Here is a 144179-nt window from a genome sequence, read left to right on the forward strand (position 1 = left end):
ATCTTTCAGATGGGTAAACTGCAGCTTCAAGCTTTTGTCCTATTTACACCTCACAAAGCTAGTAAATGGTTGAGCTGGGCTTTCAACCCACATCTTCTGATTCAAAATACCATTCCCTTTTAGTGACACATTGCAAATTGTAGAGTTTTCTTCTCAATGTAATAAGCTTCATTTTAGCTTAAAGAAAAAAAATTGAAGGGTAACATAATTCCATATACTTTGTGTTTCTTCCTATGCCATCAATCAGTTCAACTGAGAGTTCAATTCCTCTTTACAATGGAAGTTCCCAGAGGGTAAACAGGGAAAGAACATGCAATTCTTCTAGCAAAGCTTTATTTTGTGTCCTTATAAATTAGCATGTAAAACCCCATAGAAATTCAGTGACTTTAATACTTAATGGGAATTAGATTGGGTATCTTGGTGGCCTGCTCTTTTCCTGCATATGGTGTTCCAGCCACACGGAACAGCGCCACTTTATTAGGACCAAAGTGTCTTTCTAAAAGCTTTGCCCTAAAAGCTACTGCTGCAGCCTTCTAATGTGCCCTGCAGACCTTGGGCAAAGGGACAAAGAAACATTGTGTTTTAGACTTCAGCTCAGCTGGGGATCAGAAGTCACGCGGAGCCATTGAGTGGAGTCATTTGTGTATCCGTCCAACAAATATTTGAGCACCTATTACGTGCCAGCATTGTGTTAGGCACTGAGGACAGGCTAACAAGTGGCACAATTCCTATCCTCATGCAGCTCGCAGATTAGGCGGGGAGAAATAGGCATAAACAAATACTATAATTACACAAGAAAATCAGCTGTCACTGTCCCAGCAAGCAGCCTCTCTTGAGCAAAAGACAACATCTTGATGTAGGAAACAGCACCCCTCTTCTTTTTCTTTATTGAATTTATTGGAGTGACATTGGTTAATAAAATTATATAGGTTTCAGGTATACAATTCTATGATCCATCAACTGTATATTGCATTGTATTTACCACCCCAAGTCAAATATCCTTCCAGTACCTCTCTTCTTTCCAATAAATAGATAGCCATCTGTTCTGCATCAGAAGCATTCACGAGTGACATAGGGGTTGTATAGGAGATGGAGGAAGGGGCTTTGTTCCCACTGTTACACCCCCCAGTGAAATCCTCCAAAGTCCCTTGGGAAGCATATGATCTCAAACCTGCAATCTTCTCTGCCCTTTGCTGAAGGAGCTCTGGGCCTTGCTGTCTTCTGTCTTCTTGTATTTCCCCCTGGGACTTTAGCCTTTCTGTCCCCCACCTCCACCCCATCATGGTGAGCAATTCAGCTCTGCTTGGGAGTCTGCCTCCAGCCAGCTCGCTGGCAGCAGCTCAGGGGTTCAGCAAAGGAAACGTCCTCCAACGGCTAGAACCCACCTCCTCAGAAGACAGCATATGTGTTGAAGTGGGGTGGGTATAACAGCAAAAACTGGTTGTGCTACCTTTAAATAGGTAGTAATTATCACTGTGATCATTTTCTCAGGGAAGAAACACAGGTTCCAGAAGTCTGAGGAGGAGGCCAGCACGGTAGGATGGCCAAGAACAGCTGCACCGGCCCATGAGGTCAGGGCCTGGCCCCGAGTCCACCTGCGTCTAATTAGGAGCAGCGACAATCGCTGTCAATAATTCCCTGGGATGCAGTTTCTTCCTGAATGAGTTGATTTGCATGGGATGAGACACTGTCTCTCTCCACTAGGAAGTGGAATAAAACAACTGACTCACATTTCACGGTTTCGTTTTTGCCAAACGTAGATGATAATGTCTGTTACTCAGAAGTGGGCTAGAGCTGAATCTGCTTTGTATAACTGGCTGACTTGGCTAGGAAGTTAAAATCCAGGTAGTGGGCAGCCAACGGAGGCATGTTGAGTTAAGTTCCTGGGTCCTAGAGTCCAGTCAAGTCCTGGAGTGTGGTCATTCCCCCATTTGGTGGTCTGGAACCATTCAGGACAAGGAACTTCTGATCCTGTTGATTCAGACATTTCCTCCCACCAAGACCCTCATTCCCCCTGTATGTCTTCTGGAGAAGGCACACATCCCATACAGCCTCTGAATGTGTCTGATATCCTAGACCTGCCGCATGGAGCATGAGGCTTTGGGGGCCAATGGTGGATGCCACTTGTACACACTACAGATGTCCGTGTTTAGAACACATGGCAGAGACCAAGCTCAGGGACTAAGCTGGGAGCAAACCTGACCAATCATGGCCAAGTCCAAGAATGGAACCCAGATTTAGAGTACTGGACAGACACCAGTTAAGGTCCAAAGGCTCAGTGCCCATGGGCTACAGCATACTGAGAGGGAGGTAGGGGCTCTGACCTGAACTTATGTGCCTCCTAATTACTGATAGTGATAAAGATAGTCAGCCAATAGAACCCTATTTTTTTTTCTTTTAACATGATTTCCTGAACACTTTCATTGTGTCATTACATATTGGATATACAGTAATTCTATCTATCATCTATTGCAAAATAAAAGACCTGTGGTTTATATGCACACAATTATGCCACCATGAGTCTTGCTCTCTGTAGTCTGCAATATGTCCTCACAATATATAACGTCACAGTAAGTACACTGTACTATGCTGAGGTGACAAATTTTCTTCAGCTAAATTTCCAGGGGTGTCCAACCTTTCAGTGTCTCTGGGTCACACTGCAAAAAGAAGAGTTGTCTTGGGCCACACATTAAATACACAAACACTAATGAAAACTGATGAGAAAAAAAAAGATTTTAAGTTAATTTACGATTTTGTGTTGGGCTGCATTCATAGTCATCCTGGGCCACATGCAGCCCACAGGCCACAGGTTGGACACCCCTGAAACCACTATGACTACCAAGAAGTTTACACATTCTCCCCACCCCCATGGTTGCAACACAGGATTCTGTTGATTTAAAGACTAGCTTGCCAATTAAAAAGCAATCCCTTTTGAGTCTTTCCCTTGATATTCACAAAACTAAGAACTGACAAATTAAACTCTTATTGTGTTGACTCTGCAAACTTACAGTCACTTGATGTTTGCTGAGCTTGGCACACATATTCATAAATCCTCACAACAACCATGTAGTATAAGCACCTTTATTATCCCTGTTGTATAGATAATAAAACTAAACCTTAAAAAGATTAAGTAACTTAGGATTCAATAAACAAATTATTGAATGTCATTCCATAAATAGGATCATTAAATAAAACATGACTCAGACCAAATTCTGTCTGGTGCCAAGCCCATGTGCCCAACCACACTGCTCTTCCCTGGGAAAACATGTGATGCCTTCTTGAATCTTTTCTGGCATCCCTTAGGTTCGTAGTGCATTGATAACCGAACATTAAAGAATTTATGGATAGAGAATCATAACATCATCAAGGTACTTCCAAATGGTTAAAAAAAACCAAAGAGAGTGAGAGCAAATGATAAAGCAATGGAGGAAAATATTAACAATTGGTGAATCTGGATAAAGAGAATATAGGTGTTTCTTATACTATTTTTTGACATTTATGAACGTTTGAAATTGTATTAAAATAAAAATAGTTAAATGTTATGTTACATTTAATTACAGCCCTGGCTGGTGTGGCTCAGTGGATTGAGTGCTGGCCTGTGAATCGAAAGGTCACCGTTTCGATTCCCAGTCAGGGCACATACCTGGGTTGTGGGCCAGGTCCCCAGTTGGAAGTGTGCGAGAGGCAACCGATCAATGTGTCTCTCTCACATCGATGTTTCTCTCCCTCTCTTTCTCCCTCATTTCCTCCTTCTCTAAAAATAAATAAATAAAATCTTTTTTAAAAAAATTAAAGTACAATGAGTAAATAAATAAAATCTTTTTTAAAAAAATAAAGTACAGTGAACATTTGTTGTAACCCAACAATGGTTACAACAAATGTTCATCTGGTCAGGGTACTGTAAAAAAACACCACAGACTAAAGGGCTCAGACAGCAAAAATTTTTTTTCTCATAGTTATGGAGGCTGGACGTTAAAGATCAAGGAGCCTGCAGGGTTGCTTTCCTCTGAGGCTACTCTCCTTGGCTTTACATGGTTATCCCTCTGTCCACCTGAGCCCCTAGTGTCCCTTTGTGTGTTTAAATTTCCTCTTTTTATAAGGTCATCAGTCAGTTGGATTAGGACCACCCTAATGGCCCCATTTTAACTTAATCGCCTCTTTCAAGGCCCACCAAGGGTGCCCAACCCACGGCCCACGGGCCTCATGTGACTCAGGATTGCTATGAACAAGGCCCAACACAAAATCGTAAATATACTTAAAACCTTTTCTTTGCTCATCAGTTTTCATTCGTGTTTGTGTATTTAGTGTGTGGCCCAGGGACGCCAAAAGGTTGGACACCCCAACGCCTATCCTCAAAGAGAATCATATTCTGAGGAACTGGGGTTAAGGCTTCAACATACAAATTTTAGGGGACCGTACTTCAGTCAGTAACAGTCACATAAATAAGAGACTCTGTCTATCTCCTTCTCCCTTCTGTCACCCCGACCACAGAAGAGGGAGAGCAGAATCGGTGAAATAGTAGCCCACCCTTTCCCCACTCCAAACCTCCTGACTAAAGTCTGCCTTGCACCGGCAGGTTTAAGGAAGAGAATGAAGACAAAATTGAACGTGAGATTTAGTTTTAAACTACATCAGACAAGACAGAACATTTTAATAATAAGTGACCAGAAAGCTATGAGATCTGCCCAAGATATTATTAAAGGGTCAGAAAGGGAAAGTCCACGGAATATAGTTGAAAGAGGTGGTTGGAAGGAAAACAACAGTTTCATATTTTGTACTATTGAATATAGGCTGTTTAATTAACTGATTGCAATATAAATTATTATGGAAAGAAGCCGACAATTACAGGGTGTGGCAAACGTAGGTGTACAGTTGTGAGTATACAAAACAGAGTTTATTTTTGCATTATTATTATATTATTTTCCATCTGAACAACTGTGAACCTACTTTTTCCCCACCCTGTATAATTTACTGATTAAACAAATTGGAGAACAATATGCATAGTACGATCCTATTTCGATTACAAAAAAAGTGATAGAAGCCTATTGTTCTTTACTGCCTCTGCTTTTTCTACTGACACTTTCCCCAGCAACAGGATGATCATGTGACTCCAGCTGAGCTTCTTATGATACTACCTACCCCTGGCTAGAGTGATTAATCAACAGACTGAACCAATCAGACACATTCCCTGGCACTTCTCAAGCCAGAAGGACAATGCCCCTTTCCTCTTCGCTCACAAAGGTGCGAGGCTACAGCCGGGAGCTGCTGGTGGTCACATCTCCTGACTCATGGAGCACCCAGTGGAATAATGAAGCCACCATGTAGAGAGGCATTGAGATGGGAGATAAAAAGATTGACTCCTAATGACGCTCTGATTCTAGTTTCAGCCATCTCCAAGGCCAATTCTACCCTTATCCCTCCAAAATTTGGAGTATCTGAGCCAACTGAGTCTTCCTTTTTGTTTAAGCCAGTTTACTTTTCTTTCTTTCCCTTGAAACCAAAGAATCTCAAAAATATATGTATTTATGTGGTACCACTGTATCTCATGAAAAAATATCTGGAAGAATACGTACAAAATTTTTATTGGTGGTTAATTCTGGTAAATGACATACTTTTTCTTTATGCCTTTTATTTTAATTTCTTTATATTCATTTGTTGTTACTTTTCAATAAAACACATTTAGAAAAAGGAGAACAGAAAATAGTACAGCACTGATTATAGCAAAAAATATATATAACTATACATTAAATAAGATTGGGAAATGAACTTAGAATAATGAACATTTAGCTTAACATTCTCTATGCCCCCTTTCTATATAAAGTTGCTTAAATTCCTAAAACAGTTCTTAAAAGGCAAACCCCAGGACTGCAAAAAGGTAAAGAGATAATTAATCCCATGATGCTTGAATAAGTCACGTATAGAGAAAGGACTAAATATGTACAAGACAATCACGAGATACCTATGGAATAGACCAAATGCAATGGATATGAATGTGAGAGAGGGGAAAGGGAAAGGAAGGGAAGGGGAGGGGAGGGGAAGGAAGGGGAGGGGAGGGGAAGGGAGGGAAAACCCCAAAACCTTAGGATCTTTCCTGTGGGGCTGCATGTAGGTCACAGGTCCTTTGGGAGCAGAGACTCCAACTACTCATCTGCTCCCTGGTGCAGCACTCCATGTATTAGTTGATACATTGTTGATTCTAGCCTTGGTTACCTATGACATCACAAGCTATCACCACAGCTGAGCAGCTTAAGGGAGCACCATGTAGAATCCCAGAGTTTCTGTGGGGCAGGAATCTGGGTGCGGCTCAGCTGGGTGCCTCTCACTCAGGGTGACTCACAGGCTGCAGTCACCTCAGCAATCCCTGGGGGTGATCCTCTTGCCACATCACTCATTTGGCTGCAGGCTGGTGTCCAGTTCTTTTTGGCTGTTTGCTGGAAACACTAGCTCCTTGCCACTTGGGTTATTCCTAACAAGGTGGTTTGCTTTCTCAAAACTGAAGGCGGGAGAAGGAGGGGGCCGGGGGAAACACAGTGAGGGAAAAGCAAAATGAAAGTCACAGTCAGCAGGCGTTGGGGGCGTTGGGTATGACTGACATCTAGTGTGTAGAGACCAGGGATGCGGTTAAACATCCCAAAACGTCCCAGACAGCCCCCCACAACAAAGAATTATCTGCCCAAAATGTCAAAAGTACTGAGACTCTGACACTGAGTATTGAATATTTGCAAACCATTTCATGTACATTATTTCAATCCCCATACAGACCTATAAGGTAAACATTATTCTCTCCGTTTTATTGTTGAGGAAACGGAGGCTTAGAGAAGTTCAATGATTTGCCACCTAACAAGCGTGCAAGGAGACTGAATTTGCACCAACTCGGTTTCACTCTACTGCCAGCCTCCTTGGAGAAGCAGGAAAAGAAGCAGGTGAAGAAGGAGGACAAGGTATAGGAGCGGGAGGGGACAAAAGGATAAATGTCCCTCTGCCAGGAAATGTTACAGAAGCCACTCTTGTCCCCTCGTTCAAAACTTGCATTAAAGCAAGAACATGAACGTGAGCAGACTCTGTCCTCTGGAAAGGGCAGGTTGGCCCTGCCCCGGTTTGCGGTTGGGGTCGAGTTGAGGTGGAGCTGCGGGTTCCTGCGGTCCCGAACAGGCGGTGCTCCTTCTGAAGGCGCCTTCTCCCTGCGGCCCGGGGCCCAGCGGCGCCTCCGGAGGACTCACTGGGCACCGCTCAGACGGCCACGCACCGCCCCACCCGTTCTGCTTTCAGCAGGGCGGCCTGGCTGCGTCCGTGCCCAGAGACACACCGCTAATGAGATCGCATTGTGAGACTTCCTGATAACTGTATTTTAAATACCTTTTCTATACAATCGTCTTCCCTGCCCCGTTCCCCTTTTTAAGACTTTAGGACTTGTTTCCTCCTGACCCCCTCAGTCAGAATTTGAATATTTCCTTTTCCAAGTGATCATACCACCCTGAGACAAATTCTTTGTCTTAATCGAGTCCTCCAGCTGCGCCTTCCCCTTTGCAGAGTCAGCCCTGTGAGCTGTGCTCCGTGTTTGAACAGGACTGACTCCTGGGATGGACACCTGCAGATCCAGTCTGCAGGGCCCCTCAAACAGATGCGAGAGGCTGAAAGTGCCACCACATTTTAGGGGATTGAATGAAAACTTCCCAGGTATGGAGGCAGTATGAAAGCTCTTAGTTCACATGCAAAATTCTGTATTAAAAAAAAATTGGCAAGGGGGAAAATGTTTTCTCCACTCCGGGGTTGCTAGGATAGATAAACCTTTCATCTGCTGAGAATTTGTAGGTATATAGGTGCTTGCTGGGATTTCCAAGGGCACACATTCTTTGACCAAATATGGCCTTGGCATGTAGCCGACCATGTAGGAGCATTGTCCTTGGAGCTTCAGTCTGTGGTTGAGTGACTAATGTCATCTCACTTTGTTCTTACCGTAATCTAAACTGGGGCGAGGGCAGCGGGGGCGGGGCGGGGGGTGCACACATGGGGTGAGGTGTACAGATTTCTTCATTTGGGCTCTCGGTGGACCAGCTGCAAAGTTGCACAGGCTTATAAATCCTCCCGCTGTCAGCTGATACCGTACGAGCTGCATCTAGAGACAGGCAAACTCCAGTCTGGGAATGGCAGTTAGAAACACGCACAGGGCCTTTTAAAATTAACAGGAAATGTGGTAAGCAAAATTACACACACGAACACCAACAAATCAGGTGACATTTAGTAACCTGTTTCTCCTGTCAGGCTATTACTGGTTTCTAACTGGATGGCATCGCTTGGCTTTAGTTCTGTAGTCGGGTGGCCAGCTATTGGGATTTTGGTTAAGAAGAAATTTTTATTCAATGTTATTTTGGTTTTTCCCCCTTTGAATCTTTTTGTTATTTGATTTTTATATATGCATATTTATTACCTAAGGGTTTTCAATCATTTTTGGCAATGACCACAGTAAGATAGTTGGTTTATTTATTTAGAGAGAGCAGAGCAGAGAGAGAAAGAGAGGGAGAGAAATATCAATGTGCAAGGGAAACATCGATTGGTTGCCTTTTGCCTACCCTCAACTGGGGACACAGCCTGCAAACCAGGCATGTGCCCTGACCGGGAATCAAACCGGCGACCTTTCAGATTATGGGATGATACCCAATTCAATGAGCCACACCAGTCAGAGCAGAAATTAGTTTTGTGAGTTTGACTTTATCTGCCCTTCCAAAACAAAACCCAAATTCCATCACACTTAAAATTTTGTAAGAATAATTTCTTAACATCATTCAATATCCAATTGGTATCCACATTTCCCTAATACTGTCCTAGAATTTGTTCTTGGTTTTTACATTTTGTCTAATCTAGCCAGGCTCCAAATAATGAGGACCATGTATTTAAGTTGGCTGATCTGTCTTATAAGACTTTTCATTTGTAAGTTTCCCCATATATTTTTTTCACATTAACAAAGTAAAACCCAAGGCCTCTTTAAATAATAGGGTATGTCCAAGAAAATATAATTTTTTTACCTCAACTTGTTTGTCAGCTGAGAAAAATAGCTACAGGCCTCTTCTTCATACAGGAGGAAAGGAGCTTGATTTGGGTGGTACCAAAAGCAATGAAAACTGACCCTACTTCACTTGCCTCCAACATTCTTAAAATCTCCTCAGTTAGACTCACTCCATTACATGTCTAAAAGGCCTCTTATTTTTTTTTTAATGTTTTGGGTATTTACTACTTCTGTTTTTAATATCATTTATTCAGTTACATTTATAGTATTTCCTTTTTTACTTTATTTTTATCGTTTACACTATTACAGATGTCCTCACTTTCCTGCCCTTTGCCCACTTACCCTCTTCCCCCACATTCGCCCCCGCTTCCCTAGACCATCCCCACAACGCTGTCTGTGTCTGTGGGTCCTGCACACAAGTTCTTCGGCTGATCCCTTCACCTTCTGCCATCCCGCCCCGCCTCCTCCCTGGGCCCCACCCCCTGACGGCTGTCAGTCTGTCCCATGTGTCCCCGCCTCTGTTGCTGTGTTCGGACTACTGCATTCTATAAACAGGAAATCTGTTAATCTCTCACATGAATCTCTCAGTTCTCTGCCAGCGCAGTGTTTATAAATGAGCCCCAGGGATGGCAACCTGGTGAGTCATCAAAGAGTCAATTCTATTCAGCAGTTTTAGTGATAATCTATGTATTTATTGCTCTTGTGAGCCGGCACATGCCAGGACAAGATGCTAATTGTTTTTTATTTCCAGAATGAGTTCTCTTACATTCACTGGAATAAACTAACCGTCTCGCCATCATTCAATAACTACTTCCTACACTTCAAAAATTATAAAACATATCATTCTATATTAAGGCTAAGAAGCATTTAGAGGACCACAAACTTTCTTTTTCCTTTTTTTCTTTTCCTTTTATCACGGTGCTTCTCCTTTGCCTTTGCCTGGATTTCTGGATGACATGAGTACTAGAGGATGTACCCAAAAGTAGAGAGGCCCTGTGACCTCTCTTCTCTTTACATAACATTAACTACACCCATATTACAGGCCTAGTTCAATGAGCGTTGCCAAATGTACACACTACGTAAACTTCACACCTGTCAAGACAGATACAGGATATTTTCATCATACCCAAAAGTTCCCATATGTCTTTTTGCAGTCACCTACCCCTTCCCTGGCCCCCAGACCACCATTGATTTGTTTTCTATCAACACAGATCAATTATGTCCCTTCTGGAATTTTATATAAATGGAAAATACAGGATAGACCCTTGTCCTGGTTTCTTTAGCTCAGCTTAAGTTTTTGAGATTCATCCATGTTTTTGCATGTATCGATATGTGTTCTATTTTTTATTGTTGACAAGGAGTCCATGATATGGATACACCATAATTTGTTTATCCAGGTTACACAGTGTGTACATTTCTCAAATCTCATTGAACTAGACTCTTTGGTTATTTTGAATAAAGCTGTTAAAACAAATGTATACAAGTCTGTGTGGACATATGCTTCCAGTTCTCATGGGTAAATGCCTAGGAGAGAAATTGCTAGCAAGTGTAGGAATAACTCTGTAAGAAACTGCCAAAGTGTTTCCCAAAAAGGTTTTTTCATTTTACATTCCCACCAGTGATGTATGAGGATTCTAGTTAATCTAGTTCCTCACCAGCATTTGCTGTTTCCAGTCTTAATCGTAGTTATTCCAGTGCGTTTGCAAGAGGATCTTACTGCCATCGTAATTTGCATTGACCTTATGATAGAAGATTAGCATGCTCTCATGTGCTTCCTGGCTTATTTGTATTATCTTCTTTTGTGAAGTATCCAAATACTTTGCTAATTTTCATTGGGCTGTTTTCTTACTATTGACGTGTAAGGCTTCTTTATATGTTCTAGATGTAATTTTTTGTCAGATATATGTATAGTGAATTTTTCTCCCAGTCTGTGGCATTCGTCTTTATTTTCTTAATGGAATCTTTTAAGAGGCAAATTTTTAAAAATTGGATGAAATCCAATGATTTATTTTTACAAATTTTACAGTTTGTTCTTTTCATGTTCTACCTGAGGCATCTTTGTCTACGCCAGCATCAGGAAGATAGTCTCCTATGTCTTCTTGTAGTTTTAGCTTTTATGTTGAGGTAGAATAAATCACTTCAAATAAATGTTTGTGTATGGTATGAGGTAACAGTGGCAGTTCATTTTTGTCCATATAAATATTCTAACTGTTCCAGCACCATTTGTTGAAAAACTTGCCTTTCTTCACCTTTGCTGAAAACTAATGTATATATGGGTCTGTTTCTGAAATTTTAATTCTGTTCCACTGGTCAAAATGTTTATTTTTATGCCAATACCATGCTCTCTTGATTACCGTAGTTTTGTTAAGTAAGTCTTGAAATCAAGTAATATAAGTCCTCCAACTTTGTTCTTTGTCTAAAAAAATTAGCTATTCTAGCTCATTTGTATTTCCATCTAAATTTTGGAACTAGCTGTGCATAATGGAATGCTTGTCGATAGTAAAAAGGAGTAAAATATTTATACATACAAGAACATGGGTGACTAAATAATTATGCTCAGAGAAACCAAGCAAAAAAGAGTATATATCATTTGAGTCCATATCCTAGAAAATGCAAAATAATCTGTACTGACAGAAAGCAGATGAGTGGTTTTCTGGGGACAGGTCATGGGAGGGGAACAACAAAGGAGAACAGGCATGAGAGATCATACAAGGGCATAGGAAGCTTTGGATGTTCCAAACTGATGTATCCAAACTGATGGCTGTGTCTAAATTATGGTGATGGTGTCATGGGTATACATATGTAATGAAATATCAAATTGCACACTTTTGTTTTTGAGGTTTATTGCACTTCAATTAAACTCCAATAAAGCTGTTTTTAAAAAAACAGACATTTCCAAAAAACAAAGGAAAAAATCAGGATCAAGAAACAGGACTAAGAATTTGAATGGTTTGGGGCTTCTAAACAGCAACACTGGAGACTAGAACACAATAGAGAAATGCTTTCAAAAGTCTAAATGAAAATGGTTTCCAACCTAAAATTCTATATCCTGCGAAGTAATAAAGCAAGAAGACCAAGTTTTTAGATATGAGCAACCTAAATAAAATTAATTTACTTATGAGTCATTCTTTGTCAGAAAGCCATTGTATTTTCTAAACCATGAAAAGAATGAAGTAATGAAGGAAGAGGATTATATGAGATTTGAAATTGTCGGGGACCCAGCACGCAGGTGAGCGGAAGCTCTGGGTGAGAGGGGAACGAGAGAGGCGGCAGCGAGGGCAGCATTCTCAAGAGCAGCAGCTGCAAATAAACAGAAGCTCCAGGAGAGAAATTTTTTGTTGTTGTTTTTAATGACACCAGTAGGAGACTATCTGACATGTTTTATGATGTGGGAAATTGTGCTGAGAGGCTGCTGGAGCAAGTAGGAAGCATTAGCAATAGATAGAAAACTAAGCAGATGATAAGAATTGAGCAATTATTAATGCCAGAACTAACAAAAAGTTGTACAAGAAAGGAAACATAACCATAGTATACTCTGACTGTGGTAAATGATACGTATTTATTCATAACACTGTAAAAACTGAATATTGATTTCAAAAAAAAAACTTGTGAAATCTTTCTAGTGGAAGGAGGAGATGAAGCAAAGGTAGAGTGAACTGTGTGTGCTAAATTCTGCTGTACCATAATAGAAAACATATAATGTACAGAATTGATATATTAAAAAGAGTTTAAAACTTAATTTTAAATTATGTAAGTAAACATTAGGGATAAAACAGGGACACTCCTGACCTCCGGGAAGCAGAACTACAGGTATGACCAGTGGGACATGGCATGTGGAACTCTTTTTTTATAAATTTAAATGTCAATACTATGTCTTGACATTTAAAACTATGAACATGTATTTTTGTTAAAAAATAAAAGTTAGCTAAATAATTTTTAAAATGATTTCTAAACAAATTTCTAGAGACTGTATGTAAATAAACCGACTTCTTAGGACTCATCTGGTTGCATATATTTTATGGAATGAATTTTTTTCTATTTATTACTTATCTGCCTGAGTGGACATCAGTGAATAATATTGCTAAGGTCTCCAGGAAAACTTCTGCCAAATGTTAAGTAGAGTTAATTGAATACTTTCAGTATTCCATTTTATTTTATCCATTGACTTCTTAGTTGTATCTCTTTTATTTTAAATTTTTAGTAGTTGCTCTAAGGCTAACAATATGCATCCTTAACAAAGTCCATCTAGAGTCCATATGGTACCTCTTTGAGCTGCACACTGCATATCTGACCCTTGCACTTCCTACTTCATCCTTCCTACTTTACACCTGATACTTCCACTGTCCACTTTGCACTTTACAAATGTCATAAACTTATAATAATACAATTCCATGGGTTCATCCACCCTTGTTCTTTGTGCAACTGTTGTCATATTTTTTTCTATGGATGTTGTAAAATTCCTTTACAACATGATTCATTTTGCTTTCTTTTTATTTTTCCTCACCCCTTTTGTAGTTGTTTATTCTTTTTTTAAATTTATAAATCATGTTTATTCTGTTACAGTTGTCTCAATTTTTCCCCCTTTACCCTCCTCCACCCATCCCACCCCCACCCCTCACTCCCACAGTCAATTCCCACTCTGTTGTCCATGTCCATGGGTCATTCATACATGTTCTTTGTCTAGCCCCTTCCCCTTCTTTCCACCATTGTCCTCCTTCCCCATCCCCTCTGGTCATTTTCAGTCTGCTCCATGTTTCTGTGCCTGTGGTTTATTTTGTTGAATAGAGTCCACTTAGAGGTGAGATCATTGATAATTGTCTTTCATCAACTGGCTTATTTCACTTAGCTTAATATTCTCCACTTCCATCCATGTTGTCACAAAAGGTAGGCATTCCATCTCTCTCTCTTTCTTTCTTTCTTAAGTGCAGATTGATTTTATTTATTTTTAAATGTCAAAGTTAATTATAAAATATTTAAAAAATTTAATGACATTATAAAGTCTCAGCAATTAAACCAACATGACACCAGCATAGAAATAATCAAGCAGACAGTGAAATATAATGAGCATTCTAGAGACAAATGTGTATATCTGCCTAACAATGTAATATATGATTAGGTTGATATTTCAAATCAATGGGTAAAATAAGGCTTACTCAACAAATAAGGTGCATGGATCACTATTACTTGAAATAAAAAAAAATAAAGAGCTCTATTTCTCACATTATACAAGAAATATTCAGGTGAGTTAAAAATTAATACGTAGAATCTAAGGAGTTTTAGAAGAAAATAGAACAATATTTTTCCTGACCTGAAGTAAAATATTCAAACCCAGAAGCTATGAAGTAAATATGGACAGTATGACTATATTAAACATTTAACTATATAGTAATATATATATATATATATATAAAGTTAAAGGACAAAGAACAGAATAGAAAAGTATTTGCAATACATCTAAAACATGGTTAATAGGTTTTTTTTTTTTAGGGAAAAAAGTTCTACAAACCTTTAATCAATAAATGAATAAAGAATATCAAAAAGTTATTTAAAACTTTTTAAATAATAGAAATAGGCAAGAAATTTACTAAAACAGGTTTAGTTTCAACAATAGTAAAGGAACAATTAAAATAACATCATTGTCACAATCAGATTAATGAGTATTAAAAATATTGGTAATATCAAGTGTTGGCAACTCTGAAAGGAACTGGGTATTCAGAGAAACTTTCTTCATCTTAAAGCAGTCTCTTTAGCATATTTTGCAGTGATGGCACAGTCTTTTAGCCTTCTTTTGTCTGGGAAGCTCCTTATTTCGCCTTCCATTTTAATTGAGAGCCTTACTGGGTAGAGCAGTCTTGGTTGCTTTTCATGACTTGGAATATTTCTTGCCACTCCCTCCTGGTTTGCAGTGTTTCTGTTGAGAAGTCAGATGCTAGCCGTTTGGGGCTCCCTTATATGTTACTACCTCTTTCTCTCTTGCTTGCTTTAGGATTCTCTGTTTTTGTCTTTGATATTTGCCATTTTAATGATGATGTGTCTTGGAGTGGGCCTCATTGGGTTCCTCTTGAATGGGACTCTCTGTGCTTCCTGGACTTGTGTGACTTTTTCTCTCCTCCAATTAGAGAAGTTGTCCATCATTTCTTTTTCAAACAGATTCTCTATCCTTTCTCCATCCTCTTCTCCTTCAGGTATCCCTATTATATGGATATTATTACATTTCAGGTTGTCCTGCATTTCCCTCAATGCCTCTTCATTCTTTTTGAGTCTTTTTTCATTTTCTTGCTCTTTCTGGGAGCTTTTTTCTACCTTGTCCTCCAGCTCGCTGATTCGGTCCTCAGCTTCATCTAGCCTGCTTTTGATTCCTTCTACTGTGTTCTTCAATTCAGAAATTGTATTCTTCATTTCCTCTTGTCTCTTGTTGATCATTTCTATGTCCTTTTTCATGCTGATATAGTTTGCAGTAAGTTCCTCAGAGTTTCCCTGTAGTTTTTGGTAATTCTATCTGAGCTCATTGAGCTCATTGAGCTTCCTTAGAACCATTGTTTAGAACTCAATATCTGATAGTTTACTTGCCTCTATTTCATTTAGTTTTCATTATGGGGGTTCCTCCTTCCCCTTCGAATGAGGGGTATTTCTTTGTCTTCCCATTATTTGTGAGACTCTTCTCTTTTACTTCTTCTTAAATTAATCTGTCTTGATTTCCTGACTCTGTGGTGTGAACTTCTATGGTTGGAGACTGCTGTTTTTACTTTCTGGATCTACCTCTGATGATGTCAGATGTTGACCCTGTCTGACCTTAGGCAGTCTGTTTGAGACTTCTGGTAATCTACTATTTGTGGCTATCTCCTTCAGCTGTTAATCTATTCACTCTGCACTCAGCAGGACGCCTTAGACAGCTCAGGGCTGGGCAGAGTCCCTCCTGGAGGTGGGGTTATTGGGTCCTCTCACACTGCTGCCCTATGGGGGTGGAGTCAGCACTGGGATCCTCCCAGCTACTCTCTCCATTCTCTCCCCAAGGCCTCCATCCCAAGTCTCTCCTCAAGTGTCTCCAGATCCTTCTGCACCCCCTTTAGCCAGGGATCTACCGTCTGTGGCTGCCACTCTGCACTCAGCAGGCAGCTTAGACAGCACAGGGCAGGATGGAATCCCACCTGGGGTTGGGGTTATTGGGTCCTTTGATGTTGGTGCCACTCAGGGGGAGTGGTCTCTGCCTGAGCCAGATGGCTGCTGCCGCATGGGGGATGAGTCAGCACCAGGATCCATCCCACTACTCTCTCAGTTCTCTTCCTGAAGCATCTTTCCTCAGTCTCTCCTCAGGTGTCTCTAGCCCACTCTGCCCCTGCCTTTGCTGGAGACCAGGGTAAGTGGCTGCAAATAAAAATTTTGCGTTGGCCCTTTAGAAGGTTCTTTGCATCTCCAGCCTCCTGTCTCTGGCAGAGAGTAACCCTGCTGCTTTTTGCAGCTGGCTGTTTTCTGTGTACTTTTTGGGCTCTGGTGCTGTGGGCTAGAGATTCCCACTTTTGGTTTAGACCCTGCTCTTCTCAGGGGGATCCAACTGGCCGTTTCAATATCCTTCTGGTGCCCTGCCCACCTTGTCAGGTCTGTACCTCACTCCTTACCAGTAAGATTGCGCTAAAGCCGATTCCTCTGTCTCCGAGGTTCCAAGGCTCCTCTCTCACTATTGTTCAGTTGTTTGTTTCAGGTGATTTCTCCCCAATTTAGTTGTAATTCCAAGTTGGTTCTGGGAGGTCAGTGTGACTTGCACTCACTCCTCTGCTATCTTGATTCTCCTCATTTTGCTTTCAATAATTTGTTTACTTTCAAGGATATTATGAAAAGAAAAATATTGTAAAAATATCGTAATTTAAAATGTACACTCTTATTTACCATTTTGGGGACTCTTTTTTTGTTCTTTATTTTATTTTTTTACTTTCTTAAAATTTTTGTTCAAGTACAGTTGTCTCCATTTTCCCGCCACCACCTTCCCTCCCCCCCCCCCCCCCCCACCTCCCACCCTCAATCCTAACCCCCTTTGGCTGTGCCCGTGGGCCCTTTATAATGTTCCTTGATGGCCTTTCCCCTTCTTTCCCCTGTTATCCCCCTCCCACCCACCTCTGGTTACTGTCAGTTTGTTCCTTCCTTCTTTAGATCTGAGTTTCCTTCTGTATAATTTCCTATTAGTATTTGTCATAGGGCAGGTCTGCTGGTGGTAAATTCTCTCAGCCTTTATTTAACTGAAAATGTTTTTATTTCATCCTTTCAACTGAAGACTACTTTCACTGGATATAGAATTGTAGGTTGACAGATATTTTATTTGTTTCTTTTTTGTTTTAATTTCAGCACTTTAAATATTCCTTTCTGTTATATTCCCTTGTATGTAATATGCTTTTTCTCTAGTCGCTTTCAAGATATTTTACCTTTTATTTTTCAGCTGTTTGATGTGTCTAAGGGAGATTTTCCTTATAGTTATTCTTTTTTGGATTTTCTTTTTTCTAGACTTTTAAGTCAGTAATTGTCATTTAAGGAATTTTTGCTCATTATTTTCTCAAATATTTTTTTCTATTTCTTTGTGTCTTCCTCTTTTGATATTTCTATTACATGTATATTGGACCATTTTTTTCTACAGGTTTCTAAGGACCTCTTTATTTTAATTTGACTTTTTTTCTTTCTGTACTTCAGATTGGAAAAGTTGTCCTATTTTTCAATTTCAGAATTTCTATGTGGTAATATATGTGTATATATTTTCATTTCTCTGCTGAAATTCCCTAGCTATTTACTAAGGCACAACATTTTAAGCTCTTCCATATTTTTCTTTTTTTTTTTTCTTTAAGGTATTTATAATAGCTGCTCTAAATTTTTTGTCTAGTAAATTCAGTATCTGAGCCATCTTGGGGTTGTTTTTATTGACTTCTTCTGTTCTTGATTATAGGTTATATTTTCCTGTTTCTTTGCGTATCTGGTAATTTCTTATTGTGTATTTGGTATTGTTCATGATGCATTCTAGAGACTCTGGATTCTCTTATCTCTCTTAAAGGACGTTCATTTTTATTCTACTAAGCAGGTCAATTACTGGTTATCACTTTGAACTTGTATAGGTTGGGCTTTTTCACTATTTCTATGGAAAGCCCCTCAACTTAGCTTTTTCTGGAGAATGGATGATAGGCTTCTTTAGATTAGGCTGGGTAAGTAGCCCTTACCCTAAAGTGTGGTTCTCATTTCTAACATGTGGCCTTTCTGGCCTCAACACTGGATACTTGACATATAACAAGATATTAATGCTGTCCCTCCATTATAGCTGTGCAGGATCTCCAACATCCCCCAGCACTGCATACTTAACTATGCAGAGGTGTCCTCTGGTAAGCCTTGCATAGTCTTGCCCTGCACATATGCAGCACAGTCCTCAGCCAAAGACTCAGGGAAAACTCCCTCCTGCTCTGCAGTTCCTCCTCTCTAGTGCCTGCTTTGCAGATCCCAGCCACCTCAGGAACCCCAAACTCTGACAGTAGCCTGTCTTTCCTCAGATCACCCAGGCTACTGTGCTCTGCTTCGATGCCAGGAATCCACACCATGGTTGGGAAAATATCCCCAAGCAGAAAATTGTAACAATGTGAGGCTTACCACATGAGTTTCTCTTAGGGGTCATCCTTTGCATTGCCTGTTTCCCAAGGTTAGACAATAGTTGCTTCATATATTTTTCCAATTTTAGGATGGTTTACCACAGGAGGAATAATCCAATACCAGTTATTACATCATAGCCCCAAAGCATATTCTACATTCAATTTTTCAACTCTATAATATTCATATTTATGAAACATAACAAGAATGTAAATGATTTAATCCATTAAAAAGTTTAATATGTCCCTGGCTAGTGTGGCTCAGCCAGTTGGTTGAAGCATCCTCCCATGGACAGAAAGGTCACAGGTTTGATTCCAGGTCCAGGCACATACCCAGGTTACAGGTTCAATCCCTGGCCAGGCTGGATATGAGAAGGCAACCAGTCAATGCTCTGTCACTCTCCTTCACTCTCTCTCTCTGTCTAAAATTTAAAAGAAAAAAAATCCTTGGGTGAGAATAAAAAAACACTTTTTTAAATTTAACATGTTAAACTTGGTATACTAAGCTGGTTAGACCACCTTGGCCATCTGCAAACGCTACACGGCTCTGTGAGGGGCCCTCCTGGCTGAACAGTTAGTCAACAAGCCCTCCTCCACCGCCACTGCCCCTGCAGTCCATTTGAATTTGGGTCTTAGCTATTGGGATGGCTTATAGGGCCTGTTTTCAACTTTGCATAAAGGAGGAGCCTAGACAAAAAAAGAATCAATAGTTTAGTTTAAAAGAGGCTACACTTGGAGTTGCACTACATCAACAAATTTCTGTAGAGCAGGATGAAGGTCAATCAAAGTGTCAGAGAGAATAAACAAAAGCATAATACTATCTCATAACTGAATAATGACTTTCTTACTTGTGCCTCTCACTAATTTTCTGAAAAAGACAATAAGCTGTTATCATTCCCATTTTACAAGTGAGGGAATTAAGAATCAAATCAGGTAATTGACTTAGCCAATGTCCCACAGGTAGATGATAATAGAACTCAGAAAAGCAAAGTCACTGTGAATAAATTGACCAGCTTTGACCTATTACATGGGCAGCTCAAAGCAGCCTGGGGACAGACATGGCCAACTATGAGGTGTAATTTGAGAGATGCCTAATCATTCACCCCGTTCGCTTATCACAGGGTCTAAAATTTCAGCGTTAGTCATTCATTTTAGCTTGGGCCATCAATGAGCTGTTAAAAATGGAAATGTAATTACCTTACATTTGTACAGCAATTCACATTTTTCCAAATATGTTCTATATTTAATAATACCTAATACTTATTATGAGTACTTTTACGTGGCAAGCACTATATTTTTTTGCACATATTGACTATTTTTATCTATATATTCATAATAATTCCAAAAGAAAGCTACTATAAATATCTCCATTTAAATGAAGAAACTAAAGCATAAAAAGATTAAATATCTTGCCTTAAGTCATGCAATTAATTAGACATGGGATTTGAGTCTAGATCCAGCATCCTTGCTTTTAACCATGAAATTGTTATGGACTAGATCCAATCCAAAGATTTGCAAGATAAAGATACTATTAAGTCACCTTTTACAGATGAACCAATGGAGACCTAGAAAATTTAAGTGACTTGCCCAAGGTTTCCTAAATAAGTATTAGTTGATTCTTTACTAACCCTGAGAATCATGACTCCTAGTCAACTATTTCCAATATACTAAGCCAAAAGGATTACCAGCTGAGTCATTATCAGCAAAAAGAAAGTTGGGGCAGATAGTTACATTTTTATGAGAGCTAAGGTAAGATATTTTGAAGAACTAAAAAACAGCTTGAGAATTTTTAGCCCCAGATGGTGACAAAAAATATGAATTTTATGCTACAAATATTTATTGATTTCATAACTATATTCTCAGTACAGGAATATATCTATAAACAAAAACAAACTTCTGCTTTCATAGGATTTACATCCCAGTGGAGTATAAGAAAATATTACTGATAATGCAGAAGAAGTATATTGAAGATAAAGAGGTGCAATATAAAGCAGAATTAAAAGTGAATTCAGAAAAAAATTCAAATATACTCCTTTAATAACTTACTTATTTTCCATATGCTTCTTCCAGGAAACAACCCACTGACATGTAAAATGTAGGTACCTTGAGATTTTTCAAAATGTAACATTAAACTTGTTGATGGTGTAAGTAACAGACTATCAAAGGATGAGATAAGTTCCCCCAAAATAGAAAGGTAGGATCAAGTGGAAATGTAAAGACACAAACTTCACAGCCTGTTAGAGCACATAAAATCTTCCAGAAAGTTTCCTGGCCTTAAACCTCAGAGGGTTATGATATATCAATAAAATCTTCTAAAATCTTTCCTTTGTGTGTCCTCTTCTAAGGTATCCAAAGTTCCTACTACTAAAAGGTGCAATGCCGGCAGCTAAAACAAGTGGAGATCAGGGATGGGGAGGGAGGCTGAGTGAGAAACTATTTCTAGCCCCGTACCAACCACCTTCACCGTCATCACTGCAACAGAAGTCTAGCTTCTCCAGTTCTCTACTTGGATTCACTTTAACACACTCATCAGAACTGACAAGGGACGAATTCTTAGCTCAGGATAAGGAAGAAAAAAACCCCTTTGATTCTTTAGCCCGAGTTGCTAGGCAGCAGCTGTTCCCACGCTAGAGGAGCCTGCTCTTGCTTTTATCAGCAATTGTCAATCATGCCCAGCAGGCAAGAGCCTCCAGGAAAAGCTCATTCCCCCCCACCCCCCGCCCTCTCTTGCTGGTCCCATCCACACCAATTTTGTGGAATCTCTTCAGGACCACACCTAACTTTCAGGGCTCAATGACTCCCAATACCACCTCATGCCTACAACTCGGGAAGGCATATGCCTCTCCCCAAAAGATGCCTCTGCTCACCAAGGCAGCCGGAAATTCCCAAGGGCCGCACTCTCTGGGCCCAAAGACTCTGCTGTGCATTGAAGTGCAAATCCAGTCCCTGTCATAGACGGGTTTGGGTGAATGAATTTATCAAATCATTGCTACTGGAAAGGTGGATGTCTTTAGAGGTGGGGGAGATGGGCAGAAGAGCACCTGGCCAGAAGAGGAAGAGGCAGCAACAAAGGGAGCAAGGAGTCCAGGAAGGGAAGCTGGGACCGCTGATGACACACCGGACAGCTCCTTGGTTTCCCCAAGGGCTGGTCTTAATACTTGGCAACTACCGTGGTCTTTCACTAAACAGAGCCTGAGCAGCGTCTGGCTGTCCAGCCACATAAACCAGGGATGGGAACCAGAGGTGAAGATGAAGGAAGTTGTGGAAGACACTGCCATGCGCTATCAAGCTACATCCTAGAGAATGACCTTTTACTTCCCACTTCTGGGACTGCCACCAGCCCCTCACCTCAGCCGTCAGCCCCCTGCGTGGCTGGCCTCAGGTGAAGGAAACTGTCTGACCAAAATCACCTCTCTTTGCAAGGGGTCCCACATCTAACTCAGAGGAATAAAGGCCCTGCCATGGCCCCTCTGCGGTTTCATTCCATCTTCTCAGCTCCCATATGGTTGGCTGAGGCGTCTGTTAAGACGGCATCACAGTCAGCTTCTCCCTCCGCTCAGACCTGCTTCCTTTCCTTCCTTCCACAGCAGTTGTTTTCTAAAAACCTGCATGCCGCCCTCCATCTCAGGGTCTGCTTCCTGGGAACCCCAAACTATGATAACCAGGCTGGGAGGCCTCCATTGCCCGGATGAAACTTGCCCCAACCTACACTGTTCAACCGATGACAAAACCAGCACGACTTGGGCTGCTGCAATGGCTGCCTAAGGCACTCTGTGGGCTGCAACTGGGAAATCTGGCGCAGTGACAAAAGCCTTCCTTTACCCCTAACGGACGTCCTGAAAGCTTAACTTCTCACACAGTAAGCAAATGCAACAAAAACAAAAAGGCGGTCCATTTTACTCAGTAAGCATTTACTGAGCACGAACTCTTTAACGAGGACAAAATGATTGGTCACCAGCATGGCTGTCATCATTGTGGCCAATGCAGTTACTCATTAGTATTTCAAGTGGAATTTCCAGGTCAGTGTTCTGGGAATTAGGAAACGAATCACTATTCATCTGTGTTCCTGTTACAGTTTCACAAACTGAGATGCTATCCTCCGATAGTCTTTGTATTTCCCAATCAAAGCATACATAGTTTTCAAATTGTCCAGCTGTGGATATTTCCCCATCTGCTTGATCATTCCAATTGCCTTTCCCTGGAATTGCTTCACTTATACCAGGGTTTTTTTGAGTCACAGTGGCCCTATGTGTTTCCTTTCTTTCTAGATACAGCTGAACCAGAGTTTTGAACCAGGTAAGATTATATTCTTTTGATTTGTTTCTAACGATCTCGCTGAAGATGTCCAACTAGACCTCATGATAAAGCTACTGTATTTTGCCATGTGTAATGCGCACCCACGTTTTTGTGTGCATTATATGCGGGAATATTATACTCATTATTATACCCATGGTATGTAATCATTATACCCATGTGTGGTGCGCATCCTTATTTCTCCCTCAAAAATTTGGGCAAAAAAGTGTGCATTATATGTGGCAAAATGCAGGTATTCTCTGGGTGAGGGTGACTTTAGGGCTTCTCTGAGCATATATAATAGTACAAAGTCCATCCCATAAGCAAAATTTTAACTGCTATATATCCTCACACACTACATTATATTCACCCTCACAGACATCCAGATGCTAATTTTCTTGTAAGTGCTCTATGACTTTCTTTGCTGGTTGACATTTCACTCCCTTAAACCATTTAACATCCACTGCAAACTTAGAAGTGCGGCTACAGATGTCCTTTGCCAGGATGCTCCTAAATCCCGAGAAGTAACCGGATCTGCTCTGACTACTCAGGATTCTGTTATTTAGACCTCCATGAAATGCCCCTATGCCTACATTTATTCCTTGTCTTTAATTCGTATTATTTTTCCTTTGCAAAATCATCCTACAAATTTCACGATGATGCATGCTAGGGACTGAGGCAGTGCGGTCGCAAACACCAATCCAGACATGTCATGGACGTACACCCCGGAAGGCTTGCCCATGTTTTCCCTCAGTGCTGCAGTGGATTCGAACTCCTTCACAGACCCTAAACGTGCTCCACTTTCTGGATGTGACCTGAGCAATTTCCATGTCCTGGAAATGACCTCTTTAGCCTTCCTCAGGTTGAATTCACTCTCTAGAGATTCCAAGTAGACTCAGAGTAAGAACAGGACACAAAGATTTGTGGGCAAGTGTCACCTATGGGACGTGGGCAAGTTACCTTATAACTTCCAACGTAGACAGAATAACACTAGTTAAACATCACCGTTGCATTCAAAGTGTGATGAGTTGGCAAATTCTATGTTACTTTCAAACATGCTTTGGACAAAATCTTGGGATTCTGCTTCTTATTAGAGACTGTGAAGAATAATGTGTGCATAATTGACAGTATCACAAGGAGCAAAAACATCTATTCTCTCCTATTGATCCATGAAGAACTTTGAAATGGGCATTTTATAAGGTGTGAAAATTAAATCTCTACTCTTTCTGGCTGTGAATCATATCTCTAAATATAGATTCGCGTGTGTGTGCATGCATGCAATTGTGGCATCTTCTCTGTTGACTCAAAGGATTTTATTTCAACTTTTCATTTGTAAGAAGTCACTGTGCGCTCCTATTCCTGTTTGCCTGAGTCACACACCCCTCCTTTCGCTCCCTGTAAGATAACAGGGACAGATTTACACAACTAAAGTACAGGGTATATTCAGAAACAAGCTACTAAAGTTAGCTTTCTTGATGGGAATCAAAACCACCACATCATATTTCAGGACAAAGAGTCTCATCGAATGACTACTGAGAAGATGGTGTGCAATTCATGCATCTTGAATCATAGGTTTTGAAAATTTAACCAAGACTCAATGTTTTGCTCTTATAAATTTCTAGATACACCACAAATAAGTTTAGGTCATTGGTAACAACAGATGATGATGATGATGAATATGTATACATAGATGATAGATAGATAGAGAGATAGAGAGAGAGATAGAGAGATAGATAGATAGATAGATAAACAGATTAAGTTTATGTATTTGGATGCAGTCACTCTAAATATTTAACTTGGTAATCTCCCTGTGCTTAATATACACAGTGTCAGCTATTTTTATTTCTTTGTAAGTATTACTTTATAGGACACTCAGTGCTCCATCATCACTCAGTGGCTGAGTGGCGGAAAAGTGGCAGTTCAGCTGCTTGGCATATAGCGATGTATATGGTAGTATTGTAACAGAAGTAGACTGACTAAAAGAAGTGTTCCATCAAAGTGCTACATTTGTACAGGTCTATAGACAGGGATTTTTCAGACCTCTGAGTAACAAGAATGTTTTGCTGGTCTGTAAGATTATTAACTTCACCACTAAGAGTAAGTCACAAACATTTACAAGATCCATGCACTAACATAATTTTGTAAATGGTAGCACTAAGTCTTCCTCATTCCAGGCAAAACCAGTCCCTACTCCACCCCGACTCTGGTAAATTAATGAGAAACCTGGACTCACAGGTTATAGGTGAACAGCAGAGTAAAAGAGAACTTAGGTCTGGGAATTCTTGCTTTCTGATAAAGCATGAGGGTCACAATTTCTTTCCTGTTCTTTCCCAGGAAGTAAAATTCCAGAGAAATACCAATGAAAACTATGATTAAATCTGTGATTATGCATGATCAAAAAATAACAAAGGAATTGTATTCTTCCTATTCATTCCACCTCATGCCATGTGGAAGTTTTCGATGATCATTTCTGATATTTTTCCTGTCTTTATATACTAAATGAGATTTCCTTTTTTCATTTTTCTCCTTTCCTTCCTCCTCCTCTTCCCCTTTTCCTCCCTTCCTTTCTTTTACTGAAACATATTTTTTAGGATCTCCAATTGCTAATTCTTTATAGAGAAAGACAGCTACAAAGAGAAAACTTCATTCAAACATGAACATTTTCATTGCATTTGGAGCTGTTTGTTCTTGGGCACTTTCTGAATAAAGCTGAAGAGACAGCACGTCTACCAGCACCTGGCCTGTAGCAGGTTGCCAGACAACAGTGTTATTCCAAGAGTCTAGAGATTAGAGCAAATGAAAGGGCTTTTCCTTCCTTGTTTTATTTATTACCTTAATTATTTAGAAAGAAGAAAGGGAGGGAACATGCAGTTGCCATATGCCAGGTACTTTCACGTGCCGTAAGACTGTCTTTATCATCTTTGTTTGCTGCTTGGCTATTTATTTGCTCTTGCTTTGAGGAATGAAAGCTGATTTGTGAAAGCCAAATACTATTCAATTATTCCAGGCTTCGAAAGGCATTTTTGCCTGTTGAAACAATTCCCCCAAACACTCACAAGAACCACTTCTCAGTCACAGTTTTTGAGATTCATCCCATATATACACTTTTTAAAATCCTCTAAGCGTTGGCCTTAGGCATGGTGGGGACATGTTTTATTTTGTACGTATGTGTGCACATAGGCCTACGCCAGGGAAGGAAGTCAGTTTGTTGAGGTGCAAAGAACACAGACTGAGGGGGACGGATCTGGGTTCCAGGCTTAACTCTGCCATACTCATGCTGTGTGACTTTGAGCAAGTAAATTCACCTAAGTTCTAAGTTTTAGTTGTCTCATCGTATATTATAGGCTTTTCATCTACAGTGGTTTTATACATTTCTCCTCCTATTCCTCCAAATTTTTTTATGACTCTTCATTCAATGTCATTTGATTCATAAGCACTCATGACGATATCTTCATTGAGGAAACTAGACTTGGTCAAAATAAAAGTATTCACTTTTTTGTTACCACGTATTGCCTTTTCTCTTGAATTCTACATTTATCTCATTACAATGACTCTCTTCCTTTTTTAGCCATTGTGATTGACTCATTGGGGTATAAACATGGAACAGCTTTATTATACAAATGGTGATCATCAGCTGAACTGAATAAACTGTTATCAATATTTCAGTCTGATCTCACAACTTCAGTCTCTATTAGGTTGCTGAAGTCCCCCAGTCAAAATAGTAATCTCTCCCTCCTCCAAGCACAAGCTAGAGTTGCAGCAGCTCAGGGAGAGAATTTAGAGGCGGGGCAGGGATGGGGTGGGTATGGATCAGCAAAACTGTTAATGCTATCTGTCCCCCATGGTCGAATGCTCCTCTCTGTGAGGTAGAGAGAGTAACCCCTACTCAGAGCTTCATTTGAAATGATATTAGTCGATAAATTAATAGTGCTATTCATTTATTTGAATCATGTTCTATGTTTCCCAAAACAGTGGTGAATAATGTGAAAATTCCCATGAAGCATTTTAAGCAAGAAAATAGCACACGCAGACTCATATTTTCAAAAGACTACTCAGACAACAGTGCGGAAAGTGAGTGTGAAGTGAGTTTGAAATGAACTGAGAGTGAAGGCAAGAAGTCAAATTAGAAGGACATTATGAGAGTCCAAGGGCGCAGTGGCAAGGCTTGGACCAGGGAAGCGGCAGCAGGCAGGTGAGAAAGCGAGAGCTTTCTGAAAGGTTTACGAGGTAGAATTGACCTAAATGATTCCTCCTGTGCCAAGCAGTTAGTTCAAGGTAAACGGCTCTAACCGTGCCACATGGAGAAATGGGAAGCCTCTACAGGACTTCTGGTGAGAACGTGGGGGTGTTAAGCTGTTTAGTTGGTTAGGGAAGGGGCACTGACAGAGTAGACAAAACAACAATCCTTCCTCGTGTGTTGTCAGGGTTTTTTCATGTTTGTTGTCAATGCCTGAATATGTTTATTTAATTCTGTCACAGCAGGTAGCTTTTCAGGAAATATCTTTATTCTGTGATAACAAAGAGTGAATAATGTTCACTTGCCTGAAATGAAGAGTCAAAACTGGAGGAATCGCAGGGTCAGCGGGTGCTGTTGTCTAGGTTGCCATCTAGTGATCCCAATTCTGCACGGCAGACAAGGAGCCCGAGGGCGCCACAGCTCAGAGCGGCCCTGCTGCTTGGAGTGCATGTGCGTTGGTGCCCGCACACTCCCGTTCCTAAGGCGGACACCTGCCAAATGCAGTCCAGTTAACCGCTGCGTGATTTTAAACGAGTGACTTCATCTCAGTAGGCCTCAGTTTCCAAAGCCACAACATGTAAGGCTAGTGCTAGCTCATTTCTAAGGCACTAAAAATGTTTACTGGTTCAAAGGCATGTTTCGTGTGTGTGTGTTTTTCAAACAGGACAAAACAACCATCCAGGACGACATGTCTTTTTGTTTTAATTTCAGTGGCTCAAATCATGTGCTGTATAGCAAGCTCAAGGTTCTATGAAAGGCCTCAAATTTTGAAAGCTCACATTCAGCAGTTTAATTTTATTCCAGGTTCCCCGTTGCTTTAAATAATTGTTCATTTTGCTACCTTAATGATTTTTCTAAAAGCTGACACAAATAATAAAATAATATTATGTCGCTGTTCTAAACACTTTGATTGGTCTTTATAAGTCACAGCAATCATCTCCAAGATTTAATTATTCATCCTTGTCTGAAAAAAATGAGCATGCAACTCCTATAATAATATACAATATAAGTGATATATTTTACTTTGTTATTTGATTAAGAAGTGACTATGCATGCACACTATACTAATATAGCGATACAATAAAGCTAATATAAAAACAGGAATGTTTAAAGGATGGGATAAAGGTAAAATAAAACATTGCTATGTTATTTATTGATTTTAGAAAAAAGAAACATTTTGCTTTCACTACAATAACACCCTACTCCTTTCAAAATAAGAAAAAAAAGCCTTTTGTATGCACCCACATATTTATTATTTCAGGTGTCCTTCATTCCTCTGTGGATATTCAGATTTCTAGCTGGTTTCATTTTCTTTTAACTTAAAGACCTCCTTTTGAGATTTCCGGTAGTGCTGGTCTGCTGGTGGTAAATTTTTTCAACTTTTATATGCCTGAGAACAGTCTTCATGGTGCTTTCATTTTTGAAAGATATTCTTGCTGGGTGTGTATAGAATTCTAAGTTTACAGAGTTGTTGTTTTGTTTTTGTTTCTGTGTTTTTTTAAGATGTTGCTCCACCATCTTTTTTTTTTAAACTTGCATTGCTTCCAACAAGAAGTCTGCTGTCATTCTTTTTTTTTTTTTAAGGTTCCATTTATAAATTTTTAGCGAGGGGAAGAAGGGGAGAGAGAGAGAGAGAAATATCACTGTGTGGTTGCATTTTGTGCCCCCCCTGCTGGGGACCTGGCCTGCAACCTAGGCATGTGCCCTGCACTGGGAATTGAACCCGTGACCCTTTGGTTTGCCAGCCAGTGCTCAATCCACTGAGCCAGACCAGCCAGGGCTGCTGTCATTCTTATCTTTGTTCCTCTGCATGTAATTTGTGTTTTTACTCTGGTTCTTTTTAAAGATTTTTTTCTTTATTAGTTGTTTTAATGAATTTGATTAGAATATGCCTTTGTGTAGTATTCTTCATCTTTCATCTGCATGTAGTTCACTGAGTATTCTTCATCTTTCATCTGCTTGTATGGATCCATCTATAGATCCATAGCTTTCATCAAATTTGAAATTTTTTCAGCCATTATTTCCTCAAAATTTTTTGTCCCTTCCTCTTCTTTGAAGCTCTAGTTATGTATATAGTATGCCATTTAAAGTTGTTCCAAAACTCTGATGCTCTTTAGTGTTTTAATGCAATGTGTTTCAGGTTCACTAATTTTTTTTTCTTCTAAAGTACCTAATCTGTTGTTAATCCCATTCAGTGTATTTTTCATCTTAGACATTGTATTTTTCATCTCTAGGAGTTCAGTATGGGTCTTTTTTTATATCATCTACATCGCTCCTAAAACTGCTCATGTTTCCCTTTATATACTTAAACATATGGAATATATAAATCTTAGTTATGTTAACATCCTTCTCTCTTAAATCTATCATCTGCGCTATTTTTGAGTCTGTTTCTGAGCGAGTTTCTAATTGTGGATTATCTTTCCTATATCTTTGCATGTCTGGAATTTTTGGGTTAGATGCTAGACATGGTGAATTTTATATTTTGGCAGGCTGGATTGTTTGTGTTCTTTTCAATGTCCCTAAATTTTGTTCTGAAATGCAGTGGAGTGCATTGGAAACAGTTTAACCCTTTCCAAGCTTACTTTTTAAGCTCTATTAGGCAAGAACAGAGCTACCTTTAGTCTCCACAACTAATCTCAACCAAGGACAATTTTGACCCTAAGGGAAAGGGACGTTTGGTAATGTGTGGAGACGCTTTCAGTGTCACAACTAGAGGAGCGAGAGTAGTGCTGGCCTCCAGCAGATGGAGGCCGGGGCTGCCGCAGCCACAGAACCTGCACAGACTTGCCGGGCCGCTCTGCTCTTACTCCACCGCTAAGGGACGGCTCCTCTGTGAAAGCGCCTCTCACTTCCTCGGGCTGACTTCAGTCCTGTCTGCCTCTAGGCTCATCATAAACATGGTGGCAAAACCACGGACAGCTTTTTGGAGTGTGTAGCAAGCAGGCACTACAGGGCCTCTTCCCCTGACTCAAGAACCACTCTTCAATTTTCCCCCACAGGGAGGGCAGCTTCAGAGGGGGCATAAGGAGAGGTGACTGAGAACGAGGGCCAGCCTGCCACTGACTTCCTCCCCAGCTGTCCCCCGTACTAGTGACCTGCCTGCAGAACTGCCTGAGGGCTCAGAGCCAGGGGAACGTACACAAGAAGCAGAAGTCCTCCCTGGAGACATGGGAAAACTGGGCAGGAGGAAAGAGCTAAGCCAGAAACTGGGGCTGGATAGGTGAGGTCCAGAATTCATGGAGAAGTCAGGTGGGATCAGTCAGGAGAGTGGACAGTCGATGGAATTCTAGAGGGGGCTGGAAACTCTTCTGTCAGCGCCTGGGGACAGTAGGGAAGGAGGAGAGACTCACTAGGTCACACTTGTTTACCAGGCAGAGTTATCATTTTTCCAGTAGCTCAGGCTGCCATCTCTCAGTCCCTTGGGACCAGCCCAAGCATAGCTGACCCTGCCTTCAGTCTCCATGCAGAGCCCTCCTCGCCAGGGCCTGCCTGCTGTTCTCCATTTTCAAGCCTGTAGAAGCCCCCAAATCTAAGTTCTGCTAGAGAGCTGGGAGGGCCCAGCTCATTAGCCCACCTAAGCCTGGCCAGAGGGCACTAAGTAAAACCAACACTTAGATCCCCCTTTGACTTCCAATGTTGACTTTTCAATGGATTAAACAGGTACAGAGGAGAGACGAGCCACTGGCTTCCTAGACGTCCTCGGTCAATTGAACAGGGAGAACTTAATCAAGCGATGTACGTCACTTGAAGAATGACTGACAAGAAAGTGAATGGTCAGCCATGAGGCTTCATAAATCTTGTGGAGAATTTACTTAAAATGCAGGTTCCAGGGTCCCTCCTCTGAGAGTTCGATTCCTGTAAGTCTGGGATGACACCTGGGAAGCTGGATATTTAAATTGCCCAGTGAACTGGGATGCAGGTGTTTTCGGACCAGATTTGAGAAACAGTGGCCTAGAGGATAAAAAGGGAAAATGTAAAGCATCTAACATTGCTGGGGTCATCGAAGCCCTGCCTGGGAGATCCTCTGCGCAGGCTGCATCCCTGCTGTGAACCACGTAGCCAGTCTCCCTTGTTCTGAGTATGGGTTCATCGACAAACTTCTGGCCATAATTTGACTTCCTTTGTCACTTGCCTGCAGGGGGGAACCTCCAAATCTAGTGACATGAACACTCTGCTCTGTCCACAACCGTCTTTCTCATCATATGAATCAATACATTGGCATTCACTCACGTTTGCATTTCTGTGGCTCTGCTCACTACTGGTCCCTTCCGAAAAGCAGAGCTTCTCTCATGGTGCCGACGAAACTGTTCTCTGCTGTTGCAGAAACTGAGCCTTACTGTGAGCTGATCAGTCTCATGCACTGACACGTCCAGAAGAATGTTCAGAACAGTAACTTCCTGCTCAAACCATCTGCTCTCATCCTTGCAGTGTCTCCCCTGCTCAGGGCTCCACCCCCACCCTCTCGGCCTTTGTTCTCAACTCCCAAGGCCACCCACACTGTCACCCCTCTCCCAGGGCCTTGCGGAGCCCCCTCCTTTACCGGGTGCTTCTGATTCCCTGCCACCTCTTGCCTTTCAAACACCTCTGCTCCTTGCTCTCTGATCTCATCTCTTTCCCTCCTCGGCTTTTGGTCTGTGCTGTCAGTCATTTCAATCTGACTGCTTTCTGTTCTTTTCTCCCCGCCCCACAGAGCGGAGCTAGAATTTCCAGGCCCAGCTAACGGCGGAAGTTCTGGAACAATAAAAGACCCCTTGCTCAGTGTGTGCCTGACCCCAGAGAGGAGCTGGCTGTGTGCCATGTCCCAGGGAAAGGGGAAGGGGGAGGAAAAACTCATTCACCGGCCAGACCCTTCCTGTGTTCAGCTCACTTCAGTGAACATGCCCCTGTGCTGTGCCTTGGCAGCCAGCTAGCTTTCCTGGGCGGTACTCCTTGTGAATTGCCTGAACGCATGCATTAGCATTCACCCTGCATGGCCATTCAAGGAAAAGAACAGAAGAAAGGCTAAACAAGATTAGACCAATCTTCCTTCCCAGGGAGTCCCAGGCTCTTAATAGTGGCCTTGACGGACAGGTTGCCCTTCAAACTGTTTACCTCAATAGATGAGGGACAGCCCCAAACAGCCTCTTTTCTTTAGTAACCTGCTATTTAAGTCTCTCCTTTGTTCCCTCTATCAAATTTGTCATCCTGTCCTGTCAATTTCTCCAGCCACCGTCATCGTTCTTATTGCCCTAATTCTCATTGGCACACATCCTGCCTACTCCCAGGGCCCGGTTTTCGCGTCGGCTTTTCTCACACCTGCCAGAGCCATCTTCGTGACTTTCATCTTCTCAGTTGCTGGCTCAGCATCCCACGGGGGCAGTCGTATCCAGGGCCCCCTTCCTGGGTCTCAACAACCAGCTCCACCTTAGCGGACCTTACCCCCCAGCACAGATTCTTCTCTGCATTCAAGCCCTTCAGGGTCCAGTGTCCCAAGGCTACACACTTATACCTGCCTACAGTGCCCTCACCTGTACTCCCACTTTTCAAAATACCAACTTTGCTATGTTTAGAGTGTGCAGCCAGGAGCTGAGGATACCGTGGGGCCACAGGCTCTAAGGGTTCAGCTCTGAGACTTCCACATTCCAGCCACGTGACCTTGGGCAGGTAACTTAACTTCTCTGAACTTCAGCGTTATTAGACAATAATCATATTTCCCAGGGTTTTGCTTTTCCAACAGTTTGTTAACGACCTGAGCTTTTGGAAGGATAAATCAAAAAAGGGTTTTCTTTTCCTCCAGCTCCTGCCTTCCACTGTGTTGCAGCAACTTGCCTTTCCTGGTCCTTGAACAACAGGTTTCTAGAAACTTTGGATAAAAGAACAAATCTCACTTCCAAACACTAGAAAATCCAGCCCAATCCAAATACAAACCTCAGAGCTCCTCCCTCTCCCGCACTCCTTCCCCTCCGCACCCAGTCAGGGCTGGATCTTGGCTCGAGACCTGCTCTCCTCCATCCTTTCAGGCCTCCTTGCTCTTCCACTCCCCTTGGCCTGCTTCTGGGTCTTCCAGAGTCAGGGCAGAAGGAGAGAAAATGAGAAGAAAAACGGCCAAGTCTTTTTACCACGCTGGTGCTCCCTTAACCATTGATGCTATCTGGCATAACAAAAAACTAAAGCCTGGCTCTTTTGTGGGGTGCAGATGTGTAGACTTTTTGGAGGCCCCCTCAAAGACCTCTGCGTCATACAGTTCCCTAAACAAGGCAATGCATTCTACAGCTGGCCTCTTGATCCAGTACCCAGCAGCACACATCCCATAGCCTCTTGTTGGAAGAAGGCCTTTTCAGTGGGGTTCAATAAGATGGATGGAACCCACTTACCTTCCCCAACATCTAAGGGGCCCAGGAAATTCACATGCATCTTTGCATACAAATACCAGGCACGCAGGGTGTCGCCCACACTGTCTCTCCTCCCCTGCCATTGTGGGCAGCTCCAGCCTCAGAATCTGCAAGCAAAAAGCAGCTCAGCGTCTGCAGCAGAGCCAGCAGCCAGCAGAGGCAGGAGCGGCCAGTCCATTCTTGGGTCTGCACCCTAGTCATTTTGTGATCCCACTTCACCTTAGGAGAAGGCGGAGCACAGAGCTTACCCCTAGGTCCAGGAGTCAACAACTCTTCTGCCTCAACGACATTTTCAATCACCTCTGTCCCCCAGTGTCTCTTTACAAAAGCCAGAGAGAGGTGATGGCACTGAGAAACGGCTGATCAGTTTGGCACCCTCTCAGCCTGGCAGGGAAATCTCTAGCGACTCTAGTTAAAAATGCGCGGCTACTTAGCATCTATTGTTCTCAGAATTGGAGTGCTCATCTAAAAGTCCAAGACCTCAGGAAAAGTCCCTTTCAACATTTAACCTATGTAGAACAAAGCAAATAATGTCAAATTCTCTACACAGAGCCAGGCATTACATATACTCAATAAATGGTCATTATTATGCAGCTGTCCTCTAAGAACGGTCAACATAGGATGTACACATGAGGCAATCTGACCCTAGCCCTCTCCTAACTTTGTGTGATGTTTATCTATACATGGCAATATAAACCCATTATCTTATTCAATCGTTCTTTCATATGCTTATGCTTTGGATTTTTAATTAAAATGTAAACTGCTTGAAAGCAAGCATGTTTTTTCTTTATTCCCTATAACATCAAAAATGGAGCTGAGCATGTCATAATTACTTTATATTGGTTGGTTAATATCTTTTCTCATTTTTCTTTTCTGATCTTCAGTTATATTCCATTTAGAATTTTATTACATTTTTCTTTGGTGACTGTTCTATTGTTTTGTGGGCACAGTCTGCTTTACCCAGGAAACTATAAGTTTGCTGAGTGCGGATGTCCAAGTGTGCCCTCCTTTGCCATCCCCTTTTTCAGTTTAACCCAAGAGCAAAGGTGGACGGACAGGGATGGCACAACACAGGTGGCCGGGAAAGGTGAGGCCCCGCGAGGACCTTCACTGAATACTGAATGAGGTCATTAGTGACTCTCTGAAAAATAGTTTAAATCTTAGAGATTCCTACAGAGAATATTAGACTGATTGAGGGTGAGGATTATAAGCCACAGGCAGCAAGTCCAGCTCAAGCTTAAAGGAGACAAAAGAGAGCACCTGCCCAGAAATGCTGGGCCATGGAAGGAGCAGGGGTATTGGAGAAAGTTTAGGGGTCAAAGAGAAGGCACTGATGTGGCGTGTCTTCCAGCTGACAAGAGGCACTGAGTTTGAGAGTCTAAGCAGAGACAGGTCTAGAACAGGCATTCTCAACTGGAGGTGATTTTGCCCCCTTAGGGGACATTTGATACTGCCTAAAGACATTTTTTAAAAGATTTTATTCATTTTTAGAGAGACGAGGGAGGGAGAAAGAGAGAAATGTTGATCAGTTGCCTCTTGTAGGTGCCACTACTGGGGACGGAACCCACCACACCAGCATGTGCCCTGACTGGGAATCAAACTGATGACCTTTTGCTTCACGGAATGAGACTTAGCCTACTGAGCCACACCAGTCAAGGCTGAAGACGTTTTTGACTGTGATGACTGGGGGAACTACTGGCATCTAGTAGGGAGAGACCAGAGATGCTGCTAAACCCACAGCAATGCACGGGATAACCTGCCCCCCGCCCTCTGCCCCCTCAACCGCAAAGAACTATCTTGTCCAAAACAGCAATAGTGACAAGGTTGAGAAACCTTGGGTTGGAATGAGGCAACATGGAAAGTGGCATGAAACAGACACCCATTAAACTAGCAAGAGTAAAAATTGGGGATTACTGACAGGATTCAGGGGGATTTTCCAGAACCCAAGTTTGGAGGTATAGCTTCACAGGAGCTACACAGTGATTTGGAAGCCATTCCCTCCACCTTGCTCACTTTGGGACCCCAGGCTTCCTTTTCTGCCCTTGGCTTCCCTTCCTCCTCCACTCTGCTTCCCAGCGTGCAGCCCCAGCTGCCATTCCAACCCTGACTCCGCGGCAGTTTGTGGTCCAAGTCTGTATAGAGGCATGCGTTGCAATCACTGTGCTTATTGCATGTTTCAAAGGGAGACCCAGATTGGCCATTCTTGGCCAACAAATGGCCTGGTTTTGAGTCAGATAGTAATCAACCACAGCCAGGTGGCAAGATCCTGCCCACTCAGCAAGGCTGTGGCAGGCACTGCAAGGAGTATTTTTTTCTCTGAGAGATGTAAAGAAAAGAACAGTTGAGGCAGAGGGAAGGAAAGCCTAAAGAGTTCAAATCACATGGCCTGAGGTCTTGACAAAATAGATGGCCATGTCACCTGCCAAGAGCAGGTCCTCTGAGAGTGGGAAAATGCAGAAGTGGGGAAGCCGAGAAAGAGCAGCTGTGGGGAACTTGATAAAGGGTTGATCAGGAGGCAAAGGACGGCAGGTGGCTCTGAGGGTCTCCACTGTGACCGGAGAAGCACCTACTCAACCGTACAGGGAGGAGAGGAGCTCCTGCCTGGGCCCCTGTCCCAGAGGGCCCACAGCTCACAACCACTGAAGAGCCATTTCGTTGTTCTTTTCTTGGCCTTGTAGAAAGTTTTTTGAAAGTTTGTAAGTGACTGAGCAAGTGGGAGCAATGGGAGACCCTCCAGCCAAGCTGGGCTTTCCAGGACAGACACTGGGGGGCCGAGAGGTCGCAGGGCCTCCCCCACTCTACGCTGGGCAAGCGAAGGAAAGGGGGACTGCTTCTGTGTGACGCTGACCTCCTCACCTCGCTCACAATGGCTGCCTGGACAAGCTTTCTTCCTCCCCTCTGCTCAGGTGGTGGGCTAGTTAGCACTTCATTGCCTGTCAGTTCCACATACACCCTTCATCACCTGCTCTGGGATAGTGCAGACGGGCCCCGTAAACGTCTCTCCTGTGCAGCAAGCACAGTGTTAAGCTTTATCAGGGAGTTCTCCTTGGAAAGATATTGGGGGAGGAAGAGGCTTCTCTTCTTAGCTGCAGTGTGATTCCCTTTGCTTCCCTTCAATCCTCCTGCAAAGCAAGAGGAGCTGTTGAGCATAGGACACCCAGGGACGCTCCACCTCAGCCAAGTGCGCAGGCGTGTAGCTCTTGGGAAGACATGCAGCCTTGGCCTGGTGACCACCTCACTGTGGCCCTACCTACCGACATGGGTGACTTGGCATGTTTTACACACACACACACACATAACACAAATATATTATATTGTCCATAAATAAATGACATATGTGAAGGATGTGGGTTAGCAATGACTCCCTCTATGCTGTGGGATTATGGATAATTTTTATTTTCATTTATGTCAGGAATTGAGGCCAAAGAAAAGAGAAATGAATTCTCAAATTCTAAAAGATAATGTACTCTCTCCTGTCTTTTTGAAAAGAAAATCACCCAAGTTAAACTAGTACATATCAATAGATTAACTTTCTGCATTTAAGTGCACCAAACTATTGAGTTTTTGCATTGTTTTGGACTCCATGAAATAACATGAAACAGAACAGTCTCTTCAAGTCTACTAATTACCTGCTACCAAGGACTATAGCAGCACACCTGGGAGGACACTGTATAGAATATAGAAAAATACTTTTTTGTATTTCTTTCTCAACACTTGGGAGGCAGGAAGAGAAATTAAAAGGAATGAGGAATGCAAATAAATATGAGTAATTATAGGTGCCAATATGCACTTTTTCTTTTGAGGTGTTTCATTTTATCCTTGCAAACATCTATTCTGTAGCCTCACAGGATGATTGGTGTATACCCGGAATCTGTACCTTAACTGCCGTGTTGATTTTGGTGTTCTGTGGAGGAAAGCCACAGGCAGGAGAGGGGAATGGTGTATTGGGGATGGGTTGCAATTTCCAACAGTAATTCTGCTATAATACTTTCTAAGCCCAAATTCTCTGCCCCTTTTTCTGTGGGTTAGAAATTTTTGTCTCTAATGTCAAAGTAAATTTATTCCCTGGCATTTAAAAGAAACACCCAAGTAACATAATCTCAATGCATTAAATCAATTTCAATTTCTGAGAGCTGAAGGAGTGCATGGAATCGTGTGTGATTGTGTGTGTGTACGTGTGTGTGGTGTAAATTCTTTTCCAAGTCTCTTGACTTGTACTGACACTATTGTTATTTCTTAAGGATAGATCCTTCCTAAGTCACCTACTCATATTTTGAAACTGGCCAGGGTTTAAAATAACTCAATGCATTTTTAGTGCCAAAGTTATCTTTGGAGGAAAAGTTCTACACACCAAGCATTCACCCCAAAAAGGGGGACTCTAAAAATACCCATTTCGGGTTGTTCGTGCCAAGAATCAAGGCTAGAGGAGAAGTGAATTTATGCCTACCCAAGTTGGAGAGAGAAAAAAATGCTCTGTGTCCCACAGCACAAGTCCTCCACCACCGTGGCTCGGAAGCCTGTTCATCATGCTGTCGAGTGCTCGCTGACCTCGCTGTTCCCGGAGGCATTCCCAGGTGAGAGCTGCCTTTTCAGCTAATCAGGAGGTGGAATGGTCCCAATAAGGCCACATCTGCTGCAGAGCTGGGTGCCTGGATGGAGTGGGCCACGATGGAGTGAAACATTATATCATATTACTAGCTGAGAAACTTCTCCCACTTTTAAAAGCAGTTTTGTAGTCTAGAAAATATATTATTTTCTTCAAGAAAAAAATAAATCACAGGAATATCTGCATATGGAATAGTATTGGCACCATGACTTCATGAACAATTATTGCTACTCTGATTAGGATTAGAGACGATGGTGACTTAACTAATCATTTTGATTCAGCTTTAACTGGAACATGGCTAAGCTATCTCAGATAGAGTTTCCAGTTTTTCTAAGCTCCTGTACCCAAGCTTCAAAGCCCATTCATTTCACAACATTGCGATCACAATACACATATATAAATGACCCAAATATGATGACGTGGAAGATTCACTTGATCACAAATGTGGGTTTTGTCTTCTAGCCTCAATAATTTGTGTTCCTTCTTTCCGGAAAAGTGCCCCCCTATTCTCCCTCCACTCCCCTGTTTCCCTGCCCCCAACTCCCATGCATATGTTCTGTCATTTCCCACAAGAGAATCTCTTACTTATCCTCCCCGACTCAGATTTAAGTGCCCACTTCGCCCCAAGGGCAAGCTTGGACTCGCTGCCCTTCCTCTGTGCTCCTGTCTCACCCTCCTCCCACCTCGTAGCACTTACACAGTTGAATTGTGACTGGTTTACTCATCTGCCCCCTCCCACCTGACAGGGGCTTCTGGAGGGCGGCAACTGAGAGCTCTATTCCCAGCATTTCGCATTTCGTTTGGCACAGTATAGGCTCTCAGTAAAGGATGGGAGCGTTGTTAAGATGCCCTTCCTCACAGGGTTGGGTGAGGGTCCAATGAGAGGAGGCCTCTAAGGCTGAGTTTCAAATGGTACAGGCCTTCCTATATGTTAGGTAGTTATGGCCAAACAGAATACACATAAAACTTGTACTGTTGTGTTTGTACCTTAGTGGATGTTTGGAACAGATGATGCTTGCCACAATGAATGGAGTTGGGAAGTGAAAGCATCTTTACTGATCCCTTTGTCTGATCCAGGCACTTCTCCAGCAATCTGGGAAGTACATATTAATATCTCCATTTTCCAGATGAGAAAACCAGAGCTCAGAAAGACCAAGACATTTGCCAATATCACACAGCTAGTAAGTGGCAAAGCCAGGATTTGATCCTAGTCCGTCTGCTTTCAGAACCCATGTTTTATAATATAATATAAATTATATTATAAATAATATAATATATAATACAATATAGTTTAAATTGTATTTTATATTATATCTAATGTTATATATTGGTTTTTATCAAAAATTATAGAGAAAAATCTTGACTAAGACATAAATGCCTATTTGATTAGTATGTCCCAACCTTTGTAATGTATGGCCTATACATTTGTGTAGTGTTTTGTGGGTATAGGTGGGAAAGCAGGGTTATAACATCAAGCTAAAGAACATTTGAATCTCACATGACAGGCATACTTAGCCATCACCTGAACACATGCATTTTAATAGTTAATAAGGATTAGTTTCTTTTACTGAGGCTGCTCCTTCAATCATGAAGCAATACACACACACACACACACACACACACACACACACACACACCACCCTTGGAAAACTGCATTTTTCAAGGTCATGCTCAAGTGTAATATGTTTTAAAAGCCCCCTGCCAGACACACTTATGGAAAATTAATTACTTCCTCTTCTGCATACTCATAGATTTTTCTACATACTTCTGCCGTAGTTCCTTTTCACACTGTGTTATGGTTAAACACCTCTATCCTAGACAAAGAAATCAACAAGAGTAGGAACTTTGTCAACATCTGCATGTTTTTAGGGCCTACCTCAGTGCTCAGCATACAATAGATGCTCAAGAAATGATGAACAGAATTACCTGAAAGGAACTGTTTATTGCACTTTACACTCTCATTTCACCACTAGAGGGCAATGTGATCAAGATTACAAATACCACTCATGGAATTCCAGCTGAGTAAGAAGCTTTTGAAAAGATGTATCTTATTTCTCAGATTCTTTGTATATTTTTGCCATGTCTTTTATTCAATTATGTATCTAAACTTGACGAAACATTCTAAAAATGTAAAAAGAACACTTGAAACAGAGGTTAAAGGCCAGAGAGCCAAGGAGTCTAGGGATTAATTGCCTGGCATGGAGAGAAGAAACTACAAGCTACCAAGGAGATTGGAGATGCTCCTTGCTCCTTCAGATGTGAAGCAGCTATCTCAATATTAGTGCTATATCTTTCCACATTTTAAAATGCTTGGCCTTTCACGTTAACCCCAGGGTGAGTGAAACATCATGGCATTTAAGAAAATACCAAGGGACAAGAGAATAAGCATTTATGGGGCGAGTGCTGAGAGAATACAAATCAAGCACAACTTTCAGTCTAAAAAGCTTCTGCATATCTATTTCTGAAGCATAGCAATTCTATACCACAGCTGGTTTTCCTTCTGTCTAGATTTCAGGTCCTTTATGGGACAAGAATTCAAGAGGCAAGTTTCTAATGAGGTATCGCCTTTGTAAATGTAAATCAACCTTGGAAGAAACTCCAGTGATCACTGCCATGGTGCCAGATGACACCTCCTTGAAACATTTCCTGGCCCTCCCAGCTACAGGCTCTCCACCTGGTTCACTCCCATAGTCCTTTGTGCCTCCCTGCCATCCTACCTCCTGTTACATTTATGTAGGTATGTGCCTTAACTCCCCTCCTAGACTGGCACTCCTTCAGGGTCAACACATGTTTTTTCATCCTCATCATCCAAAGAGTGTCTATTAATATTCTTACACAGAGTAGGTGTTGAGTAAATTTTGTTTAATGAAACTGAGTGGAATTGAATTTGTGTTCTAATACCTGTGAATTTCAAGACTCCTTTATTTTTTTAGTATGTTTCCACTTTCTCTTCACACACAGCTGATTTAGCAGTAGAACTTATATCAGTTTTAAACTCGGGTAGATTCTTGTGCAGTCAAAAAAATTTCCCATCATAAACATTTAGAGCCAGTGCCACAATTTCGTTCACAGTTACATACAGGCATACCTCAGCGATGTTGCAAGTTGGGTCGCAGACCACCATACAGTAACAAGTAGTATCACAATAAAGTGAGTCATAATCTTTTTTGCTAATAGAGGGTCTTTGCCTACAATTTGTAAAAAATGCAGCACCTCTGAAGCACAATAAAATGAAGTGTGCTTGTACTTATACTTATTTAACCTAACTAGGTTCCCTCATGTGTATTTTCAGGGGTGGGGTGTCTAGGAAAATAATGATTTTTTTAAAACAAATTAAAAGCTAATGTTCCTTTTATTACTTTCCTCTGCCCATGAAGCCTATGTTTTGAATGATCTGGCCAATCTAACTGCATTTATACATACAAATAAGTATATTATTATCTCTCTAATGAATTCAAAACATAAATAATTGGCAACAGTTGAATAATTATTGTTATAATATTGACTTGATGTCATTCTAGCCACATCATTTATTTGTGGGGGTTTTTTTTAAATAAATGTTTAAGTGCCTACTGGGTATCAGGTTCTGCTCTTGGTATTGAGGGAAAAGGTAAACAAAAGAGACACAAACCTGTCCAAGTGGCACTGAAGTTCTAGTGGGGCTGAAAACAGTGAAACTTGATGATTATCAGGATCAAGTAGCTATGTGTAGCAGTGTTGAAAATAAATGTATGGCTTAATGCAAGTCTTTAAAAGTGTAAAATGGCCAGTAGTTTCACTTTCCTGTGTCTACACCCCCTCCTCTATCTAGGGAACTGGTGGACTAGAAGCATCCATTCTGAGGACCCTTGTACCTTGAATACTCCAGCTGAATTTTTCCTGAGTATCGGTTTTCTACTGAGATGTAAAAAAAAACAAAACAAAACAAACAAACAAAAAACCACAAAACACCCACTGCTATAGGCAACACCCATTTATTATCTCACTGTTTTGCAAGTCAGAAGTCTAGGCGGGCCTGGCTGGGCCTTCTGCTTAGGCTCTCACAAGCTGAGGTCAAGGGGTCAGCTGGCTGGCTCTCGTGTGGAGGCTCTGGGAAGACCCCGTATATAAGCTTATTCAAGCCATTGGCAGAGCCAGTCCCGTGCAGTTGTAGGGTGATGTCCCTGTTTCCTGGCCAGTGGTCGCTGGGGACTCTCTCTCACTCCTTGCCTTTTCACAGCCTCCTCCATCACCAAAGCCAGACACAGTGTTTGGAGACCTTCCTACTCTGTGATCCCCACTGCCAGCCCAAGAAAACACCCTACTCTTCGGGGCCCGTGTGCTTAGATGAGGTCCACTTGGACAACTGCCACATAGTCCAGCTGTGCCACATAACACAGTCATGGGAGTGGGCTCTCCTCACCCTCCCAGGGCCTGGATAGCAGGACGGTGGAACATTTTGGGGGACCATTCAGAAATTCCTCCTACCCTACTGACCAATGGAATTTCCACCTCAAACAGTCAGTCATCTAGAGACCTCTGCTGCCAGGCAGGAAGGTTTCAGACCCATGACACAGAGAAGGTTATTAGAATCATATAAGGCCATTTTATTTCATTGAACTGGGGTCTTCTCCCCCTCCTACACACACGCATACACCCACTGGAGGTCTTTTAAAAGTGCACATTGGAATTTTACAGAAACCTTTTTCAGGTTGTTCGGTCCTTTTCCCTTCATGTCTGTTCCTTAGAAAACATCATCTGTTTCCGTGAAGCACAGCTACAATGAGCGCCTTCAAGTAAAAAGAATATTAATATTAATGAGTTGTCATTTACAGAAACCTTTTTAGGCCTAATCTTCTAAGATGTGGGTTAATAAACAACATAATTTTTTCTTGGCAATTTTTATCTGCCATTCATTAAATTTTAGTATTTCACTATTTCCTTGACAAAATATAGATGTGATGAGCTGATATCTGAAAGGCCAAGATGACATAATGGCGCGTATCAATTTTTATACAGTGCTTTTTTTTTTCACTTTTATGGAGTTGGAGAACAAAGGAACTGTGAGTTTTGTTTAAATTTATCCAAACTAAGTTTATGAGGCAAGCACCTCTCCCCTCTGAAAATGATATCTACCTAAACATTGGACTAGGTCCATCACTACCTACTTCAGAATTACCTGGAGCAGATTGTTTAAAAGGAGGATTGCTGGGCCCTCCTCCGAGTTACACAACAGCAAGGACTTATTTCATTGTAAAGAACACAAGACAGACAGGCATATAAAAGCAAACATCCACACCAACTTTCTCTCAAAAGAAATGGGACTTTATGTCAGAGGAGTTGAATGGCTTGCCAATGCCATTAAGCATTGGGTGGTGGTGGTGGTTGTTTTTCTTTCTCTCCATCTTCCGTAGTGTCAGCTTCATTCTGAAGAGAGGCATCCCTAGCTCCCAGCACATCTGCCTCCTCTACCACAGCTTGGAAGAGAGAGGAGCTTGTTTCCAAAAGTTCCCTATGTAGTAAGGAAGCACCCTCCCCTAAAAGTTCCCAGAAAATATTTGTTCACCTCTTGTTAAACCGAATTAGGTCACCTGCCCATTCCCAAGCCAATACTGTGATCAAGAGATGGGTTTGTGCTCTGAGCCATGTGCCACCTCCTACAACCACACACAGAGACACGGCATTGCGCGGGGACAGGGAGATTGTATGCACCAGAGGAGAGGGAGACGGATGTTGGGAGACGGCACAGTGCCCGCTGCACTTCCCAGATGCCGCGGTCACACAGGTGGAGCAGTCGCACTCCAGAGAGCACCAGTCTCACAGAAGACAATGTGAAGGCTACCCCTGCCCACCCCCCACCTGATGCTTTTGTGACTTGACAGCCCTAATCTCTGGGTGAAGTCTCAAAGTCTGCATTTCAAGAAGTTACCCAGAGAGTCTGCGCCCCACCAAGTGCAAGGGCCATCGCACTCCACTAGCAACGTCTTGGGGGAGAGTTTCATCATTCTTGTATCTTAAGTCCAATCTGTTGCTTGCTACATACTAAGGAATTAATAATGTTGGTTAATTGGTGAGGCAATTATTGATTCTATCAACCAGATAGAGGTGGTCAGGAAGACCTCCTAGCATTAAAATATACAATACCTGCACAATACCTGTAGCAGGAGAGAGCTGAGGGCGCTGACACTGAGCCTGGCTTTTCTGAGCTTAATAGACAAGGGTCTCTGCAGCAGCAAATTGACAAAACAATCTGCCGATATAATAGGGCCATGACTAAGAATTCAGACTTGCCTTTAGAAATGAATTTCCAAAAGAGGTTTGTAATCAGCATAATTAGAAAAGCCCATGATTTTCAAGGTAGTCGTGGAACTTCTTGACTTTCTCTATGCCCTTCTTTGTTGATAGCAATTTTTTTTCAAGAAGTAGATGTTTTAGTGCCATTTAGTATTCTGCACTAGGCCAAGCTCTGTCACAAAGATATAAGGATCAGAGGTGAGAAACAATGGTCCACAACCATCAGAACGCATCAGTGCAGACCCTGAAACCAGGAACTTCTAGGTATTCTGGAAGGTGTGCTCGTGCTGGGATTCCCCGTATCACAGGACACCCTTTCCTATGAAGAAAAATATGATAGAAATAGAGTTGTCCCAGTCCTGGCTGGTGTGGCTCAGTTGGTTGGGTGTCACCCCACAAAGCAAAAGTTGCGGGTTCAATTCCTAGTCAGACCACATGCCTGGGTTGCGGGTTTGGTCCTGGTCAGTGAGAAGGCCATCCAGGGCATATAGGAGGGGCCCTGGATGATGGATGTTTCTCTCTCACATTAATGTTTCTCTCCCTCCCTTCCCTTCTCTCTAAAAATAAATATGTAAAGTTTAAAAATAATAATAAAGAGTCGCCCCAGGAAAGTTTAATGCACCTGCTTTGTAACAGGGGGAGATCTACCATCTATGTGCATCCCACTAGTGCTAATGCCTATTGCCTAAACAGTGATGCTGGGAACCCGAATTTCATATTTGTCTGCCCTTTAAAAATCAGCTCTGTGTTTCAGTAACCCAGGACTTACTAAAATCTTTCCCAAATGTCCTTTGTTGCTCTCCTGATCAAAACATGATCGTCACATTAGTAACATTTGCAGGGTCCCAAAAAGCAGAGTCTCTGAAGCATTTAAGATTGAACTATTCAATAATGCTTTTTCAGCCTGCGGGCCAGGAGTTTGCAGGTGGCGAGGGATCCTCTGTGCCTGCCATCAAAAACCTCTGGAGACAAAGGAATCATTAACTAAAGATTATTAACTTGGATGGCCACCTTAATAGATGGTGATTATTTCAGTATCTCTAGTAGAAAATATTCTATTAGGATGTCAGGCAACAGGGAGGTCTTGGATGGGCTTTCAGTAACAGTCCTTTATTGTGACCAAATCTAGGAGTTATAATAACCTAACATCAGTATACAATTACAGGTCCTTAAAAGAAATAAAATGGACATCTATTCCTGCCATAAACATTTTTCTGAGCAACTATCTGTGCTGCGTGTGATGAATCTGCACAGTTTACTAGACATCATTCCTTAATTTCCCCACTTTTAAAAGGGGGTGAGTCCCTACAGCAACATTGAAAGTAGGTTCCTGAGAAGAATACACAAACCAGTCCTTAGAAACTGCTTAGCACTTACCCAGTAAGTGCTTGCAAAGTTAAATTTATTAAAATGCATCATAATTTGCAAAGCACTTTTTTTTTCGTTTTGTTTCATAACACCCATGCAAAAATAAGGAAACGAACTCAAGGACAAAGTGATGTTGCCAGGGCCACATTAATTAGTTAAAAATGGAAGAGCCAGAATTAAAAGCCAATTTTCACAACTACTAATTTTACTTTTTCAAATATCTTGAGTTGAAATACTGGGGCATCTTTTCTAATTCTGAAGATGTTCATGCTTTTACAGAGGTTACTATAATTTTTTAACTACTAACCCTAGGATTAAGATGACACATATTGTTTGATTGAGGTTGTGTCCTTACAACTGAAACAACAGCTTAAACTAGTCAAAACTCAACCAATCTACCAGTTCTGGGGTGTGTGTGTATGTGTGTGTGTGTGCTGTGTAACAGGAATGTGTTTAGCTGCAAATGACAGAAAACCCAATTAACATGGATTTAAACAAGATTGGAATTTGTCTCACAAAATAAAAAATTCAGAGTGAGGCAGTCCAAGCTGGTGTATCAGTTCCATAATTTCAGAATTGCCCTGGATCTCTTCATCTTTCCACAACAGTGTCCTAAGTGTTTTGACATTTATCCTCATGCTTACAGCCCCATAGTGACAGGGTTGTACCACCACAGCCACACACATGCCCATTTCAGGCAGGACAAAGGTGGCAGAAACCAGACCGATCACCTGAATGAGCGCAGCCCATCACTTGAAGCACTTTTGTAACTCTTCTTGGGAACTGTCTCCAGAGATCCATATGAGCCGCATCAAGAAAATGTCTGATTTCATTTATTCTGAGCTTATTCAGTGCCTCCTCAACAGCAAACTGCAGGTAGTGTGCTGTATGTGCAGATTCAAGGAATCATTAGACATGGCCCTTCCGCTCTATGCTACGACCTATTGGGGTACCAAACAACTAAAACGTAATTGTAAGTATGTGCAAAATGCTCTGGCAGCAGAAAGGGACAATTGATTCTAATTAGGACATAAAGAGAACGGCTTTTTTTTTTTTTTAGTAAAGAATTCAGGTGAATGCTATACCAGGAATTTCAGAGTTTTGCTTTGAAAGATCATTGAAGTATTTTTAAACAAAGACTGTCAAGAAATTATGTATTTTGAAAAGGTCATTCTGGTAGCAATTGGAGCAGGCAAAACACTGAAGGCAAGTCCAGTTGGCAAGCTATGTAAATAATCAAGAACAGTTGGCAAGCTGTGTAAATAATTTGGGTTAGAGATTTCAGGGCCTTGACTAGATCAGTGGCCATGGGAATCCAGAGAAAAAGAATAGATTCAAGAGAGGTCTGATTGAAAATACAAAGCGTGCTGATCTCCTGTTCTTCGGTCTTGGCTCTATATAAAATTGTGCAATTAAAAAAATCATTCTCTAAAGTCATATTTTTCATATCACTGGGGGTATTCTAAAGAATGAGTTGTACAGATTTGAACAGTAGGTCAAGATGTTCTGTTTTTATAAAAACAAATCAAGAAGCATTATGTGTGTGGACAGATTAGACAGATGATTCATAGAAAGATAGATTGATTTTGTAAAGATATGGATGAAAGTCTTAGTGATTATCTGACATTGGGTAGGATCCAGAGTTTATTTTCTTCATTTTGCTAATCTGTATTTTCTTTTTCTATAATGATAATGTATTGTTTATGTACTAAAGAAAAGCCACTCTTAACAGTAATTTCAAAAAGCTACAGTCATTAAACCTGAGGAAATGTAGCGTTTTCCACAATGTTGACATGGCTGACATAAGATTGTTTCTCCGCGTTTACTACTTTGGGACAACGCTCAAGCTGAATTGTGAAAAGGTTTTCTTTAAAAAACAAGTTCACTATTTCATAGCTATTCCTTCTACATTTAAGGTGTTAGTTATAAAGCCCTCCTGAAAGGCCTGTCAGAACTTACTTTGCTATTGTTAACTAGACTGGTATCACTGTATATAATTACAATAGAATGTTATCTGTAATTTAGAACTTCCACTACCTTGTAATTGGGCCCTTTCTTTTCTTCCACGGAAATGACTAGTTCTCTAACTTTCCCATACCTCCCTCCCAAAGCCGTAGTCTCCACAGGTATAATTAATAAGTACAGGTTTTCCACCTGGACTTTGGAAGGTGAAATGTTTCTCCCGCCCCACTCCCAGTTTGCACTTGGATGTCATCACTATTACACTTCTCCCTGACACCTGGCATAGCTGAAAAGTATCTTCTCTGCACTTTGTACAGAACTTTCTGTCTGTCCTACTCCATCCCCCTCTCTCCCACCTGGGCCCCCAGAAGCATGGTAGTGGTAGCAGGGAGTGTGTCTCACAAACCCACCAGTCCGCTGGGGCGGGCACTGCGGCTTCCAGAGCCCCTTGCCACCCTCTGCCCCCCACCCCCCGAGGGCATGTGCGTGACGCAGGGATAGGGTGATGCACTGAGGGCAATATATTTAATAGGAAGTAAAAAAAATCAACAAGCTATGTATTTTTGGTATGTAACTACAAGTAGACTTATTTAAAAATGGATTATTGACTCTGATGCAGTAGCAGAAATTAAAATTTCTGACTTGCTTTGTTTTGTCAGTATTTAAGCATTTTTTTCCCTACTGAATGTGACTACATATACGGCGAGACACACTGATTTTGGCTCACACGTGAAAAGAGAAAGTATAAGGCATATAATTCTCATCCAAACATTATAATACAAATTTCTAAATTTAGTTGAAAACAATAGGAAAGAGAATACTTTCCCCCCTAGTATTCTATCAGCCTAGATCGGCAGCACAAAATATCTTGAATTTTAGTTAAAATAAAGGCTTTTGTTTATAAAATGGCATTTGAGTTATTGCTGTACCAAAAGATCAGCATACCAACCTGCTAAAAGAAGTATTTGTACATTTCTCTGTATAGGATGAGTATTTCAGAGGTTTAAGACAGAAAGAAAATCCTGAAAAAGAATTTTTAAAAAAAATAGTGAGGAGAATGCTTCAAAATAATGTATGCATACATAATTTCCCAAGGCTAATTAGCAATAAAATACTTTTTGATGACTATACAGCACTTACTCCCTAATAATTAACATTTAAATAAGTTATGACAGCAACTATATTAAAGCTAGAAAGCTTTTTTATAAGTAAAAGACAGAATTTTAACCTACAAGGTAATCTTGACTACTAATTATTATGTTCGCTACATTATTCGCTTCAGATCTGCTTGTTTCAAATTCTGGGTTTGAACAACCTGCAACCTCATCTCATGATGCACTATAACTAGTACCTAGTTATGCTAGTAACCGAATTACGTAAACCAATAGATTAACATCATCCTTCAGTTTGTTTCAGAGATATTTTTGGTTCTTATATTTGGATCTGAGTATCCTTGATATGAAGTCACTCAGCCTTGCTTGGGGGAAGGACTGAGCAAAAAGGAAAAAGGACTCATGGGCGCGGACAACAGTGTGGTGGTCGGGGGTGGGGTATAAGGCGACTAAACAGTAATGGGAAAAAAAGAAAAAGAAAATTCACTCAAGCTCAAATCAAATAACAAAGCCACAACCTAAACATCTGAAGACTTTTTGTCTAGAAATTTCCTATTTTTGATAGGGGGTACAGCCCATTGCTACTCTCTCCCTTCTTAGATCAGCAGGTGTCTCCGCCCCTCCTGTAGTCTGAGAGCAGGAAAAGGAGGGGGGCAAATAAGAAAGGGAAGGAAATTGTCTTGGTGGCTTGGTGGTGGGGGTGGGGTTTTGTTTTAAGTCCACGATTGAAAGCTTTCCTCTTGAATTTTAAAGTTCTTACCCATATGAATGATCTGACATTAAGGATTACGCAGCAGAGTTTGGGTCTGTCCATCTGTAACTTATAAAAGGAAAGGAATAAGGAAGGGATAGGAGGCAGCAAAGGGATGCAGGGAGAGAACAAGATGTAGGCGCGTGGGAACGGGAAGGGAGAGGCGGACTTGGCAGCCAAAGGGTTTCGAGAGGAACAAGAATGGAAAGTGTGGCCTGGCCGCCCAGCCCTGTGGTGAAGGTAGAGCCCACGCCGTCTCAGTCTCCCTCCCCTGGCTTTTCCTTTGTAGATGGGGGCCCTGGGAGCATCTAGACTGGGTCGGTCGCCTAAGAATGGAAAGGCTGTCTCCTGAGCAAGGGGAGGCGGGCGGACGGGGACGGCAGGACGAGCAGCCGCCCCTCCGCAGACCGGTGGGCGCTGGGGAGGAAAAGGCCACCAGCCCAGATTCCGCGGGTCCAGGTGCCCCCTGCCCGGGCCTTCCGTAGCGGGGAAGCTGCCACCCTCGCCCCGCCCTACAGGCGCCCCCAGGGCGCCCTGCATCCCCGTCGGATCTTAGGCAGGCTTCGCCGGGTCCCTCGAGTCCAGGCTGCTGTGGACCCTCCTCGCGTCTTCCCCGATTGACTGCAAACAACAGGGCGGCCAGCCTTCGGCTGCGGGGTCTCCCACCCAGGCCCTCGGGGTTGGCGAGGGTGGCGGCACCCCACGCCCCACACCGTGGAACGCGGAGCCTGGAGCCGGCGGGGGCGGCCGCGGGGAGCGGGAGCGGCTGGAGCAGCGTCATCAGCCCGGACGCGCGCGGGGGGCGGGAAGGGGCGGGGCATGCGGGCGCGCGCGGGGCCGGAGCGCGGCGGGGGCGGCGCGGCGCTGCGGGTGGAAGCGGCGGCCCAGAGCCCTCTCGCGGTCGCGGCGGCAGCAGCGCCAGCCCCAGCCGCAGCCTGGCCGCCGCCGCCGCCGCCGCCGCCTCGCGCTCCCGCCGCCCGGCCCGACATGAGCGAAGCGGATCGGGTGCCCTCGCCCGCCGCGCCGCCGGCGGGCGCGCTGGCCGCGCCGGAGGAGAGGAAAGGGAAGGAGCCGGAGCGCCAGAAGCTGCCGCCCATCGTGTCGGCAGGCGTCGGCGCGACTGCGGTAGGTGCTGGTTGGGAGCCGCGGGACGCCCCGACGGCGGGCATCCGGGGGAAGGGCGAGGGGCACCCAGAGGCCCGTGTCTCCTCCGGGGATCCCCCCGGGCTACCCAGGATGATGCGCCCAGCCCCCCTTCCTGGGGCTGAAATGAAAGAGTTGTGCCTCTTGGACCGCCGCGATCACTTCGCCAGCTGCACCTTCCACCCTCGGGAAACGAGGTGGCAGGGTCTGCTGGCTGTTTTTTGGTTATTTTTTGATTTGGGGGTGGTGCACTTTCTCTAAGGAACTGACCGGCGTCTTGGAGTTGGCATTATCTGTTGGATGAGGATAAGGTATCAGGCAGGCGGGAGTGGGTTTTCCACCGAGCTGCCTGCCTGCCCACCTTTTTTCCGCTTTTCTTTCTTCCTCCTTCAGATTGAACTGGCTCCGCGGCGAGTTTCCAATTGTGACCTTCCGGTTGCTGTCAGGGTAGTGGGCGGTAGATGCTTCAGTGATGGTTTTATTAATATTTTTCATATGGTACAGACATGTGACGTAAGGTGGGGAAGCTTTTTTAACCTTTTTATTTAAATTCAAGTTATCTAAGCTTGACAGGGCTGATTTTCCAGCTGGATTTTCTTAAAGATTATTTGATGAGCGCTCTCAGGCTTCAAACTACATAGTGCCAGATGATGTAATGGCACAGCCCCCCTTCCCTGTTTTTACTGGTGGATATGGCTGGTTACTTTGGAGAACACACACAAAAATTAACCTCTGATTTTTTGAGATTTTTATTTGAAATAAAATTTAAATACTTTCTGAGAGTTTGCTTCGGTACATTTAAAGACCACTTTGTCATGCAGCTGCGAGTGACAAAATAGTAAAAGTTTGGAGAGCACGATACATTTTCCTTATTCCGACTTGCAATTCATTTCTTAAAACCTCCCTCTTATGTGACTAAAAACTTAACTAAAATACCTAATTATTCTTTAAAGTATCAGGTTTGTTTCGGTGTATTTTTTCAAAAATAGCTAAGGACTGATACTGGAAATCGCTAGAACGAGCTCTTTATGTTAAATCAGTGCAGCAAAGTGGACTAATAAAATGATATTTTGAAATATAGGTGCAGTTGAATGGAAAATTGAAGTTGTGGTTAGGAATTATTCGCGAAATCCTTTGAAGGAATTTGTCACCCGTCTCCTGGCAGAACCAGTTCCCTTCTGTTGTTGGTCCCCTAGGCTTTCAGAGCTGATCTAGACAGTTAGCTAGCGTTTCAACAGTAACTATCCTAAGTCAGTTGTTTACAATGATGAATGCATGCGCTTTCAGAAACAGTTATATGAATAGGTTTAGGTCCTCAAGTGAGCAGCCTCCCAGAAACATTTATTTATCGCAGTGTAACTGAAAAATTGAAGGTTTGGAATAAAAGCTTGGGGGAATTGATAAGATGTGGACACAGGTATATAGAAAGACTTGTTATCTGAAACCCTTGGGGCTTTGGCATTCAGAGTTTTTCACATTTTAGAAAGGTAATTCTGTGTGTGTGTGTGTGTGTGTGTGTGTGTGTGTGTGTGTGTAATATCCACAGTGAAGTCCTGGCTGGGTCTCCATAATCAAGCATATTAATAGCTCTTCAGTGAAGTATATGTGTACTCACGCTAAATGAAGTCAGATTATAAGTAGCTTAATATCAGTTCAGATCAGGTTGGATTGTCACCAAATGAGTTACAAAAACCTTCCAGTTTCAAGAGCTTATAGGATTTGGAAGTGTGAATAAAGGGTTATGGACTTGTACTATTAGTCAAACAGAAGAAGAGAGTTCAAGAAGTTTTTTAAACTCTTGACTTAAGCCTTGAAAAGACACAGGTTTAGTTAGGAGAGAAGGAGGATGAGTAGAAAAACTTGAGATTCTGAAGTCAATTTCTGGTGCCTCAGAAGGTTTTTCAGGGTTGGTAGTGGTTGATTGGTTGGTTGGTTGGTTTGTTTCTTTTAAGCGACATTCAGAATTTATGGCTCTTTGAATTGACAGGTTTGTCATTAGCACTGATGTTTTGAATCGTGACAGGAGAGCAAAGGACTTTTTTCTCAGGTTTTGCAGCATGAGTTAGAAGAGCAAGGGGCCCTGGACAATTAGTTCAGCGGGTTGGAGCATCTTCCCTCTGTCCCAGGGTTGCTCTCCATCCCCGTCAGGGCGCACACAGGAGGAAACCAATTAGTGAATGGGTGGGTGGGGCAATGATCGATGCGTCTCCTGTTTGTGCCTCTGTCTTCCTCTCCAAGATCAACTTTTCAAAAAGAGGAAACAGAAGATGATGATGATGATGATGATGATGATGTGTGTATATTTGAATCTGTGTATATACAATATTTGTCACAGAGAGATTTCTAGATCTGGAATTCTGAGTTACAGCAGTGAATAACCTAGGTCAAGAAGATATGCACTTGGCCCTCCGGAGGGTGAGAAAGCCAAGGTGCTGGGATGAGTGAGTTCGTCCTAGGTGAGGGAAGCCTGGGGTTGGGGCAGGAAAGGCGGACACTGGCTTGTTTGGTTCTTCAGCCTTCACGTGGATTAAATAGAGTTTCTGGAGGTTTGCTTAGGAAACTGATTGCCATCAATAACTTTTTTCTTTGAGCCAGTTTAGTGATTCTTCCTTTTACCCCAGGTTAACAGCTCTATGTAGAGTGCACTTCTGACTCAAATAACGTAGTGCTGCAGTACCAGTGTTTTCCCAAAAATCATTGTATCACATTTTTATGAGAATTTGGAAATAATTTAAAGTGCTAGCTCCCCAAAATAAGTAGAAGGCCAGGCTATGAAGTTTAAAGACAGGTGCAGGGGCGGGACTGAGGGTGCTGTAAAGAGGAGACCTAAAATATTTGATCCTAAGATCACCAAAGTGTGAAGGAAGTCCATTCTCGCTAGGAAGTACCTAACACAATGGTCTCAAATCTGACAGACCACAGAGTTACCTTGATGGCATGTTAAAGTCTTAATGTAAAGATCTCACCCTAGAGAACTGTTTTTTCAACCTTCGAGGCACGGTAGAGTCACGTAGGGGAACTTTTAAAGCCATCTTGGGCCAGGCCCAAATGCAGACCAGTTAGACCAATTTCTGGGCATGGGGCTTGGGCAGATTTTTTTTTTTCTTAATTGCCAGGTGTAGCTAAGATTGAAATTTGACGCTCTGTTTACTTAGTAGAATCTCTATGGGATCTGTATTTTAACCAGACTGCCCCAAGTCTACTTAGTTTAGGGAGCAGCATTTGAACTGGACCAGTGAAAGGAATGGAGGGATAGCAGAAATCAGGTGTGATGGGGCAGTGGAGAAAAACAGCAGTTAGACTGGTTCTACTAGAGATACCCAAGAGGCTTAAGAAAGAGCCCTCTGAGGACTGTCGGTGTTTGGGTGTGGCCTCTCAGCTGTGGAGAGGTGACGAGAGGCCACAGAGTTGAGAATAAGGAGTTTGAAGTAGTGCATAGGTACGAAGGTCTGATGATTGAATATTGAATCTACTGAGGTTGACGGATTGGAATGGAGCAGAATATTATAAATTAGATGTGATACAGAAGTTAGAAAAAACTTGTGAAAGGGGAAGGAAAAAAATGGTCAAAGGAGGAGCAGAAATAATAGTGACACGGGAGGATGAGTTTGTCTACTTCAGCCTTTTTATCAGGTAACCAGGAAAAAGGGAGGTTTCCCATGGGAGAGGGTAGCGAGGAATGAAGTTGGGTTTAAGGAAGAGCCTGGTTTTACTTAGGTCAGGAAGGTGAAGGGAAATAGAGGAAACTAGTTTGGGATTTTAAAGGGAAGTTTGCCCACAATGAAGGCCAGGAGACTTGTCAAGCAGGTGGAAGGTGAGGGGAAGAGGTGAGGGGAAGAGTTGAGGGAAAGCCTAAGGTATGTGGAGAGGGTTTGACAGGAATGAGAAACCTGTATACGTTGTGTCAAATGTACAGAAATGTGCTGTGAAGCCGCTGTGCCAAAATATAACTACCAATTATTAAACATCTATTATGTTTAGCTTCAGGGTATTTGTTACAGAAAACACGAGAACAAGAGCTTTTTGTTTTTTGTTTTTTCCAAAAAAGATTCAAGCCTCAGAGTAGGCAGGGCTAACACATGAAAACATTACAAAGCAAAGCAGTGTGTAAAAGCCACACTGAGCCATAGAAACAATTTACACTATAGGAGATCAGAGAAAGGAAGTCAGTGTTTGCAGAGCTGTGTAGAAAGGCCTTGAAGTTAAGGTAGTTATTTAAGCTGGCTGGCCATTGAAGGATGATAGGACTTGGATGGGCAAAAGAAAGTGGGAAAGGCAATCCAGTGGGGGAAAACAACATGAGCAAAGCTTAAAGGGAAGAACTGGGGAGTCACAGAGCAAGCCCAATGGAAGCCTGCTGGCAATGTGTGGGAGGCGGGTACGGCTGCACGCGGGCTGGAGCCGGATCGCCAGGCAGAGGGATTTGGACTTTTTTTTCCTGTGGTTAGTGGGTTAGTGTGGTTGTGGGAAGCCATTGGAGTTTCTTAAATAAACAACATAATGAAATCAATGGTAGTGATTGGAGGTGCCTGGACTGGAGGAGAGAGGAAGAAGATGTGCCAGGGAGGAGCTTTTAGTTCATTGCAGAGATGAAGGGTACAGTCCCCAGGGTGGTGGCCATGTGTTAAAGGGTAAGGGATGGAAGAATCTACATGATGTGGAACCTAGCTAGAAAACAGGAATGAACGAGGAGGGAGTTTTTAGAGAACAGATTCTAGCATTTTCAGATGAGTTCACTTAGAGAAAAATGTTTACATAAAAAGGCAATCTAGCCAACACCACTCCAAACAAACATACGCACGTGTGAACTTACATAAACCACACTCATCTGGGTGTCCAGAACAACCTCCTATGCGGAAAATCTTGTGCCCTTGATCCATTACGTTCTCAACAGGAGGTGAAGTGGCAGAGAATGGAAGCTATGGTGGCAAAGGTGTTTTAAGCAATTAAGTAAATCACAGATATTACAAAAATACATCATATATATCTATTTCCCTGCTTTTTTACCTCTAGTGTTATAGTTTAGTCTATGGGTGAAGGGTCCCTTCTTGCATTGCAGAAATGTTAGACCCCATTGCAGAAATGCAAGCCTTATGGTAATATCTGGTTGTTCTTCAGTTGATATTTGTCACTTGGTGACATTTTGTAAGCCGTCAGAAAACAATTGAGGGGAATGAGTATAATAAATGAACGTGCCTCTTAAAAATAGGAATTACTGAAATTTTACTAAATGAGTTTAATAGAAGTCAGTCTAAAGTTTGAGCCTAATCATTAAAGAAGGCTATATTTCAAATGAATTTGGTTTTGATCCAGATGTTTTTATTGAAGAACAAGAAATTGGTCAAGGAATTGTGACTGCATCAAATCACACATTTTAAAAGTAGTCTGTTACTGCCTATGGTTAGTCTATTGAGGCAGTTTCTTCTTTTCCTATGGTGTAAATTAAGTGAATAAAATCTCCCATGCCACATTGCATTTCCAATAAATCCTGAAATTTCTGAGTTTCAGGACCAAGATTTCTTTTGTATTGTCAGATTAATTTTCAATTATCTCTAAGATCAATTTATTGTGATTTCTTTTGGTGTCAAAATTTTGTTTCAGAAGCCACATCCTCATTTCCTAGTCTCCTATGAAAGGTACGATTTATATCACCTAAAGGAAGCAGTTTCACTTGGGTTGGTGTTACTTAGTTCTGGAGCGAATTTCTCACCTTGAAAGTAGCTAATTTTTCACATCTTACTAGAAAGATGTAGAACAAAGTTAGCACTTCTAATTTTATAACCCAGCATCCTAATACGGAACTGTGAAAAAAAAAACATACAAGAAAGAAAAACAAAATTAACTACCCAGTAACAGGGCCTAAAATAGTCCACTTTATAGACTCTCAGTACAGTTGAAGCCTCTCTTCTGATGTGGCCCTAACTGGTAGTTTAGATCAATTTATTTAAAAAGTTGGTAAAACAGGGTGTCTTTAATGTTTTTTATTTTCACTTAAAACATATAAGTGTATATATTTTTTTCACCAATCTTCTGATACAGTAACCTTTGCCCAGTATCTCAGGAAGCTGCTCACTCTGTTAAAGTAGTTTTTCTGTGCATGATATATAGTTCCTGGACTCACTGAGACTGAAGCAAATAACCTACTGCCAAAATATTCATCTCTGGATTTGAAAAATAAATTTCAGTGAGGCGTGGCCAACCATATTCAGATTATCATTGTCCATATATACATATCAGAAATTGCCAAAGCAGGGAACTCAGTTTTTATCCATTCAGACATCTTTTATTCTTTATCTATAGAGTATTTTATACCATATTTAAATGTGTTACCTTTCCAGCAAAACCCTTCTTTCAAAACGGTGCAGGGAAATTGTGAATCAGAATAATAATTCCATTCTTTTTTTTCTCAGAGTGCATGTTGGGTTGGATCTAGTTTAGGAAAATCTAGATCAGCTCTGTCCAGTTAGAAATAGAATGTGAACCGCATGGGTAATTTAAAATTTTCTAATAGCTACATTAAAAGGAATAGCAATAAAGAGGTAAAGTTAATTTTAATAATATATTTTATTTAATCCAGCATATCCAGAAATTTACCGTTGGAACACTTAATCAGTATAGATGCTTATTGAGATTTTTACCTTTTTTTATACTAAGTCTTAGAAAATTGTGTATTTTGTACTTACTAGATATCTCAATTTGGACTAGCACATTTCAAGTGCTCAATAGCCACATGTGACAAATGGCTATGCTACACAGTGCAGATTTAAATGATGTCTTCTCGTACTCCCAAGATTTCTTAAATTCACTCTTAATTCTAATTAAACTTTATCCCTATTGTGGCAGTCCTCAAAGTGTGGTCCTCCACATCCTTTTAGAGGTCCATGAGGTCAAACCTGTTTTTACAATGATATGAAGATGTTATTTGTCTTGTCTTATTCCTGCCCATTCTCTCATGAGTTGACAATGTAGTTTTCTAGAGGCTACATGGCACGTGATATTGCAAAGAACTGAGTGCAGAAGCAGATATCAGAATCCAGCTGTCTTCTATTAAACCAGATATTAAAAAATTAATTTACAAAATGTGAAATAATGCCATTCTTCTCACTGTTTTATTTCTGTTTGGGAAAGTACAGTTAGTTTTCCATAAATGGTTTTATTATTATTTTAAAACAAACTAGTACAGATATACGGTAACTTTTAAGATTGTAAAGGAGTCCTGAGACCAGAAAGTTTACAAGCCCCTACCCTAACGTACGTCGAATTTCCTTCGTACTATTACTATTAATGCTTTTTATGTGGCATTAGTGATGGCAGGTGTTATATGTAAGTGAACTCTCCAACTAACCAAGTGTTATTGGACATTTTGGAATGCCCCGTTGTTATTTATTGTATGGAACATTCTCTAAAGTCCGTTGTGTACGTTCTTCTCAAACTGAACATGTCCAAGTGACTAGGTCCCCTGTGACACTTTGCAGGCTGAGCCAGCCGAACTGAAGTGCGACCCCTCTCCCTGTGCATTCGCTGCGTGCTGCCTCTTTCAGTCTGACCTGTTTAAACAGACAGCTAGAATGCAACATTAATTTGCACCTCACATAGTTGAAAATGCAAGCATTTCCAGCTTGTTTGCAAAGGTAGTAGTTTAAAATATGTTATGAATAATGAATTTTGTAGACATAGAAATTCCAGTTAAAATATTTTCATTCAGAGATTCTAATGTAGTGAGAGACCATGACTTTTAAACATTTCATTATGGAACAGAACCAACAATTATTCTTTTATCAAATTAATTTGAGAATGTGAACAGAAATATTTATCTTCTAAGGCAGCTTTTGGGGATAGAAGATGAACAAATTAAATTTTACCAGAAGTTTGAATATAATAGAACTTGATGTTCAATACAAAAGCTATCATGGAAAACTGAATATCCTTCTTATTGGCATTTGACAGAAAACTATGGCAAAACTTAATTCAACCTTACTTAAAATTTAACTCAGATGTAGTCTGTCCCTCATTAAAGGTTGAAAGCAGGGACTAATGTGTTACAATAAAATTTTAAACAAGGTTGACAATATTTAATTATGTCTTAACAGGAGCAAAACAAGTACTCTAAGTATTTGTATATTTGAATTCTTTGATATTATATTATAATCTTCCCTATAATCTATGTGATTATATAGTCAAAAAGACTGTTGGGGTCTATGTTAGGTACTTGTGAAATATGAACATGAAACTTTTCTGATGTTTACCAAACCCACAGTCAGGCTTTGCTTAGAGTCAAGTCTATTGTTTATTATGCCAGGTTTGAATATTTTGAGTTTTTTTTCCTCAGTGAATTCTGAAAGTGTTTTTCCCACTGTGTTCCTTGCTTGTACTTATCTTCAATCTGTAACAGCTGGTTGGGTATCTTGCTACTATCTGTTCTCCAACACATCCAGCCCGTGTTTGTAGACTGGCCACATTCCAGGACTTCATCTGTGGTGTTCTTCTGTGGGACTCAGAGATAACACTTCCCAAGCTCCTAGGAAATGAGATGTAATAACTGGTAGATATAATTCTTGGAAGACTTATAAAGTAATGTTCTCTAACCTTTAATTTAGTCTGAAGTTTGATGCCATATTAATACCCAATTACTTATTGATTTGATACTCTGATTTTTAGTTTAATCAGTTTATCGTCGCAAAACATACTACCCTGTTTTTCCTCATGAAAGTCTTAGGTTATTGTAAGATCTCTCTTGTGTATGCGAGTGTGGGGCAACAGCTATTCTGACGGTTTGCTCTTATTAATCTATAATGCAGTGTCAACCTGTGAAGTTGTACATGAGTAATTTCATGTCATCTCAAGTATAACGTATCAAGACCACAGACAAACAAGAGACTTATTGGACTGAGGATTTTATTTCATGTTGTGTAAGCTTTTGTTGATTACAAGGAACAGAAAATCCGGCCACTTATACCACCTTTTGGAAAAATGGGATTTAATGGAATGATGCACGTGGATTAGAACCAGAAAGCAAACAGGAACAAAAACTGACTGTTCTCTGTGCCTGTGGTAGTCTCTCTCACTTGGTCGGTCCATCTTTTCCATGGTGCTCCATCTAAAGTTTGGATACCTCCTCTCATTGACATCTTAAGGAAGTATCATTGTCCTTAAGGCCAGGCCCCCTGAGGACTGCTTTTCAGTTGAGCGCCTATCTCTGCCCCAAGCCATGGCCATTCCTGCACAAAGAATAGCAGTAATGCTCTGGGGACCAGAGAAGCAAACTTCGGATCTGGCAGCTGTGTATCCTCCCTCATACCTTTTACCCTTCCAGCCTCTGGCCTTTCTCCCTTTCCATAAAGCTGCAGGACAGAGCAATCCCAGCTCCTTGCTTTCATCCTCTAAGTTCCCATTCATTTGCCCATCCATTTCATAATAGTTTCTGCCACCCCATTCCCCTGCACCTGTGGTCTCCACTGTCCCCATGATTTCAGAGTCACTCCTTCGTGTAGGCACGTTTGAGACCTCACCACTCTGCATCATGTAATATTGTTGACCACTGTTTTTCTTGAAACTTCATCCTTTCCTAGTTTTTAACAGAGTACCTTCTTGGATATCTCATCTCTTTGGCCATTCACTCTTAATCTTTGCCAGCTCCGATTATACATGTCAATATTTCCCATGGTTCTGATCTTATATTAGTTTTGCATAACAACTGATACATAACTGCATAATGACGACCTTATTAATTAGAAGAATATTGTTATTTTGGTATGAGAGGTATGCCTTTGCCTAGTGAACATTAGTTCCTTTTCTAGTCACTCACAAATCATATATTTACATAAGCCACTCTAGACTTTTCTTCAAGTTTTTACACATTCTTAAGCCATATATACCCTTTTTATGGTGAGCTATCTGGTATGTCTGTTCTCCTGAAATTTGAAATAAGTCGTTCTACTTTGTTTCTTCCATTTATTTTGTAATTTATGGAAGGGTTCTCTGATTCTCATTATGCTACATATTTGGACTTGAACTAGCTGTTACTGTTCTGCCGTAGCTTTGGTCCAGGCTGTCGTTCTTCATTCCCTGTTATTGTCTCAGTGAAGACTTCATGTCTTCCAATGAGCCTGGTTTAGCTTCTTGTGTTAACGCCCCTTCAGCCTGTATCCTGCACTGCTGGCCAGTGGGGACGGCGGCACGGTTCTAAGGTATAGGTACAATCACACCACGCCCTGCTTATGGGTCCTCACTGATTTTTCTCTGTCCCCTTCCAGGATAAGCCTTCACACTAAGGTCCCTGCCTACCTGCCTTTCTAGTCTCATCTCACTGGGCCATTTTCAGTTTCTGATTCTATATTCCAACTATACTGCTCCCTGTATCTTATCGTTGATCCATCTCAGGTAATATCCATGATGGTTATCAATGAAAAAATGCCCTTGATATATTAAGTTATGGTAGATAGTTACAGGTAAGTTATCCAGGCTCTGTTACTGTGGGGCCACTCATTGACCTCATTTACAAATTGGTTACTTTTATTAACATGTATAAATGAATTGTGTGTAGTGCATCAAATTTGGCATTTGTTTCCACTATTATTTAAGATATTCTAATAGAACAAAACATACAAATGAGCAAACTTGGCCCAGTAGTTAACATTCTTACTTAAGTATTCTAATATTTATGGCAAGGAATGATTTACTTTTTCAAATGCATAGTTTATTTTGGTTTTGTTTTTCTAATCAACATTCTAGTTCTGTGAATGTGAGCATATTGCTTCAATTTACCAAGATTATGCAAATTATTTTATTTACTAAGACTGTTTTATAGAAAAATATTACATATCATTGTCTTATTTATCTCTCTCTCCAATTTTCCCTGTCCTCCTTGGGAATCTACATTATAAATCTACTAAGATTAGAACTGATGGTTGTTAAATGGCTTTCTTGGTTTAATCAGTTACTTGTTATTTTTTTATTGTTTGGAGCTTCCACAGGTGAGCTAAGCAATGCTCTTTGGGACCTCCTTTTATTAAGAAGGGGTAGCAGAAGGCGGAGGAAAATATAATATTGAACCTTTCCTAGATTGCTAGGACGTCAAAGTTTCCCTAACGTACACTTGATTTTTCTGCTTATGTTAATTTTCTCTGGTTAGGTGAGTTGCTCCTAAAGCTATTAAAGTACATTCAGTATTTATCTATAAAAGTATAGAAGATAATATCAGCCACAAAGGTTGTTGTGAAAACAGGTTGATATGTGCGACACAGCACCTGTACGTGATGAACCAGTAATGTGTGGTAGGTACTAGAGTAAGAGGCTCTGAGGTTTAGTTGTTTGAGTACAGATATCAAGGTCATTCAGACTCGAGTTTGAATTTCCACTTACAAGCTCTGAGGACTTGGACATGGTACTTTAATTTCCTCATTGTTAAAATGGGGTGTAAATACATGTCTTGTAGAATGTTATATTAATATACTACTCAGCATATACCAAGTATTCAATGACTTATTTTAGTATGTTGTTACCACAGGAATAATCATTTATTGAGCGTCCATTGTGTTGTAGGTTCTGTAAAGGCCCCAGGTAGGAGATACTGTTTTTGATTCTGAAACTTCAGATTGGTAACTAAAATCTATTAGAAGACTACTTATTCAGTTAAGCAATATGTTTAACTTTTATAGGCTGGATCATGTAGGCTAATCCTAACAGAAATATTAACTCAGATTTCATTGAGTCTAAATTTAGCCAAGAAGCAAGCAAACGCAGATAGAGCTAACAAAAACAACAAATTGCATGAGCAGCCGCAAGATGTCACACACAAAAAATTGCATTTAGTATTTTCCTCATGGAAGTATTCCTCAAGTTCTCATTTAGTCCGTCACATCTCTGTTGCTTGTTTGTTGAATGACTTTAGGTGAGTCTCAGACAAGTCCAGTTTCCTCCTCTGTCAAATAAAGGAGCTAAATAACTAACTTCTAACTTTTTAATTCTGTATGTATAGTATTTGAAATTTATTCTTTCTGATTCTTGTCTATACTAATCTCTTTTTTAAAAAGAAAAACATAATACATTTACTCTGAAGTACAGGATCTACACAAGATTCACAGCATGTCATGCTCTGTGATAAATAAGGAATTTCTGTCCAGCATGAAAGATCAGTGTGAGAACAATTATAATTTCAGTGGGACAATTTAAGTAAATTGCAAGCAATAAATATGAGTGGTTGATTTTTGTGGAAATGGGAACCACTAGAAGAAGCTTTGCAGAGAAGTTATGGTAGGATAGCTTATGCTGCATTTATAAAGTAGCCCCAAGTTTCAGTGTTTGAAAGCTTTAAATATTGATTGGTAATGGTATAATCTAACATTGGTCAGAGTGGCTGTGCTCTGCAGAGTCGCTGAGAGACCCAGGCCAATGGATGCTCTAACATCTCAACTTGTATCCTCCATGGTTGTCACAGTGGGGGAAGAGAGCGGAGCTGGAGCTCTGCCCACTTTAATGCCTTAGATGCATCAGTACTGCCTCATCCCCAAAAGTTATTTCCACTTGTGGCCTATTGAAATTAACCAGGTGGCTCCACCTGTCTGTAAGAGAGTGGGAAATGTGGGAGAGTGACTGTTTGGTGAGAGTAAATGTTTTTGTCACATGGCACATGAACTAATTCTAAAAAGGCAGGTGGAAATCAAGCTGGTGAATGGGGAAGGAGACGGAAAAGAAACTCTGTCCTATTAGAGCAAAGAAATTACACTAACAGTAAAGAAGTGAATATTAAGGGGTAATTACTATATTCTATTAAGCATTTGGAAGTTAGGATGAACCATAATCTGGAAAGAGCTGAGAGCTGAGAATATGCCCTGAGGTAGCTCTGCCTTTGAATACTGCAGTTATAGTATAATGTGATTTATCATTCTATAATACAGGTCAGTTATACCTTATGAGTTTTATAGTTATTTTGTGGAAACTGTGTTAATGAATCAATTTTATGCTGTAGGAAGATTGCTCTGTTGTCTGTATATGGGATGCCTAAGTGCTTAGCACTATTTTTTTTTAAAATCCTGGTCCACCCAAAGTATAAACACAGTGCTTAGAAAGAAATGAACTCTTAAGGGTTTATCTTTTTACCTGAACTTTTAAAATTGCATCAGAAGACAAGAAAACATTCAGTGAATTGACCTGAGAAGTATCACATACATGTATGTTTACTATTGAAAATATTTGTGGAGATCAAAAGAATAGTGTTATCTAAATACAAGGTGAAAATGGCAGTCAACTTGAATGGAGTGTGCACTTTGTACAAGGAGCTCTGCTAATTATTTATAAGCATTATCCCAGTTAAACCTCACAATAACCCTGTGAGGAAGTTACTATTATTATCCCCATTTCCAAACTTTATTAATTTGTAAGCAGTTAAATGATATTATTTTCATTTTGTACCTAAAACAATTTGGTCCTAGAAAAGGTAAGTCAACATTATATACAGGTTTTAGCTATCCTATTTCTACCATCAAATTAAAATCTATTATAAATGTTTATGATTTCTACAATAAAATAATTTAAATACAGCTAGTAGGAATTGTGCTGCAATGTTAACTTTTCTGTTTTTAGGGTTTGGACAGAGGACCCAAAGGCCAAATTTCCACTTCAAGCAGTTTTATTTCAACTGTCAGCCAGAAGAAGGAAGCTGCTGAAAACAGAGGTTCACCTGCACATCTTGTTTTCCCTAACATCAAGAATGGTAAAATAACAAATTAATAATATAATAATTATTAAAAATACACATAATCTGTGTATCTTGACAGAAACTATACTTTTGAACTATTGAAAAAGTAAATTTTGCCCTGGCCAGTATGGCTTACTTGGTTGGAGTGTTGTCCTGTAACCAAAAGAGTGCAGGTTCAATTCCCGGGCCGGGTGCATAAAATTCCCAGGCCAGGCACATAGAAGAGACAACCAATTGATGTTTCTTTCTCACATGGATTTCTCTCTCTCTCTCTCTCTCTCTTCCTTTCTCTCTGAAAGCAATGAAAAAATGTCCTCCAGTGAGGATAAGAAAAAAAATGAAAAAGAAAAAGTAGATTTTAATTATCCAGCATTGTTATGATTGCTATGGTAGATCTAGGTAATTAATGTAATAAGAAAAAGAAAGAAACTGGGTAAATATTTACAGAAAGAAGCAAAATCATTATTTTTAGGTGATTGTTATGTAGAGTAAGAGAGTGAAATACAAAGCTTATGAATAAGAAAGTTTGGTTATGGAGCCAGACACAATGTAAATACATGAAAACTCAATAGATTTCCTTTATCTGAGCAGTAATCAGTTAGCAGGCTTGATGGAAAATATATTAAATACTTAGAAATAAACCTAAAAGAAAGGGAGCAAAACCTATGTGAGGAAAACTATAAAACTACCAAAGACTAAGAGGTGATATGAATGGAAATACTTAACATAAGTATTATAGCAGCTTGAGGTACACCCAATTTGCTCTCTACATTTAATAAATTTTCAACAGTTTTTTTGGGGGAAACTTAAGAAAATGATGCTGTATTTGATCTATAAGAATAAATGTCTGAGAAAATTCAAGAAAAAAATGAGGGGCTCATTCCTCCATGGTACCATATATTGTAAAGCTATGCTAATGATAACACTACCACAAAGACAGCCAAATAGATGGAAATAAATCATTAAAGAATATTGTGCACAAATGGTATTAAATTATTCAAAAAATGGAATTAGGCCAACTGGATAAACTGTTGAAAACAATAACTTTAGTTTTTTAAAAAACTATAAAAGTACTAGAAGAAAACTAAGGAAATTCTTTTTATAATAAAATTCTTGGAATGACAACAATGGCAACAGCCATAAAACAAAAACTTGGTAAATTTGAATACAAAAGAAAACTTAAAACTTCTATAGGAATTTTAAAAAATTATAAACAGAGTTCAAGCACAAGCATCTCAACTGGTGAAAAACATATCCTTAATTCATCAAGCTCATTAATAGACCTGTAAAATGAACATTCTAGTAGGGGAAAAAAGGCAAAGGGTATGAACAGACGAATCAAAAAAGGAAATACGAACAATAAATATACATGTGAAAGAATGCTCAATCTTACCAGTATTTAAAGAAGTACAAATTAAAACAAGGAGTTAACATTTCCCAACCCAGATGCAGAGATTAAAAGGATTTATATCTATACTATTGTCTGAAGAGTGTGAATTGGTACTTTTATGAGTGAAAGGTTTGTAAATTGATAAAACTTTTCTAGAGGACAAATTGTTGACATATATTCAAATTTTTAGCTGTTCATATACTCAGTGACTCAATAATTCCGTTTCTAGGAATTTATGTAACATAGGTACAAAGATATATGGAAAGAATGTACATTATTTATAAGAGTTATATTAAAGCAATCTAAATGAATGAGTTAACTAAATTATGGTAATCCACACTGTAAATACTATGCCTCTATCAAGAAAAATGTGGCATGTATATAAAATATCAAAGAGAAATGCCCACAATACATTGTGAAATGAAAAATGCAGGTTACACACTAATCGGTACAATATGACTCGTTTTTCAAGTGTGGGCAAACCTTTTATACTTTTTTTGAGCATATAAAGAGGTAGCAGGAAACATTCTGTTAATGGTTTCCTGAGGAAAGTAGGATCGGGTGTATATTATAAATGCGTTCTATTTCTATAAAGAACTCTGTATTGGTTTATCACAGGAAGTGTACATTGCTTGCATAATTTCAAGTGCCCCTTGCTCTGTAACAAAACAAAACAAATCTGCAAAAGTTTACATGTCCCTGACACCCAAACAGAACAAAACAAACCTAGAAAAATTGAAGCATATGGTTTCTGGTAAATTGTGTCCACAAACTGCATGTGGCATAACTTATTTCTTATTTATTTAAGGTAGTACTAGACCTATTCTACACTCTTTCAGGGTAGTATTTACATTATCTCATTTATCAGCCTTTGCCTTTGACATCTTCTTTCTTCCTTTATCTTATTTGCTTATTTTGATGGAATAAGACGTGCGCACTCATTCCATCATCCACCCCAGCGAGGCACCAGTGCCCCTTGTCACAGGCCACACCCCACAACACAGCAAAAGCCCTGCAATTGTGATACCTTTACAGAAATACAAAAACGAGCCTGAGGTCAAAATTATTTACCCATTTGAAGGGTAAGAAAATCAAAGCCACAGAGAGTGTGAGAGAGCCACTTGCCCTGCATGAATTTACAAAGCTAATGAATGGCAGAGATGGAAAATGAGAAGGAGAACCAAAGGTCATTTTGGGTAATACCTTCATTAAAAGGAGAGTTAGTGAAAGAAAAGACAGTGAGCCCTGAAGGAGATAAGAGAACTAGGTTGTTCCATGACTCGGAAATCGAGGAAAAAGGAAAATTTCAAGAGGAGGATTTAGTCAAGAGTGTCATTGCTAAGAGAGGACAAGATGAGTAAGCACTGGGGGAACAGTTTAATAGGGTGTCATGAGGAGAATTCAGGTTGTAAGAAGTTAAAGGGTAGATCAGTGGTCAGGGTGTAGGAACAATGTAGACTGCCTTTACAGTAGCTTGGACTGAGAGAAAAGAGAACGGTGGAGTCTTGCCGAGTAGTATGGTCAGGGGAAAGGATCTAATAGAGAGGGAGAGGTGAAAGTTGCATTAGGAAGGAACATAGAATAATAAAATGAACAGATAGAATAAAGAAGTGTTAGGAGAATGAGATCAAGGAAGAACACATGCACTGGAGCTGAGGTGTTGGCTCCAGCAAGGAGAAAAGTGCAGTTCATACTCAGACTGCAGGATCGAAGGACAAGAGGAAGTAGAAGGAGGGAATGGAGGTAGGAGACTCCCTTCTTCCCTTGAATTTAGTAGTCTCCTCCGAGAGTGTATTCGTTTCCTGGGGCTGCCATGTACTCCAAACTTGGTGGCTTGAAACAACAGAACTTCATCTGGTTCAGGATGCCAGAAGTCTGAAATCCAGGGGGTGGCAGGATTGGTTTCTTTTGAAAGTTCTGAGGGAGAATCTGTTCATGCCTCTTTCCTCGCTTCTGGCGGTTGCCAGGAATCCTTGGTATCCCTCGGCTTTTAGATGCCTCACTCTTATCTCTGCCTCTCTCTTCACAAGGCATTCATTTTCTCCTGCACGTCTTTTGTGTCCAAAGTTCTCTCTTCTTATCAGAACAGCTGTCTTTGGATCAGAGCCCACGCCAGTCCAGTATAATCTCGTCTTAAATTGGTCACGTCTACATCTATTTCCTATTAAGGCCACATTCACAGGTCCTGGAGTCTAGGACTTTAACATATCTTTTTGGCAGACCCAGTTAAGCCCACAACAGAGAGTTAGGAACCTTAAGAACATTGGAATATGTGGTATAGAGAAGGATAAGGAGTCAAAATGAAGGTTATGGAAGGGAAGGCCATAACCTTCTTTTTTTGGACTGTTTGTTCATATTCCTTAGCCTTGGATTCCACACTGACTCCTTTTCTGTCTGTACTAGTATCTTGATCTCTGAACCCAGTTTGCTGTCTTGTATGCCCATGACCTGCCAGCCTCCTCCGTGGGTGGATGTATTGACTCTGAACGTGGCCCACTTACGTGAGCTCCCACCATGTGTCTGCTTCCCTCTCGTCCGTGCCAGTCTCGTGGGGTCAGGACTCAGTCCCAACCTGAAACCAGAGTATTGGTATGCACTAGCCTAGAGGACTAGACCTCTTAGCAGACTGCCTTTGCCTTAGTGGAACTTGTAGTGCAGGCTTGTCCTAGCCGTTCTCTCTGGATGCCATCTGAATTCAGGTGTGACATGGAATTCATGTGTCAGGGCTACTGCAGAAAGAATTCTTTTATTGAATGGGAATTAGTCAACTAAGTCTTCTAAATGTAAGCATGTTTATACTTCCTTGATCTTTTGGGAAGCCTCTCTTACTTGCCAATATGATGGTTTTCTCAACGATGCATCATTCTTGGCAGTTAGTACAGTTTTCCTCCCTCTTCTCTAGTAGCAAGACCTATGCTGGGTTTCTCTAACAGCTTGTCTCCCCGTCTGATCTTCAAGTGGTATTAGAGAAGCTGCAGAAGCCCAGCGTGGGCTTGCCTAACAGCTGAGGGATGCCTTTCCTCCCTGTAGAGCACATGACTTAGTATGCCTGTCGAGTTGGCTGTCCTTTTCAAGATCAGCCAAATGTAGGAGTTTTACCTACTATAACAGCTGCCGGGGATGATACATGTTCAGAGAAACAATATACATGAGAAATAATGGTTGGGGGTGGGGGTAGCACTACATTCTCTCTTCCTTTTTGTATCCTTCTTTTTAAAGTGATTATGCCCCTTTCAGGCTTATTTAAACCGTCTTTAAACAGCACAGAACATCTTTAAAAGAAATGAAATGATTTCTCCCCAAACCTTTTAAAACACCTGCACCCCAGGGCATTCCGAAAAGAGTAGACGAGGCCCTGGTTCCCCTGCCAGCTCAGTCCCTTTCCCGAGTTCACTCTGGAAGAGCCCCGCGTGGCCTGACGGACAGTGTGGTTTTCATCCACTCTGGAGACACACATCCGTGATCTTTGCTGCTCTGAAAGAGCCAAGCGGAGAACAGGCTGAGTCTAGCTCAAACAGTGCTTGGATCTGTGTATGGGGACCTGTAATCTATTTGCAGGTGAAGTACCGCAGACTTTTCACAGTTTCTCCAAGAGCAACTTGAGAGGCAGACAGAGGAACAAGCTGTGAGAAGAAAGGCAGCACAGGACTTGCCACCTGGGGAGGGAAAAGGACTTGGCAATAGTTGCTTTATGATTCCTCTCCTGGAAGAATTATCTCCAAGGCCTCAAATGACCCCATTTCCAGGTTTCCTTGGAGAATGAACTGGTTTTGGGTTAAATCTCTACAATGCTTCCCTAGGTCAGAGTGAGTACCTTGCATTTGGCTCTTCCTGACCATGCCTACAGGAGAGGTGTATCTATCAGGAACTTAGAACAGAACACCTTGCTGCATTTACAGTCATACCTCGGCACCTGTCAGCTTCAGAATTCGTCAAACCCTGTACTCATCGCATTTTGATGAAAAAAAAAATGTTTCAGGACTCCACTAGGCGTCCCTCTCTTGCGATGAATCTAAGGTCATCGTCAGTCTCACAGTAGCTCATAAACAGTTCGGTACCATTGGTTTCAGCACTCGTCATGAGTTCTGGAACAGATTATGGTGAGTACCGAGATACCACTGTATTTGTTTATTACCTGTCTCCACTGGTCTGTAAGGTCCTTAAGCTTTTCTCCTGGAGAGGAAAAGGGCTATCCTTTTTATTTTTTATATTAAAGTTAAATTTTTGAATAGGTAATATATTTACATGTTTCAAATATCAAAACTATAAAAATTTGTTTCAGATGTCTCCTGTCATCCTCTTCCCTGCTGTCTTTTGTAGCCTTTCCTGTGTTTTTTATGCAAAGGAAAACAGATATAAATATACCCTCTCATTTGTGCCTTTTCTTAAAGAAAAGGTAACTACATACACATTGCCCAGCACCTTGTTTGTTTAGTTAATGTATCCTGGATATCTTTTTATATCAGTACATAAAGAAGCTTCCTTATTCTTTTTTTACAACCATATTGCATTGTATTGGACATGCTTTAACTTATTTAATAAGATCCTAATAAAAGAAACGAGTTGTGTTCATTCTTTTGCTATTGTAAACTATGCTACAATAAATGACTCTATATGAATGTCATTTTGTTCATATGTAGGTGTATCTATAGGACATTCCTAGAAGTGGGATTTTTGGGGGGTCCAAGAGTAAATTTGCTAACAATCTAGCTGAGTTTTGAATTCATCTGTGTGTCTCCAGGATCTGGCTTCCATGGTACATGGAGTCTTTACTCAGTAAGTGATTTACTCAGTAAGGATGTATACATGGGAGGCTTTTTCTGGGTCTCTGGCCAGTTTGCCCTGCTGGAATGTTAAACCTACCTCAAAGCTATAATAAATTCTCTAAAATGTGCCCAGTATAAGAGATAACCTTCTATGAAAAGGACTTCTGATATTTTTGTAACTAGGCCCATGCAAACACACACATCGTTTAGCTCCATAAAAAAAAAATACATCCTCAAAAATCAGTGAATGTACCACTTTATTTGGCTCTGGTGGCTGATGTCCTGTGAGTCAGAGTTTTGTCCTCCCTCTTTCTTCCTTTCTCTCCCACCTCAATTTTCTTTCTTTCCAAATGTTCAGAAAAGTCATCCTATAGACCATGATGTAAACACCACCTGGTATGACTAATCCCCTCTGGTCTCTCCCTGTTTCAGCTCCCCACTGCAACTGACACAGTCAAAAGCAGTACCAAAATACTGGATTAACTACTACCAACAACTGTCATTGTCACCTTAGACAACTTAGCTCTGTGAGCTTCCCTTTACTCATTAGTAGAAGGAGGAAATGGGGCATTAAGAGTTGTAAAGTGTCTTCTACACCCAAGTTTTACGATTTAAAGGATTAATTTTTCAACATAATGATTTTGTTTGATCCCTGCTGAGTTTTGTTTTGTTTGATATTATATAGTTCACTAGTTCCTACTTCCATGTCAATTTAGGGTTCAGTTTTGCTACTTGTTTTTATGCATGGTAGGCTTTGCATTATTTGGTAGTGGAAATAGCATGGCTTCGTAACTTAACAGGGTGGGTTTGAATCATGGCTTGTAATGTACCAGCTCTGTGATTGTGGAAAAGTTATTGAACCTCTCTGTGCTGGTTTTCCCATCTGTAAAATAGGATGGTAAACTGGCTACCTCATAAGATATGAGGATAAATGGGAAAAAAAGCACTCAGAAGGATTCAGTTCCAGGCCTGCATTTCAGTAAATGAATGACAATATATGCTGCTGAGCAGTTACATTGTGGGGGAAGGGAGTGTGGTGGGGCAGGCTTTTCCATTACTCTTCCATGAACAACTGCATGAAATTTTAAGAATTTGAGACATGTCACACATAGAATGAACTAAATAAACACTTTTATATGGTTTTAATAATAATAATAAAATGAAAACTCATAAACTTAGCATTCAAACCAGGAAAAAGAGCACCACCGGCCTCTTAAAAGCACCAGTGAATTCATCTCAATAGCATTGCCCTGCCTTTCTGTGCAGAGGTAGCTTCTAGTCCCCTGATTTATTAGAGACTTGGGGTGGTGAACACACAATAGTGTATAGATGATGTGTTGTAGAATTGTGCGCCTGAAACCTGTATGATCTGTTAACCGGTGTCACCTCAATAAATTCAATAAAAAGGAAAAAAATAGTGTTGTTACTAACTAATAGACACCGACAACAGTATGGTGGTTACCAGGAGAATAGGATGGCGCTTAGAGGGAAGGGGCAAGGGAAGGGTAAAGACGGTAAAGGGGGTCAAATACGTGGTGACGGAAAGAAACTAGACTTTGAGCGGTGAACACACGAGGCAGTATTCAGATGATATAGAATTGTACACTTGAAACTGAAGATGTTATTAACCAGTGTCACCCCGATGAATTCAAATGAATAAAAAATAGTCATGTTACCTTTGTATATTTCCATGAACCAATACTACTTGGTTTTGGAAAACCGAAAAGCAAGCACAAACCTGGATATGTACGATAAAATAATTGCCACTATTAGGTGAAGATTCCCAGGAGATGATAATCTAAACAGAATCTCTGAATCGAACCTGGCTCCAGCTTTCCCAAGAACACACAGTCCATTCTGGGGAGGTCAGTGGACAAGGTCATGAGTGAATCATGGGACTCGAAGGACAGCTATTGGAATAGCTGTCAGACCTGCCATCTGGACTGTGTATATATTAGATGTCTGGCAAAAATACGGCCTCTCCAGCTGCCAGGAGGACCTTGCTGGGTGAAAACAGTGACGTGAACTGAGTGTCCTCAGCTGATCCAGAGAGCAAAGCAAAAAAATGACTTCCTCACCCACTGGCTGAGCAAGCGGAAGTACAAATAATCTGGGAGATGCTCACTTTTCATTCTGTCTTCAGTTAAAAGAATACAAAGGTAGTCAGGATCTTGGTGATGATAGGCATTAAAATCATTCAGTTTTAGTCTATGCGGAACACAGCTCTCATCTAAGGTCGTTCTGACCGTAGTTCTTTGTGTATCTCTACTTTTTTACCTGTGTCTCCATGTCTCTGGAAGCTTATTGAACCATCTCTTTGTGTTGGGGTTTTGAAATTGAATAGTCTGTGCCTTTGTCTGGGTCTGTTTCCATCCCTTATGCTATGTATTTAGTAGACCCTTTCCATCTAGCAATTCATGTCCCTGAATGCCAAGAAATTTTCAAGAAATTTTGTACTGATGATTTCCTCTCATCTGCTTTTTCTGTCCTTCCCCGTCCCCCCGCCCCCGCCCCCACCCCCAGAATCTCTATTACTCAAAACTCAAAAGCCAGGCTTTCTGAACTAACTTTTAAAAAAAATTTTCACTCCTACTTGCCATTTCTTTGTCCTTTTTCTCTGTATTTTAAAGAATTTCCTCAAAACCCATATATTGACCTGTTGAGGATTTTACTTCTGCTAATATGCTTGTAATTAATAAGAAACTTTCCCTCTGAATATTTCTCTTTTAGAGTGTCCTCTTATTTCCTGACTGTACTATCTTTTATCTCTCTGAGTAAATCAGTGATAGGTTTGGGGGTTTTCTTCATTACACGATTTCAGATTCTTCCAAGTTGTTTCTGTCTGTTTGTTTTGGTTTCTGTCTTCCGTACTGAAATCAACTGGTAGCTTGTTCACTCACATGCTACCTGTAGGCCTGGAATTTAGGTGGGCTTTAGCTGGAATGCTGATGCCTGGCCTCCTCACAGCATGGTGACTGAATTCCAAGGACGAGGGTCCCCAAAGAGACAGGCCAGCAGAAATTTTATTGCCTTTCATACCTAGTCATACAGCATCACTTCTGCAACTTTTATTAGCACGGAGCCACTATGTCTGGCCCATATTTAAAGGGAGAAGAATTAGACTCTATCTTTTAATGAGAGGAATATCAAAGAATTTTTGGACATATTTTAAAACCAAATAATGTGAACATAAAATGTACATTCAGGAAGGGAAGCTGGGTCTTTGATTCTTCAGAATTTTTTTCCTGACACTTTGTTTTTCTGATACTAAAAGTTGTAACTAAAATCAGGTGTATAGGTGGTTGATGCATGTTAGGTTCCCGTGTTTCTGCAACGTATTATAGGTCGTTACATCGTTCACTCCAATAGATAATTTTTTAACATTTTGATTGGTTTATAAGTCCTGTCTGTTTTGTTCTTCAATAGTTGTAGAGATGGAAGTTAGACATGATTAAACCAGTGGCTTTCAAACTGATTTTTGTTAACTTTTATTTTCATGGGAAAACACTATTTGAAAAGTAAGCATTTTCCTTAGAGCGTCATTACATTAAGCTGCTCTGAGTGAACACACCGTACAGCACCATTTCCCTCAGGTGGCCCTTGAAGTTCTCTGGGACTTTGGGAATGACTGCTTCAGGACATTTCTTTCATTTTATAACGTCAAAACTGAGGCCTCAGAAGTTTCAGTGACTTGTCTAAGGTTACGAAAGTTAGTAACTTGTCCAACAGTAGGACCCTTACTTCCAAGGCTGGTACTTTTTTCATTACTCATTTAATTACAAATTATTTGAGATGAAATTCAGGGCATAGCATTTTGCAACAGTGTGCCAACAGCAGCAAACCTTTCCTATCAGCATTTCCTTTCCAGCAGTAGGGGGATAAGGAACACAGGCCCAGGTTCCTCTTACCGATCACCCAACCCACATGGAGACTCTTCCTCTGATGCTGCTGTTGCCATCTGCACTGGCTGGCCAGGAACAGGCTTCAGTCTCCTGATCACGTGGCCAATGTCAAATGTCACTCTTCGTTTGGGTGGCTACGGTATGGAAAGCTACATATTGCTAGTTTTCAACCAGAGTCAACCTATCAAAGGGCCGTGAAAACACTGAGCTGGCAAAATTTGCCTGATAATCTCAGACCCTTATATATAGTTGTATTATGATCTTCACATTTTCAAAAATATACTGCTGGTCCCCACCATAACTTTACTCTTCTTGTACTGGCTCCAAGTGTTTTACTTAATGTTTCTAAGCAACCAACTAAAATTGGCAACACTATATTAAAAGAGAGGGAAAATGATTACTGCTTATCATTTGAGCACAGAGTGTTCCCATGTATTGGCTGAATGAAACCTAAATGACAGGTTTTCACTGATAAATATATTTTGGCCTTTTTCAGTGTGTTACAATATTCTATATTGCGGAAGAAGCTGCATATGGTAGAACAAAGATTTGCCTGTTCTATTTATAATATTAGTTTGAGATTTAATTAATCTCTCATCACCACAGTTATTGATTTTTCTCTTTTGAATTCGATTTTAATAGCCATCTGGGAGAACAAGCTGAAAGCCTGTCTGTGGAAACAATGCCTTGATATTCAGGAGCATTGGAGCAGCTGTGAGCTGTTATTCTTCCTTTCTTAAGAGCTGAATGTCACATCCTGTAGTTTGGCTTTCATTCAGTAATGTGAGCAAAGGATTCTGCTTTATTTCTGACTCAAGTTCCATTAACGTAGTACGTTAACATTTTATATTACTCTTCAGTCCAAGTTACCTTCTGAACTAAAAATAAATCCCATCTGGACCTCTGGTTCTAACCTCATCCGAAATCCTCTTGGCCGTGCGTGGCATTACTATTTCTCCTGTATAAGAATTTCATTGCTCTACAGCTTTGCCAAAATCCAGTTCTCTTCCTAATTAGATTTCACTCTTCCACCTTAGCATGGTATTCATAAAAATGAGTGGGTATAAAAATGTGTATATATGCTCTGTGAGTGAATAAGTTAATTTATATTTGAATGAGTCTGTACCTAATCGTGGGTGTTTCTAGCCAGGTTGGAAAGGTATGTGTGGGAAGGGAAGGAGAAGTCTGGTGAAGAGGAAGAGAAACTGTAGAGGAGCCTCAAAAGATAATTGTGACAAGATTGGTTGGTGTTGGAGAAAGGAGACTGTTTATCATCTATTTCTTTCCCATTAATAAAGATTTTCAAACATAATTCATAAGAAATCATTTGTTGAGATAGCTAATATTACTTGCTATTAAACTGAACTGTCCAATTTATGCTTAAAGGACTAAAAATTGGGTATTTCCATATTTAATAAAGGGTATGAAAACCAATTATAGAATTGAATTAAAGAAATTTAATTATCTTCTTTATATTGTAAGCATCACTGCTCTTTCCTAAAACTGATGAACAGTGAATCTCAGTGTGATCCGCAGATTAGCAGCAGCAGCAGCAGCAGCAGCATCTGGGAACATGTTAGAAATGTTAATTCTGGAGCCCCAACCCAGCTTTACTGAATCATAAACTTTGGGGGAAGGCCTAATAATCTGTTTTGACAAGCTCTCCAAGTATTTCTTTTATACAGTAAAGTTTGAAAACCATTGCTGTAGAGTATAAGAAATTGGTATCTCTGTACTACCTTCTAATATGAAATTTACTTTAATATATACCCTAACACCAGTGAAATGTATCTTAATCTATCAAAGTCAGCATCTAAGGATAGATGCTTGCCTGGGAGAGCGGATAAGAAGGGAAGGAAGATCTGATAGTTATGTTACTGCTGTGATGATCGACACAGCTTTGTTTGCTTATTGGCAATATATCCTGATTACATTAGAGTAGAATTAAATTCTGGATATGTATATCTCATTATTGTAGAATTTGGAATCCATAAGATATTAATCTATTCTATTGGTTTGGAAGTATTAATACTTGAGGAAATATAATAACAAATGCAATAAAATGCTTAGTGGATTTTGGGCTCAGCAGCACAATGAGAGGACAGGCATCAATGACCTGGAATACAGAGCATTGGAAATTACCCAATCTGAGCAATAGAGAGAAAATAGATTGGAAAGAAAAAATGAATCGCTTGGAGACCCATTTAACAAGACTCTATAACAAAAGATATTGCATTTTTGTCATTAGAATCTTGGAAGGAGAGAAAAAAAGAGTAGGCTGAGAAGGTACCCAAAGAAATTGCTGAGAGCTTCCTGCATTTGTCCAAGAGACATAAACCTATAGGTTCAAGAAGCTGAGCAAACCCTGTGCGGAATAAACCCAAAGAAATCCACATCAGGACATATAATTAAATCTCTAAAACCTAAAGACAAAAAAAGTCAAGAAGCAGCCAGAGTAACATGACACCTTATTATAAAGGGAAAAACCATTCAAATATCTGCAGATTTCTCATCACTAACCACGGAGACCAAAAGTAAGTGGCTGAAGAAACTGCCAACCTAGAAGAATCCTATACCTGGTAAAAATATCTTTTGGGCATGGAGGGAATATCAAGATATTCTTGATGAAAGAAAACTGATAATTTGTTGCCAGTAGACTTATGCTGAAAGAATGCATTTAGAGGTTCTCTAAACAGAAAGGATACAGTAAAAGAAGGAACTTTGAAACATCAAGAAAGAACAAGATAAGCAAAAAATAGGTAAATATAATAGACATTCCCTTTCCTTTCATGTTTTCTAAGTGATGGTTAACAGTGGAAACAAACATAACACTGTTCTGGTTCTAAATGTATGTAAAGAAAATATTTAAGATGGTTATAAACACAAAAGGGTAAAGAGATAAAAGGAGGTATGATTTCAACTGGTAAAACGATGACACCAGCAGACTATGAGAAGTTATGTGTATATAATGTAATATGTGGAGCACCTTTTCAGAAACACTGCAGATACACCAAAATGGGATTCTGAAGTGTTTGAGTGACCCACAGGAAGGGAGGAAAAATAAGAGAGCACAAAAATTAAAATGGAAGACTTAAGGTCTACCATGTCAATAATTACATACAAATGGTCTAGCAGGATTAGTAGGACAAATCACCAAAACCATAAGGTCTCCATGGTGTTAACTCTGGGCAGGTGGAAGCAGAAGGAGGCGTCTGAGAACAGGGGGGCTGCGAAACAGCAGCAGGTATTCATTGGAGAGCTCAGGAGGCCCGTCTAACAGCAGAGACTGAAGCTGGAAGGGTTCTGCCAAGGGCCAATGAATGCAGAGGGCCCATGCTGAATCTGAAGGGAGCATGTAACCCCTGTGACTTCTCAAAACCGACTAACTAGAGCCCTCCTCCAGGCCAGGACCCTACAGTGAGATCCAATGTGATTAATTTGAGCAGCACTGGGACAACAGAGACTGAGGAATGAGGATACCTGAATCAGAAGGAGAGGCAGGGAAACAGCCTGGAAATCTCAAAAAGCAAGCTACCATATATTTGAGTTTCACAGAAAAACAACAGGAAGGGGAGCTACACCTCCTTTCCCTAGTTTGGAAAAACTAATTTTAAATCGTATTGGCAACAGGAAAGGAGAAAAATCAAATTCTATAATTTTTAATTACAAACTTATAATAAAAAAATAAGAAACAGTAATAGCCACTCAAACAATGAGAGTACATCAGAAATGGCCACAAAAATAGATAAAACCCTATTTCAAGAGGAGCTGAAATTCATTAAGAAACTATGATACTTGAAAGAACATTTACATTACAGAAATGTAAAAACTGAGAAATGAGGTGACTCATAAACTGAGAAATATTTTAAAAAATTACTTAGTAGAGACACAAAAATAAACAAACATAAATCATGCCTTAAAGGAAATAAATGAAAAGGAGGAAATGTTTAAAATGTAGAAAGAAATGAAGAAAGATAAAAAGAATTTGAGGAAATTAAAATTGAATTAGACTGATTCTATCCAACATATGGGTAGTTGGAGCAAGTCGGGGCTGGTAACACTATTTCTTGACTGATTAGTGGTTTCAGAGGTGTTTGCCTTGTAATAATTCACTAAGCCACACATTTGTTTTATGAGATTTTTATATATTTTATTTTATAATTAAAAGGTTATGAAGTACAACAAAAAGACAAAAATGAACCGGCAAACATTTACAAAAATTAAAATAAAAATGCACCAAAATTTCATGCAAATTGAAAAAAATTTCATGAAAATGCTAAAACTCCAATAAAGAATTGCTGAGAGTGCAAATAAGTGATTTCAGCATATTCAAAGAGCTAATGAACATTAAAAACATTGAACCTCACTGAAATATTTCCTGAAAGACAACTTTTGGGAAAAGAGCAGGGGAAAGAAACTCTATTGCATCTATGGATAACTTTCATCATAAGATACAGCCTGATATCTGTTGTGGGAGAAGTTGGGGTAGGGGGAATAGATCTCCCTGTAAGCACCCTTCATTATGGGAGGTTTATCTGTCGTAAGACCCCAAGGTGAATGCAATACAAAATAATTTATTTGTTTTTTGTTCACGTTGATTTAGCCTCGCATTTTATAAATTTGGAAAAAGTTTATGATTAATTACATCGAATGCTTTTTTATACTTCACAGGGAAAGACGCACCACCAATTTGCCTTGATGTTAGACAAAAACAGCGTGTCTCTACAGATGATGCATTATCATCCGAAATGAAGGCCCCAGCTCCTCCAGAACCTGCCCTTCCCGTCCAGCCCAAAACTATGAAAGACTTTCAGTAAGTTTCAGCTCACTGTTGTATAAAGACATATAGTCATCTGCCTGTCAGTACTTTATATAACTTAATATTTTGTGTGAAAAACTGAATTTGTGGATCATTATAAGGTATTAGCCAAGAGTGAAGACACGAAAAACTAGATGTCTCAAGTGGAAGGTGAAAACAAGTGTATAAATAATAGGTAAGGGGTAGGTAATGTTACAGTAAAAGAAACATTAAACAAGAGAATATGAGCCAAAACAGGGAAAGCAGGAGGTAAAGGTGGTGATAAAATAATAGAATGTTTCCTTTTTAAAAAAAATAAGATTTTATCCATTGTGTGACACACAAACTGTTAAAAGCTATATCTCTACTAAAAGAGAATCCAGCTGGATATTTGAAGGACTAAAGCATAATGAGAAAACAGAGACAGAATGTAAATAAAATCTCGAGAAGTTTAGCTCTGAAATGAAGGAAAGAAAGAGTGAATTGTAAGAAGCATGTCACAAATGAACTTCTTAAAAAGAAAGTAAATGGGAAAGTTGAAGTTGAATTAATATCTTAATTAAGAATTATAAATCCATGAACCATGTTTACATTAACTGGAACATATTTCTATATTCAGCGTATTTCAAATTGCATGCTTGGTGACATTTATTTGTAAAGAATTAATGCTATTTTATCTGAATAATATTTCCTTCTATTATGGTTAGTGTATGTTTTCATTTTAGGGATGATGTAGAAAAAGCTAAGTCATCAGGAGATTGGAAAGCAGTACATGATTTTTACCTAACAACATTTGATTCTTTCCCAGAACTAAATGCTGCATTTAAGGTAATAATATATGAACATTTTTTAATTTTTAATTTTACCCAATACTTTTTCTATCAAATACTGACTTAAAGCAACTGTTTAAAAACATATGTATGTATTACTTTATGAAATTACTTTTATCACAAGTAAATATTACTTAGGTGATATCTCAAAGATAGATTTCATTTGTACTAAATGTTAATGTTTAACTCCATTCTTTCAGTTTTAAGAAAGAGTGTTATTAAAATAATTCTCATACATTCATTTTTAGTTTTAGCAATTTGCTCTAAAAGGTCTTTTTTATCATCATACTAAAAATATTAGAAATTATGAAGGAGCAGTTTATATATTACTAACCATACATGTTATATACTCTTAATTCTTTAATTGAATTTGCAGAAAGATGCCTCCACCTCACTTAATACCATTGAAGACTCGGGGATTAATGCTAAATTTGTGAATGCTGTATATGATGCCTTACTTAATACTGTAAGTATGATTTATGAATACAATCAAATAGTATAAATCTTTACCTCATGTATTTCAAAAACAGCTATACAGATAATATAAAAATCACTGACACAAATATTGACACACTGACACAGAGTGATCTGTCAAAATCACTCTGATATAATTTTACAGTAAACTTAGCTAGAACTCTCAGAAAGTTAGATTGTTTTTATTTTTATAACGAAATGAGAGTTAAGCAGAAAATACATTTATGTCCAGCCCTTGTTGAGGGAGGCTTGCCAAAGTTAAATTATGCTCAACTTAAGCAAAAGGAAGTTAAGTTATTTGACGGTACAGGCATTGCACTGATTCTAAAGATGAGTGTCTGTCAAGCTTTGCCATGTATCGGAATCACAGGAAGGGCTTCCTAGAGCACAGAGTTTCAGATTCAGAGTGTCCAGGATAGAGCCCAAGAATTCGTGTTTCTAACAAGCTCCCAGGACAGGCTGATGCTCCTGAGCCAGGGACCACACTTTGAGAACCCCACTGCTAGAGATTGGTTTGTGAAGAACTTGCATCCTTTCGATCCAGGAGCATGGTATTGCCCTCCAGTTACTTTAATTTAATTTTTCTTGGCGGTGCTTTATACTTTCCTGAATAAAGGTTTGACATATCTTGCATATATTTCTAAGCTCTTGTGTTTTGTTTTTTTTTGCTGGTACTATCATTTCATTTTCTAATTGTAATTAGTATATGGAAATACTTTCATATATTTATCTTTATTTACCTTGCTAAATTCATTCATTAATTCTCATAGTACAGAATCAGATTTATTTAGATTTTCTATATAGACAATCATGTAGTTTGTAATAAATGAGAATTTTATCTCTTTCCAGTCCTTGAATGTATGTATGTATATATTGGTTATAGTATTTGCCTTATTGCACTGGTTAGAATCTGTTATACAATTTTGAATGAAATAAATAATAATAATAGCACAAACATCTTTGCTTATTCCTGACCTCAGTACTTCACTATTCAATATATGAAAGGGTACTTAATAACATTTGTCATCAGAGAAATAAAGATACTATTACACATCCATTCACAATTAGTAAAAAAAAAAAAAAAAAAAAGTTAAGAACCTTACCAGTACTGGCAATATTATAGAGCAATTAGAACTTCCACAGCCTGATTAGGTAAGTAGCAGCTAGTACAATCACTTTGGAAAACTGTTTGGCATTATTGCTAACACTAAGCATATGCATACATTGTGACCCAGAAGTTCCACTTCGAGGACACTTCTCTGACTTCTGACTTGGAATGATAATAATGTTTTATGGGCACTACAAAACTAAAAATCTACAACATGAGGGAAAAAGGTACAAACAGAAAAAAAGAAAAACCTAGCTATACTTCACATTAATACTGTAACCATGCTAACAAACAAACAAACAAACAAACAAAACCAGGTAACTTTTATACACAGTACTTTATGTATCTTCGGTCTAAAGATTTTTAAAAATCTGTAAACAAATCTTCAATTTTTCTTAGTTTTGGGGATTAAGGCATCATAATGAACTCAGAGATTTTAATAGATAGACATGGGGCGGCGTGCATGTGCACGTGCGTGCATGTGTTGTGTGTTCACTCAACGGGCCTAGAAGCGATAACACCCAGCAGCAGTGAGCTCTGTAGCCTACATTTGTTTCTAAATACCATTCCTCACAGAACGGAATAAGAGCTCCTTAGAGAAATGGCCCATTCCAGGACTGAGGAAAACTACAAGATGAACACATCTAGTTTTTACCATTCAGATGATGTTGGCTGTGGGCGTTTTGTAGACATTCTCTATCACATTGAGGAAATCCCCTGCATTCCTAGGTTTTCTTTATCATGAATGGGTTTTAGAATTTGTCAAATATTTATGCATCTGTTGATATAATTATATGATTTTTCTTCTTTGGCCTATTGATGTGATGAATTACATTAATTATTTTCAAATGTTGAGCCAGCCTTGCATATATGGAATAAACACCACTTGGTATATAATTCTTTTTATACGTTGTTGGATTTGATTTGCTAATACTTTGTTGAGGATTTTTACATCTGTGTTCAGGAGAGATGTTGATCTGTACTTGGTCTCTTGCAATAATATCTTTGGATTGGTGTTAGGATAATGCTGACCTCATAGACTGAGTTAGGAAATATTCTCTCTGCTTCTGTTTTTTGGAAAAAAATTGTAAAAAAAAATCAATATTCTTCCTTTCTTAAATTTTCAGTAGAACTCACCAGTAAAATCTTCTGGGCCTTGTGTTTTCTGTTTTGGAAGGTTAATTATTATTGATTCAGTTTCTTTGATAGATACAGATCTGTTGAAATTATCTATTTCTCCCTGTGTGAGTTTTGGTAGATTGCATCTACCAAAGAATTGGTCCATTTTATCTGGTTTTCAAATTGTGGCCATGGAGTTGTGCATACTAGTTCCTTGTTCTCTTACACGTGCATGGGGTCAGTAGTGATGATCCCTCTTTCATTCATGGTGTTAGTAGTTACTGTCTTTCATCTTCTTTTCTTGGTTAGCCTGGCTACAGGCTTATCAATTTCATTATCCTTTTCCAAGAGCCAGCATTTGGTTTCATCGATTTTTCTCTGTTAGTTCCCTGTTTTCAGTTTTATTGATTTCTGCTCTAACCTTTATTATGGATTTTCTTCTGCTTACTTTGGATTTGATTTCCTGTTTTGTTTTAATGTCCTAAGGTTGAAAGTTTAAATTGTTGATTTTATATCTTTCTTTCTAAAATATTCATCCCCTGTGTTTGCAGTATCCCTCAAATTTCTCTCAGTTGTATTTTTACTTTTTACACAGGTAAACATAGGTTTACAGTATGGTCCACCAGTCACATCCTGGTTGTTTACCCAAATAATTTGAAAACTTATGTTCACTCATAATCCTGCATACAAAATTTATAGCAGCCTTATTCAAAACTGCCAAAAATTAGAAGCAACCCAGATATCCTTCAATAGGTGAATGGATAAACAATCTTTAAAAAGACACATAAGTAGCTAATCCTGATTATCTTATGATTTTCTTTTGCCTACAGCCTCAAGACATTCAGAAGACAGTATTAAAGGGAATCATTAACAGCCTGTTACGAGAATGGAAAGGGTAATTTTAGCCAATATAAATGGTTAATTTATTCATTTCGTACATCTTAAATATAAATGTATGTATTTCACTCTGACTCAATTTTAGTTGTAATAAAAACATAGATGAGAAAGAAGTTCTCATCTTATGTCAAAACTTATGACAAAGTTTTTTAACTTGAGATTTGTGACTTCTCAGGAGAATCCACAGTGGGCTTCTGAGGATCCCTGAATCCTTTAAAATTGTACATAGAATTTGTTGTGTACAGACATGCGTGTTATACAAATATGGGATGGGTCGTTACATGTAACCTAGGATGAAATAATACGGACATTGAATTTAGCCTTGCACTTCCTGGTAAACTGAGCAAAATTTTTTTCTTTTTTTTTTTAATCCTTACCCGAGGATATGTTTATTGATTTTAGAAAGACAGGAAGTGGGTAGAGAGAGAGAAACATCAATCGGTTGCCTCCCATCCACACCCTGACCTGGGATCAAACTTGCAACCTTTTGGCATGTGTTGCAACACTCCAACTACCTGAGCCACCAGGCCAGGGCCAGAGCGAATTTTTTTATTTCTAATATCAGGAAGTGTAAGTTTAGCTACTGAGATGTTTTTTTCTTGGAACTAAATATTGAATCATCATATAAGGAATGATGGGCAATCCAACTGATAATCTTTTGAACTGTGAATATGTTAAAAACAAAAATATACTTTCAAAAGCATGTATTATTTAAATTGATATGATTTAAACAGCACTCTAAATAATAGCTTCTATTAAAGCCATATGAACACCATTAAGTTATAATTCAAATGTTTATACTAAGCCAGTTTAAAAATATTACCAAACTAGAATAACGTCAACTGTACCCTGTATATTTTAATAACATCGTTCTGATTTTCAAAGAAAAGCCAGATTATAGAAAATTTTAAGATGTCAGAGTAGTATTAAAAAAGGAAAAATGTTTACATTTTACAGATTTTGTTTACTCATCTTTTAAAATAATTGAAATCATAACAAAATTTCATGTGATTTTTTTAACTTAAACAGTATTTTTCCTAATTTATCTCCTGTAATATTTTCGATTTTTCTTTGAATTTTATATTTCCGGTTGAACAAATATGCCTAATTAAAAAGAAGAGAGAAATTTAGACTGTAAAGACAATTCTTAAGAGAATGAGGAAGGCTAGTGGTCTGAAACTACTGGGATCTCAGTCCCCTCTGATAGGCAAACCTTGAAAGCTTTCTTCCTCTGCTCCTGAAATGAGTGTCCAAGGCAGATTAAAATGATAATTTGATGTGACTTATATCAGAGGAGCATGTAGTCTTTACCTAAAATATCTTCTTTTATTTTGGATTTATTATAACAACAAGATCTAGTTTATTGGCTATTATGGTCGAGGTACCTTCCCAACAATTTTACATGAATTTCTCATTGAATCTTTACTACAATCCTATGAAATAGGTAATATGATTATTTTCATTTTACACCTGAGAAAACTAATTTACAGAGAAGTTAAGTGAATTGCCAAAGTTAACCCAGTAAGTGCCTCAGTTAGGATTAGAACCCAAGCAGCTTGGAAAAGAGCCTGTGGTCTTAACCACAATTTCTATACCCAGAGTTGTATACTGTACTGAAATACTAGTGCATGGAACAGAAAACTGGGAATTGTAAAGGCACAGCTATTAAATGGAAAAAAGTAGGACCCTCCTATCACTGGGAATTTTAATATTTATCAATTTCATTGAGCATTTTAAAACATTTTCAATAATAATTTCTAAAACAAAACGTTAGTCCCATTGAGAAAATAGTCTGAAAATTATGTAGACTATTATAGAGAGAAGTAGTTTAAATTTGGTTTAAACCTAAATAATTTAAATCATCATTCAGCTGAGATAATTCTCCCACAAAGAAATATTACGAATTTAAAATGTTTATATATAGAAATAAATACATGTTTTTTCTAATTTTAGTATATGTGGTATATATTTATATTTCAGATTATGTAGCTTTATATTTTGTACAGTCATCTAGTACATTCTGGACAATGATTTATGTTTTCATATTTGTTTTATAACTATAAAATAAAAGTAGATCATTATTGGGTCATTTTATTTTCTTATGGGGAATTCAAGGAGATACTTGGAGGTGAACCATTTCTTTGCTCAACATTTAACTTTGAAAAAATTTCAAACTATAGGAAAGTTAAAGATAATGAATATTCAATTCACCTTTCACCTGGATTCACTAGTTGTTAACTTTTTGCCACATTTGCTTGTTTTCTCGCCCTCTGTGTGTAACTTTTTTAAAAGTAAATGAGGGACATCATGACACTTCACCCCTAATTACTTCAGCACAGTATTTCCTAACATTTTTTCTCTGTAACTATAATACCATATCACACCAAACACATTGAATATTCATTTAATAATACTCTCTAAAATATAGTCCACATTTTTATTCCCTAACTTTCTTAAAGTGTTCTTTATTATGTGGGTTTTATTTTTCAAGATCCAATGAAGGATCATGAATTGCATGTGGTTATCATATAGGTGAACCATTTGTCGTCCAAGAAGTTACTTTCTAGTGTTTCTGAGTGTATTTAATAGCTCTTGAGAGGGCGAGTAGCACTCATCAGCTTTGGGAACAACAAAACCTGGCTCAAATTTGAAAATGTGAAAATCCAAATTGACATGGAAAAAATAAAAATGTAGTTGTTTCTTAGAGGTATTCAAAATATGATTTTTGAGAAATTTTTTAAATTTTTCTTTTTAGAGAAAGAGAAAGGGAGGGAGAAAGAGAGGGGGAGAAACATCAATGTGAGAGAGAAGCATCAGTCCGTTGCCTCTCGCAAGTGCCCCAGTTGGGTTCCGAACCCACAACCCAGGCATGTGCCCTAACAGGGAATCCAACTGGCAGCCTTTCAGTTTGCATGACAACACCAATCAGGCCACGCCAGTCAGGACCACAATATGATTCTTTTATTTAGAAATATACTAGATGTATTCAAAGGTGATTTGATTTGCAGACATTTCTACGTCTGTCACTTCAGTAATAGACCTATAAACACAAGCATATTTCTTTTTTCAATGCACAAATATTTTTGAGATCTCAGTTTTCCTTTATTAAAATCATAAGTATTCTAAAATTATTCATCATTAGTTTTCAAACTCTTGTTTCCAGAGTTAGTCATGATATTTATCTCATAAAATGTAAGAGTCTAACTCAGTTTTTAGATATCTTCAGAACCAGCCTAAAGTAGGCACAAAGAAACCTATATTCTCAGCATATTATGGATATGTTACTGTCTAAATAGTAGTACTTATTAACTTAAGCCTAGTTTTTGGTTTTTATCAATTCAATTCTCACAGAAACATTTATTGATCATTTTTTAATATATGCTATAACCTCTAACTAATTATGCTTCTTTTTCAGTCCACGAACAAAAGATGATCTTAGAGCATACTTTATACTTGTACAGGTAAGAAAGGAAAAATTTAGTTGTCTAATTCAGATCTCAATCTAAGCATGTATAAGTGAAATGATATCAAATACTAAGTGTTATTTTGAGCAACATTATTGATACTTTTTGTGTTATAGTTACTTATAACCAGAGAATTAAAGCTGTAGCAGATAAACAGATAAACTTCTTGCCTTCCTGCTGTGGTATTCAGGAACAAACAGAATGGAAGTATATCTACCTCCTCCAAACAATCTCCTTTCTTGTAGTTAGATTAATGGGCTCCAAAATGTTCTTTTATTGAACATTTTCTAAATAATAGGTTTCCAACTTTTCTATGTATTTTCAATAAATGCTTAAGTTAGACTACAAATGGAAAAGTCAAAATGGTGGTTTATATTTGTGAAAGCAAAGGTGATGAATTTTTTATTCCTGAGAGCTACAGATTTATAGATAGAAAAATAAGTTAAAGTCCAGACAAAGGAAAAGCATTTTAAGTTGTTTTTATCTTTTTAAGAAAGAATTATATTATTACTATAGCTAGCATACTACATTGGTGTCATTCTTTACAATTTACAAAAGGTGTTCATATATATTATTATCTCATTTAAAGAAAAGAAAGAAATACTAAATAAGATATAGTTCAATATTGTGTCCAATAAAAGGAAACATGCAGAGTAGGGATAGAGAAAGAGGGAGAGAGGAAAAGAGAAAAGTGAGGGGGAAGGGGAAAATAGACAAAGTAGCTGAGAGATGTAAGGAGGGAAAATAGGAGGAGAAAGGCAAAATTAGAAAAATATAAGGAAACATATACACAGAGATAGTGAATGCTAGAAAACAACATGAAGCTCAAGCTTTTGAGTACTGTATGCTAGCAATAAGCTCTGCTCTCTCAGACCCAGATCTGTCTTACTTCCAAAGCCTGTGTTCTTCCACACTACCACAGCGGAAATCCTAGTCTCTGTTGTTAATTAAATAATTAAACAGATAGATTATTGTTTTAAAGGATTTCACCTAGCTTTTCATAACCTCAGATTTAGTTTCTGAATTTACCACTTAGCTCATTAAATTTAGTGTCTTTCCTTTCACATGTTAACAAAATTTTAACACAATTATCTCTAATATCTTTTTCAGAATCCTCAATTTAATAACACATCTACGTATGTCATCTATGCTCACTTGCTACGACAGATAGCTACCTTAGTGGAAGCTGACCATCATTTCTTAGTTCACTGGTTTAAAAAGTAAATCGTTCTATGATATTAAGAACTTTTATAATCTTACAGTTTTAAGTTTGATGTTAGTCAAATATCTGAAATGTTTTCAAGTCTCTAGAAGTGATACTTAATACCTCACACAGCCTCAAAAAGGCAATTATAAGCAAAAATTTTTTGTTAGTACTACATAGAGGATAATTAAAAATCTGTTTCTCATGTAAGTAACTATTTTGCTTGTGCAAGCTATTGTTGAGATTTCTGTCCACTGCTTTTGCTTTTACACATTCCTGTCATTGGTTTTTCATATATCTCAAAGATGGTGACTGGATTTGCTCAGGCATTAGTATTTTAATTTGTGTCTTTTTATTTCCTTTCTGTATATCAATATAAATTTCACTGGTTATTACATGGGGCCTTTTCCTTCCCCAAAGAATCATTGTAAAATATAGGTTAGCTGTCAGTATCAATTTATAAAAGTATATACTTTTTTCATAGAACTATACTCATATTAACAATTACTTTTCTCCACGATTGATAAAAGTTAAAGATGCAAAATATTTTCAAAATTCGATTTTAAAATATAGTCAATTCTCATTATCCACAGTAGTAAGTTCAATAAAATTACTGCAAATGGGGAACTAGTGAATACTAAACTACTGCTCCTAAAAGAAAGAAGAGTCAGGCTCCTATAAGCTTTAGGTCAACATTTTCTTTCTTTTTTCTTTTTTAAGATTTTATTTATTTATTTTTAGAGGGGAAGGAATGGAGAAAGAGAGGGAGAGAAACATCTATGTATGGGTGCTTCTTGCGCACCCCCTACTGGGGACCTGGCCCACAACCCAGGCGTGCGCCCTGACTGGGAATTGAGCAAGTGACCCTTTGGTTTGCAGGCCAGCGCTCAATCCACTGAACCACACCAGCGAGGGTGACATTTTCATCAACTGACTAATACATAACCTTGCTTTATTTGTATTTCTATTTAAGGACATCTTATTTAATATAAATTGTTTTTTTCATTAACATTGCACTTATAGCCAACAGCACTATGACTCATATCTGAATTTTAGCTAACACAAGTGTATTTTCTGTGTGGCATATGACATCCTTGTACTTAGGAAGACTAGATAAAACTTTAGCCCTGTTGTTGGGGGCCATTTTAAAACAAAATTACTAACAAAAACTGAAAACATGATACTAAGGAAGAAAAAACATGAGACTAAGTGGGTTGTGTACGGCCACTTGCTTAGAGCGTGAGAGCTGAAACAGAAGGCCGAGCACGGCCTTTTTCGATTTCAGCTGGGCCTGTGCACACCGGGCAACTAAAATTTTTTGCCACTGTTTGCACATCCACAAATGACCATGAAAGTGCCACAATTACTGATTTCGGGGTTCCAATTAATTTTAGCAAGTGGGCAAATTTGCAAATGCAGAGTTTGCAAATAATAGGGTTGACTGAATGTTGAAAACCTTAAAAATGAAATGTTTAATACTAATTTTGTAGTAATTTTAATGTTTATTTCTTATTTAATTAAGAAACAATATTCCAGGTAAGATTTTCCATCTTTTCAAATGTTTGGCAATTTAAGAAATAAGAATTTGGGGGAATATTCTGAAAACTTATGCACATAGATGCACTTTACTACCTAACAAATATATTGCCAAAATAGACAATGTGAATTTTGATTGGAATTATTTCAAAATCTTTACCAGATTATCCCAGAAGAGATTCAAACAATTGGTTGAAAGATTGCTACAATTTATTTCCTTACGGCTGTTTCCTGCAAAGCCTGAAGAATTTCCTCCTATAACAAAATGTTCCTGGTGGATCCCATCAGCATCTAAAGTGTTGGCTTTACTTAGTAGGTTTTATTCTATCCTTTTACTTTTCTTTTGTTAAATAGTAGAGACATTTCCATAAAGCTCTCAAAGTACTTTATAGGGACTTGTACATTTTAAGCCATTTCTTTGATGAGAAGAGTTGTAATTTATTTTCTGTTTTGACAATGGAGTTCACAGTTAATTAATAAGCATGAAAAAGCTTTCTGTGTTTTTATCAGGCAGTATTCTGTGTTATGGCTACCAACTGCATATCGCCTGCTAAGTAGGGGGACACAAGAGCTTCATGAATTCCCGAGGGGCTCTGAGGAGAGCGCGCACTCACGGGCGAAGAGCATGACGAGATAGCCGCCTGCGCACTTCCTTTGCTATTATCATCCCCGCCACAAGTTCTTTTGAAAAAACAAGAAATTGTTGGCTCCATGTTGACCACAAGTCTAAAACTGCCTTTTCCATTTGAAGCTACAGTTGCTTAAAATAGGAATAGATAAAGGCTACCTGGTAGACATTAAAATGTTCTTTTTATTATTAGAGTGAAGCTTATGCATGTTGGAAGAAATCATTATGTTAGAATTTATCTTTACAGATACTGCAAACAATCTGGTTCACCCTCCCCTTATTCCTTATACTGATTTCTATAATTCCACATTGGATCACATTGATCTCATGGAAGAGTACCACACCTGGCAGAGCTTTGGGAACTCTCACAGGTACAATCAGAAGCTCATTTGATTGCTCACCTAAATGAAATACTTTTCAAAATAATGACTGGGTTTTAAGTTTGTATAAATAAATTTAAATATAGCCATACCTTTACATACAAACTTATAGATTAAATATTCAGCCTTGCAATATTGTGGTTATTAAAGCATTTTCTTTTTCTGTTACATTTTGAATTCATATGCATGCTAATTTGTTTTTTGTCTGATTAATAACACCCTTTTAAGAAGGGAAAGGTACTATGTTAATATACAGTTTCTTATGGCTTCTTATTCCATATGCTGTTGTCCAGGACAGGAACTAAGAAATGTTTTCTGTAAAGTACTACACAGTAAATATTTTTGACTCTTTGGGCTATACAACCTCTGGTCTATTGTAGCACAAAAACAGCCTTAGACAATATATAAATGAGTGGGTGTGTCTGTGTCCTAACAACCTTTGTGTACAAACACAGGTGGTAAGCCATGTTCGTCCCATGGGCCATAGTTTGCTGGTGCCCGATCACATACATGTGCATATGCACACATACATTCACTCCTTTCCTCCCTTATTCTGTAGAAAAAATGGTTGACCTTTACATACTGTATTTTAAAAACGAATGTTAAAGGAAGGTCTTTACCACAAATGATTACCATACTATAGTAGATTTTCAAAACACCTGACCAAATTCTTTAATACACTGCATCTTATATTCATACTTACTGTTTGGATTAAACCAGCAAGACTATCCCAAACATAGTTTATTCCCAGACCATGTAATACCATGAAGAGTTCATGGAGACTAAGAGATAGGTATGGATATATGTAACCTCAGAACCCCAGATTAGCTCACAAGTTAGTTCAAGCTTCCAGGGACCCTTTCTACCAGAACTGGCCTAAAACATAAAATAGCCTCCTGGATATATCTCAGCCCATATGAACGTCCAGAACCGAATAAGAATTCCGTTTCTGGGGGGCCTCAGTTAGTCTGATGGATATTTTCTTAGGAAAATTTATTTTACAAAGGCGCTTTTTTCTCCCACTTTAATATAATGTTGTAGACAAAGCCACAAAACAACGAGTTACTGTGCATATTTCAATGACAGCTTTTAACACAGAGCCCCTCTAGCCACTGTGCCATAGCACGGGACCAAGAATGAATTTGTTTTCATTCTATGACCCCTCCAGCTCTTGGGGAGTCGGCCTGCGCCTCCAGGGAAACCTGGGGCCATAAGGCAAGTCATTTCTGGCCATGAGCAGCCTCATCTGCTTATCCCAGTATGTCGTACACATAGTATCATTTTTCTATGTGCCATGACTAGGGAAAGGTCTCAGCGTACTTCCTCCTAATTTCATTGCACTTATCCTACTAAGTTGATTATACTTTTTTTCATTTCTTAATTTTTAGTTAGCACTTAGCGACTCAAAATTATTACACACTAGTACTGAACAACTCTTACTATTGTTTTAAATAATTTCAATCCAAGAGGAAAGCTCTTTCATTTTCAGTACCCCTAGCGCGCCCAGCGCCTTCCCAGCGCCCAGCGGCCACAGATGCCTGCTGGGCTGCCCTCAGACGGGTCCCGGTGGAAACGGGTGGATTTGTCACAGCCACTTCTGGCGGGAGTCTAACTCCTGACATGTCACTGTTGTCATACTAGTTCCCTCCAAATGCACTTCTCTCATTGTAGTTTGTGGCTTTTTTACGTAACATAGAATGAGCTTTGATCCAGGAAAAAAGTTATTTTCACTACCTTTGATCATAATGTATCTTTACAAATACATCTCATTTCATATTACACCATCAAGTACAGTACTAAGAGCAGCATACTTTTCTCCCTGACTTTTACTTTACTGGTCTTAAATTTATTACTTTGCATTTTACTGCTATTGTTACTGCAAGATTTCCTCCTTTTTGAAGCTCACACATCAGAAATATTCATATAATAATGGATTCTTATGTTAATTTCTGTACTTGAAGTTCCTGTCCTAGCCCTCCTTCACCCACACTCCTGCCTCTTGGTTCTGGTGCTGGCCATATTTTTCACAGGAAATGACGTAAAGGTGACTGATAAACAGATTATTTGTATAAACAATATAAGTGATTAGCAGGTATTTCAGAACATTAGATGTAGCCTCCTCTAGAAAATAAAGGTACTGCACACCTATTAATGATGCATACTTCACAGGGTTATGGGATTAAAAGAAATGATGTACATAAGCTCATTTTGTATATGGTAAGACAAATTCAAAAGGAATGTTTTATATTTTTAGAAAGAATAACTAAGATTCCCATAGTATAATTTTGCTAAAAATACACATTTTTGTTTTCACTTGTTGGGCAGGTTTTCCTTCTGTCAGTACCCATTCGTTATTTCTATAGCTGCAAAAAAAATCATTATTCAGAGAGACTCTGAACAACAGATGATAAGCATCGCAAGGGTAAGCCAGCCACGTAAATATATTTATGCTGACTGTGATCAATATAGTAAATAATTTAATGAATAAATCAAATGTCTCGTGGATTGTTGTAGCATAATTAGGACATATTAAAAATAATATTCATATTATATTCCCTAAAAAATGCTTAAATCCATTTATGATACAGGAAAAAGATGCCCCTCTTCAACTTCTCATTATGTTATAAATATAGGAGGAAGATTAAATGCTTCTCATAGGTCCAAAGTACTGGCAACTTGTTGGGCATCATTTTGTAGTTACCATGTCCCGGCTTCCGTCCCCAGCAGAGCACTGGTGCGAACCACAGTGAGGGCGCGGAGTGTCCTTAGGAGCAAAGCCCGCAAACCGCTGCAACGTTTTCCTGGTTTTATGAGCATCAAATAGAAGCAACCCCAAAATTAGAAGATGTAATAAAGTATATAATCTTGGAAAAATGAGAAATATGTCCGAGGAAGATAAAAGATATTTTATTGATTCTTTGGAAACCAAAGTGTACAGAGTCTTGTGGAAACTGGGGTCGCAGTCAGGCTTTAGGCAAGTTACGGAGCGGGACAGAGCTCGTCTCTGGCCACTTGTGTTCCAGGACAGCACCATCAAGCTGTGTGCTTTACCTACTAGATACCAGATTAGGTGAGCTTTTTTGTATTCAAGCTCTGGACTATACATTTAAGTGCCCATATATTTTAAGTATCTGATTTTGTGACATCATTACTCTCAACTTTAAAAATTAGACAGAAGGTTTGATTGTAGTCTTTTTAAAATAAAAAGACACATAGAGTTAAAAGAAATATTTTCTATGTCTTGTCCAAGAATATAAAAAGAATGCTAAGCATACTTTGTATTACTTGTAAATAGCATTAAAAAAAATAAGAATTGTTTACTCTTCAGTAATTCAGTTCCCAGAAGGCATTTTTTTCTGTCACAGAGCTGGACAAAAGGTCTGAGTGACAGCGACATCCCAGAGTCAGCTTAGACTGGGCGTGGGGATATCAGAAGCCATTTTATTGCCTGTGGGAGCCCCACAGCCACACTACTCCCCCCACCCCAGAAAAGTACATTTCAACAGGTCTATCTTGTACCAGAATTATTAATCTCTGGTAGATATTGGCTCAAAAATTAGTCTATATAGCTAGTCATGTTGACCATTACTACTAGTTGCAATTATGCACTATCATGTACCTTTTTACTTTGTTACATTGGGCTATAATTTTTTTATATGTGTAAGAAAAAAATCTAAAGAACTAGAAGTTTATGTAAGTTCCTCGGAGCAGTTGTCTGCTGTCACTCACATTTTTAAGATACCAAATACCTTCTTTGGTGGAACTTTTCTTCCCACTAAAAGAAGGAGAGTGGCAGCTGTAGGGTGTCACAGACTGCCTTCCCCAGAGCGTGGGCACAGATGAGTAGAGACCGAAGGGTCAGTTGGCATCGTCAGTTCTTAGGGGTGTTTCCCAACACTTTCAACATATAAACTGCCACACCACTTGGAATTAATGGCTGGAGGATATTTTGACACGAGGACAGCCTTACAGGTAGTTACTGTAAGCAAGAGCTTATTTGGTATGTGAAGGGGGGACCCAAAAACCCTGGAATTTATTTATGAAAAATTGCGTGCTTATTCTTACATGTTTAAACTTCTGTCACCTTCAAAGTACTCTTCATTGGATCCAATACACCTATTGAGACATTTTTCCCCTGCTCAAAACAGTTTTTGAACTCATGGATTTTGATGACTTAGCACTTCTGCCGCTTTTGATTTACCTCTTCCACATGGGCAAAACATTTCTCTTTGAGGATTTTTTTCATCAGGGAAACAAAAAATGTTGCTTCGGGTGAAATTGGATGAATAGGGAGAGTGGGCACGGGGGTCATGCCATTTTTGGTCAAAAACTGCTGAACACTCAGCGCAGTGTGGGGAGGTACGTTCGTAAATCACCCATCATGAAATGGGCAAACATGCTGAGTCTTCAAAAATAATTCACCGAGGCCCAACACAGCATCCTATAACAACCTGGTACCTGATACAGGTGGGTTCCTAGAATGCTCACCTAGTCGGGGAAGCCTGTACTACAAGGGGCCAATCCTCCAGAAGATAATTTCAGTTTTTTAGGAAGGGGATCCTCCTTCATAATCTAAAGTTGCAAAAGAGATCCTCCAACCTAAAAATAATTTCCTCATCAGACTATACAGTTCTACCATTGTTGAGTTATTTCTTTCACTTGAAGCACTTTTTAATAAATATGAATTCCTGATAGGAGGAGTGGCCACTAAGCCTTGTCTTCCATCAGCATCCTAGTATAAGTGTGTGTGAGCTATTTCCAGTGAGCTGGCTTCCCAGGAGCAGACTGGGATAGAGGGGAGGAAAGGGGAGGAAACAGTCCTATGACACAGAATACTATCTGTTAGAGCAGTAAAAAGAGGACCCAGAGAAGAAAAAAAACTATTGAAAACCTTTAGAATTGACATTGGAGAAATGAAGAAGGGCTCTGAATTAGTGTTTATTATAGTAATCGATGAAATCATGAAAGAAGGCTTATCAATATAAATTTGAGATATTAAAATGTTACCTGCTAAAGCAAATTACTGCATGTTATTTTAAAATGTCTGAAATGATAGTCTTTTTTTTTAGATTGATTTATTATGTATACGTGTATGTATGTATTTTTGGAGAGGGGAAGGGAGGGAGAAAGAGAGGGAGAGAAACATCCAGGTGTGGTTGCCTCTCATGTGCCCCCAACTGGGGACCTGGCCTGCAACCCGGGCATGTGCCCTGACTGGGAATCAAACTTTCAGTTTGCAGGACAGTGCCCAGCCCACTGAGTCACACCAGTCAGTAGCAATTTCTTATATTGTTAATGTTTTATTTTTTACATACTCATTGCTTATATTTTGAAAAAACAACATTAAAAAAAGACACATTTTTTAATCACCCACATTTTCATTACCCAAACATAATTATTGTTAATATTTTAATAAATGTTCTTTTGATACTTTTTATCTATATTATATTTTGAGAATAACGAAGTTCACTATTACATCCACAATTTTGTTCCCTGCTTTTTTTCAACTGTACCTTCTTCAAACATTTTCCATGGTATTTATTGTACATAGTTTTTATGACCATCATTTTTTATAACTATTATATTCTATATAGATACAAATTTAGAATATTTCTAAGGTTTTCTTTTTATAGTAATGCTATGATGAACATCTCACTGTATGAAATATTTTCTATCTTTAGAATTCCTAGAAGTGGAATTATTGGGACAAAGAATATGAACATCATTGATGTTTTTGATACATACTGATCAACTACTTCCTAAAAGTAGAATAATTATGCTTTGATTGAGAGTAATTCCATGTCTAAAAAAACTCAAGCCAAATTTATCATAAAAGTATATGGCTTGTTTCAAATGTATTTATTAAACAGAAAACCTTGCTACTTAAGAGATGAGACATATGGAAAATGAAATATAACACTATTTTCTATGGAGAGTGAGTTATTTTTGGTCCTCCATTTTGGGTCCCCTTTGGGTTACCATTGTGCCAAAATGAAATAAGCCATTTTCATAAGTCAAAATCTATATAACTGACTACAAAATTGTTTATATGAGATATGGCATAGAGAAGAATATGTGATTTTTACTAGTGTTTAAATGTTTTAAATATAATTACAGTTTAAGTAAAAGTGAAAATGTTTGCTTTCTGTTTTAATTAGCAAAGTCTGGTGGATAAAGTGTCTCGAAGACAAAGACCTGACATGAATATGTTATTTCTAAATATGAAAGTAAGGAGGACGCATCTGGTTAGCGATTCTCTTGATGAGGTATAGATAATTTATTCTAAAGTGATATTAATTGATCAAAACTTTAAGTAAACTCTATAATTCTAAAATCTCAGTAAGCCGTTTTTTATTTCTTTATGCTAGAGAGTGTGCTTCCTTATATTTTGATACTATAGTTAAAGTCTGTTCTATATTCACAGTTCAGTCTTAATGCTCATTTTTATATGTTTTTTTAATGGCTTGTTGTTAATTCTCCAGAAAGGGATTTTATATAGAACAACTTTAAGTAATTCATGCGTATGACTATGTAACCTAGATTGTAGGCCCACCTTTTTTATTGGTTAGGTGTGTGACAAGTAATTTTAACTTCGCCAAGCCTGATTACTCCTCTAATACAATTGGAAGTCTAAGCTACAGGGTATGTTGTGTCTATTTAGGGTCAAACCTACATTGTATGTCCATGTATTACAGAGTTGCATGCATGTACAGTTTTCAGCCAGATCTGCATGTGGCTGTGTGATTTAGTTATGTGATTTATTTTTAAGTTTAGCATTGAAGGCAAGTTACAGAAAAGGAAAGGAATTATTTTATATTGTAAGCTACTAAATTAAAATCTTGGAGACAGTATGAAACCTGGGAAGCAGTAACCTTGGGCAAGGTACCTGACCTCTCTAATTCTGTTTCTTGACCTAGAACGACAAACATAATAATGTCTAGTTCACACAGTATCTGGCAGAATTATTGGGTGGGCGGATGGGTGGGTGCTTTATGGCAAATGTAAGTAAGATTCTGACTGCCTAACACATTTCCCGGAATTAAAAAATGTTAATTGCTCTTTTCTGCCATTTGTTCTCCTCTACTATATAATTCCTTCAAATAGTTAACCCGGAAAAGAGCAGACTTGAAAAAGAAGTTGAAAGTTACATTTGTAGGGGAAGCTGGTTTGGATATGGGTGGCTTGACTAAAGAATGGTTCCTTCTTCTAATTCGCCAGATTTTTCATCCAGATTATGGTGAGTATTTAATTTTTATGAAAAGTAATTCATAATTGTTACATTCAAGTAGTTATTATTTTTAATTTACCCTATGATTTTACAGATCTTTTTGTCAATCATAAATTTCAAATAACTTTTTGAAGACTTTTAAAAACTGACGAAAGTGATGATCGAAATGTTCATTATTTTATTGGGAATCCTACACAAAATACATAAAGACTTGAAAGTACACATCCTCATGGGAGCACCATTTTTCTAAATAAGCCAAATGCATGAAAATTTGTCATAGAAACAACATTTTAAATTAAAAAAAAACTAGTTTTTTCATTTACATTAATATTTGAAGCCTCCTTTGTTAAATAATGAGCCAATTTAATAAACAAGAATTCATTAATTTTTAAGACAAATATAAACCTCTGAAATTTATATTTGGTTTTATTTTATTTGGAGAAAACACCTATTTGATCATTAATTTTAGTTGTTTTTCTTCAGAAGAAAGTTTTAAGTGTTATCCTTTATTTTTCTCTACTTTGTATGTATATACATATATCATGTTTCTGGTAATGGGAATTAGAGATGACATGGATAAATTGAAATCACATAATCCTCAAAATTAATTTTGATCATAACTAATAAATTATAAAACTTTTTTAGAGAAGAAAATCAACTGATTTTCTGAGTTTCTGTCTTTTTACCCCAGTTTTCCACCCTTGATTTAGTAAATCAATGAACGGTAAAGTGCTCTTACATGCTCTCTGTATATATAGTAGATATATTTTAACATGAAGGATGATTTGTAGTAGAACTATTACTAAACTGTTTTGCTTATGCCAGATAAGATGTCATATATGTTTTTATCACTCTGATCTTTAAATCAATCACATTAATGAAATTATGTTTCTTTTTTTTCAGGTATGTTTACATATCACAAAGATTCGCACTGCCATTGGTTTAGCAGCTTTAAATGTGATAACTATTCAGAATTCCGATTGGTTGGAATTGTATCCTTTAAACTTTCCACTAGGAGGTGCTAGGAGACTAGAGAAATTTTAAATTTTTTTCTATATTTTGGAAAACTGTACTTATTTTATTCAAATTAAACATTCTTAAGTACTAAAATTTTCAATAATCTTTACTATTTGTAATATCATAGCTATATAGTGTCAGCAGATTTAATTAATTAAAAGAAATGACTGAATTTTTTATATTTCTCTCTCTGAAAACCTTATCTCAAAATAAAATGTTTATTTTCTATTTCATGTTTTGTCTAATTTATCAGGAAATTAGGACTTTTTAAAAATCAAAATATCTTTTCTATTCATAGCAAACTATTTTTCTTTTGGTTCTAAGTACAAAGTGGAAGAACTAACAGAAAAATAGTTTATTACACTCCATTTACTAAATTGAAATTGTGGAAATTAAACCTAGATCTTTAATATGCCCCCCAAATTCCAAGATATTAATAAAAATTAAAAAGTAAAAGGAATGGGAATATTTAAAGTATATGGCATTATTTCATAGTGTTTTTAAAATTATATAAATCCGTATGCCATCCGCTGATCCCTCTCAGGTGCGCTGGAGAGGCCATTCATGTACTGGGTGGGAGATTGGACAAGATACCTCCTACATTAGCAGTTTAACTCTAGGAAATATGATTGTGGGAGAAAGGATGAAAGAGTAAATAAGTGAGCAAGCACTAGAGACACATAGATTAAAGGAGGAGAAAAGTATCCACCTTTACGAAGTTTACCACTTAGATGGGCAGATGACCACCATGCAAGGCAGCCTGTTCTCAGTCAAATGACCATTTGACATTAAGAGATAAGGAGTTCTGAGAAGAAAAAGATTCAGTGTAGTCTTCCCACAGAAAGTAGACACTCACAAATGGAACCATTCTGTCTGATTAACACAGGGCTGTAGAGAATAGGACATGGAGTGGTAGAATGACTAGAAAAAAGTCTGCATTGTGCGGCACCTGTTACAGAGCAATGTGCAGGTGCACGTGATTGAAGCAGAGGGCGCCCTGGGAGTTACGGAAGATACCTTCGGAAGAAGAGCTAAGCGTCATCTTATGATGGGCTTCGAATATCTATCTTTGTTGGATTTGTTGAAATAAATTCTGAAGAATATATATGAAGATTGAAACACTAGGTGGAAGAAAAGGTTGTAGAGAAAAAACTATACATTGAAATAGTAAATTTGAAATTTTATGTATATTGTCATGTCTAAATGTCCAAAGTGCCAACTTTCACAGTATAAAACACTTAACAATTTTTAGACTTTCATTTTTATTGTATTATTTACAGTAATCATTTGTTAAATGTTACTTTGTTGAAACCCTGAGTCATTGATGCTTCTCACTACACTATGAGCTATTTCGATTTCCCCATATATATGTTTTCATACTTTGCATTCTTATCACAACCTAGATTTGGGTGATATTTTAACTTTCTAATATTTCTATTGCAGTGTTAGATCTTACTTAGCTACCACATTTTTAGACTAGTGTTATACATGAAGTCATGAGTTTGCTAATTGTTTTCTTTTGCAATAGACATTAGTTTCTATTCAGTCATTACCCAGAAGAGCATATTAAGCATATTCACATATGCTACATATTTCAAGTTAAACAATTTACAATTAAGTTCTCACTAACATTGCCGATAGGTTCTGTGACTTTAGGTGACTTTAAGCGAAATGACCTACATATAATAAAATCAATTTTAATATAGGTTAATTGATATAAACGAGTCAAGTTCCTGCAGCATCTCATCAACATAGTGAAACAGCATAAAGTGTTATTCAAGGACCTGCTGTAAATCTAAAATTATTGTAGCCACTACATCACATTGTTAACGTATACTTATCTCACAAAAAATAAACTGTAGAAAATAAGATTGATGTCCCCAAACCATGATAATATATAGGAAAAATCTGAGATGATAGTGGATAGTGATAATGTAAATGGTTGGGAGACCTATTGAAGGTAAGAAGAACTAAAAATTGAGACCAGGCAAGGTGAGTGAAAGAATTTCATTGGTCCTGTACATATCTCCAGTTTTTAAATTTTAGCATCAAAAATTTGTTTTTCTAATAATTCTAACAGTCTTGTTTCTAATACTTCACTTTCAAATTGTTAAGGCCTTGGAATTTACATGAAATGTTATGGTAAAACCTGTGATAATAAGTATAAAATTTTTTTAAGATTGCATGATGAGACATAAACATACCAATTAAGTACAATTGCTTATTACCAAACAGGGCATTGGAACTAAGAGGAGGACCAGTGTAGTGTAGGCAGGGTTTTCAAACTCCACTGTTTGCACCACGTGATGCCTCAGTGACTCCAGAAGAATTCCCTCACCCTCATGCCTGCTCCAACCAGAGCGTGCTGATTTAGTGTGAAATGAAACATTATAGTCTGCTTAGGAAAGTTCCCTGTAGAAATTCCTGTGTGCCTACGTCCTCATCTGTTAAAAACACGCCTTCACGGTTAAAATTAAAAGAACTTTTTATAATGAAAAGTGCTTAGAACTGACACTACAGAAAATGATTGTAAATGGTAACTCCAATAGTATTGTGGTTATTGTTCATTAGTACTATTACACAATTAGGACTTCTTTTTAATATCTGTCTCTCGAAAACACTGCTCAGTCTCTGTTAATATGGTTACCTATTAAATAACATATCTATTTCTTAAATTATTAACCTCATTCTGCCTTAGTAAATTGAAATACTGGCTATCTTCTAATTTTAAAAAAATTGTTTACAATAATTTGTCCAGCCCTTATGCCGAGTTTCCTTTTGAGCCTATAAAATTAATTACTTTTTTAATAACTTGACATGATCTTTTTTTTTTTTGCTTTTTATCCACTGATAACTTTATTTACAGGGAAACTGTAACTCATTCTGGAGTTTAGGTGCAGAGAGGTATTTCTCATTTACTTATTTCTCAAAACTACAAATAAAAATGCTTACATAGTTGAAGACCTGTGTAAATTCTTTATGTCTTTTTTTCTTTTTTTTTAATTTATTTTTTCAAATACATTTGTCTCTGCCTACCCCCCACCACTTTCCCTTGCCCCCTCCTTCCTTCCCTCCCTCAGCTCTTCCCCTTTGGTTTTGTCCATGAGTCCTTGCTATATGTTCCTTGACTTTATAATCTTTATCTGACAGTTGAAATACAAGATTTGTTCTAAAACCCCTCTTTCAACAAAATGGAAGTTACATTCTACCTCATAACTGATAAATAAAATACAATTGGGCAAAATTTGTACTTAAACATCTGTAGCTTTTTAACTTTAGCCCTTCGAGTAAACTCCAAGTAATAAAGGCCTTCCAGATATTACTGTAGGAGAGAGATTGTCCAGTTAACTTATCAACAGTGTGTATGTCTGTGTGTGTGTGTGTGTATTCACATGTTTATTTAGCTCAGCCCTCTTTACATAGTCTGTATTTAATTTTAAAACAGTTAAAATGATCACCAAAATTAGTAGTGTGTTCTACAGTGAGTTCTACTGAATAAATTGCTGCTGCTGCTACTTACAAAATCACCATCTTTGTTTAATGCTGAATTTAAAAATTCAAACAAATTTTGAAAATGTCTTATGCATTAAATAATTTATAAACATGTCTGAAATTATCTGTTGTGATCTTAGCTAAAATTACCTAAGCAAATCATTAAGTATTATCAACTGAACCCCTCCTTTTTACATGACTTTTTGTAATCAAGTAATTATATTATGTAAAATAAAGGGGAAATAAATGAAAGTAATGGGAGTAGGTGGGATTAATTAGAAAATCAGTGTAAGATCTGAAGTATGCAAGAAATAGACTGATCCATAATTCAAAAGTCATTTGTTGTCACGGATTTTATGTTAATACTTAACATTTAGTATGCATAGCTTATGGGACTAGCTGTTTATAACAGCATTACCTTGGATATTCGCTTCCCCCCGTGCTGTTACAAGAAATTATTGAGCCCTCCCATCGTTCCTACGGATCAGAATACACCAGTAGGCATCTGCAGTGTTACCACTGATGACTTATGTCAAATTATGCCTGTAAGTATGAAGTTACTAGGATATTACTCCTTAATACTAATCTGTTCTACCTACACAGTCTTTCTCCTCCTAATCCTATTTTTATTTTGAAATATGATTTCTCTCTACTTTTGTAACCCATCTAGCTTTCTCCTTCCTCACAGAGACACACCTCCCACTTCACAGCCCTCTTCAGCTCCTATCAATATTAGAACAGACTTTGAAGTCAGAGACAGAGGCTTGAACCCACGCTCTGCCATTTATTGGCTCTGCAAGCTCGGCTAAGTTGTTTAAAGTTTCTGAGCTCTACCTTTTTCATGTGAACAATCAAAGCATCAGAATTGTTCAGTAACAATAAGAAATCTTCCCGACAGTGTAAAAATTACACTTGAGGGTTTTTATTGAAAATAGAGGAGAGGCAAGTATAACCTTGAATCAGTAACTGTACCATCTCTTTTCATTCTGCTTAAGCCATACTTAAATATGCTCCAGTAAATACGACCAGGGTATATAAACTGTGCAAAAACGCTCTTCTGTATCTTCACACACTCCCTATTTAATTTAAATACACAGTCATTTAAAAAGTTGAACTGTATGAGTAATAACATTTTGAAGATAGCATCTTACAGTTAAGAGTCTAAGATTGGCTGTATTGATAAGTACAATTCTCAACAAAAATTGGGGTTTGAAAATACAAAGGCTGGGATAAAAGGTCTACAGTCCTGAATAAAGCATATTTGAGTATATAACTTCATGACCTATTGGTTGTATTTTGTCATTGAAAATTTAATCTTTGAAAGAAGATGGTAAGTCCTTTCCTTTGGACTCATTTCCTTGGAGTTCTTAATAAAAATCACAAATGTCTCAATTACAATTTTCAGCATCCATAATTTTGTCAGTAATTGCAAATCTATGTCCATCTAAATTTGTATTAAAATGTTTTTAATAGAATGGAAAACATTATGTATGTAAGATCATTCTAACTATGCTGTTCTTTATCTTTTAATAATTTAAAATTATTTCCGTAAACCTGAAAAAAAAAATCTGCTTAGTTGTTTTGTCTGTAAATCTTTGCTCCTTGATAACATGAGTTGTAACCTAAACCAGGAAAGCATTTTACTCAGTGTTCTCAACTTCTTGGGAGAGAAGGGCACTGTAACTGAAATGTACAACCCGTTTACATGCATGAACTCTGTGTTTTTATGTTTAAAAGCTGTATCCCAAAACAGCTTATTTTTTAAATTGAAATGAGAAATACTACAAATTTATAAATAGAAGTGTTGCAGATAGCAGTGAGTTATCATGAGAACTATGCTCTTAACTTGCTGCTAAGAATAGTTTGAACTGGATATTTTCCTCTTATATGACTTTTTCCAAAGAAAAAGCTTTATATTGACTTTCTTCTCAACAAATCCATCTATAAGCAGTTCGCTGCATTTTATTACAGATTTCATTTTCTTTTTCCAAAGAAAAAGTAGATAGTAGAAATTATTAACAAGTATTTTGTGCTCTATAAAATACATCTCAAATACTATATTTCAAAATCTGAAAGTTTATCTTCTCTGTCTCACACGTAAGTGAGCTATAGTAGAACTGCTTAACTATTTCAGTTGATACTGTTTGGTTTAAAAAAGGCAGGTAACAGATTTCTTTTTATAGGAGCTGGCCCATGGATTAAGTGAACTCCTGTCATATGAAGGCAATGTTGAAGAAGATTTCTATTCGACATTCCAGGTACTGCTGAGGGCAAATAGCTTTCTGTTAACCATGTATTTCATATGTGAAAATTGCCATTTCTTATGAAACACTCATTATTAGAAAAGATAAATAGGATTAATTAACGCATACCATGCTCTCTCTTAAAGGATCTTAACCTGATAAAGTAGACAATGAAAGAGAGGCTTGTAAATGAGCAGTCACGGGAAGTGGTTACAGAAATTCCTGGAGGGTAAGGGCACTGCTGCTAGGCAAGTGGCATGTTCCCTTCACTCCATTATTTTCTCAGAGCTTTTCAACTTCTAAAAATAAGCCTGTCCTGTAGCTTCAGTACAAGAAGTTAGGAGCAGAAACTAATGGATCAAACCAAAACGCTCTCATTTCCACTCCCCTAACATTAATTGGGAGATGGAAATTACAGTAACCCACCTAGCTCCACAGGGTATTACCTACGTGGCCACGTGAGTTTTGTGAACATCAGTCAAGTATTTAACTGTATTCAACAGAGAGGGTTAAGTTAAAGATCTACTTTTTTACCTCACAGTAATTTCACAACACCTTGTCTTAATTACAAGCATCAGAAGAGCTTAGTGTTTGTTGTTTATGTATTTAGATGGGGAAAACCTGCTTTTTAAATTTTACGAATCTGTTCACTGAAGCTTGTTACTGCATCAGCCATACCAATACATATCTTGTGTTGGACTCTCCCGTCAGGTTTTTCAAGAAGAATTTGGGATAATTAAGTCCTATAATTTAAAGCCAGGTGGTGATAAAATTCCAGTTACCAATCAAAATAGGAAAGGTGAGTTAGACGCCATTTCTTAATTAAAATGCATTAGTGTGTACCATTTACTTTTACTATGTAACAGATGGAAAATTGCTTTTCAGAATATGTTCAGCTTTATATTGACTTTCTTCTGAACAAATCCATCTATAAGCAGTTTGCTGCATTTTATTACGGATTTCATAGTGTGTGTGCTTCAAATGCCCTTATGGTGAGTTTATATCTTTAAATTATACTTTCACTTGGTTTTCGTAATATGATAATAACTAACTAATTCATTAAATATTTTAGCAGGTAAGCTTTTAAAATAGAAAATATTTTCTACTTTTTAAAGGTAGAGCTAGAAATAACAATAGGTCTCCCATTTCAGCCTTAGCGCTCGAAAGGGAGAAAAGATCAGTCAACTCCATTTTTCTCCCCTGTACTGTGTGTTTTGGGGCTTTAAGAAATTTCCCCAAGCAGAGTGGATGAAGAAAACCTGTGGGTTCAAGGTCTTAATACTGAGGGACAAAGCACAGAAAACAGCTCACACATACGCTCCCGAGCAAAAGCCACTGCTTATTGACTAATGAAAATATTTACGGCTGCTGCTTCCAGGGTCCCTCCACAACTCCCAGTTGCCCTTTACCCACAGGAAGAAGTTTGTCTCCGGAGCCGTGAAGGACTCTGGTGGTCTGAGTTATCTGAGCCATGTGAGCGTGGGTCAGCCGCTATCTAGAACACCATGTTTGGATAAGATAAAAACAGAGTTCCCTAAAGAACTGGTGCTCTTCGCCCCAGCTCCTTAGGGCACACTCTACCACGCCACTTTTATTTCCCCTCAGTTACATGATGACGGGTTTGGAGGAAGGTCTTCCATTTGAATTTATTTTTCATAGGAGAGCTTGTTTTAGAGTAACCTTTGTCACATGTTTGTTGTTGAAAGTAGCTTTGAAAACAGAGCCTTTTTTTGAGCTCTGAGTTTTGTCTGTGACACACAGGTAGTTGTGGGGGTGGAGAGAGGGGAAATAGAAATTAAATGGCATAGCTTGTTTTCTCTCTTTCAGTTTTAATCTCTTTAAGTGGAAGAGAACTTATGTAAGTTAAAAAAAAAAAAAGTGCCACACAAGCAGCCTGTGATCTAGTACATAAACTCTACAGCACATCACACATCCTGTGCATTGTTGGAAGGGACATTGGGCTACTGGAGGGCGGCAGGCAGATAAGGATGATGCCAGGGCAGCTAAGACAGTTTCAAGCTGCGTTTTGAGGAAGAGTTGTAATTTGGATTCATGCTTAGACATCTGCTTGTTTTTCTGCAAACTGCTAATTAGTGTTTGCAGAAGGGAGCACCGTAGTAGTTTGACAAGATTTATAAACCTTTAAAAGCAAAAATATCTTACCTCAATAGGATAACTATAAATGGAGCTTTTTCTTTAAAATATGGTTTGCTTTACTTTAAGTCATGATTTTTGTAGTTTGATTCGTGAGAACAGTTCCAGTTTAATTTTTTAATGATCATTTTTGGTAAATACTTATTGGCAGCTGCTTCGTCCAGAAGAGGTGGAAATTCTGGTCTGTGGAAGCCCTGAGCTGGATATGCACGCTCTGCAGAGAAGTACTCAGTATGACGGCTACGCGAAAACTGATGTGACTATAAGGTGAGCGCTTCATACTTCTGATAGCGAGGTTACGGGAAAGGGGAATGAAAGAGAATGTGGTTCCTTTATTTGTGTAACTTACAATCTTGGAATCAAGTCAGCTGAAATACTGTAGAGTTCCACACTGCCTTATTTTATTTATAAAAAGTAATATGAGAATATAAAATATGAAATAATTTAGCAATCTCCTTGGGAGAGAATGATATAAATAAATTTCTACAGAAGTATAGAGATTTTACTTTTTAAAAAATGACTTTGGTTCTAGAATTTCAGGCCTTTTAATAGCATTGTGCTGAAAAATAAGAAAATTGTTGTGCTATCCACCGTTGGGCTACTTTTATAATTTTATAAAAATGTATGTTTATAATAATCTTAGTCAAAAATCTAATTCATGTATAGAAGCTTGTCATTCCTTAATTTCACAGTTAGGGTACTATACATGTTTAGGAAGTTTTTTTTTCTTTTCCTTCCGGCCTACTTTATATTCTTTTTTAAAAATTGTTTTTCAGTTACAGTTGTCCTCTTTCCCACTATCACTTTATATTCTTTATTCCAGCGATTTTCAACCTTTTTCATCTCATGGCACACATGAACTAATTATTAAATTTCTGTGCCACACCAAAAAATATATATTTTGCCAATCTGACAAAGAAAAAAACGCATAATTTTGATTCATTCCCACAGGTTATTGTTGTGTTGGCTGTTGTCATTTTTTTCTTATTTGACAATCTAAGGGAAAAGAGGTCAGTGCCCCTGACTAAATAGTCAGGTATTGCATGTTTGGAAAAATTCTTGCAGTACTGGTTGAAAATCACTGCTTTATTCTGATTTACAGGACTTTTTCAGGACATGTTATATATATTCCCTTTGCTGTTCTCTAGATACTTTTGGGATGTCGTGCTTGGATTCCCTCTTGATCTTCAAAAGAAGTTGCTGCATTTTACTACAGGAAGTGACAGAGTCCCTGTGGGGGGGATGGCCGATTTGAACTTCAAAATCTCAAAGAATGAGACTTCTACTAATTGGTAAGTTTCCAGATTATAATTTTATTTTTAAACGAGAAGTTTTGCTAATAATAACATGCTTATAATTGGAGGCTTCTTTCATTTTAAAGGCAACTTCATGGGAAAACTTTGGGAGTAAATATGGTCTTGAAATGAGAGATGCTGTTGCTTAAGGTCCTCTATTAATTTTTCAGACATACCAGTACTAACTGATGATAATTCCTTTCCATTAACTTTTTGCATTGCTAAGCCTGTTACTTTCTAGTCTCTTTTAGAACTAGCTTGCTTTTATTAGTGTATTGTCTAATCTTCATATTTATCTAAAGGTGTTTTTATTAAAAAATACTAAGGTGGGGGTTTTGGCTATCATCCTTAGTCCTAGAAGGGCCTCTAGTAATAATCCTCTTTTTTTTTTTTAATTTAGTGCTTTTTGCATATGAAAGTGATGATGACAATGGTGGCTTTACATTATTTCCTAATAACGTTGATGGATTAGTACTGACCTACTTACTTCTTTTCCCAGCCTCGCAGTTTCTAAAGCTGATCTGAGCAGGCACTGCTGGGATTATAATCATTTTTCCTGCTGCCCGCTGTGTTCCCCGAGTTCTGTCAGTGCCTCTTCATTTTTGAACTGGAATTTTTCCTTTCCTTTCTCCCTTCAACCACTGACAACTATTCTGGTGGTGGAGGGTTCATAAAGACTGAAGGAAAGGGTCTCAGAAATGTTCTTTTGTTTTTGGGTTTGATTTTTACAGTTCACACTGGAACAATAGTAACAGTTATACTCTATACTATTCTGCTAGGTGTTTTATATAAATGGCCCTTTAATCTTTTCAACCACCCAGTTGGATAGTGTACCCTGTCATGGTGATGAGGAAACTGAGATCTGGGGACATGAAGCCACTCACAAGGCCCCGCAGCTAGTCTGTGAGGAAGGCAGTATTCAAATTTAGAGTTGTCTGAATCCAAAAACAATGCCTCCAGGGTGAAGGTTCCATGAGAGCAGAGACAATGACCGTGTTGTCTGTAATCCTAGCCTCCTGTCTGGCAATATGCCCGTTACATAGTAGGTGCTTCGTAAGTATTCAGCAAAGGAAAGAATGAGTCTTCTCTTGGGAAAATGAAAGAGATTTGAATGTGCGTGTCCTGGTGTTTTGAAAGCCGCTTAGCAGTCATTCTATGTGGGCTTTAATGCTTAGTATCTTAAAAATAATTTTTCCCTAGGTTGCCTGTGGCTCACACCTGCTTCAATCAACTTTGCCTTCCCCCCTACAAGAGCAAAAAGGACCTGAAACAGAAATTGATCATTGGAATTTCAAATTCGGAAGGTTTTGGACTTGAGTAGCCTAAAAGACTTGAAACATATTTTATATGTAGCATTCACTTCCCTCTTATTGTGCCTTTAACCTTTTCATGTATTCGTCTCAAAACAACTTGACAAAGCTCACCAACTTTAAAATACCGATTTTTTAAAAAAAATCAAATATGAAGTATGTTAATGGAGGCATGATTTTCTAAAAACACAGACATTGCTTCAACAGGGAAGAGACCAGATGGCAGAGACAGGTGTGGGTTCGGTCCTTTTTTATAGCACTTTATCATTCACCGTGAGTAGTTTGTCACAAGTGTCCCCCTGGGGAAGCAAGGAGCAGTCAAGAAAGCACCGATGACATAGTGGAACCCAGTGGCAGATTGTGTGCTGCTAGGACACAGCAGCAACACAGATAGCTACATTATCATTAATGTAAGGCATGTAGCCGTATTTTCATATAGAGGTAAACAACAGTATAATTGCAAATGCAATTTACAGGGTTTTTTCATATACTGGTTTTGGTCCTATAAGATTCTTTTCAGCTGTTGCCGAAAAGCATGTAAATACAGAATAGCCTGAGAATAATGGGATTTTGATAGTGCCATTTATTGCTAAAGATTTATTTTTACAAAGTAAATTCAGGGTTTTAGATGTGTATACAGCTTTTACAAATCAATAAAGATGACTGTACAAGAGTGTCACTATTTTCAGACTAATTGGATTCAGGTTATATTCTTTTTAGTATTGTTAGTCTGCATGCACATTGGCAGTAGTAACTTTGAGTACTCTGTAATATTTGTATAAAGATCATTTCTTCTTAAGGGTTGGGATATTAAAAAAGAAATCAGATAACTAATCATTGATAAATTAAGTCAATTACAAGCACAAAAGAAAATAACTGTTTTTATATATACTTCGATTGATGTACAAGGCTTATTTGTAATATTTTTTGATCATCAGTTGTACTGAAACCACTAATTTTTGGAAAAGGTTAGGATAAGATATTTGACAAAAGTGAATACAGTAACATTTCTGTCAAAATGACGTACTTGGTGTAAAATAATCAAGTTCAACATTTCGATCAAAATGTTTGTTTTTCACTGGATTCTGAATATAGTAAATCCAAGCGTACCCTTTTTGGAGTTCCTAATAAAGTAGCATGTAAAAAGAAAATGTATTTTAAATCAGACAGTAAATGGTTTTCTTTTTAATTTACAGCAAATGAAGCAGTTTTATTAGCATGCTATAAATATTTCCTAGTCAAGACTTCTCCATGTTCCTTCAGGAAACTCTAAAGACATATTTGCAATAACAAGGAAGCCAGCATTTAGTACCAGCATATGGTTCATATGCAAATAATACTTTCCCACAATTTTTTCTGCGCTATGCTATTTTTTTATTGCTATGCTTCCTGCACCCAACCAGCAGAATTCTTTTAGGGTGAAGGAACTTATCAGCTTGTTTTCCTGCAGTTCTGAAGCTAGGCCACGAATCTTGGTTTACTATTCTCTCTGAAACAGAAGTGACTCTGCTTTTTCATTTGGATATACTATTTAAAGGAGTTTCTTAAAAATCTTGGAAAGCCTAAGCGAGTTAAAGGCACGTTGGTTTCATTTTGTTTGCTGTGTTTAATCTAATGCAAATAAAACTGCTTCTCTCTTATGCTGCTTGAACTAGAAAGTAAGTTGTTTAATGTAGGTTACTACTAACTAATAAGCACAAAAGAATCATGTATAAGAAACCAGATTTAAGTGTTTTAAATAAAATGAAAACAAAGTTTTTATTTGGTAGAGATGGACAATTGTATTGGCTTCATCTGCATGTTTAATGACGTGCTTGTATAGCAATAGGTTAAATAAGAAGTATACAAGCAAGCCAGATCTTTAAAAGACAAAGTCCGTAAATAACTGGAAAACTTTCGTTGTCTGTTGTTCAGTTGAAATTTATAACCATTTATCACTTAATTGCACATTGCCTTTATTTATTTATGCTGTTTTTGGTTTACAGTGTAATAATACCTCATTTTTTTTAAAAAAACACTACTGTTATAATTCATTAATTTAAACAGCTAAAAATTCATGTAATTGCTTTTTTATATAATCTGTTAATGAATTCTTAGTTTTTGTATCTTCCACAGTTACCTAAAAAATCATTACACACTATTTATCATTATTTACTAAATGTTATGTCCTTTTTTAACCTTTGCTTAGTCATATTTTTGTCTGTATGATCAGAGGTTTTTAATCTGTTTTTTGTACAAATCTGTATTGTATTAAGTTGTTAACTTCTGGGTAAAATTTTTCAAATATTAAAGTTATACAATCAGTCAGGTTTCAGTTTATTTTTTTAAATATCAGGCAATTAATTAAAACCATAAGTTTAAAATGTTTTATAAGTGCAAACATTCTCTTCATTATACTGTTTCTTAAACTAGTGCTTAAGAAAATTGCTAATACATATAGCTTCAGAAATGTGTGTTGTTATTGACACCAAACGTAACTAACTTCTTTAGCATGATTTTCACTCTGAAACAGTATCCTGTGTCTGGATGGTCATGCTCATGTTCCACCAAATTAGAGTTACGCCATGGAGGCCACCCAGGAATGAAAGTATGACATTTCATTCGCTGTAGATAGACAACTTCAGATTTTAATTATTTCTCCCCAAAACTATTAGCGTGGCCTTTTTTTCCTTGCCCACATTGCCTATGCTTAAGGAAAAAAGAGATGATGAGAATGTAGGAGAAAATGTGGTGAATGGAAGAAGACTACGGTGGGTTTTCACAGGGGAGTGTGCAAGGTCAGTTCACCCAAATGGCCACATAGCCTTTAGTCCAGTGTAGTAGTGAAGCATTGCACTGTGGCCCTGGCGAGTTAGCTCAGTTGGTTAGAGCATCGTCCCAATATGCCAAAGTTACAGGTTCAATGCCCAATCAGGACACACAAGAATCAACCAATAAATGCATAAATAAGTGGAACAACAAATCAATGTCTGTTTGTCTGTCTGTCTCTTCCTCTCCCCCTCTCCCTCTTGTTCGCTTCTTCTCTTCCCCCGCCCCCTCCTGCACCTCCCCCCTCCTCTCTTTTCTCCTTCTCCTTCTCTCTCAAATCAATAAATTAAAAAAAACACTTTATTTAAAAATACAGTCATGCCAAACTGCCTGGATTTGGGTTTACTGTTTCTTGGTGCAAGTTACTTTATCTCCTTGTGCCTCAATTAGCAAATAAAATAATTTGTAAAATGGAAATAATAAACCTACTTATTTCATAAAGAGGGTTGTAGGGAAGATTAAATGAACATAGTGCCTGGCATAGAGTAAGCAATATAATGTGATATCATCTTACAACCATTGCTTCTGAAGCCTTCTGGAGGTTTTTTGATTATCAGACATTGAATGCAGTTACAGATGCCAGAACACAAAGTGCCTTTGAGGCATTAAAATTGTGTTAGAATATTTGTTACTTGAAACAGTGCTTTAGAATTTAAACTTACAGATGTCTCAGTAGGCAAGGATTTTAGATACTATTTTACAGATGTGTAAGAAGATACAATTTTTAAATTCAAAAATAAATTAGTTTATTTTTAGTAAAACATTTCAAATGTAGAGAAAATTTTCAGAAAGTAATGTAATAAAACATGTTCCTACTTTTAGATCTAACAAATGTTAACATTTTGCAAGGGCTTTTAAAAATAAGATGTGACAGATGGAGTGGAAGCCCCTTTTTGAGCACTTCTCTGGCCCCCATATACTGTCTCTCTTTTCCCCATTGAACTGCATTTGGTGGGAATCCTTCCCACAGTGTCTTATATTTGTATTACAAATGTGTCTCTTTGTAAACACTACGCAGTATCATTAGAGTTGCATATCTAATATTATACTCTACCTTTCCAAAATTTTCACACTCAATACTGTCTTTTCTAGGTTTATCCCTGATCATACATTTAGATATACTTCACCTATTTTAATGGCAGAATAGAATCCTATTAAGTGAATGTACCAGTTTGTTGATGCATGTTCCCACAGACTAACATTGAGATCTTTCCTCCATTGCGAACCAGGCTATGATGAGCACCTTGCCCATGGTGAGCGTGTATGCACTGGTGCCCGTAGGTCATAGCCCAGGTGTGGGATGGCTGAACCACAGGGTTCATCTCTCCAGCCTTACCAGATACTGTCCAATTGCTCTTTCCAGAGTGGTGGTTCCAGCAGTGATTTCTACCACATTGTAAGAGTTTTCATTCTCCCCAACACTTGGCTTTAGCTGGCCATTTTTTGTTAGTTGTACCAGTTTGTTTTAATTTGCATTTCCATAATTGAACACCTTTCTGTACATTTACAGGCCATTCACATTTCTTCTGTGAGTGGCCAGTGCAATATTCTTTGCCTAATATTTTTCTATTTTCTTTTCCTCATTGGTTTTTAGGAGGTTTTTTTTTTTCTGGATATTAATCCTTTGTTAACAGGAGCAACACTGCTTCAATATGAATTCAAGATCTGCCAATGACTCTATGACTTGGGATAAATAAAATCTCACTTCAGTTTACCCATCTGTAAAATAAAAAAAGTGATACATAACTCATACAGAGGACTGTCTGGAAAAAGTCCAGTCATTGTTAATATAATGAGAATGGTTTGCGTGACATTTATGTAACCTGACAGCCAAGGAGAGTGGACTGGGATGAGCATGCGTGAACAATGAAGACTTCACTGTACTAGTCAGTGGGAGTGGTAGATGCCATTGAGTGAGCATGTGTACTGAGTGGCCATCTCATTCAAAATGACTGAATGGGAGATCCAAGATGGCAGAGGAATAGGTGGAAGCTACACTAACCTCCTCCCAGGACCAATCTTGAATTACAACTAACTTGTATAGAAATCATCCTGAATAACCAACTGAACACTAGATGGAGAGAAGCCTTATAACCAAGGACAGAAGAGCCACTTCACCACAACAAGATGTAGAGAGTGAGGAGGGAGAGGCTGGCAGGGCTCCCATGGGCAGCAGCTGAAGTTCAGGAAGGATATTTCAGAGACTGGGCAGTTCCCTTGAGAAGTATGGACTCCCCAGCCTACAGCACTAGAGCCTGCAAGGAACCCAGATAACATCCAGCTGTGAAAAGCAGCAAGTTCTGTCTGCCAGGGAGAGAAGGCTGGAGATGCAGAGACTCTTAAAGGGCCAATGCACAAAATTTTGTTTGTAGCCACTTACCCTGGAGAGATGCTTGAGGAGAGTCTGGGGTTGAGGGCTCTGGAGAGAGAACTGAAGGAACAGTCTCCAGGATCCCTGTGCTGAGACATCCCCCGGGCTGCCGAAGCCATCTTTCTCAGGCACGGCACTCCTCTCCAAGCGGCATCAGCCTGAAGGGAAGCAAGAGCTCTGCCCACAGGAATTACTCTGCCCTGCCCTGTGGAGCTTACACCAGGCTGCTAACTACAGCTTGATTAGTTTAACAACTGATTTAGTTTAACAACTAAGGATGAGAATACAAAGAAGCTGCCAAAATTGGAAGACAAAGAAACAGATCCTAAATGAAAGAACAAGAGAATTCTCCTGAAAAAGAACTAGATGAAATGGAGGCAAGCAATTTAACAGACAGTGAGTTTAGAGTAATGATTATAAGGATTTTCAACAGCATGAAAAAAGATATAGAAACCATGAAAAAGGACCAGTCAGAAATAATGCAATATCTGAAATAAATAATACACTGGAAGGAATAAATAGTAGGTTAAATGAAGCAGAGGTTCAAATCAGTAGCTTGGAATACAAGATAGAAAAAAACAGCCAGGCAGAGCACCAAAAAGAAAAAGGAATTTAAAAAATGAGGGCACTTAAGAAACATCTTGGACAACATGAAGTATAACAACATCTGCATCATAGGAATACCAAAAGGAGAAGAGAGCTGGCAAAGGATCAAGAATCTATTTGAAGAAATAATGACCTAAAACTTCCCTAATCTGGTGAAGGAAAAAGACACAAGTCCAGGAAGCTCAGAGGGCTGCAAACAAGTTGGACCCAAAGAGGCCTACATCTAGACACATCATAATTAAAATGCCATGGCTTAACAGCAAGGAGATAATCCTAAAAGCCACAAGAGAAAAGCAGGTACTTACCTACAAGGGAGCACCAGTTAGACTGTCATCTGATTTCCCAACAGAAACATTTCAGGCCAGAAGGGAGTGGCATGAAATATTCAAGATGATGAAAATCAAGGACCTACAAACAAGGCTACTTTACCCAGAAAGGCTATCATTTAAAATCGAAGGGCAGAAATAAGAGCTTCCCAGACAAGAAAAAGCTAAAGGAGTTTAACATTAAAATAGTACTGCAACAAATGTTAAAGGACTTGCTTGAAGAAGAGGCAGGAGGAAAAAGGAAAAAAAAAAAAACAACAAAGGAAAACAGTCTAACAATAAAATGGCACTACACATATCTATCAATAATCACCTTAAATGCAAATGGCTTAAACGCCCCAACCAAAAGACACAGGGTACCTGAACAGATAAGAAAACAAGACCTATATATATGCTGTCTACAAGAGACCCACCGCAGAATGAAAGATACACATGGACTAAAAGTAAAGGGATGGGAAAAAACATTTCATGAAAATGAAAAAAAAAAAAAGTTGGAGTAACAATACTTATATCCAACAAAATAGACTTTAAAACCAAGGCCAAAGTAAGAGACAAAGGAAACTACATAATGATAAAAGAAACAATCCAACGAGAGTATATAACCATAGTAAACATTTATGCACCCAACATAGGAGAACCTGACTATGTAAAACAAATCTTGATAGACAAAGGGAGAGTTCAACAGAAATACAGTCATAGTTGGGGATTTTAACTCCATTGACTTCAATGGATAAATCTTCCAGGCAGAAAACCAACAAAGTGACCACAGCCTTAAATGACACACTAGATAACATGGCTTTAATTAATATCTGCAGAGCATTTCACCCCAAAGCAGCAGAATATACATACTTTTCAAGTGCACATGGAATGTTTTCTAGGATGGACCACATGTTAGGACACAAAACAAGTCTCAATAAATTTCAAAAGATTGAAATCATATCAAGTGTCTTCTCTGACCATAATGCTATGAACTAGAAATCAATCACAAGATGATTACTGAAAAACACACAAAGACTTGGAAGCTAAATTACATGTTATTAAACAATGAATGGGTCAACAATGAGATCAAGAAAGAAATCAAAAGATACCTTGAAACAAATAAAAATGAGAACAAAACCGTTCCCTGGGAAAGCAATCCTAAAAGGGAAATTCATAGCATTACAGGCCTATCTTAAAAAAAAAACAAGAAAAAGCTCACATAAGCAATCTATCTTTGCACTTAAAGAAACATGAAAGAGAACAACAAACAAAGCCCAAAGTGAACCGAAGGAAGGAAATAATCAAGGTCAGAACAGAAATAAAATCCAGTCTTAAAAAATGATACAAAAGATACAAAAATGATTCAAAGGATACAAAAGATACTGTGAAATCTTGACTTTCCTTTCTATCCTTGGAAAATACCACATTGAAAAAACCATTTTTAGACACAGAGCGCAGGTGGGTGCTGTGTTAACTGTTGTTGGTCAGTTGCATTATGTAGGACTTGATAGAGGTACCAAATAAACTCTATGCACTTAGGAAAAATCACAGTCGTGTTCTCAGGCAGACATCTCCAGTCTGTTGATAGATGCAGGGGCACCATCGTGTGAGGAGTAAGACTGGGGCTCTTTATAATGATAGACACTGGGAAGGATGTCTGAGGTCACAAGGGGAATCTAGGGGCATTAGAAAGTTCTAGAAGTAACCACAAAAATGTGATGGTTCTTTGAAAAGCCAGCACAAAGAGCTGGGTCTTGGAAGAGAAAAACAAGGTTGACAAACTTTTAACCAGACACATCAGGACAAAAATAGAAAGGATCCAAATACATAAAATCAGAAATGAAAGGGGAGAAATAATAACTGACACCAAAGCATACAAAGGATTGTAAGAAAATATTGTGAACAATTATATGCCAACAAACCTGGATGAATTGGATAAATTCCTAGAAACGTACGATCTTCCAAAACTAAATCAAGAAGAATCAGAGAATCTGCATATACAGATTATACCTAGTGAAATTGAAGCACAATAAAATAAAATAAAAAATTTTAAGAAAACCTCGCAACAAACAAAAGCCCTGGACCAGATGGCTTCACAGGTGAATTTTACCAAACATTCTGGGCCCGCCCCTTCTCCCCCTCCCATCCCCCAGTGACGCCCAAAGCTTGGTATTCCCTTTAAGGAACAGAGGAGCTATCATAGAATCAAGAGTAAAAGGACATCTCAGTTCTGTGACGTTGGACAAGTGACCTGGCAGAGCCTCCAGGATTCAACCATATCAAGTCCACCTACCTCTCTGTTGACCTTTTAATTCTCGGATCCATGGATGTCCAGGGTCCATGCACATCCTCCTGGAGACCGATGGGCTCCATTCTATTGTTTTTCTTTTTGCTTTTGGAAACCTAAAATGAGTTCTACAAGCTGACTTTGGCCTACCCCAGGGGCATATTATACTGAGTACTCTGTTAGTTCCTGAACATCTGGAGGCTCAGATGTGTCATGATTTTAGATAGTATTTGTGTTTGGATCCAAGGGAGACCAAATGGCATCTCAGCATTCAACACACATAAATGAAGGTAGGCGTACTAGTTATTGCTGCTCTAACATATCACCACAAGCTTAGGGGCTTCAACCGCACAAAGTTATTACAGTTCTGGAGATCAAAAGTGTGAAACTAGGCTAAAATCAAGGTGTCCGCGGGCTGCATTCCTTCCAGAGGCTCTAGGGGAGAATCTGCTTCCTGGTCTTTTCCAGCTTCTAGAGGCTGCCTACATTCCTTGGCTCATGGTCTCCTTCCTTTGTCTTCAAAGCCAGCACTGTAGCATCTTCTAGTCTCTCACTCTGCCCTCCTGCTCCCTCTTTCACTTAGAAGAGCGCCTGTGGTTTCAGTGGACCCACCACAATAATCCAGGACAATCTGCCCATCCCAAGATCCTTAATTTACTCCTTAATTTACTCACATCTGCAAAACCCCGCTTGCCGTGTAAGATAACATATTCACAGGTTCCCGGGAGTAAGATGTGGACATCTTTGGGGGCTACTATTCTGCCCACCACTCTGCCCACCACAGACAGTCTTCCGTTTGTTCAAACAGTCCAGCTGAAGGCAAAACGGGCATAACACTAAGGAATGGTCAAAATGACAAAGTGAGTCCTTTCCATTTATTCACTAATTACGTATAACCATCCAACCATCATTCTTGTGGTTTTTACATTTATATCTAACGTATTTGAAAAATAATTCCATATATCATCTTCCTAAACACAACAGAGATAATATTGAAAATAAAAGAAAACAAGCCTTACAGACTTCATGGCTTCCTTCCTTTTCCAGTTTCCCCAATGCACTATGGAGACACCTTCTTATTGAAAGGAATGAACTAGATAGACATGTGCTATCGGGAAAGATGTCCAAAGGACATAGTTAAGTATGAAAAGCAACCTTCAGAGCAGCATGTTTAGTGTCATCCCAGCTCCATAAAATAACAGATGTGTGGTTGCTACCACATGTGGGCATTTAAAATGCCCACAAGGATCTAAACCAAACTAATAACAGTGTCATCCTGTGGGCTGGGGGCAGAGGGAGGAGGCAGCGACAGGATTCTAGGGGAGTTTTACTTTCTAAATCATTCCTGTAATGCTTAATTGTACTTATACTGTATGTTATATATCATATTATTATGTAATTCTTATTTTATATATTGTATTTAATTATATTTTTATCAATTATATTACATATTATGTATAAAATATCATATATAACTATATATAGTAAACATTTGTAATCATGAAAAACATAGGACAATGCTTATTTATGTTTAAAGATTAAAGGGCTCTTCTAAATTCTAACTTTTTCTGGAGAAGAGTATCAACCAAAACTTCAGGATTCAGCCCCTTGTGAGCCTTAGGCCTTACCTCTGAGTGCTACCTACTCCCTCCTTTCTTTCTTAGAAAACTTAGATCCGCCCCCTGCCATTGCAAACATAGGGAATGTAGGTCAGGTAATAAGTAACCAGGGTTTATTTTCTTTGGAAAATACCCAGAACACTCAAACAAAATAGACTAGTTCCCCTTTTCAGGGCAGAATCCTAGAGCTTTGTCTGGGGGCAGGACCCTGAGGTCACTGAAAGCAAACCCCTTGCTGTACCCTGGGGCCCAGCACTAGGTCACCAGCTAGAAAGCAGAAGCACTGGGGTTCAAACCAGGTCTGTGGCACTCCTGAGCCATGTCCTTGCCACTCAACTATGGCACATGGTCATTCCTGGGGTTTCAAACTGGGCTCCAGAGAGCTGGCAGGGCCCAGGTATGCAGTGATGGCTTCACTCATGCCCTACTTGGCCTTAACCTGGGGCACCAGTGACCATGGGGAGTGACTGAGAACATCTGTCGCTCCCCATGGTCCAAACCGTTAGCCCAGAGATATGCAAGTCACAAACAGATCAAAGGTTTTGGGGGGATAGAGAAGGTGCGCTGCTGCTGCTGCCAAGTGGCACCACCTGAGTGAACCCCGCAGCTTGGTGATTTCTTAGGTAGCCTTTGGCTCTTTAAATGTGGTTATACAATCAGGCCACTCTCTAGAGTGAACTAAATGTGGTATGTCTGACAGACCCCAGAGTAGTCCTGGCCAATGACACTATCAATGCAGACAAATGGGAACGGCTTCCAAAAATTACTGGGAGTGTTTATATCACCCACCAAGCTCTGGGTGAGCTGGAAGAGCCTCATGCAGAAAAGCCTGAGATCCACAGAGAGGGTTAGGACAGGAGGTTAGAGGATACGGCAGCTTTTGCCCCAGGGCTCACCGAGGAGCAGAAAGGCAGCCCGAACGGTAACCACCCTGGAAATGCTGCCTGCTGTTTTCTTACCAGAGTCTTTGCTGGTGTTAGTGTGGCCACCATACTGTCTCCCAACCAGGCAGGATATGCAGCGTGAAGACACATTGCATTGGTGAGCGGAGTAAAACTGCTTCTTCTGCGTGCCACCCCCAGGGTGTTACCACCGGTGAGCAAAGCATGACCCAGGAAGTCGCCAAGCTCGTCTTCAAGGACCCTGGATCCCAGTGCCATGCCACATGGATCCAGCCACTGCACTGCCCCATCCTCTAGAAAGCTGGGAACAGGTGCCTTGTTCCCAGGGGGAGATGAACAAGAGCTGGAGCACCCACTCCGGCTCCACATTCTTTCACAACCAAAGCCACCCCCTCCAGGGCCATCTAGCATGGCATTCTCACCAGCCCCAGCTCTCAAGGGCTCGCCAGTGGTTTACACAATCAGCGGGTTCCTGTGTCAGAAGGGTGGTCCTATCCCACCCGAGAGCACGGAGAGGGCCTTGGAAAAGGAGCCGCTCTCCCTGCCCACTCAGCACCACCGCACTGAGTATAAGCTTGTGCTTCATAAGTGGTCCACCCCTGAGGATCCTGTTTGGGATGGCAAACAGTGGAGTGCAGGGTGGGTGCCAGACCAGATCTCAGGCATGAAGAAGCTCTGTCTTCCAAATGGGGGCATTTGTTGCGTCTGAGTTCTGATGTTCAAATGCCCGGAGACTATAGTGAGGTGATTTCTGCACCACTAAAGCTCAGTTTGGTAAAGGCCCTTGCTCCTTTCTTGCCTCTCTTACTGGGGCCAATTATCACAGCCTGGCTGCAAGGGAGGACAGAGTGCACAGAACCTGAAGCCTTCTGGCTGGGTCAGACCTCAGAGGTATCAGAGCCGGGGGCCTTGTATGCTAGATCGCAAAGGAGATGAATGATCTTAGGGACCCCGGGTCTCTCGAAGTCTTCTCAGGAGAGGAACTGCTTTTGTGCCTCAGATTTTCAGTTTCGCTACCCAGCGTGTGCCAGAAGGCAAGAAAAGGCAGGCAGTACCAGGGCCCAACCCCCTTGGCAGTCTTCCCTCCCTCCCTCCACCTCCTGGAAAGCAGTGACTCATCCCAGCACCTCCCTTCCCTTCCTAAGGCTTGAAGATTCCCTGGAATAGGGGCGGGAGCTATGGAAGGAACTAAAATAGGCCAGGAGCCAGGCTAGGAGCCAGGGGCAGGGCAGGACGAGGAGAGGAGATGAGAAGGACGAGGACAAGGACAGTGAGAGCAAAAGGCAGAGGAGAGGAAAGGAGAGGTGGTGAACCCATCCCTTCAGCCTCCTCTATGGTGTAAATTTTAAATACAACGCCATGAAGGTATTAAAAGAACTAAGTGGACGATCCTCACAGTCGTCTGCGTGAGCGCGCATGCCTGCGTGTGAGTTTGTGTGTGCGCACATGTGGCCTCCTCCGCAGAGGGAAGGGAGATCAGGAGAATGTTTACCTTCTCACTGGGGAGACCTGGATTGCACAGAGAGGAAAGCGCTTTCTTGCGAAGTACGGAAATCAGCTAAGAGAGAAAATGCTTTGTTTGACATTGGCCGCCTGGCCTTGGCCTTGCAGTTCCCCTATTGCCTCTTTGCAGAGCTTCGGGGCTTCTAAAACCCTAAATAGAAACAAGCACCAGTCCAAACCAACCCGCGCAGGGGAAGAGCAGTGACCTGCTGCACACTGTCACATACCCGGCAGGGGCCAGGCAGGGCTCTAAGCTGGTTCCCCTGGCAGCTCGGCCTTTACCAAGCCACTCTTCCCCTTTTCGAAGTTTCCTGGAACTCTGACACTCATGTCAATTCGCAGAAAAGCCTGTGGTTGCGTCATAGCTGGTCCTTGGCAGTTTGCAAAAGGATTTGTCACTCCTGCCTCCTCAGAGCCAAGTGGCCCAGAGCTGAGGCATGTGACAGGGATGGAGGTTCCTTTCTGTTTCTCTTCTCTGTGCCAGATGCCTCTAACCAAGCTACCGCACAGCACCGACAAAATACTCTGTCATCAGAGGGGTAACAGAGGTGGGGGAGGGGGCGATGGGGGAGGGGCGATGGGGGAGGGGCGATGTGGGGGCAGTGGCAGCCCCACGGTGTTCCTGCCGTCCCTGAAAGGGCAGTTCCAAACAAGAACATGGGAGTGATGGATGTCTATAAAGCATTTGAAATTTGATCATTGTTTGGCACCAGCTATCAGAGCCTCTTAATATCATGTGCCTGCCTCACTGACCTCCTTACTCCTCCCTAAGTCCTTATCCAGGCAGTTACTTCCCAAAGCACTGGGATCTCCACCCTCTAGGTCCACTCATGGGACCTTTGCCCCATTTCACCAGCCTCTGCCTTTAAGAACTCAGGATCCTTCCTGCTAACGTCAGCCTCCAAAACTCTGCCCAAGGACTGGATACCCAAGCTTGTCTATTGAGTCAAGCTGGAGGCTGCCTCCTCTGCTCGCTTGGCAGGTGGGCATGGAAAACACTGAGATGAACTAAGGCCCCAGCCCCGCCCTACAAAGCTCTCCACCTGGTAGAGAGACGGAGGCTATGTGCACTAGTCCCATAGAAATTATGGCTCCAGCTGCTGTAGGAGAGAATCATCAAAGAGCCATGGAATCCCAAGAAGGGAACCAACGTTCCTAACTAAGCAGACCCAGGACAGCTAAGGAAGGGTCAGAGGGTAAAAAGGTAATGAGCAAGGACTTTCGGTTAGACATACTAGGTAAACCTTCCACTTCCTGCCATGGGACTGTGTACATCTTAACGTCTCTGAGCCCTGTCTCACCAGTAATGTAGGGATAATACCCAACTCACGGGGTTATTGAAGACTTATTGAAGATTGTGTCCTTGGTGCTTGCCCCCTTGTGGATGCTCAATAGACTGGAGGAAGAGAAAACTGTAAATTCTGTGAGGCCAAGGCCTGCAATAGCTTTTAGGACATGAGCTATGGAATCAGAGGAACTGAGTTTGAATCCTGACAAAGTATGTGGCTTTCCTGAACTTCAACTTCCTCCTCTATAAAATGAGAATGATAATAAGACCCAATTCAGAGGCCTGTTGGGAGGACTAAACGGAATAAGCTTATAAGAAAGTTAGTTCAGGGACTGGCATTTAATAAACACTTAATAAATGTTGGCTTCTGTCACAGTTTATGGGCCCATGCAGTCTGGGCCAGCTGGTACATGTCATTCACCAGCCCAAATACCTATTGGGGGAACATGGAGTGAGGGTCTCTTGGAAGCCACAGAGAGAACAGACACAACCATGGGCTTCTGATGAGTCCTTTCTGATGTATCCACTTCTGATGAGTGGATACAGACACCACTCTGCCCACATCACCCAGGCTCAACTGATTTCAACAGCCTGCCTGTTGGCTGCTCCATCCCATGAATTCCAACCTGTTTGTCTGAAACTTTCTTCTTGATTAATAGTATTATCAATATAGTCCACCAGCTCTTCAATTTAGTCACTCTAAAGGCTAGTGAAGTTGGACTTTGATCTTGCTTCTGAGCTGTTATGATAACACAAGAGTAAATAATGTCTGTCCAGCGTATCCAGCATTTTTGCTACACTCTGTCACACTTGATCCTCACAGCAATCCCGTAAGACCTATGGGGCAAAGATGTCCCAGTAGGTTAAGAGCAATTGGACCTTCAGCAGCTGCTCTAGTTTTTCTAAATTGTAGCTTTGCATTAGCGACCTGAAGAGGGGATTATTTTGAAAATTGGTATTCATAGAAACACCCTGCTGTGGGTTGATCTGAGGGTGGGCGGCTTGGGGAACTAATAACCACCCCTGGAGACCACCAGGCCTTCCGTATCATCTCATTTAACTTTCTCATTTTACAAATGAGAGAAATTGAGGTCCAGAGAAGAGAAGCAATTTACTTGGGGTCATAAGATGGTCAATGCAGAGCTGGAAACAGGACTCTAACATGTTGTTGACCACCTAATAGGTGCCCAAATTAAATAAAATGTAAAAGGTTTCTTTACTGCAGAACTTGCCAGCCTTGATTACAATAATGTGCATGAATTTCTACAAGGAAGTTTATTTTTAAAAATTTTTCTAAAATTTAAGTCCTTTTGTTTCCTACAAACACTTATTAATGTCTTGAAAAATTATACAAGAGGGGTGGTATCATCTTGCCTATCTATTTGCATTTAAAAAGAAATTGTTTCTTAAGCCAAAAATCAATAATGATTAAGAAGGTAAAAACGGGGACTTCTTATTGAAAAGAAAAATAAACCCCAAGAAAGATTCATACAAGTATGAGATTACCTTGGCTGCAGGTCCTTCTTCAATACCCAATGTCTGGAACTTAGTTACCCTTCTATCAGCAGGTGAAGCTTGAGGGAGTATGCCAGACTGTCTTCTTCAAAGATTACAAAAATATTTCTTGTCCCTACATATTCTCTCTCCCACAAAGCAACTTTGCCACATCCCCATCAGAAGCCAGAGTCAATTTCATTTCCCTTGAATCAGTGGCCTTGTGACTGCTTTGACCAATAGAATATGGCAAGAGGTAACACTGAGTAACTCCTAGAGCTGAGCCATAAAAAGTGATGCAGCCCTGGCTGGTGTGGCTCAGTGGATTGAGTGATGGCCTGTGAACCGAAGGGTCATAGGTTCGATTCCTAGTCGGGGCACATACCTGGGTTTTGGGCCAGGTCCCCAGCTGGGCATGTGTAAGAGGCAACCACACATTGATGTTTCTCTCCCTTTCTTTCTCCCTCCCTCTCTCTCTAAAATTAAATAAATAAAATCTTTAAAAAATAAATAAAAGAGTGATGCAGCCATGGGTATAGCAGGCATTAGACAGATGTAAGAGTCATGGGTGCCACTGGCATACTCAGGACCATGTAAGAAGTCCAGCTACCCTGAGGCTGCCATACTGTGGGGAAGCCCAAGCCACACAGAGAGGCCTATGTAAGTGCTCTGGTCAGCATTCAAGTCATAGCAGCCAAGGCACCAGGCACATGAGTAAAGGTACATGCAAATTATTACAGTGCCTACCTGTCTAGTCGTCTGGCCTTTGAATCTTTCCAGCTGAGGTCTCAGATGTCATGGAGCAGAGATAAGCCATTTCTTTTGTGCACTGTCTAAACTCCTGACCAAAAAAATATATGAGCATCGTAAAAATGGTTGTTGTTTTGAGCCACTAAGTTTTAGGGTAGTTTGTTATACAGCAATAGTAACTGAAATAGGAAGAGTGTGTAACATGGCCATGAATGAGCATATTTAAGTTGATGGTTTAGATTGGAATCAATATTATCTTTAATATCAGTAAGTGATTCTCTCCTGTATGCTTTTTTGATTGGCTTCAACATTTTGATTGGAATGGCCCATTTATTGAACAATACATATTAGGATCCAGTTATCTACAAGATCAAAAGGACAAAGCACAGATATGGTACCACCTCCATGGAGTTTCTGTTCCGTGTGGACACTTACCCAAATGCTCATGATACGCAATTGGAAATATTCAACAGGAGGGAGGGACCGAGAGCGGGAAAAGGCAGAGAAACCCCTTGGTAACCAGCAGATAAATAAAGCTCTGGATGCTTGAAGCCACGGAGACAGTAAGTCAAATGGCTTAAAGTCGGAAATGGTTATCCAACCAGCTGAGAATTTGAAAATCCCATATGTGGTACAACATTAAGCTGCTATTTTAGAAATTCTTTCATCTTTTTCAGAGGCATCTCAGGAGCCCTTCCTTCCTGTTGGAAGGCAGCCAGTCCTCTGCAGAAATCACTTCATCAGCAGGAGCTGAGGCATTGCGTATGCAACTGCATAATTGTGGAAATGTAGCTTAAAAAAATATCTCCTCAGAAAATACATCACAGTGCAGTGTTTCTGTAAGCACCAGCTGGGCAGCCTTAGATGCACTTTTTTCTCCCTTTTTTTTCCTTTGAAATGTCAGAATCCTGGCACCTGCAGGTGAGTGTAATTCAGCATTATTGATTTTCTTAAAAGAGTGATGGCTTCACTTCTGAGTTACTGGGATTTTTTTATTGTCACCAGGATCTGTGGCACCACTAGCATTCTCTTAGATGTTCAGTTGAACTCATGATTATTCGTCGAGCATTTGTGTGAGACACTGCGTCGGGAGTTGAAGATGGAGTTATGAACAAGGCAGTCATAGTCTCTGACTTTCCATAACCCACACTCTAGCAGGGACAGCAGGCATTAGACAGTTGTAAGAGTCTTGGGCGCTACAAAGGGAGAGGAAGGTGCAGGGTGCAAGCAGGGGCTGGGGACGTTCTCTCTAAACAGACACTAGAAGAAGCAGTACGAGGTAGCCAGATGGAAGACGGAAGCAGAGCTGGTAGAGGAAAAAGCCTGTCCGAAGCCTGGCCATTAGAGAGAACTGCAGGTACTTAAGAAAAACCCCTGGATGGAGAGAGGAGGAGGGGGAGCAGCATGAGATAAGGGGGGAATAGGCAGGGCTGGACTCAGACAGAGCCTTTGAGCATGTTGAATATTTGGGATGTTGTCTGAAGCACAATGGGTTAACACTGGTGTATGTTAAACAGGGCAGTGGTGTGAGCACACGTTAGTGTCTTGGAAATAGCACTCTAGTTTCAGTATAAAGTATGAGTTAGAGCGGGCCAAGAACGATGTCAAGCCAGGTTAAAGGCTATGGTGATAGTCCAGGTGAACAGTTGTGCCGGTCTGGACTGGTGCAGTGCCAGGGGCCACAGAGGTATGTAGAAATAAGAGTTGAGAAGCCAGGAACTCTGACTTTTGTTTAACAAAACATTCTGACAGGTTTTTTCATTGTAGTAAGAGGTGGTCCAGAGATGGAGGAGTCAGACCAATGGATCTAGGTTCTTGGCCTAACAATGTAAAAAGTTGAGGTCTCCATGGGCACCCTCAAAGGAAGGGATGAGGAAACATGGAATGGGCAGACACGGACACAGTGGGAGTAGAGTGGGGCCAGGCAAGGTAGCAAGAGGCTAGGATTCTGGGGAGAAGCAAAGACCAGTGAGAAGTCTCAGGGGACAGAGAGAATGGAGGGACATTTAAGGGTGTGGTTTTTGTGCTGTGCTGCTACAGTTTAACAAGTTCTCCGCCCACACCACCCCTGCTTCCTATTCCCTCTGAATCTCCTGAGAGCTACGTGCAAGTAGTGCTTAGAGGAAATGAAGGGAACCGGGCCGTGATCCGTGTGTGGGCGGGCCCTTGAAGGAGAAAAGCAAGTGGCCTTGAGAAGAGGATGTGGAGACTTTACAAAGGCAGGAAATTGGAGCAAGAGAGAATCATGAGTGCTACCCCGAGAAAGGCACAGGACACCAGGGTTTTCCACAGTGTGTGCTGCGGAGGAGGGGTTGAAGCATCTGTAGTCAGACACCACTGGTCTGATGAAAATATATTTGCAGACTTGGGATTCTAATTTGGAAAACAACTATGAAAAGTAATTGAGCTTTCTGGCAGTGGTGAACTCCCTGCAAGAACATGCCTCACAAAGGATCTCCTCCATCCCTTCATCCCTCTCCAGGAGAGAAGAGGAAACACAGGAGGAAGTGCCTCATGCAGAGCCCCAGTTCCTATGTACTGGCTATGGAATGCCCAGGTGCTGCGCAATCACCACGCCTGTCGCCACGCACAACAGGGTTGGCGCATTCGCCACTCCCCTGTCTCTCCAGGTACAGGGGGGAAAGCAAGGTTCACAGGAGGGGTCCCCTCCGACCGACGCAGCACTAAAAACACCCTGCATCAGGGTGAGTGGGAAACTATCCAAAAACACATACTTTGGATATATTTTTTAAAAAGGAATTGAGAGAGTCAGAGAAATTTGAGTATGAGCTTGATATTAGTAATATTTAGGAATTAACTATACTTACGTGATAATGGCATTGTCTATGGATGGGTTGTGTTTTTCGGGGGGGCAGCGGTCTGGTTCTAGCCCTTTTCTGTTACAGCCATATGCTGAGGTATTTATGGGTGAAATAATACATTACATCTGGGATTTGCCTTTAAAATGTCTGAGGGTGGGGGTAGGGAAACGTACACAGAAAAGTCCCAGATGCAGATGGCTTCCCAAGAGTATTCTACCAATTTTTTAGGAACGAATCATTGCAATGCTATTTAAATTGTTCAGAGTTACTGAAGACGTATTCAGTCATTTAATCTTCTCAACAGCTCTATGAGGCAGGTAGTATCCTTACATTCTTATGAAATCACTAAGTCACAGGGACTGAAGAATCTAGTCCAAGGTCACATAGTTGGAGATCATGGAAACAGATTTGAAACCAGGAAGTGCAATCCCAACGCAAGTGCCCCTAACCTGGGGCTGCCACATATGGTCCTTGTGAATAACACCCTGTGGAGTCCTGCAGAATACAGCACAACCTTCAAGAATGTTCACGTGGGCCTCCCTCAACCATATGCTATTCAGCCTTTCATAAATAAATATTTAAGTGAGCGAATAAATACACGAACAATGAATGAATGAATTCCCTTCTTTGCTTCTTACTAGTTTAACTCTCAGCAGATGTGTTCCTTAAATCCTGCCTTATTCGCAAGAAGGCTAAATGCAGAGGTATCCATGCCAAGACTGCAGTGATTAAGTTCCAGGAACCTCTTCGCTAACTCTGCTTTATTGCTTGGGAACAAATCAATTGTCAAAATTGCGTGTTGGGAAATGAAGTGATGTTGGCCTGACTCCTATTGGCTATCCTGGCTTCCTCTAGCTGACAGGGACAGTAGTCAACCTCCTGTCAGAAAGAAACCCTGGCCTGAGATAAAGGAAAAAGCCGCCAACACAGAGGGGTGCAAAAGAAGAGGCCTGCCTACCCAAAATTACTCACCTCCCTGGATTTCTTCTGTGCCTGAAACTCCTGCCATTGGCTTCTCTTGCCTGCAGTAAGGCCCAGTCAAAAAAAATGTGAATATGTAAGCTGAGGGTAAGAGCACACGGATAACCCTTGGTGACCCTTGAACGTAAACACAGATTTCTTCATCAACGAACTAAGAGAGAGTAGGACCAAGAAGAATGGTGTCCAGATGGGCACGGTGAAGAGAGAGAGGAGCCCCCAAAGTCCCAAGTCTGGAGCTATTTGTTGAGAGGAATGTGCCTCTGCCGGGTGCCACTGTGGAGGGAGCGATGGCCTGGGAAGACGGGAGGCCGACAGAAGAGGACCTGGGAGACTGGGCGCCGTAAGAGAAGGCTGAGGGAGGGCGTGACGGGTGTGCTGATTCCATTTCTGCATGTCCAGCACACTCTCCCGTGCTCTTCCCTTTGTATTCTTCGGGAATTCCTCCCCCTTTCATAAAGTCCCCGGTGAGGCTGTCGACCACACTGTCTGACCTCACCTCAGGGAAATGAGCACTGTATGTCATCCAGGCTAACCAGCCTTCCTTGAGGGTGCCACATGGACATTGAGAGGTCAAGGTCTGCCATTAACACCTTTTTTGTTCATTTTTCAATTTCAAGTTTCCAAACAATTCAACCTTATAGAAAAGTAACGAGAACAGTACAGTGAACTTATGCCCTTCACCTAAATGAACATTTTGTCAAAAAATGGCTTTATTATTTTCTTTTTATCTTTTCTTTCTCTGCCTATTCTATTCTATTTTGTACTAGTATAATATATTTGTTACTATTGTTTTAACCATTACTGTATATGAGAGTAAGTTGCAGACATCTGGAACTTTTATCCCTATATACTTTGCATTTATCTCTTCAGAACAACAACATTCTTTTACATAACCACAATACAAAGATCAAATTCAAGAAGTTTAACAGTGAAGCAATACTATTACCTAATACACAATACATTCCTTTTCAATTTTTTCCCATGCAGGATGTAATCCAGGATCTATGTTGGCATGTTGCATTTCGTTTTCATAAATGAAAATGAGAGTCTTTAGTCTCATTTAATTGGAAGAGCTTCGTAGCCTTTCTCTGTCGAATTTTTTTAAAAAATAGACCAGTTATTTTGTAGAATGTTCTTGAATTTAGGTGATTGGATTCATTTCTGGTGAGAGTTACCAGCAACTTTTTTGACAGTCAAGTAAGAAGAGCCAGTTGGAGAAGTGAAGGCTCACAGGGACAAGGTGAACAGAGAGGTAGAGGAAGAAAACCAACCATGATAAGCCCCTTGATCCCGAGTAATTGACACTCTCTGCAGCTCTGGACCTTCTAGTTACATAAGCCAATATACTTTCTTTTCCTTTCCTTTCTTTCTTTTTTCCTTAAATTAATCCGAGTTGGGTTTGTGGCTACTCTGACTTAACTCATACCTTAGTCAATGATCTTGGGCCACACAGTGTCTTCAAAAAGCCCCAGATCAACAGGACCAAACAAAGTCTAACCAGACAGACATAACCAAGGCATCCCACATGAAATTGATCATAATCTCTGTAACAAGTCAGAGGCCACAGCAGCAGTACCTACTTTCACTTGATTCCCACCCAAGGGCCCTTGTCTCTGGAGAAAGCTCACAACCTGCTAAGATCCGTCTAAGACCCAGTGACACAAAGAGGAATATGGCTTATCTACAGTCCATGAATATGGTCTTTCTCTTCTCTCTGTCCCTGTTCCTCCTCCAGGACCTCCCCATAGGGACCTCTCTTTTGTCCATCAACCTATGCTCACCAGATGTCCTATCTCCATTTACCATTTACCTCATTATGCCTCATTACTATCTCATTATTATTAGCACAGTTATGCAGAAGCCTTAGCCTCTGGAAGATGAGGTCGAGTGGGTGTAGCCCTGTCTCTCGAAAAGGCATTTGGCTAATATATCCTCTTGCCTCATCCTATTGGGACCCCCAGGTTGGACCATTTCTTCTAGTTTCTGCTTTGTCAATTATAACTTGCTATATTTACCTTTTCCATATTGACATATGGAAGGTATATTAGTTTCCTAGGGCTCTCATAGCAAAATACCACAGACCGGGTATCTTAACCAAAATTAATTTACTTGCAGTCTGAAGTCCAAGATCAAGGTGTGGGCAGGTTTGGTTTCTTCTGGGACCTCTCTCCTTGATCCTAATGGCCCCTTTCTCCCTGTATCCGCACATCTTTTTCCCTCTATACGTGTCTGTGTCCACATTTTCTCTTCTTCCAAGGATACCTGTCATACTAGATTAGGGCCCACCCTGACAGCCTCCTTCTAACTTAGTCACTTCTTTATAGGCCTTATCTCCAAATACAGTCACGTTTTGAGGTACTGAAGTTTAGGGCTTCAGCACATAAATTTTGAGGGAACACAATCCAACCCATAACAGAGAAGAACACATATTATATTGCTTAGGAATGCATGTAACCTACATCCAACTCAACAATTACTTACACAATAAAGGCATTTTATTATCTCATGACAAAAGAAGTGTGGAGATATTTTGTCCCCAGGATGGTGCATTGGCTTAGAGATATTACCAAAGACCTTATTCCTTTTCACCTGTCCCTATGCTATCTTTGATGTATTGGGGATTTGTCATTGCACTTGTCACAAGATGGCTACCACAGCTACAGATATTATCGGTGCACTCTTCTCTTGCAATTTATTGGCCAAAATTGAGTCATGTGGCTAGTCACAGCTGCAAGGGAGGCTGACAAAGCAAGTATCAGACAAAGAAGAATGGATAGCAGGCAGAAATAAGTTAACTCATAAGGCCTGAGACTATATCCTTAGGAAGGCCTGCTTATGAGGCTGGCCTTTGGCCAACATTTAACAACTTGGATGTTGGGAGTGTCCTCACCATTCTCAGAATGTACAAGAGTGGCTCACCGTGCTCATTGTGCCAAAACTCTATGTGCAAATAAATGATTTTGCTGGACACTTGCTTTCCTTCTGGGAGTCTGAAATGCTAGTAGATGATAGGCAGAATGTGCCTACGTAACCAGCCCCCAATAAAAAACCTGGGCACTGAGTCTCTAATGCTCGCCACTGGTAGACAACATGTCTCATACATTGTCACAAGTCACTGGAGGAATTAAGCATGTCCTATGAGATTCTACTGCGAGAGAACTCCTGGGTTCCTCTGGAATTTGCTCCACACACACGTCCCTTTTCTGAGGTGGCTTTGTATCCTTTCACTGTGATAAATGTTAGCCATGAGTACAACTATATGCTGCGTCCTGTGAGTCTTCCTAGCAAATCTCTGGACCTGGGTGTAACACAGGAGCTCCAAACCAAGGAGCTGCTTAAGTGTTCATGATAGTCTGAAAAAACCACCTGGAAGACCAGCAGATGTGAAGATGCTGTGGACATGCCGTTTATTACTCACGTTGCAGGGGAGGGCCCAATGGCAAGGAGTCGGGCAGGAGAGACCGCACCCCATTTCCAGCCTTGGTGCTCCTTTTAGGGTTAGGGAGGGAGCAGTGGCAGCAAGAAGGGAGCTGTGGTAGCCTGTGAAAGTGCCACAGAGTTTTGATAAACACAGTGGCCTTGAGGAAACTGGGACTCCAGATACAGGCTGTTTTCCTCACTCAGGGCGGCTGGCCAGGCAGCCAGCCACCCGTTCTCTGGGGGGGAGGGGCCATGTCTTGAGCTACCCCACACTGGGGGTGGGCTTGGGACCTCCGACACAGACAGTCACCAAGATCATAGATTCATCCCCTGGAGCTGGTCACTTTGGAGGTTTGTCAGTGGAGAAACCTGCAGGCATGACAAAATGGTCAACCAGACCTATCAATACTGCATTGCCAGATATACATACTGAAAACACATTGACACCTAAAGACACCTGTAAAGCTTTTGTCACTTGCAACCAGCAAATTCTGACTCATGACAAAGGTGACAAAGATATACGTCACGATTGGAACAGAACTCTAAATTGTAAAGAACCTTACTGATAATGCCATTCAAATCCACCTTCCTTGGCCTTTTATGCCATGAAAAGAAAGGCCACAGCATTATTTAAAGGAAGCATAGGAGAAAACTCCAAATGCCAGTGACATGATGACTAGCACATTACCCCGTATTACCCTTAAACCAGAGTAGGCAGGTTTGTACTCTGAATGACAGTGAACGGTCCCACACTTGTAAGTACTGGAGGTTCAATGGATGGCCTTAAGAGACACAGAGCTTCTAGTCCCTGAAATTGGCAGGCAGTTCAATAATTAATTCTTATATCACAGAATAATAAGGAGGGATGACTCTCAAATCTGTTTTCTGACTCTGAATAACCAACCTTGTGAGGAGGAGAAAATAGAAATGACTCCATACAACTGAACATCCAAGTGTTTTCCACAGTGTTGGCAAAACCCAGCATGACAAAATGTGAACATAGCCACAGAGAATGACATTTGGCTAACAAAGACCTTGGAGGAAAATTCTGGACTATTCAAGCACTCTGCCTCCCCCAAATCTCTTTGGCTATAGTTTTCCCATCTTAAACAATTAACAATCCCAGTTTTGGTTTAAGACAGAGGCAGAAGAAAGTAAAAGGCACAGTCCAGGCCCTCACAGAGCCTGCGTATAGCTGGGGACAAAAACAATTAGAAGCAAAACTGTGGGTCCCCTGAGGTGTGCAGCGGGAATCAGGGAATGGGTAGTCCCTGTGGGCTGAAAGGACCAAGGAGGCGGCCTGCAGACAGGACTTGAACCAGGCCCTGAGAGAGGAACTGGCTTCAGACGAATGCAGGAGGGCATGGGAACTGTGCAGCAAAGCAAGGCACAGAGGCAGAGATCAAGCTGGTACATTCAGGGCTCACCATGGAGGCTTCCGTAGGAGAGGCGCAGAAACTTGGCCAGTAAGTAGGAAGAGGCTAGGGAGGGAGGATATTAAAAACAGATGGAGGGCGGAGAGGGGAGTTTGAATCGATGGGCCCTGCCAGCCACACCGGCTGCCGATGCAGGTTCTTGGGTAGCGGCTTGGCTGAGGGCCAGCTGAGGTACACAGGGAGGGCTGGGACGCCCCCCTGAGCCCAAAGCAGAGGCCTGGATTTTGGAGACTGGAGGATGAGAGTCAGCCAGAACTAAGAAGATGGGCAGATTGAGGAAGCTCAAATAAAGGCAGAAGGGCAGGGCTCCAGGTTTAGGCACAGAGGACAGACACAGAGACCAGGAGGCCCGGCTCTGGGACTTTCCGGCCAGGAGGCCAGCATTTCCGCTCATGCCGACGGGAGGACGCACATAGCTGCTCCCCGTCCGCATTAAAACTCACATTTACACCCTGGGCTGGGTAGGAAATGGCTTGGCAAGGTCTCCCTTGGCTTTTTGGAAATCCCTCTGGGGAAATGTCTGCCTCCCCCACCCTCACCCTCCCTCTCATCATCCCCCTGCTCTCTCCCTCCTCCTGCCTCACCCCCTTCTCTTTCTCGCCCCTCTTGCCCCTCTCTTTTCCTCTTCCTCTTCTTACTTTGTAGCTTCTAGAGGAAAAGAACCACAGTCCCCTCCCACTGTGCCCCCAATTCCTGCAGGACAGACCCACCCTCTCAGGGGGCAAGGAAGACATTGGGAAGATACTAAACCGCCTCTGCCACTGGCCTAGCTCCTGCTGCCTTGACCCCAGAAACCTTTGCAAAGGAGAGCGTCCAGTGACACGGGGAGCCCCTATTCCTCCCAAAACTCCCCGAGCTGCCACCAGCCAGCTTGGGAGGAGAGGGGACACAGTGGCATTTAAGGCAGGAAGGACATCAACGCACCAGGACAGCTGGCTTTTATTGCAAAGGGACCAAGTGGTTTTGATCTCATAAATATTCTTTGATTCTTGTTCATCCAACAAGTATTTACGGAGGCCCCACTGTCTGACAGGCCTGTGCCAATCGCCAGGGAGGATACAGAGGCATGACCAGGCTCTCGTCTTGCGGGGCGGTCGGTCCCATGGCTCGGAGCCCTCTGTCCACCTCGGCGTGTCTCCTCAAGGGGGCAGGGCTGCCTCTTCTTACACGCATCGTACTGCGTAACCCACCCAACATTAGGAAAAAGTCATTTTAATGCCCAGTTGGTAGGAATGGACTCTTGCGGCTCTAAATGGGAATTTAAAGCTCCAGGTCAACATGGAAATATTGAGCCATAGTCAACTCAATTAACAAATCCTGGTGCTTGTGAAATCCTGGATCTCAAAAAGGGTGAGAGCAAGAGAAAGGAGAGGGGAGGGGGAGAGGGAGGGGAAAGGAGAGCTGGTAATTGTTCTGCCTGAAGAAGGCATCTGACCTACATAGGCTGAGACTTCTAAGCCTTCTTCTTTGTGCAGCTGTCCTTCCGGAAAAAAAAACATTTCCTACTGTACACAGTGTTCTGCACACTAGAGGTGCCCCTCAAGTGCTATGTGAGGGGATGTGGATTTTCCCAGAGAAGCCTCAAACCATCGCCAGTCTTGGCTGCAAGGTGGCAACATCGACTCCAGCCTCTCCTATTTGTAAAATATCCAAAGCCATTTGGTTAAGCCAGGAGCCCTGAAACAGCCCGCACCTCCAATGCAGGTGATGTTCATATCAAACTTTCAAGGTGCACACCCTTGAGGGTTCTTTCCAAAGTGCAAGAGTTGGAGGGTGTGACGTGTCTGGAATTTGCACTAAAAATATTGCTCTTCTTTGAGACATCCTCTCCCATACATACACATGCCCACACATGTACAGAAACACTCAGACACATATGTACATATGTGCATACATTAACATTATCACATGCACACATAATGACACACATTTTCTTCTTTTCTATTTTTTGCAAGTTTTTTATAGTTAGGTAACAGACTTTCTGACATAAGGCAACTATTACAGGGACAATGCTGTAAAGTAACAGTCTCGATCCCTCAATGTAATTTAGCAGTGTGGGGCGTATCCTCTGTATATTTCTCAACATATAAACATTCTTCACAAATTTTTAGATCTAAAAACAGAATCATCACTAAATTTGTTTTTTCAGCAATTTGCATCTTTAATTTAACACTACGTTTTGGGCATTCCTTCAACTCAGTACATGTGGATCTTACTCTTTTCAATGGCTGCACACACGCACACAATTAATCCACATCTACTTGTGCTAACACAGACAAGTGTGTACAATTATACACATATACACACACCCCATCCCACCCTATTGCCAAGGCTACTCATGCTGGCACTGTCCCCAGCCTGCCAAACCTGAGGTTACTGCGGTGTGGTTTTCCCCTCACAACCACCTTCCAGACCTCACGGGCTTGACTCTCGTAGATGGTTAAAGGTGGTCCACCTGACCCAAGCTGAGCATCTGAACAGGCTGCTCTTGAACCTTCCCAGACCCTACTCAGACTTCCAGGGGTAAAATCTTTGGCCTGGGAGCATGACCCAAGCTCAGGGCCAGGCAAACACATCTGGAGGCTGCTGTGGTGATGGGAGGGAAGAGAGGAAATTGGCCAGCCCAAAAAGAAGCAGGGGGTCTCTCCTAGAGCAGCAGCAGGCCCCTGAAGCCTAAGGATGAGACATCTGGGTTCCAGCTCTGGCCATGCCATCGATTCACTGTGTGACCTCCAGCCAGCCTTTACCCTCTCTGGGCCTCTGTTTCGTCTTCCATAAACAAGGGTGTTAGCACTGATGGGTATTCCTAATGCCCTTCTGGCTCAACCACTGGCTTTGGTCAATGAGTCTTGCTTCTCCCTCTGTACTGGGAACTCCCTCTCACATCTGTCTTCCCCTGGTACTCTGCTCCCTGCACCCTCAAGTTCGTGGGTCACTGGGATGGAGCTGGTAAGGCCAGGGGAGATGCTGGGTCTGACTAGACAGGGTGGCAGAGAGCCGTCTTGAAGGCCAGAACCAGATTAGGGTTTCCTAGGCCAGGACAAAGCCTTACCACCAGCTCCTCAGGCAGGAGGTACTTTCACTGTGCTTTGGAACGATGCTGCACAGCCGCTACACTGGTGACACCACGTGCTTTTTCATCTTAACTTTTAAAAAAACATAATATTTCAGCAAACTCTGAGAACTTTCTACCTTGCTAAGTGAGTGCTTGTCCCACTTTCCCTTATTGAACTGCGGGCGCCTTGAGTGCAGTATCTACTACTTACTCATCTCTATATCCTCTGGGTCTAGATCATTCCTGAGATACACAGAGTGTACAGTAAATATTTCTATGACTTACTAATTTATTCTAATTACAAATGTGATACACTTATGTTGTTAAACATCCCAACAATACATGAATGACTAAACTTAGTATGTGGCAAGTTTCCCAAAATATTTCTGTCTTTCTCTCTCTCTCTCATAAATTAAAACTACTATTTGTGATTCCCAGTCTTCTGTGTTCATAGTCCGCTCACTTTTTCTTTTCTTCATTCACCAAATAGTTATTAATTGCTTACTATGTGCCAGGAACTGTGCTCATATTAAGCTATAACTAAATTTTCTACCACCGCCTTCTTCACAGGTACTTTCAACCCCCAAAATGAAGAGAGAGAGTGAGAATGAGTCATCCCCAGATGTAAACAGTTGCACCTCAATATCCCACCGGCGCTGACTGGCCCCCTCCCTGCCTCCTGCCCACCCGCCTCTACCTGCTTGGCTGCCATACTGCGCTAGGAAGAGGAAAAGCAGCAGAAAAGGGACGAGAAAGAGCAAAGGATGTTGGCAGGTGACCTTGGCCTTTCTTGGGATGGACAGCTGGAATAAATCACACCCAGAAAAGCTAGGGTTCTGGGTCCGCTTAAACCCACCACACCCAGCCCCACAAATGCCAGGCCCCTACAAGACATCTCTGAGTACTTGGTAAGTATCCGTCCCCCAGATGTATTTAATCCCAGTCATGCCCAACTGGTCTCAGCCTTAACTGTTTACCTGGGCTGGTTACTGAGCAGAGTCTGTGGCCACCCTCAAATCAGGTTACTGGCACAGTCTCCAAGTATTGACAGATTCAAAGATTATAGTTGAGCAAACAGGAGCATGTTAATTTTTAATTTCACTTTGTTGACTGATGGTCAGGCTTCCTCTTTTTCCTGTAACCTATAATTACCTGGTCAGAAGAAACATGCAATCATTGCTCTGCAATGAAAGGCCACTCGCCTGGCCCTCCTTGCCCAAGCTGGACTTTTTAAAGCAGCTTCCATATTGATTTGGCCTCAGTCAGCAGTTAGAGAATGAAGGGATTTCCTCTGAGTTGGGCAACCTGGAGCAACATGAGACCCAAGCTGAGCAGCAGGATCCCCTAAGGATCAAAGAGGAATTCCCACTGAAGGTCTTCGAGCCTTGGACTTTAGGGTAGGGATGGGACCTGTCTTCTAACAAAGGGGAGAATGTGACAGGAATGTTTCTCTCTGTGGCCCCCAGTTGATGATAAGCCACCCCTACCATAGTCCCCTCCATGTCCTGGAGCCCAGCTTGTTCTCCGCAGACCCCCCCGCCACAGCACAATGTGGGGGCACAAAACAGCAGCGACATGTCCCTCACCCCGTCCTCACAGGAGCTCTGCTGTTCACTGTGTCCCCTAGTTCACATCGGCCTTGTGCCACCCTGGGAGGTCACCGTCGGCTCTCCATGGTGCGGAGGGGGAAACTGCAGATAACTGGCCTGCCCAGGGTTGCACAGCCCTTCATATCTTCAGGGGGCGCAGTCGCTTAATGCAAAGACCTGCCACACACTTCTTGTTTCCCTTTGTTTTTTACCAAAGTGGTAAAAAACCAAAGTGGTTTCAGTTGGAAAACCCTGATGAATTTAGCATAGACCAAGCAAAGCCACAGAAGCAATTTTTCCCATCTGGGAAGGAATAGAGTCTTCTATTTTATGCCATTCGTCTACCCTGTCACTAACTATGGAGAGAACATTCTAACACTGTCCTTTGTGGTCTCAAGCCTTTTTTTGTAAGGAAAAGAAAAAAAAAACCCAGAGAAATGAAAAATGTGGTCAGAGCCCAAGGAAAACTTAAATGTTTGTCAGAGACCCACTGAGTAGGGATTCACTCAATTGGTTATTTTAAATAATTCACTTGAGAATAAGACTGGTTGACCACATGTGATTTTATATATATATATAAATATAAATAAATAAATATATATAAATATATATATATATTCAACTTCATTCACAGATGTGAGAGAGTGACTAAAAAAAGAAGGAAAATTTTGTTCAGTACTCAGAAGTGAATATACCAAATTATACAAGCTCCACAGAGTTTGAGAACTGAAAGGAGAGTAGGAAATCAGTAGAGTAAGTCAGGACTTGTAACCTCTTTCTGGAGAGCTCCTTCTGAGTTTCCTTGAATTTTAGAATCACAGGAGACATAATTCTCCGTGTGGCTGGAGAAGGGAAGGGGGCAGTTTACTGAGCACATAATGCTACTGTTTACCTGCTTTAAAGCCTCACAAGTCTCCCACTGCCTAGAGTAGCATTTTTGTGGAACATCAATATCGCAGGATTCTTCTCTACAAAGGTTCACACGGTCACGTATGTCTGGGAAATGCTACATGTCATATCCTTCTCTTGGGTATTTACAAGGCCCACCCACAGGAATAAATGCTGTTGCATGGAGGAGTCCTGGAATAAAGGAAACCCCCTTTGCTTTCTTTAAACCAAGCCCTCAATCTTATTTTATGACTATATCAGGTAGCATATAGCTGCAAGTGACAGAAACTGACTCAAAACTGGGATAAACAATAAGGGTGAGGATAAGTCACAAAACAGATACCTGGTGCAGTAGGGCGGGCTCTGAAGCCTTTTGTTCAGGTTTTTCTACTCTGGCATATCCTCGCTGTCAGCCTCCTCTCCAGGTGGATGGTGAGGTAGCAATGCCAGGCACCACATTCAGACCTGGTACATGACAGAGGAGGGAGACACTGTGTCTTCATAAGGAGAAATTCTCCTGCAAGGCTTCTGGTATTTATTCAGGCCTCATTGGCCAGAGCCAGGTCCCATGGCCACTCCTGAATCAACCATTGGCAAAAAGAATGGCATTTCCCTCCGCTCAATCCCCCTCAAGCTGGAAGTGAGTTGGCTTCCCTGAAGTGGTGGCTGCGTGGAGCAGAAATATGTTTCTGAACAAAACTGGAGCTCTTTTAGGAAAGCAGAGGAGAGTGGGTAGGCAGCCAACAGTGTCTGCAACAACCACCGACCTTATTTTACAACCAATACCTTGTGATGGTTAATATTATGTGACAACTTGACTGGCCCACAGCGAGCCCTGACATTCGGTCAGACATTATTCTAGCTGTCTCTGTGAGACTGATACTTGAATTGGTAGGCTGAGTGAAGCAGGTTGCCCTCTCCAGTGTAGGTCGTTATGAGGATTAAATAAGCCAATACCTGCAAGGGCTTTGACAATACCTGGCACATGTTTGGTGCTCAATAAATATTCGGGATCATTCTGAAATCCCACCACACTTTGTGAATCCCTCAATGAGATGCACTCCACACAGTAAGGAGTTACTTGCTTACACATCTTCAAAGACAGGATCTTGATGATGTTCCTCGTTGAGACTTAGCACAATAGTATGTAGTACTTGACTAGTACCACACAGCAACTGCTTTGTGAATTAATGAATTAATGAATCACGGCTGAATGGTCTTCGCATTTAAGGAAACTGAAATCACAAAAATGTGAAGTGAGTTTCACAACATCACATAGACAGGAAGTGCCAGAATTTGGAATCTGGGTCTCCTGACTTCTGAGTTCAGGAGCTTTGTACAACACCTAGAGATTGCTTTCCACAATGTGACATCATTCCTGTTATTCAAGTCAACAAACTTTTATTGAAAACCTACTACATACCAGACATTCTGCTGGGCACCAGTGATGAAGACACAATCCCTGCCCTCAAGGCATCAGATAGCCTTTCTGGAGACCAATGCCCCAGACTAGCCTCCCTGCCTCCAGGTTTCTGCCCCTCCCACCACTACTTCAGGGCACCACCAGAATGACTCCTTGTTCTTACACATTCTAAAAGCATGACCTTCTGGGAATGATATGCACACTCCTGGCCTGTTACTGTGGCAACCCATTCATAACTTAATTTTATTTACCCACATAGGCTCCTGTATGACCACCGGCCAATTCAACCCTTCTCATTTGTAGGGCAAGTCTTCTCACTACCCTACAAACCACGTGGCAGACCGTTTGCCTCCCCATGCCTTTGGTGCCTTGCACCTGACAAACTTCCTTTATCTCTCAAACCTGTAACTGGCGTTACCTTCTTTAGCTCTGAGGATAAGGATAGTCACTCTTCCCCCCCAGTTAGCCCCCTGGAGGTCCCATAGGTTTTTATTTAAACCATGTTTCTCTATCACATTCTTCTAAAGCTTATGTAAGAATCCCAGAGTACAAGTAAAGCCATTTCAGCTGTCCTAAGACATTCAGAGTACCTGTTCTGCGTCTTTACCCAGATCACAGGTCATAAGTCCTTTAAGTATACCTGTTTAGTAAATTCTATCTTCAAAACCCACCCTTAACAACTTTTAACTCATCACTGTTATTGTGTCCTGTGTTGAGCCCAAGTCACAAAGGCAGACTCCTCTTACTCTTATGGCAAGCACCTGTCTAGAGATTTTAGAGTGATTTTCTGCCAGTCAGTGGAAGGGCCTGCCACCCCAGGCCACCCCCATCAGATTCCCTTCAGTTCCACACTCAGCAAAGGAAGGTTATGCACCCATCCTTCCCCACCCAGCAGACTACTGGGCCTTGTATGCAAATTGACCCAACATTCTTTAGAGTGCTGCAAACCCAGGACAGAAGCAGCTGCCAATATGCTGCAAAAGAAAACAAGTTCCCATTACACCTTCCTTCCAGGCCAATAGGTGTCTCCTGTATTTGCTTAACTCAGAGACACCATTTGGGTGACTTCTCATGAACCAAGGTGACCGGCTATGTCCACCTTCTCAGAGGCATGCTGGCAGCTTCCCACTCAAGCTGTTTTTCAGCTTCTTTCCTACCTAGTAACATATTACATATCTCATCCTTCAAAGGCCCTGAAAAATCTAAAACAAAGTCTCTCTTCTAAAATTCATCTTGTGCTTATATATAGTCCATCTCTTGGAATATATATATTCATTTATTGAACAAATATTTATTCAGCATTAACTCTGTACCAGGCCCAGGCATTGGAGATGCAAAAGTAAATGGGCCACAGCTTCTGCACCCAGAACCTACCTAGCAACTGGATTTTATATTGGCCTTTGTTGGTCAGCGTGACAGTTGCCAAAGCCCTGTGCCCACAGCTGTAACGCCAGAAGGCCGCTAACTCTATTACAGTTAATCTAGTCGGTGATAGATAATGTTGCAGCTTCGATCAAGTTGCAGCCCAGCTTCTGCTTCCCCATGATCATTAATATTACTTCTCGCTGCCTCCCAGCCTATCAATACCTGCTCTGAAAAAGAATCTCCTACCACCCTACAGAAATACTTACAAGTGATAAAGCTGAAAGCATCTTGCCTAAGACATACACACTCAGGATTGGGTTGGATTCCTGAAAATTATATAACCTGGCGTATTCATCAAAAACTAATTCAATTTGACAAATGTTTATCTAGCAACTGCTACATAGGTAGTCAATTCCAATAATCATTTTGGGCTTTCCCTCTTTTATTGTTAGTTGTGACTAACAATAAACCTATTATACATAGAGTTGTTTTGTAAATATCAATTCCTCTTTGAGTGACTGGAAAGTAAAAGAAAAAGAAATGCCTGGGAGTAAGTGGGTAACTGCCTGCAAAAGAGAGAGGTATTTGTAGCTGAGTGAGATGCTGGACATTGATAAAACTTTCTCCAGGCTCAGGGGCCCAGGTGGAGGAAACATGACAGGTTTCTGAGTGAGTGTAGCATTCAGGAGAAGGAACCAACAACACTTAGTGGCTGCAAAAGAGCTGGACTCGATGTCCAGCCAGAAAGGACCCGTTTCACAGAAGAGCTGGCACCGAGCAAACACGCTGGCCGACCGGACAATGAGCGGAATGCTCACAGCCGTAATAAGCTGAACTCTAAGACATTGGAGCGTACCTGTAAATTGCCTGTTTACATATCACATATGCACTGAAATTCCTCACAGGGGAGTCAAATTTAGCTCTGAAAAGGTCATATGCTTCAGCTGACTCACCACAAAACAGGTTTAAGGCAGGAAGAGGAACAAGGAGTCACGTCTTAGGTCTTAGCTCACAGGCGAGAAAAGGGAAAGGTCTCAGTTCCTTTGTGGCTGGAAATGACCAAGAGTGAAGGGGGTACCCTCTTACTTGAGGGTGTTCCAGGTAATGTTATCATCCAGGAATCGATCACTAGCTAAGATAAGCATTGTTTGTCTACTGGGGGACTGACCACAAGGTATCCGACAAAGGGCCATTTGGAGGGGACAAAGCAATCACTCTGTACTCTTTGGCAGGGTTCTGGCTGCTTCCTGGCTCTGCTCTAAGTAGTGGATCCCACAGATGTCCTCACAGTCCCAAACTGACTGGCATCAGTGGACTGAGAGTGAGACGCTGCCTGTGTGAACTTTGAGGCAATGCACAATTCTGAAATCCTAGCTCCTTGTCAAGGTCCCCCACAAAGAACCCTGGAGGAAAGACTGGCCAGGGCGTGTCGACCCAGGGTTATGCCTCAAGATTCCGTGGAACCCCAACAACAGGAAGAAGCTACTTTTTGCCCAGAGACAACGTCTGGGGTTTAGGATAGGTCAGTTTAAGGGCAAGAGATCAGCATATTAGGATAAAGGGAAGGGTTAAAAAGTAACAGTTGTGGAATATCTACTGGGCACT

The 144179-nt window shown here is 40.1% G+C and overlaps 1 protein-coding gene across 3 annotated transcripts; it reads left to right on the forward strand.

Annotated features, from left to right (window-relative positions):
* Window positions 1-50511: 50511 nt before the first annotated feature.
* HECTD2 (HECT domain E3 ubiquitin protein ligase 2) lies at window positions 50512-111702 on the forward strand. Of its 3 annotated transcripts, none has more exons than XM_054572843.1 (21): window positions 50512-50713; window positions 64313-64442; window positions 79157-79298; window positions 80009-80111; window positions 80490-80579; window positions 83645-83709; window positions 87127-87172; window positions 88286-88395; window positions 90079-90227; window positions 90791-90914; window positions 93249-93345; window positions 97082-97189; window positions 98028-98160; window positions 99055-99143; window positions 103047-103205; window positions 104844-104918; window positions 105615-105702; window positions 105789-105895; window positions 107209-107324; window positions 108206-108349; window positions 109553-111702. In XM_054572843.1, exons 1-21 carry the CDS (start codon window positions 50576-50578, stop codon window positions 109671-109673), a joined length of 2334 nt encoding a protein of 777 aa, XP_054428818.1. In that variant the 5' UTR covers window positions 50512-50575; the 3' UTR covers window positions 109674-111702. The 3 variants fall into 3 exon arrangements, with proteins under 3 accessions (XP_054428818.1, XP_054428819.1, XP_054428820.1); XM_054572844.1 differs by having other exon boundaries at window positions 88286-88311; XM_054572845.1 differs by lacking the exons at window positions 103047-103205; window positions 104844-104918; window positions 105615-105702; ... (2 more) ...; window positions 108206-108349; window positions 109553-111702 and having other exon boundaries at window positions 99055-99417.
* Window positions 111703-144179: the final 32477 nt, after the last annotated feature.

Source organism: Pteronotus mesoamericanus, unplaced genomic scaffold (genome assembly GCF_021234165.1).
Source record: "Pteronotus mesoamericanus isolate MK-2021 breed Mesoamerican mustached bat unplaced genomic scaffold, CSHL_Meso_final contig_24, whole genome shotgun sequence".
Lineage (NCBI taxonomy): Eukaryota > Metazoa > Chordata > Mammalia > Chiroptera > Mormoopidae > Pteronotus > Pteronotus mesoamericanus.

What these genes read in the sequence shown, in the direction of transcription:
- HECTD2 (XM_054572843.1), top strand. Translation starts at nt 50,576, where the DNA reads ATGAGCGAAGCGGATCGGGTGCCCTCGCCCGCCGCGCCGCCGGCGGGC. An exon ending in TTTCCCTAACATCAAGAATG is followed by an intron (nt 64,443 to 79,156) that starts GTAAAATAACAA and finishes TATACTTCACAG; the next exon opens with GGAAAGACGCACCACCAATT. An exon ending in GATTTTTCATCCAGATTATG is followed by an intron (nt 98,161 to 99,054) that starts GTGAGTATTTAA and finishes CTTTTTTTTCAG; the next exon opens with GTATGTTTACATATCACAAA.